Consider the following 110099-nt stretch of genomic DNA (forward strand, 5'->3'; position numbering starts at 1 on the left):
ATGGATGGATGATACATGGATGAATGGATGGATGGATACATGGATACATGGGAACATGGATACATGGATACATGGATTGATGGATGGATGGATTGATGGATGATACATGGATGATACATGGATGAATGGATGGATGAATGCATGGGTGGATGGATAGATGGATGGATACATGGATTGATGGATGGATGGATGATATATGAATGGATGGAGACATGGATAGATACATGGATGGATGGATGGATGAATGCATGGATGGATGGATGGATGAATACATGGATGGATGGATGGATGGATGAATACATGGATGGATGGATACATGGATGATACATGGATGGATGATGATATATGGATGGATACATGGATGGATGGATACATGAATGGATGGATGGATGGATGATACATGGATGGATGGATGATATATGGATGGATATGTGGATGGATGGATGGGTGATATATGGATGGATGCATGGATGGATGGATGGATGGATGGATGGATACATGGATTGATGGATGGATGGATGGACCACACAGACACACAAGCATCTTTCTTCATGTCCACGTGTCCCGTAGATGCGTTTCCACATGGCCTCAATGGTATCCAGGAAGAATGAGTTGATAGTTCAGCGCTTGTGAGTGGAAAACCCCCCGACAAGGTTCACGTGTTGTAAAATCTTTTTTGTGATCATTTTCTTCAAGTAGTCCTTTTTTGCTTCACATCATGACAGTTTTCCATGTTCATCGTGCCAATGATCCAATTGTTCCTTGATGCTCCCTAACAAATTGTCAGCCAAATGTTCAGCAGGCCACGGACTCTAACGCTTGTCATTTGTGCTGCATTGCACACACACAATAGAATGTACTTTCAATGGATACCAGGTGCTTCCGAGCTGTCCCAAAATCTGTTTACTGTAATGTCACGACAGAATCAGTTCAGCCGTGTCAGTCTTCCAAATGGAGACGTGGAGCTTTTCAAGGTCACATTCTGCATAGATTTTTGTCTTGAACCATACGCTTTTGTTAATTACTACACAGATATGGACATATTTTGCCATAATTCTATCTAATTTTTTATTGGGAGACTCAGTGGAAGTCCGTAAATTAGTCGGGGGGCAAGAGATCTGTTGTAATTCCTGTGTCGTTTTTCTGGGTGACAACTTTTCTGTCTTTTTCAACTATCACAGTCGAAAATACCTTGAATGAAAGTTCCGAACGTGAAATTCAGGCGTCCAGAAACAGAATTCCAGACCACTATTTCACAAAGTGGTCCTAGCATCCTTTGGTATTTCAACTGATTGGTCTTTGTTGTATTTATCGAAGATGCTGTCAAACACCAAGCGTTTTTCTGGGTGACAACTTTTCTGTCTTTTTCGACCATCACTGTCGAAAATACCTCGAATGAAAGTTCCGAACGTGAAATTCAGGCATCCAGAAACAGAATTCCAGACCACTATTTCACAAAGTGGTCCTTGCATCCTTTGATATTTCAAGTGATTGGTCTTCGTTGTATTTATCGAAGATGCTGTCAAACACCAAACATTTTTCTGGATGACAACGTTTCTGTCCTTTTCGACTGTCGCTGTCGAAAATACCTCAAATGAAATTTCCAAACGTGAATTTCAGGCGTCCGGAAAAACAGAATTCCAGACCACTAGAGAATATTTGTGACCTTGCTTGGTCTTTGTTGTATTCATCGAAGATGCTGTCAAACACCAAGCGGTTTTCTGGGTGACAACTTTTCCGTCCTTTTCGACTATCGCAAATACCTCGAATTAAATTTCCGAACATGAATTTCAGGCGTCCGGAAAACAGAATTCCAGACCACTAGAGAATATTTGTGTCCTTGCTTGGTCTTTGTTGTATTTATCGAAGATGCTGTCAAACACCAAGCGGTTTTCTGGGTGACAACTTTTCCGTCCTTTTCGACTATCACTGTCAAAAATACCTCGAATAAAAGTTCCGAACGTGAAATTCAGGCGTCCAGAAACAGAATTCCAGACCACTATTTCACAAAGTGGTCCTTGCATCCTATGGTATTTCAGCTGCTTGGTCTTCATTGTATTTATCGAAGATGCTGTCAAACACCAAGCGGTTTTCTGGGTGACAACTTTTCCGTCCTTTTCGACTATCACTCTCGAAAATACCTTGAATGAAAGTTCCGAACGTGAAATTCAGGCGTCCGGAAAACGGAATTCCAGACCAGTAGAGAATATTTGTGTCTTTGCTTGGTCTTCGTTGTATTTATCGAAGATGCTGTCAAAAACCAAGCGGTTTTCTGGGTGACAACTTTTCCGTCCTTTTCAACTATCACTGTCAAAAATACCTCAAATGAAAGTTCCGAACGTGAAACTCAAGTGTCCGGAAAACAGAATTCCAGACCACTAGAGAATATTTGTGTCCTTGCTTGGTCTTTAAGATGCTGTCAAACACCAAGCGTTTTTCTGGGTGACAACTTTTCCATTTTTTTTCGACTATCGCTGTCAAAAAAAGTTCAGAACGTGAAATTCAAGCGTCCGGACAACAGAATTCCAGACCAAGTCTATTTGTGTCCTTGTAAGCATGCATCTCTCAGGGATGCTGGACACAGCGACAAGTGACTAAGTACTGGAGCCGTTTCCGAGCGTCGTATCAAGGCTGCTAGGCTCTAGCGTCCATATCTGGGACATTCTGATGGAGCGGAGATGAATAGGCCAGGTAGTTTCCAAAGGAGACACATGCGAGACACATCTGTAAGTTCTTGAGGCGAAGGCTTTGGACCTCCAAGATGAATTACATTCAAGTATGTGTTTGGTCATGAGAAGGAAAACACCCCCCCCCCTCCACCTGTTCTCAGTTAAAAACCAAATCTAAAATATAAATCTTTCAACGTGACACAATCCTGAAACCCGAAACCCATGTTAACATTTTCGGACACACCACTTCTTATATTCTCTGCTGGCAATTAGATGTTTGAAGGTAAATGTGAAAGCATTAGGCACAATCATCATATTTGTTCACCTCCCTGCCCTTTGAGCTAGGCAGCGCGCTTCAAGCCCAAATATGATGAAATGTGGCTCCCCTGCGACCCAACCTTCTCAGTTCTCCGAGACTGTAGGAGTGATGGACTGCTCAGGAATACTTCTCCAGAGAGAGAGGCCGTCTCATTCGGACACATCATCACTTTGTTAGCCACGGCACGAGGAGACAACCCGGAGATTCGTGTCGTGACCCCGTGTAGCCGTCGTCAACCCGCAGAAGAACCTTTCAAAGAAACGAAGGCCACCTTCTTTGGGTAAAATTCAAACACTCAAATCTCTGGTGGACCGTTCCATCTTCTAACCTTCTAACGTCCATCCAGTAGGTCAGGGGTCTCAAACTCAATTTACCTGGGGGCCACTGGAGCTAGGGGTCTGGGCAAGGCTGGACCGCATCAGGTTTTCCAAAAAAAAAAAAAAAAAAACGCTTTTATTAAAAACAGAAATATATACAAAATTTTTCAGTGCTTTGGTTCCGATTTTCTACAATAAAAGCTCTGATAAAACATTCCACTGTTCTCAAATATTTTAATTTTTATTTATCTACACAAAATAAGATGAAAAATAAATGAACAAATCAAGAATAAAGAAAATCAATCAATCAGTAATAAATAAATAAATATAATAATAATAATAAAAACTTAAGAAACCACATATAGTTGGTGGGTAGACAAATTATTTTTTTCAGATTAAAATGAACAAAGCATTATTAGAGCCCTGTAGACATGACAAAACACGACTATAGTCACATTTATACCCTTTTTATTTACAACATATTGCGCAACTGCAGGGTTTTGAGACACATGCTAACTCGCAAACTAGAGAGCTAGCGACCTCAACGGTAGCCTTCAAGTTATTTCCTTTAAACTTAAATAGCCAAAAACTTACCACTTCCACACGGATAGGGAGGATAACTATTAACAGTTATTTAACCTTTAACATGAACATTAATCAAACGTAATAATTTTTTCTGGGTACATGATACCATACAGCATCCATATCAAACTTGCGCGGGCCGCACTAACATTAAACTTTCATATCAAGGCGGGGGCCTCAAACTAGTGTGGGCCGCATGTTTGAGACCCCTGCAGTAGGTCATACAAATGAACAAAACAGAAAGGGGCGGTCCTCTTGCGTCACGCCGCCACCGCAAGGTTTTTATTTCCACCTGTGGAATTCCAAAAGCTTCCAGCTAAATAAATACCATCTAATTCCAGCGCACCTTCCCCTTCATAGGAGGGAGAAATTATCTGCCACACTTGATTTGTGGGCTGTTCCATTTTAGGTAATGAAGAGGAAAGCTTTCCAGTTGAAGGGAGAACTCCATCAAATGGTTAGTGTGCATGATTAAACCTGGAAAATAGTTAAGAACGCTCCTTTAACCTTTTAAGTCATATTCTATTATCTGCGGGCAAAGTCACAGTCTCGCACGTGCACACACACGTGCACACACACACAGCATCTGGCACTTTCATAGTGGAACACATTTACAATGCATAGCTCAAATAAATTCAAGCAAAAATAATGCTTCAATATCAAACATGCATGCAAAGCTTATTTTTAATCCGGTCATATCATCCTGGTTTTTGTTCATGTATAAAATATGGTTTATTACACTGGCTTACAAAAACATTTTCCGAAGTTGCCGATGTTTTTTCAACTGATTTCGGACCACCATTCCAACATCCGTTTTTCAGCTCAGCATCAGCTCAGCTTGAAAAAAGAAAATGGACCATTTGTCCATCCATCCATCCATTTTACTCCGCTTATCCGGGTCCGGGTCGCGGGGGTAGCAGTCTTCGTAGGGCGTTGCCAAATGTGGCCCGCAGGACACTAGTTTGAGGCCCTCGCCTTGATATGAAAGTTTAATGTTAGTGCGGCCCGCGCAAGTTTGATATGGATGCTGTATGGTATCATGTACCCAGAAAAAATTATTACGTTTGATTATTGTTCATGTTAAAGGTTAAATAACTGTTAATAGTTATCCTCCCTATCCGTGTGGAAGTGGTAAGTTTATGCTATTTAAGTTTAAAGGAAATAACTTGAAGGCTACCGTTTAGGTCGCTAGCTCTCTAGTTTGCGAGTTAGCATGTGTCTCAAGACCCTGCAGTTGCGCAATATGTTGTAAATAAAAAGAGTATAAATGTGACTATAGTCGTGTTTTGTCATGTCTACAGGGCTCTAATAATGCTTTGTTCATTTTAATCTGAAAAAAATAATTTGTCTACCCACCAACTATATGTGGTTTCTTAAGTTTTTATTATTTGCCGTTTTATTATTATTATTATATTTATTTATTACTGATTGATTGATTATTTTTTTAATAATGTACCTCGTACCAAAGTAGGAGGTGATATGAGCATCCAATGCCATAATGGGTACCATAGTGAGTGTCAATATAGTGATATATATAGCACATCATGACTGGTTCAAGACTCTTCATCCTTGTATTTAGCAAACATCAATATGGGTATCATAGGTACCATATCACCTCGTACTTCGGTACGTGACAAAAAAAAACAAATTAATAAAATAAAATAAAAAATTATTCATGAATGAATGAATATTTTTTTATTTTATTATTTTTTTTTAATCATTTTTATTAATTAGTCATGAATGAATAATTTTGTATTTTATTATTTTTTTTGTATTTTTTTAAATAAAAAATATTCATGAATGAATATTTTTTTATTTTATTAATTTATTTAAATTTATTTTTATTCTCATTTCATGAATGAATAATGTTTTATTTTATCAATTTATTTTATTTTTAATTTTTTTGTCCCGTACCAAAGTAGGAGGTGATATCAGCATCCAATGCCATAATGGGTACCATAGTAAGTGTCAATATAGTGATATATATAGCACATCATGACTGGTTCAAGACTCTTCATCCTTGTATTTAGCAAATTTATTTTATTTGTTAATTTATTTTATTAATTCTTATTAAAATTTTTTTAGTTTTAAAATTTTTTTTACAGTTTTTTATTTTTCGTCCCGTACCAAAGTATGAGGTGATATGAGCATCCAATGCCATAATGGGTACCATAGTAAGTGTCAATATAGTGATATATATAGCACATCATGACTGGTTCAAGACTCTTCATCCTTGTATTTAGCAAACATCAACTGCTTGTATTGAATATCTTATCTTATCTTATTTTAGGAATGGGGTGCAGGCTACATATGCTATTTGTTTACCATTGAAGGAGGCTTCAATCAAATTGGGTTGACGGAATAAGAATTTGCTTTATGCAGAAATTTATTTTACAGTTCATTCCATAAATGGGATTTTCCGGGGATGAAAATGGCACAGATACGGTGAAATGGTCAGTGTCGTTTTTTTCTGGTGTTCTTGAATGCCGATTTGGGCCAAGTAGTGGCTGTGACTGACAGCATGGAGTACTAAGTGGAGTACATGTGGAGTCACATATTGGCTATTAACGATGACCCTATTAGCCTTCCATGAAAGTCTGAGGGGGGGGGATATCCCGAGCACCAATACAGCCGTCCGGTCTGTTCCAGTTCCAGCAGCCGACATCGGAGGAGACAACATTGTCCAATCCCTCAACATGAAGCCAACCACAACCAGGCGCAACTCCAGCTGGTCTGTTTGCTAACATACGTATCCTAAATCAGTCACGATGTGCTGCTCGTGCACGGAGGTTTCAGATATGAGATATCAGCACAGATAAAGGAATCCAAAAACGCAGCAGGACTGCTAACCATATCCTCAATGTGCCATTTTACTTCCAAACATTAGCCCAAATCCAGATGGATGAAATCACTTAGTCTCATCCCGACGGGGCTTTCTTGCTGGACTGTGGACTGTAAATGTTTCTCACACCTCTCCGTTGATATTATATTAGTTTCAAATGAGTATAATCCTAATGTCCGATAAGGGAAATCTTTATAGATGAGAAAATACTTTGCGTACGGTTCTAAGATGGATCATCTCCTGGTGGTTCTCCATGACACATCCATCCAGCGTTGTCAGACAAAGTGAGTCTCGGAGCCATTCCTGTGCAACTTTGCACGGGTAAATAAAATAAAATAAAATAAAATAAAATAAAATAAAATAAAATAAAATAAAATAAAATAAAATAAAATAAAATAAAATAAAATAAAATAAAATAAAATAAAATAACGCGGCACGGCAGTCGAGTGGTTAGCGCGCAGATCTCACAGCTAGGAGACCAGGGTTCAATTCCACCCTAGGCCATCTCTGTGTGGAGTTTGCATGTTCTCCCCGTGCATGCGTGGGTTTTCTCCGGGTACTCCGGTTTCCTCCCACATTCCAAAAACATGCTAGGTTAATTGGTGACTCCAAATTGTCCGTAGGTATGAATGTGAGTGTGAATGGTTGTTTGTCTATATGTGCCCTGGGATTGGCTGGCCACCAGTGCAGGGTGTACCCCGCCTCTCGCCCGAAGACAGCTAGGATAGGCTCCAGCACCCCCCCCCCGCGACCCTCGTGAGGAAAAAGGGGAAGAAAATGAATGATGGAATGAATGAAAATTAAATTAAATTAAATTAAATTAAATTAAATTAAATTAAATTAAATTAAATTAAATTAAATTAAATTAAATTAAATTAAATTAAATTAAATTAAATTAAATTAAATTAAATTAAATGTAATGATTGATCTCTGTGAATGCACCTCGTTTTCTTGTCCGTGCACATGGAGGATAGACGTCCGCCCGACACACAGCTGCAGATATCTGCTGGAGAAGAACGGGCAGACGGACAAACATTCCTTTGAATTTGAAGCTATATGATATTTTAGCTTTTGTAGACCACCCCATATGCTATGCTAAAACGTTATGTCTATTTTTATTTTTTTTTTAAAACAGCCTGCATCTCAGCTTCCTATGTTGTTATTTTTTTAACATATTTGAACATGTTCTTCTTCTTGCAATGAAATTATTTCACGTCATTTTCTCATTGTTGAAAATTTAGTTTTTGTTTTGCTGGTTTCTCATATATTACGATTTTAGAAAATAATTTTTCAATATTCAAACTTCATTTTAAGTAGTATTATTTTAAATTCAATATTTTGTATTATATTATATTATATTATACAGGTCGTAAATGTTTTCATGGTTTTGCTGGTCCTAGGACTTATACTCCGAAACGACTCATACCGCATATATGTTTTTTCACACTGACAACCACAAGAGGGCGCTCTGTTTTATTATTACTGTAAATTACCTGTCGTGTTGAAATGCCTGTTTTTGGTCTCTGATTTCATAAGTTTCACCCCAAAAATATGACTTCAAGTCCAGTGCGACTTATATATGTTTTTTTATTTTCATTAGTGCATTTTTTACTCGGGAGTGACTTAGTCTGGAAAATACGGTACATATTTTTTGTCATAATATTACAACTTTATTCTAAATGTTTTCATTTTAGCGTTAAATTGTATTTTTAGAATGCGCAACAGCCACCGGCCACAAATGGCCCCCGGGTCACAATTTGGACATCACTGCCATAACAGACCTGAGCAATGTCAATTTTCCTCAAAGGAAAGACAGACAGACTCAATGGACTTTCCTCTGACGACTGCAGTGAATGACTATGTGACATTGAATGCATCTCCGGGATCGGTTCGATCCCCAAGTCTCTTTAGGGGGCCCAGAGCAAATAAATACTTCATCATTAGCTAAACGTAAAAGCTTTCTTGCTCCACCGAGATACCAAAGTGAAACTTGGGAGTGGAAGATCTGGGAAAGGTGGTTTCTTGGTCTCTTGGTCCCCAACCCCCCCTCCCCCAAACTCCCAGCCCTCGGAAATAAAACAGCAAATGATATGTTTGATTTTATTTCATGAGGCGTGACAAAGTCGAGCCATAATCCTTTACTTTTGTACTGTCTTGGCAGGTCTTCTATTGTTTTTTTTTTTAACTCAAATATTTGGGTTGCACATGATTATCTGTTTTCCAGATGTCGTAAGAAATTCTCAGTTTCAATAACAAAGCTATAAATATGTTGTAACAGTACCGAGCCGGCCAAATATTCACCATCTTATAGTCACATAGTAAATGGGATAGTAAGCCGCCTTTGCTTTATGCAATGATACCTGATTCAGTGATTCAGTGATTCAGTGATTCAGTGATTCAGTGATTCAGTGATTCAGTGATTCAGTGATTCAGTGATTCAATGATTCAATGATTGAGTATGCTCTGACTGCAGATGGAAAGTCGCTTAGCTAAATCTGTTGTAAGCCATCTTTTCTTTTCGTCACGATGCGTGATGAATCAACCGCGTCATTGCCGTTGTCCAGGACACAAAGGACCGTTGCATCATATCGAGCGTCGGCTCGGGGAGGGAGTGTTCCCACCTAAAACAATAACTACTGTCAAAGCCCACAGATTAGCGAAGAGACAGACACTTAGACTACCTGATCAAAGACGTCGCATTCACATGACTTGCAGGAACACGGCGCCCAGTTCAAGTCTAGCTAATCTTAAACATGCTGTGCTCAATGTCAGATCTCTCAGTAGTAAATAATTTTGATTTATTTTAGTTTATTTTACAATCTTGGGTTTATGTGTTGAACTGAGACATGGCTGGACCACATCTAACGTGGTCCTGATTCAGGCTAGTCCTCCTCATGTCAACTTTGGATCTGAAAGACGACAAAACCGGAGGGTTTCTATGGCCTCCAGATCTCCATCGAAGATGTCCACCTCATGTTCCTCTTGTTCTCCCACTGCTATGTCCTCCAAATATCAGGCATTTATGGCCTACAGATCTCCAGTTACGATGTTCATCCCATCTCCCTCTTGTTCTCCCACTGCTACGTCCTCCAAATATCAGGCTTTTATGGCCTCCAGATCTCCAGCGAAGATGTCCACCTCATGTTCCTCTTGTTCTCCCACTACTACGTCCTCTAAATATCAGGCTTTTATGGCCTCAAGATCTCCAGTTAAGATGTCCACCTCATCTTCCACTTGTTCTCCTACTACTACGTCCTCCAAATATCAGGCTTTTATGGTCTCCAGATCTCCAGTTAAGATGTCCATCGTATCTTCCTCTTGTTCTCCCACTGCTATGTCCTCCAAATATCAGGCTTTTATGGCCTCCAGATCTCCAGCTCATATTCCTCTTGTTCTCCCACTGCTACGTCCTCCAAATATCAGGCATTTATGGCCTCCAGATCTCCAGCGTAGATGTCCACCTCATCTTCCTCTTGTTCTCCCACTGCTACGTCCTCCAAATATCAGGCTGTTATGGCCTCCAGATCTCCAGCAAAGATGTCTACCTCATCAATAAACGGCGATAGTCTCTTTCAGTTGGCCTCGGCCCCCATTCGAAACCCGGCTTTTATAGCGCGCTTGGCACCACAGGAGTTATGAGAATATTCCTCGTGCGGATGATTCCTGTCGGTGAAATGAAGAGTGTTGTGCGACGCGTTAATTGGCTGCTCGTCTGGGGTCACCGTGCAGGCATTGGAATGCTTGCAAACTTCCAGGCTTCCGCATACGGGAAGCAAATGGGGGCATAAAAGGCCCCCCTGCTCGATGACCGGGAAGAAGTCAATGGCGATGAGGTCGCCCTTGCCAACGTTCCAATTTAAACAGAGGACAGCAGCTGAGGGAGCAACGATGCGTTCACTTTCCCTCGGCCAGCCCCCGATGTGTCGTGCTGGTCGGTTAACTTCCTGAAAGTGATGACGTGCTGTTTGATGCCGTCTTGTTAAGTGACCAACGATCAGAGGACACTTTTCACTAATTTTATCAGTCTGAAAAAGCCTGACCCACTTGACTCTTTTTCTATGAAACAATAACAAAATCACAAGAAAAGCAAAAAGCGCTGACTCAAATCCAGCCAAATGTCACAGTCAGAAGAAAACAAGTCAAGAAAGTTTTTCTTTTTGGACAGAAAGTGGAAGGATCAAACTGCACCGACAGTGAGAATCAAGGATCAAGAATCAAGAATCAAGAATAAAGGATCAAGGATCAAGGATCAAGGATCAAGGATCAAGAATCAAGAATCAAGAATCAAGAATCAAGGATCAAGAATCAAGGATCAAGAATCAAAGATCAATAATCAAGGATCAAGGATCAAGGATCAAGAATCAAGAATCAAGGATCAAGAATCAACGATCACAAATCAAGGATCAATAATCAAGTATCAAAAAGTGAGAATCAAGGATCAAGGATCAATAATCAAGGATCAAGAATCAAGAATCAAGAATCAAGAATCAAGAATCAAGAATCAAGAATCAAGAATCAAGAATCAAGAATCAAGAGTCAAGAATCAAGGATCAAGAATCAAGGATCAAGAATCAAGGATAAAAAATCAAGGATCAAGAATCAAGGATGAAAAATCAAGGATCAAGAATCAAGGGTCAAAAATCAAGGATCAAGAATCAAGGATCAATAATCAAGGATCAAAAATCAAGGCTCAAGAATCAAGGATCACATCTCAAATGAAGCTAAAAGTAGCCTTCACGTGCATTTGTCCCTTCCATTGTCCATGCGTATGCATTAGGAAATCAAACCGTGACAACGTATTAAGATTTTTGAGCGGTGACGACATCATAGACGAGCTACGTCCAATTTAAACAGCAGCTGAGGGAGCAACGATGCGTTCACTTTCCCTCGGCCAGCCCCCAATGTGTCGTGCTGGTTGGTTAACTTCCTGAGAGTGATGATGTGCTGTTTGATGGCGTCTTGTTAAGTGACCAACGATCAGAGGACACTTTTCACTAATTTTACATACGTGTCCTCATCAGCCTGAAAAAGGCCCCTTTTCAACTTGACTCACTTGACTATTTTTGTAGGGAACAATAACAAAATCACGAGAAAAGCAAAAAGCGCTGACTCAAATCCAGCCAAATGTCCCAGTCAGAAGAAAACGAGTCAGGAAAGTTGTTCTTTTTGGACAGAAAGTGGAAGGATCAAACTGCACCGACAGCGGAGCACTGGGTTTTGTCACGGTTTCACTTGGTAATAACACGTAGCGAGTCTACACAAATCCCACTGATACCACAACGATGAGGTGGCGTTTGGATTTGAAGATTCTGTCCACACAAAACACGAAAGCTGAATAAAATACTGCTGCCTTGCACCTTTACAGTCAATCCAAAGCCGTATATCCAAAAACCTTTTAACGGCATCCATTAGCACTCTGGAAGTACGCTATGAGGACTGAACTTCTTAACCCTTAGATGCACGAGTGACTGGACCCTACACTCTTCCATAAGTGGCTCAAAAATCACCCATACTAGAATCAATGCATTTTTATGCCAGTTTTGCCATTTTGGTTAGGAATAATCACTTGTATGATATTTAGTATTATGTTTAGGAGTTGATAAGTTGATAAGAATCAAATGTTCCGATTGGATTCCATAGAAAATGCATGCGGGTCATTTTTGACCCACTTATGGAAGGTTGGGGTAGTAACACATAAACAAAAATTACTTAAAATGTATATAAGGTAAGTTAAAAATGTGAATGGCATGATATCAAAAACATGTTTTTTGAGGAATACCTGGAATATGAAATGATTAAAAAAAATTTCATTACGAAGATATTTGAAGAAAACAACCTGACCGGGTCATTTTTGACCCACTTATGGAAGGTTGGGGTAGTAACACAAAAACAAAAAATTCTTAAAATGTATAAAAGATAAGTTCAAAATGTGAACGGCATGATATTAAAAACATGTTTTTTGAGGAATACCTGGAATATGAAATTATAAAAAATTTTCATTCCAAAGATATTTCAAGAAAACAACCTGACTGGGTCATTTTTGACCCACTTATGGAAGGTTGGGGTAGTAACACAAAAACGAAAAATTCTTAAAATGTATAAAGGTTAAGTTAAAAAGGTGAATGACATGATATCAAAAACATGTTTTTTGAGGAATACCTGGAATATGAAATGATAAAAAATTGTCATTACAAAGATATTTCAAGAAAACTATATTTCAGATTTGGAATGGTTTATCCGGTCAAAGGTTCCGCCATTCTGAGGTTTGATTGATAGAGGCGGGCTAGTGGGCTAGCAGGCTAGCGGGCCAGTATATGGTTACATGCCAGCGCTTCGGCATCTTTAATTCAGCACGGCCCAGCCCTATAAAGTGGAGATATATCTACGCTGCGCCACAGCTAAACAGGTCCCATGACAACAATGAACCCAGATAGCAGGCCTGGGCCAGACCGCAGACTGCAGTATGGATTTCATGTCATTTTCTGGAAAGCAGGACTTCAAATTGGTTATCGGCTACCTGCTTTTTTTCTCCAGAGACATGACCTATGTCCTGACTATTGCTAATTTACATTGTAAACTCATTACATGGACTTATGGTACAGTAGGGTATATTTGGGATGGTTTTATTTGTTCCAGACATGCTAACAAGCTCGGTGGTTGTCTAAAAAAGCATAATTAAGGCTACTATTCTCCATATTTATTACCGTCGTCTACATGTGGACACTTGCTACTTTTGTTGACTTCTGTTATGTCAGAAGTAAAATAAGTTAAGTAAGTAAATAAAGTAAAGATATTAAGAATAAATATATGAATGCCGGACTAAAATCACAACTGATTAGCACAGTGAATAAGTAAATGATAACACACTGCTCACATTCCATGAATATTATTGTAATAGTTATAGCAGTTATATCACAGGGGTCTCTAACTCGCCGGGATCCTATTTTGTGGCCCCCTACGTTTTCCATATTATGACAAACTTGGGTCCCACAAGAGAAGGTCAAAGGCAAGAGTTCATCTTCACAACGGTTTTTATACAGTGGAACCTTGGTTAGCGTCATTAATTCATTCCAGATGGTCAAACCTTAACCAAAAATGAATACATAATTTTTCCCATAAAAAATAATAAACTCCAGAAAGTCTAAAATGTGAACACAACACACATTTTTAACGATTTACAATGAGAGTTTTATATGCAGTTAACCATTTAAAATGCATATAAATATGTACATATAATATATAATACATACATATTCATGATGAATGAAAGGGATAAAGAACATTTAAGACATCATTCTTGATGCGACGGTCCCCACCACGGACACCCCCTTCCTGTTTTGCCATGACTTATTTCCTCAATTCAATCATGTTTCTTAGCTCAGTAACCCAAAATTGAGTCAAAGAAAGTTTCAAGTTCCAGTTAGCATTATGATTAGGAGATGTAAAACACTTAAATGAATTGAGTTGAAGGTGACGTCCATGTCCGGGGGTCACTCACATCGAGAATCAAGGATCAAGAATCAAGGATCAAAAATCAAGGATCAATAATGAAGGATCAAGAATCAAGGATCAAGAATCAAGAATCAAGGATAAAAAATCAAAGATCAAGGATCAAGAATCAAGTATCAACAATCAAGGATAAAAAATCAAAGATCAAGCATCAAGAATTAAGTATCAAGAATCAAGGATAAAAAATCAAAGATCAAGGATCAAGAATCGATAATCTAGGATCAAGGATCAAGAATCAAGGATAAAAAAATTAAGGATCAAGAATCAAGGATCAAGAATTAAGGATCAATAATCAAGGATCAAGAATCAAGGATCAAGAATTAAGGATCAATAATCAAGGATCAAGAATCAAGGATCAAGAATTAAGGATCAATAATCAAGGATCAAGAATCAAAGATCAAGAATCAAAGATCAATAATCAAGGATGAAGAATCAAGGATGAAGAATCAAGGATCACGCCTCCAATGAAGCTAAAAGTAGCTTGTCCATGCATATGCATTAAGGGATTCAAACCGTGACAACGTATGAAGATTTTTGAGCAGTGACGACATCCTAGACGAGCTACGTACATAGTTGCCATCCGCTTGTGGTTGCCATTTTGGTTTCCATTTTGTAACTTAGCAATTGTTCGTTAGGAGTGAAAGATGTTTTGTGATTAAAAAAGAAATACATGAAGAACACAGTTGGAATCCCGCAGTCTATTAATAACACGTCAAGACGCGCGGCGTATTGCATGCTAGCCAGACAAATTGAGGTTTCGCTGTACTTGAAAGTAATTTTTTTGTGAAATACTTGCTTTGGCCCAGGATCTAGTACCTCCCGTGGCCCCCCAGGTATTGCACGTCTGCTTCCAAATCCACTTCCTGTACATTTGAAATACTTGACTTTATGGGCCTTTGACGCCATCCCATCACACAGTAATATTTTCATTGCCACTGAACGGCAGCTGTCGTTTAACCGTAAAAATGAACTGCGATGCTAACCTTCTTCATCTGCATGGTTATTATTCCATTTTCTTTAGAATGTACAACACATTTGGGGGGGGGGGTAGTCTTTTCTGTTGAAAACCCGGACTTAAGAGCTGGTGGAGAAAAACATTGGTGGCATTCAGTGATGCTTTTAGTTGTAAGACTTCCTGTCGGATAAATGAAAATCATCAAAGAAGCGCGGCAACACGTGTACGTCTAGGTTGGGGGTTCAAGTTCGCCCCGAGGCCACGTTCATTGCCCCTTTCTCAAAAAACATTGAGCACTTGATGGCTCATTATTTTCAGAAAAAGAGGAACTAAAATTTGGAGTGAAAGGTGCAGGCGCAATTAGAGCTGTCGGAATTCCAAACACATGATCTCAAGGAATTGAACTTAATGCGAAAAGGACCGGAGTTGTGCTTGGCGGGCCGGGGTCTAAGCCATGTTGACGAGCTGTAAAGTGCGCCTTGAGTTATAGCGGGCCTCTCGGTGCACTCAGTGGCCCCCACCCCCCGGCACCTGGGTCCCACCTTGGGATAAAAACTGCTGCAAATGGGACAAATCCATGCATTCATCTTCATCCTGCACGGATATTGGCTATCACAACAGCACCTCATCAAAAGATTAAAGCCGAGGTGTAATTTGTCCCCGACCGATGTGGAAAAGAAAAAAAAGGAGGAGGGGGGGCACTCGGGCTGCTTGAGAAGGAAATTGCAGATAATACCAAAGTGGAAAAGTTCCATTTCAAATGGGAGACTTTTGGAGGTTTACCACAGAAACCGATGTGTGTAATGGTATCACTCCACTCGGGTTTTACAAAACACTTGTGGCAATGACATCTTTTTTTTTTCTCCACTTATAGTGATTGAATTTGAAAGTCGGCCATTTTATTCCCGACATAAAAAAAAAACAAATAAAACACAAACAATTTGAATGGTGGCTATAAAACTGGGGTCTCAAACACGCGGCACTACTTTGAGGCCCCTGCCTTGATATGAAAGTTTAATGTTAGTGCGGCCCGCGCAAGTTTGATATGGATGCTGTATGGTATCATGTACCCAGAAAAAATTATTACGTTTGATTAATGTTCATGTTAAAGGTTAAATAACTGTTAATAGTTATCCTCCCTATCCGTGTGGAAGTGGTAAGTTTTTGGCTATTTAAGTTTAAAGGAAATAACTTGAAGGCTACCGTTTAGGTCGCTAGCTCTCTAGTTTGCGAGTTAGCATGTGTCTCAAGACCCTGCAGTTGCGCAATATGTTGTAAATAAAAAAAGAGTATAAATGTGACTATAGTCGTGTTTTGTCATGTCTACAGGGCTCTAATAATGCTTTGTTCATTTTAATCTGAAAAAAATAATTTGTCTACCCACCAACTATATGTGGTATCTTAAACCCAGACCCGAGCTCCAGTGGCCCCCAAGTAAATTGAGTTTGAGACCCCTGCTATTAAGGATCAACATTGGGCTCAGTTTTCGAAAAAAACACATCTGATCGATATGTGGAGGCCGTGCGCCGCCGTCCGCACCTGCTCGGGTGCGTGAGTCGTAACAGGAAGCAGCTGCGGTGACGGCATCGGGCTGAGCAGAACATCTTCAGCACGTCGATAACCGGCCAAGATTTCGGATAAAGAGCCTTTGTTCCGTTGGGAAATGGAAAGTGGTGCATCGAGAGGGCAAATCTGTCACAAAAAAACTTACTAACTTTAAGTATTATGACCATGACAAAGTACTTATATTGGCGTACAGTCGTACCTCGCCAATCGCAGTTCCATAATTGCTCGCTCGTTAGTGAGAAATGAATGAATACATGATTGTTGGTGGTAGACTATGGTCTGTAGTTTATTGCATATTAAATAGTTGGGTGGTAGGTAGTATTCTGGTCACACTGGGACTCGGACCGACGTTCCTGTTGAGCGCCATGATAAACCATGAACAAGTTTATCACGGTCAACATGGCGGTAGATCTTCGCTTGCGTGTTTGCTTGTCCTGGTTTTAGTTTCTATGGAAACTAAAAATTAATTCAGAGTATCATAACATAAATGCAATGTCAAAAATGTCATGAATTGATTTAGATAAACTTTATAAGTTGCTAACTCTACAAGAAGCAATGAAGTCTGTCAAATTAAATAAAAATATAAATATATATTTTTTTTAATCAAAAAATTTGTATAACTATAATGATGAAAATGGTAACATTAATGATTATTATAATAATGGTGATATAATAACAATAATAATGGGAATAATGATAAAGATTATAACAATAATGATAATAATGATAATGATAATAACGGTGACAATAATAACAATAATAATGGGAATAATGATAAAGATAACAATAATGATAATAATGATAATGATAATAACGTTGGGCTCAGTTTTACTTGGGTCCTATTTGCGTCTGATTTGATATTTAGGGCTTATTTCCTGTAAATATACAGTATCTACTACATTTGGTAAAGTGGACTCTAGGGGTGTTATTTATTGTGTAGAGAGCTCTAATAATGGTTAAAAAAAACACATTTAGGAAGTCATAAGCAGGTTTTCTATGCTCTAGCTATGAAAATATTCATTTCCTAAATAAGGAATACTACTTCTGGAAGCACGATAAAGGAGGAAGATTTATCGATAGGAGAAGAAGGGTTGGAGGGGGTGGAATTGATCTCGTTATGATTTATAATAACATGATTTTATGATTTTATAGTGCTTTTTCTGGTTCTCCGTTCGAAGCGAAGACTACTTGTCTGATGTTTGCTCTTGGTGGGGAACCGAGGTCGGAGGAGTGAGAAACGTCCCAAGGAGGAGAGGGGCAGTGAAGGCCACGTCGATGGTGATGAGTTCAAGCCAAATGCAGCCTGCAGGAATAATCAACGCCAGCCAGGCGTGAAGAATACGCCAGCAGGTTTTTTAGGCCTGGAACCAAGCCTTCGCCTTTCGGAATTTGCTGAGTCATCTGTTTTAAACCCAAAGCAGCGAGAGGATACCTCAGAACTTTGCCACTATTTTGTTCTTCTCAGGTTCCCTCCTTTTCGTTTTCATCCCGTCTGACATCCTGGAACTTTGATGGCGCCGGCGTGGACTTGAATGTCTCGCTCGTCTGTGTGCACCAGGATCTTCAGTCATGTGTATTTCAATCTTCTCCTCCTTCCCACACACAAACACAAATAGAGCCAGACACCCCCAAAAGGACCCCAAGAGGAGGGGTGCCAAAAGGCCCGCTCCTTTCTCCGCTGAGTCACAGCTAGCGTTGAGTTCGGAGACGTCAGCAGGGATCTGCATCGAGGATCGAAGCGTTCCTCTCCACCCCCACGGTTGCGTGTCGGCCTGATGAGATCAGAGGCGGGGGTGGAGGTTGGCGGTGCGACTCCACAAACAAGCGTACCCAAGCTGTGGGATTGGTGGTTTCCACTTTGATCCTGAGTCAGGAAGTTTTGCCAGGAAGCCCGAAGACAAGGAAAGAAGGATGACCTGAGCGGGATCAGGTCTCGGGGGCCACGGAGCCCCCCCCCTCCAAGAACGCCTCTTTTCTCACATACATTATGAGACTCGGATACTTGAAAGCGGGAAGTCATGCGGGAAGGCGATACAAATCCAGAAACAGTCGGACGTTTGATGTTCAAAGCAAATCCATAAGGCCATATTTATTTTTATAAACCGTATTCACATGGCAGACAGCAACGCCGCCTGCACACACGCCATTTTCATACGGGAAAACGCTCCCGCAGGCTGAATGGACGCTACGGTCCTAAGGTGGCCTCATGTGACCTCCGCAATCCTCACCATCCTCACTCATCATCTGCCATCATGCTCATCATTTCTTGGAATAAATGGATGTTTTAGTTATTCAAATACATTTTTTTCCATTATTAGTAATTGTCTAATTGGCTGAAGTACTAATATTTGGAAAATCTATTATCTTCTACCTTATAGGCCAACGTTAAATAACAATAATTATTTGATATGGTTGATTTTAACTCATTATAATGAGTTAATAACCAGTTGTGAAATACATATTATCGAGTGTTTTGCTTAAAAAGATAACATGCCTGTGTTTATGAAATAAAAATACACACTAAAATACCCTTTTTCTATTATTAGTAATTGCCTAATAGGCTGAAGTACTAATATTTGAAAAAACTATTTTTGATTGTCATCTTCTATCTTATAGGCAAACGTTAAATAACAATAATTATTTGATATGATTGATTTTAACTCATTATAATGAGTTAATAACCAGTTGTGAAATATATTATATATAATATTTTATATTTATATTATACATATTATATATTATATATATTATACATTATATATAATAATATATATAATATATTATTATAATATAATATAACATTATAAATTAAATATTATATATATATATATTCATGATTGATGATTCATCAATATGAATATCAATATATATGATATACATCATATATATAATAATATATATATTATACATTATATATAATATATATATTATATTATAATAATATAATATTTAATAATATATTATTATATTTTTCATTGTCATCTTCTACCTTATATGCAAACATTAAATAATAATTATTTTATATGATGATTTTAACTCATTATAATGAGTTAATAACGAGTTGTGAAATATATTATATATATTATTTATATTTTATATTTATATTATATTATACATTATATATATAATAATATGTATATTATATTATTATAATATAATATAATCTATATGTGCCCTGTGATTGGCTGGCGACCAGTCCAGGGTGTACCCCGCCTCTCGCCCGAAGACAGCTGGGATAGGCTCCAGCACCCCCCGCGACCCTCGTGAGGAAAAGCGGTAGAAAATGAATGAATGAATGAATGAATAATATTATTATTTAATATATTATACATATATTATATTATAAATTTAATATTATATATATATACTACAGATGGAATCATTCATGATTGATGATTCATCAATATGAATATCAATATATATATGATATACATCATATATATATATATATATATATATATATATATATATATAATAAAGATGGAATCATTCATGATTGATGATTGATCAAGGAGCCAATCAATCACCAACTATGTTGCTATTGGTATTTATTATGGTATTTGTTGACCTTCATGCATCCCCACATGGTATCAGTATTTTGGAGCAAATATGAGGTGAAAAAAAAAGATGGAAATCCAGAACATCTTCTGCCTGTCAGTCACAGCGCAGGGCTCACACTCATGCTGAGTCAGTATGAACTGTTGTGTAAGGTGTTGAATTTGCTTTTAGTTGGCTTCCATATTTTCCCAACTGCGGGTGAAGCTGAGCCCAGTCCAAGTGGACCTTCCACAAACACGCATGAACCCACCACAACAGGACCACCTGTTTGTATGTGCAGACCCACAGGGACTCATCAGGCGGCCCGAGGACTCCCTTGTTTACTTTGTGTCCAGAGAGGGGGGGGGGCATCCTACTCTACTTCATCTTTTCCGACAGAAAAAGGTTTTGCTTGAGGAACGAGACAAAGGTGCCCTCGGAGGCCGACAGCCTTCTGGCATGGAGCCCACGTCAACACTGAACTGGGAACCACCGACCTGGAAGACCATGATGTCACTGGACAAATGGGTTTTACAGCCCCCCAGGCCCAAACGCCGCTGGTACGTGCTCACTTTATGATGAATTGATTGGCAGCTATTTAAAAAAAGAACACGGGGGGGCTACTCCTGCCTCATTGCCCTTAAAGGGCCCCTATCCTGCATATGCATATTCGGTCATGAGAGGTAGATGTCTCACTTATCAATAAGCCAGGTTTTATTATTTCAGAGGGCTTCCTCTTTCCTGGATAGGACAGTCCTGCTGGGGGCCACACTTCCTGGGGCCACAGAGGAACACCTTCCTGGTCTGTGAGTGACAGCTTATGGACCAGAAACATGTTTTTCCAGATAATGCTTAGAATGTGTACCAGTGGCTCCTCTTGTGGGTCAATGGATCTCTATGAAATATGGATATGAAATATGGATATATGCAGGGGATCAAGGCACAGCTGTCATTCAGCATTCATTGTATTCATTCATTGAAATATAAAAAATATGTATTTTTATATATTTGTATATTAAATTGTATTAAATTGTATTAAATTGTATTAAATTGTATTAAATTTTATTAAATTTTATTAAATTTTATTAAATTTTATTAAATTTTATTAAATTTTATTAAATTTTATTATATTATATATTATATTTTTATAGTAAATATATATTTTTGCCCGTGAATAAAAAATGCCTTTTCAAAATGATTAGAGCCCTGCAGACATGAAATAACACCCCTATAGTCACCTTTAGCTAACATCGCAGCCACAACAATGGAACATAAGACATACAGTCATAAATGTAACATAATATTAACTCACACACAGACATACTTCGATGCTGGAGCCTATCCCAGCTGTCTGGGGGGGAGAGGCGGGGTCCACCCAATCCCAGGGCACATATAGACAAACAACCATTCACACTCACATTCTTACCTTGTGACAATTTGGAGTGGCTAATTAACCTAGCATGTTTTTGGAATGGGGGATGGGGAATGGGGGGGGGGCTGGAGTACCCGGAGTACCCAGAGAAAACATGCAAACTCCACTCAGAACTGCCCAAACAAAGACTGGAACCTCCTGACTGTGATATGGACAACATGCTAACCATTAGCGTGCGAAATTGATTAGAGCCCTGCAGGCATGAAATAACACCCCTATAGTCACCTTTAGCTAACATCGCAGCCACAACAATGGAACATAAGACATATAGTCATAAACGTAACATAATATTAACTCACACACAGACATACCTCTATGCTGGAGCCTATCCCAGCTGTCTGGGGGCGAGAGGCGGGGTCCACCCTGGAGTGGTGGCCAGCCAATCACAGGGCACATATAGACAAATAAGCATTCCCACCCACATTCATACTTTATGACAATTTGGAGTGGCTAATTAACCTAGCATGTTTTTGGAATGGGTGATGGGGGGGCGGAGTACCCGGAGTACCCGGAGTACCTGGAGTACCCGAAGAAAACGTGCAAACTCCACTCAGAGATGCCCAAACAAAGACTGGAACCTCCTGACTGTGATATGGACAACATGCTAACCATTAGCGTGCGAAATTGATTAGAGCCCTGCAGGCATGAAATAACACCCCTAGAGTCACCTTTAGCTAACATCGCAGCCACAACAATGGAACATAAGACATATAGTCATAAATGTAATATAATATTAACTCACACACAGACATACTTCTATGCTGGAGCCTATCCCAGCTGTCTGGGGGCGAGAGGCGGGGTCCACCCTGGACTGGTGGCCAGCCAATCACAGGGCACATATAGACAAACAACCATTCACACTCACATTCATACCTATGGACAATTTGGAGTGGCCAATGAAGCTAGCATGTTTTTGGAATGGGGGATGGGGGGCGGACCGGAGTACCTGAAGTACCCGGAGTACCCGGAGTACCCGGACTCCTTTTGACCTCAATTCAAACCAACAATTAGCTGATTATTCCGCCCGTTCCTGTTGGTGTCCGACCAGGATGAATGGAACTTTTCATTCCCGTACTTTTCATTCCCATGTACTTCCAACATGAGGAGATGTTTTTTCATTTTCCCGGTGGCACCGACTCCGGAGTCGAGATGACCACTGGGCAAGCAGAGGATGTTTGTTCAAGTGGAGCCAATTACTCAAAATAAATTGGACCTTCCTTTCTATTTTCCCGCTTTGCTCTTCATCTTTCCTTCATCTCGCCGCCACGGGTCGTTATTTGGAAAGTGGGTCAGATCCACGGCGTTCCCCTCCCTCCGAATAAACAGGCTGGTGATGGCTGTTTACCCGCAGTACGAGCGCCATTATGTGCAAGGAAGTTAAACATCTGTGACAGGTAAAATAGCTGCAGACAAATCCGTGTTGCTCTTTCTCCAGGGATTGATTGGAAATATGCTGATGTTCCTATAACTGTTCCCAGCAGCTCAACGAGATGCTGTAAGATTCCCAAAATGAATCTTTTCTTTGTCTACAATTACGTCAGCGTGAGCTCGAATTGACCTGGTCTGGGATGGATTCCGTCACATCGCTGCCCCATTTGTAACCACCCTCGTAAGGAAGCCGGAATATCGCTGATGGGGCTGATTTGGAGTGCATTCGGAATGTCCAACAAAGCAGCGTGTAATGACTTTAAGGTCTTTTGGAGTTTAATTGGAAGTGAAATGTTGGAGTAAACAGAACAAAACCTTCATGGTCCGATATGGACTGCATTCCATCACGGGAAGCTAGCAGGCCCGTAATGGAATTTCACACAATCTGGGAAAACTGACTCATTTCCTTAGAAGCGAATTATCCCAGCATGTTTGGTCTTGGTGTAGGTCGGCACAGATAGTACGGTTTTTAGACAGTACCAGAACAACCCAGGCGGTTTGGAGCGGCTCGGTCTCCTTGGAGGACTTGGACTAGGACTAGGACTTGTGTTAACCAATCAGGTTCTTTGGTACCTTGCATGAATTACAGTAGATTCCCAGCTTTCCATGAAAGTTCCGTTCTTAAAACAAACTCAAAACCAGCATGAAGACAATGAAAAGGTCTTGACTACAAAGTGTGGATGTTTGGTTCAGTTCTAGGTTTTGATTCAGGTTGTACCAAGTCCAGTCATAAACCCTGACACGGGTACGACCGGGGACTTGAGTCTCATTCACTTCCAAATGAACGGCCGTCGGGAAACAGCCTGGAAGCAATACATCGCCAACTTGTACTCGGATCTCACCGGCGTTCCGCTTCAGTCCTACAAGCGGGGTCGGTATTCCACACCTGGATCAACAGCCCCCCTCCCCTCATGTGCATCTACTCTTACACCCCCCTACCCCTGCACGGTCAGGAGTCTCCACAGCTGCTGGCTTTCTCGAGGCTTTGCGTACACTTCCATGAATATCTGAGCTACTGTATCCCAGATCCAGTCATGGTTCAGCACTTCCAACAATCCCTGCTTGCTTTCTCCGTCTCCAGTTCCCGTATATCCTCCTTGGATTGTTTTACATGACGTTTCATGTTGGATAATGTACACTGACGGCACGGACGTCCGTTCGGCGGGGGATTCTATTTCCGTGCGTAGGTTGTTGACAGATGCAAGGTGTCCTGTTGCGGAGTTGGTAATGCGACCCCCCCCCCCCTTCCCCGGGGGCTGGCTTTGTTAATTTGACCAGTAATCTGTTTGGAAATACACGGCGAGGAATGATCTTGGAAGTGTTTGTGTTCTTCTGCCTGGGCCTTTGTTCTCTAATTCCTTCCTGATGTTCCACGGATTGGCTACCAACTGCACACCTCCATTTTTCCCAGACCGAAAACGCTCTTCCATAAATACCTTATTTCAAGATGATTTGTCATATATAGATATGTAATATATGTATACGTATGAAGTGTAATACGCTATCTTTGACCTGAGAAGTGACATATGTGACATCAGCTAGCTAGAGCTTAGGTTAGCAGTGAAGAGAGTGGCCTACAGCAGCTCCTGTGTGAATGTTGACAACACGTGTTCTCTGCTTAATGAAGAGTGGCAGCAACACAGCAGCGTACTCTGGTCTCTCTTGGTGTCAGTCCTGTTGGTTAGACATTGATGAGGCACCAGGAAGCGCGCTGGCAATTCTTATTAATGGCTTATTTTCTATGATTGATTATGTCTGCTATATAGATAGATATATAGATATATAGATATATAGATATATAGATATATAGATGGATGGATGGATGGATGGACAGATGAAGGGAGATAGATAAATAGATAGATGGATAGATGGATAGATGGATGGATGGATGGATGGATGGATGGATGGAGGGAGGGAGGGAGATAGAGATAGAAAGAGAGATGAATAGAGGGATAGATGGAGAGAGAGAGCGAGAGAGAGCGAGAGAGAGCGAGAGAGCGCGAGAGAGCGAGAGAGAGCGAGAGAGAGCGAGAGAGAGCGAGAGGGAGCAAGAGAGAGAGAGAGAGAGGGAGAGAGGGAAAAAGAGATGGAGAGAGGGAGAGAGGGAGAGAGGGAGAGAAGGAGAGAAGGAGAGAGGGATGGATGGATGGATGTATAGGGAGGGAGGGAGGGAGGGAGGGAGGGAGGGAGGGAGGGAGGGATGGATGGATGGATGGATGGATAGATGGATGGATAGATAGAGAGAGAGGGGGATGGATGGATGGATGGATGGATAGAGAGATAGACGGATAGACGGATAGACGGATAGACGGATAGACGGATAGACGGATAGACGGATAGACGGATAGACGGATAGACGGATAGACGGATAGACGGATAGACGGATAGATAGATAGATAGATAGATAGATAGATAGATAGATAGATAGATAGATAGATAGATAGATAGATAGATAGATAGATAGATAGATAGATAGATAGATAGATAGATAGATAGATAGAATATATAATATATAATAATAAATAATGTGGAGAATAAATAGATGACATCAAATATGAACAATGTACAGCGTAAAAAATAATTTGTACAAATAATTTAAATAATTTAGAATAAATAATAATTTTGTGTGTGACTATAGGGGTGTTATTTCATGTCTCAGGGGCTCTAATTCTAGCAAAACTAAGCTCAGCTTTGAACTACAAAATACTTACATTTACATTTATTAATATTAAATCCTACTTTGTGGAAATTCACTTATTGAGCCACTCAATGAAATAACAGTCATAAAATAGTAATAAAATACACAGGCATCATGCCAATATTGCACATTACTTACAGACACATTCAACGTGCCTGCCTGACTGTGTCACAGATCAATGCAATGACTTATGGTGGCCACCGGGGGTCACCAAAAAAACACCCCATGAAAGAAAGTACGGATTCACGGTATGTTTTTTTCTTCATGTTGCATTTCCGACTGATACTCGGGAGCGATTTAGACATTTCCGGAATAATAATGTGTTCTTCAGTCCCAAGTGGGCTGTTAGACCTCGGCACGTCGTCCACCTCTTCCTTCACCCGTCGGTCAATGCTTGAAGGTGCGCTTCTGCGCTTCATCAACAACCGCCCATGAAAATGACGTGCATGCTAAACACCACTATGATTTTTGCCGCTGAAGATACGTGGAACGTCTGGGATGAACGTGCAGGAAGATCATAGCTTCTATTAAATTCGTCGGGAACTTTGCGAGGTAAGATAGCAACTCCGCCTAATGAACGTGGTCATCGCTCTGCTGCTGAAGCTCCCTCGGAAACCTCGGCCGCTTTGATCCGACCAGCCGAGACTCACCAGTCCGCGGCCGCCCCGCCATTCCCGAAGAAGCCTTGCAGATAAAGCACTTCATTAAAAGCATTAAAGCTGCGCCGAGTGGGTACAGAATCCACTTAGATTTACATCAACTATCCCATGTCTGCGAGGGGCTTCTCCTACAGCCATCATCATGGCGTTAGCAAAACCTGCCTGGGAATGTATCTTCATGAGAGAGCATAAGGTCTTCATTTGCATTTGATGGTAAGGCTAAAAATAGCTGCTGTTCCATCCTCCATCCTCCATCCTCCAGGAGGATCAGCGCTAAAGGAGGCAAAGCCGGCTCTGAGGACAGATGTTTGGAGGAACAGGTGGCGGGGTTCGTCCCCTGGATTTGCATAGCCGTGACACACACAGCAGACCTCACCACTTCAAAAGGCCCGACTGCTAATGATCTGTAGAAAGGGGCAAGGCGACTAGCGGGCCACTGAAAATCCACCGAAAAGCTTTTTTCTTTTCTGCTACTAACCCTAACCCTAATGGTGAGTGAAGGCTGCATGAAGACATAAAGTGAGCTGCATCACGGTATAGCATAGCAAGCCCTAAATACCAAATATGGACCCTAAGGACTGTCAGGAGAAATCGGAGATGACTTCTAAGGAAACTGATTGGACGCTTTGAGGAGAAGCCATGACATCATTGCAGTTCTCCGTCCATGATCTCCCATGCAGAATGTCTGACACTAAAGAGCAGCTAACCGTCCCAAACCAAACAAAGTCTTCTCTGACCAAAAAGTGGAAGTTCACTAACCAAGGTCTGGTTTTTGCTTTGTAGCCAAAAACAAGGTAGAGTCTTCACTTACTGCTTGTCATTCATTCAATAAGTCGTAGTTAGAGCATAAAAACCCTGTTTAACACCTTCTAAAATATACTTTTAACATTACTAGAGCCTTCTAGAGGCTTTTTAGTCAAGCGTTGACATTTTGCACTTTGTTTGGCAGTCCTTGAACGCACCATAGTTGCTGTGAGATGCAAAAATTAGGCTTGTATGTAAAACATCCACCTCAAAGTTTGTAGTGAAGTCTGAAGTAGATACTGGAATGATCCCAGATGAGGACTATGGACTACTATAGACTATGGACTATGGATGATAAGACTATGGACTATGGACTATAGACTATGGACTATGAATGATTAGACTATGGACTATATACTATGGATGATGAGACTATATACTATGGACTATGAATGATAAGACTATGGACTATGGATGATAAGACTATAGCCTATGGACTATGGATGATAAGACTATGGACTATGAATGATAAGACTATGGACTATGGATGATAAGACTATAGACTATGGACTATGGATGATAAGACTATGGACTATGAATGATAAGACTATGGACTATGGATGATAAGACTATAGACTATGGAATATGGATGATAAGACTATGGACTATGAATGATAAGACTATGGACTATGGATGATAAGACTATAGACTATGGACTATGGATGATAAGACTATAGACTATGGACTATGAATGATAAGACTATGGACTATGAATGATAAGACTATAGACTATGGACTATGGATGATAAGACTATGGACTATGGATGATAAGACTATAGACTATGGATGATAAGACTATGGACTATGGATGATAAGACTATAGACTATGGATGATAAGACTATGGATTATAAATGATAAGACTATGGACTATAGACTATGGACTATGGATGATAAGACTATGGACTATGAATGATAAGACTATGGATTATAAATGATAAGACTATGGACTATGGATAATAAGACTATGGACTATGGATGATAAGACTATGGATTATAAATGATAAGACTATGGACTATAGACTATGGACTATGGATGATAAGACTATGGACTATGAATGATAAGACTATGGATTATAAATGATAAGACTATGGACTATGGATAATAAGACTATGGACTATGGATGATAAGACTATGGACTATGGATGATAAGACTATAGACTATGGATGATAAGACTATGGACTATGGATGATAAGACTATGGACTATGGATGATAAGACTATAGACTATGGATGATAAGACTATGGACTATGGATGATAAGACTATAGACTATGGATGATAAGACTATGGACTATGGATGATAAGTCTATGGTGATGGTGCAGATGCGGCGTGGAACCATCTTCTCTGACAGTTGGGCTGACCCCTGATGTTATGAAATAGAAACTTTGTATAGTTCCACTTTCTAGAGTCAAGTCACTCAAGACATATCTATTTAGATTTGTGGCACCACAGGGAACGTTCCAAAGCCTTTTTTTTTATTCCGCTGTGGTGTTTCCTTGGTAGAATGACCTACACGTTACTGACCTCTCCTGGATGGATACTACTGATCCATACTCCAAGCTAATATTTAGTAGTACAACTCCATCAATTCCAGCCCAAGTTCCATGATACGCTTTCAGCCATATGAGTAAATACCATCCTCCTGTTTCAGTTCCGGGGGTGTTCCTGGGGTAAACTGACCTTGCTCAGCAGGGGGGGGGGGGGGGGGGGTTTGACTACATCTTGCTTTTATTACCCCACACCTCCAAAGCCTTGGGAGACTTCCCTCTTGTGGGTGCCACATTCAAATAAACATCCAAAAATACTATTATTGCTCCCCTCGTCCACCAAAGTGTGGTTCCCTCCTCGGCTTTCTTCCCTTCCTTCATCCTCTCGTTGGAGGCAGGCCACCACCATCCTCCCCCCATCAGGGCCAGATCAGGACCTTTGCCAAACCTAACGCCGACCGCACACACACACACTGACTCTAAGCTGCGTCCGCCATGTTGGCTTGCTGTATGATGAATATTTGGTGGTTTAGGTGCTAGCATGAAATGTATATTATATTCCATACAGTGGATCCCTGCACATTGATGACTCAGCATTCACAAATATGTCCATTTCGGTCAAAATGATTTATTATTTATTTTATTATCTGAAAAAATCTTCTTCACCTTGAGTGGGCAACTCATTCATTAATACAATGTAGATAATGTCGGGGAAATCGAACCGTTTCTGTCTTAATTTATGCTTCATTGATCATGTTATTCCGTAATATTTTGTGTAATTGAGATTTTATTAATTTATATTAATTAATATATTAATTAATTTATTAATATATTAATACATTTATAAATGTATTAATTTATTTAATTTATTAATATATCTAGAAAAACCATGATGGAACTGCTGAGGGATACGTTAAACTCAGGGCGTCTGCCATATTTACGGATTAAAGCTGCATTGTATGGCGAGTGAACAACGGCAATTGAAGAGAGAAGGGGAGGTGAAATTATTTTTTATTGCAAATGTCGATCCAAAATTGCAGGAGAACATCAGCAAGAGGGTAAGTGGGGGGTGTGGCTTTTGTCTTTTCTGACTATTAAGAATATCGTTTTTGTTTGACCTTATGGAAAAATGCTTTTGGGAAAAACAACTCGGAAGTCAGCCGGCATCAGACAGGATTGTGTTTGACTCTGGAGGTTCCAGTCAAGTTCTGTGGCTCGTAAGAAATAACATTTGGTCACAAGGTGGCGTTCTTTGTGAAGCCGTTTCATTCATCTTTCATCGTTCTTTCGAATCGGAATATTGTCTCAAGGTTTTCCATTAAAGGCCCCTCGGATGTAATCTTCACCATCTTGACGGAATCCAAAGCGCCAAGTGTTGTTTTCTCTTCAATAACAGCTTTGATGAAAGCAGGGTGAAAACAATTAAGAGTTTTTATTGAATAAGCCCCCCCTTGTCCACTGGAGGGGGGGGGCTATAAGTGACACAAGTGGTAGTGGTTCAATGGGGTGGGGGGGTAATTCAATTAGAGCTAATATGCAACCCCCTCCCTCCCTAAATCTGCTCTTTCACCAGTGTACCTAGAAAGGAATATAGTAAAAATATCAATGAGATCTGATATGGGGGGGGTCGGGGGGGTGATTATTGACTGCTCAGATGCTCCATTACATTCTCCGCTTTTCTAAACAGTCACACTCTTGATTGTTTTTCTTACATGGCTTTTCCCAGCCCCTCGCTATCGTGTCGCGCAGATGCGTTGGCTGCAACTTCCTCTCTCAGCGGGAGGGGGCGGAGCTTCTTCCTCACTTCAGCTCCGGTCTGGTCGGGAGATCTGGTCGAGGAGAAACCAAACACACCGCTGAGCTCTGTGGTGTAGTGCAAATAGAAAAACAATATCTGGCGCAGGCTCGTGCTAGCGGCATGACCCCCCCCCCAAAAAAATATGATATATTGTCAATCATATCTATTATATTATATGGATTAAAAATACATTTTATAATTTTTCTTCTTCCTATCATTGTGAAGCAGAATTCCCCAAGCGTTGGATTGTAGTTTTACCCTACTGATGATGTGTCATTGCAACATTTTCTTAATATTTTATATAATTTTTAAAATATTTTATTTTATATTTTATATATTATTTTTATTATAAAATTATAATTATATTATCTGGATTAAAAATAAATGTTATAATTTTTCATATGAAAAAGGTTCATAAAATGCATCTAAAAAATGGTTCCATTTTGATTAACGTCCTCCTTTTCCCTTACATGTAGCAGCTGTCTCGTTACAGTGCGTTAACAAAATAAGCTTTAGAAAAAGCATGGCAATATTAGCCTGCACTAAAATATTTGCTTGTGTACTGTCTTTGGAGTACAAGTACAGTTCTAATTTGGACTTTTCATTTTATTCCTAATTTTAACATATTTATTCTTAACTATTTATCCCTACTTTCATTATTTTTCCAGATTCTTATTTTTTCTTTGTTATTAACCCTGAAAAATGTCAGCTCCTGTTTCATTCTTTTCTTTGAATGCAGGAAGTCAACAAAATGTAATCCCATGAAATATTGCGTATCAGCTGAATGTCAGCTATGAAACAAAAATAAAATATAATAATATAAAATATCAAACTAAAAAGCCCAACGTCAACCATAGCTGCTATTTTCTTAGCAACATATTCCACAGTCGCACTGCAAAAACCCACCGGCTGGACCAGCTAGTCTTTATGGAAAGAACTTTTTTTATTTTGCAAATAAAGCTTGAGGGGAATTCCATTCCGGAGTACTGAACAAATATCCAAGAGAATCCTGATATCCTTCCATAATCTAAATACAAAAACATACAGATAACAAAAACGGAGAAGACTTTGGCTCGGACACGCTTTTTCCATCCGGCTGATTTATTTGTCTGATCGAGCCGGACGGCGGCTTTATCAACACCAGAGTTGGGATTCGAACCCTCGGCACTAATTGATAGTCTGCAAACATACTTGGTGATCTGAGGGCAAATGGAGCTTTGAAGAGGCGGTGTGAAGGAAAGAGAAAAGGAAATCTAATGTACTGTAGTCCATGTCCACGTACCACTACACTACCTCCACCATATTTCACTTTTGCTATCATCTTTTTCTGAAATGTCCCATGGAATGGAGACACACTTCCCAAAACCCACAGAGTATTTTCCCAAAGGTGTTAGGGGTCATCAAAATCAAGACGAGCCTTGCTGTTGTTTTTGTTCGCCATTTTTCCTCGATGTCTTTCTTTTGGCGGAGTCATGAACGCTGACCTGGACTGAGGCAAGTAGGACCTGAGCTTCTTTGGATGTTCTGGATGTTCTTCTGGGGGTCTTTTTGACCTCTTGGATGAGGTTCACCACCGTTCCATTTTTTCACCATTTGTGGGGAATGGCTCTCACTGTGGTTTGCTGGAGTCCCAAAGCTTTATGAAGGGCTTTGTCAGCTTTTCCATACAAATAAATCTCCGTTCATCTGTTATGTTTTTACCTTAATAATTAAATTTCATTAAATTTTGTGTTCAGTTTCATGTCAGAAACATGAAAGTGGGACAAACATATACTACTATATACTATGTACTAGGTATACACAGTATGTAGATCTACACACTATGTATGTTAATCAATGGAAATAAAACACCGAAAGGAACAAGAAGGTGCAGTTATACTGCCATCTTGTGGCATTCCATAGGTATTGCTAAGTTGTGTATGTGTGTGTGTGTGTGTTTTAGTAGGCAGCATCTGCTTAGTAAAAATTGTGTATGTATGTAATTGTTGGCGTCGCTCATATTGTAATCAGGATCCAAACACTTTTCCTTTCCTGGTCTATGGTTATCATCACATTTTCTATTTGTCACCAAAAAGTCAAAAACTTTGGCGATAACTCTAAAGTCCCACCAGTTGAAGATTTGTTTGTCTCAGGCGTATTTTTCCAGAAAATTTCCAAAAATATGAAGTTATCGACTTTTTGAGTGTTTGAGTTTGGAGAGCAAAAAGGTGCTTTAAAGGGGGGGGGGGGGGGGCAGCACGGCCCACTTTAGCTTAAGAGCGACGTCTCAAGAAAGTCCTCAGCATCTCCAGGGCGCCCTACAAATGGCCCAAGTGGGGGGGGTCAGAGGTCAAAGCGATAATCACATACGTAAACAGACCTCTCCTCTGGATCCTGGATCTGTTCCTGGCAGGTAAATGTTAGCGATGCATTCAAGTACCACACTTCTCCTCAGGAACACTGCATTTAAGCCAATTTGCTACACATTTCCACAGAGAAGCACCAAAGTCCCAAGACTAAAGATACTCTAGTGTTCAACCAAGGGGTTTTAACCGCTGTGCCAAGGGTGTCCACATCTCCTCCACGCGGCTGGAGCCGTTCTTAAAGAACCCCGGTGCGAGCCCAGATGGTTAGCATGCCCCAATAATGTGAAGAGAGATTGAACAACAACAACACAAATGCGACACGCCACAGTGCTCCGCGTACGCAAGCGTAAATAAACACGTGGTCTCTAATGACTACTTCCTCCTGAGGGTGGGAGCCAAGACCTAATCCCTCGCCACTCGCCTTACAGTAATCAGCCCCAGCAAAGTCCGCCTTTGGAATATTAATTAGCATCATTGATTTTTTTTTTTTTTCCGCGGACTCTGACATGCAAAAAGGCTTTTTGGGAGAAACATCATTAAAGTATAAAATATATTTATTGTTGCATCTGCTCAAGCTTCAGATGACAGTTGGATGGAGAACAGCAGATATGGAACTTCTGATGAACGTTAGTGTTTAGGGAGAAATTAGCATCTGCTTTTTGATTGACAAGTGGCCAAAAGAACTGTCATCATCATCATCATCATCATCATCGGTACCAGCATCCAAAAGGAACATTTCATCCAGCAGACGTTTTCACCGCCAGCCTAACTCTTCCATCTTCATGTCTGCATTGATGTTCTCACAGCATCATGCAGGAATGAACTTCTCCTGAATCCTGACATGATGGATGGATGGATGGATGGATATATGTATGTATGTATGTATGTATGTATGTATGGATGGATGTATGGATGTATGGATGTATGGATGTATGGATATATGTATGGATGGATGGATGGATGGATGGATGGATATATGTATGTATGTATGGATGGATATATGTATGTATGTATGTATGTATATGTATGTATGTATGGATGGATGGATACATGTGTGTATGTACTATGTACGTATGTAGTATGTGTGTATGCATGTATGTATGGATGGATGGATGGATGGATGGATGGATGGATGGGTGGATGGATGGATGGAAGGATGGATGCATGGGTGGATCGATGGATGGATCGATGATGGATGGGTGGATGGATGAATGGATGGATGGATGGATGCATGGGTGGATGGATGGATGGATGATGGATGGGTGGATGGATGAATGGATGGATGGGTGGATGGATGCATGGGTGGATGGATGGATGGATGGGTGGATGGATGGATGGATGGATATATGTATGTATGTATGTATGGATGGATGGATATATGTACGTATGTATGAATGTATGCATGGATGGATGGATGAATATATGGATGGATGGAAGAAGGGATGGATGGAAAAATGGATGGATGGATGGAAGGAAGGATGGATGGATGGATGGATATATGCATATATGGATGAAGGATGGATGGAAGGATGATGGAAGGATGATACATATATGGATGGATACATGGATGGATAGATGGATGGAATCATGGATGGATGATGGAAGGATGATACATATATGGATGGATACATGGATGGATGGATGATGGATGGATGGATACATATATGGATGGATACATGGACGGATGGATGGATGGATACATATCTGGATGTATGGATGGATAGATGGATACATATATGGATGGATACATGGATGGATGAATGGATGGATGGATGAATTGATACATTGATTGATGCATGGATGGATGGATGCATGGTTGGATGGATGATGCTGCGATGCTACCTCTGTCCACCAGAGGGAACCAGAGGACCCCAGAGTTGACAGGGAGGCTGAGGTCAATGCAGCGCCCCGACAGCCAACCAGCAATGAAGGGACACACCAATGAAGATGCTGGTTGTGTTGGAACGGAGCGCTGCTGTTGGTGTGTTAAGGTCTGACAGGAAGTTAAAGAGGAGCGTGTGGGAATGTTTTCCTTTGCAGCCTGTAGCTTGAAGCAAGTTAGCAACCGTGCTGTCTGTGAGTGAATGATCTGGTGAGCTCCTCTTAAGACTGGAATCCAAGCGACCACAATCATCCCTCGCCCTCTTTGGAAGAGTGGGCGAAGAAACCATCACGGCTTGACAGGACCAAACTACTGGCACGGCCATAAAGGGGACGCAAGAACACAGAATTAGGAAGACTTGCTGTCTTCCAAGTGTTTTTTTTATTTTTCTGTTCAGCTTTCTCTCTCTTTGTGTACTCTCTCTCTCTCTCTCGCTCACTCGCTCACTGAGTGTGATTGCATCCATATGGTCTCCAGGGATGGATGGGGTCAACACCCTACTTACTCACGCCACAGCGAGGCACTGACACTTGTGAGAAAGCCCTTACACACACACACACACACAGTGCATTAGCACTGTGATTGCCTCCATGCGGTTGGCCCTCAGTGTGCAACCTCAGTGTTTAGCAGAGAAGATGGGCAACAGGATTAGCATGCCGACGGTTAAACGAGTGCATCACGAAGGCAGCATGCAGTATGTTCCTTTGCAGTAATCCAGCCTCCTACATTTAACGTTGGCCCCACACAAGATCTGGCATCAATTAAGCCACGCGGAAAAGAACGGGTCTGGACGGGGGTCCTATGGATTCTGCCTTCAATCTTCTCTTTTGTTCGTCGAGGCCCCGGCGAGGTCGTAAATTTGAACCTGAAGACAGCGCGCAAATTGCAGTCACACTTGTGAGTGAAGGGAATCAAGGCCAGGAGACGGCTCAGGAATTAGACGGCCCTCCGCCAGCGGTCCACATCTTTTCCTTCTTCCATCTTGCACACAACAAAACACAGCCCACACACACACAAAACGTAGTTTGTGTGACCGCACAGTTGGGACTGGAGCAAAAAAAGAAGATAAATGAAACAACAAGAAAACACGCCAAAAACGACAAACTAACCCCTTACGTTTTTTGTCAAAAATCACCAAATTCAAACACTGGCATTATATACCATTTTTGGGTGCTTTTCATGCCCCTAATGCATGTGTGTGAGGTTTCCCTTGTTTGTTTTTTTACAGCATTAGTAGCAAGTTGAAAAAAACTGAAAAAAAACGACATACTAACGTTTTTTGTCAAAAATCACTAAATTCAAACACTGGCATTTTATGCCATTTTTGTGTCCTTCTCAGGCCCCTAATAATGCGTGTGTGTGAGGTTTTTTGTGTTTTTGACCAGGAAAGTGCATTAGGGTTAGGGTTAGGGGTTAGTGCATTAACAGCAAGTTGAAAAAAACAAAAAAAAAAAAAACGACATACTAACCCCTTATGTTTTTGTCAAAAATCACCAATTTCAAACACTGGCATTTTATGCCATTTTTGAGTGCTTCTCAGGCCCCTGATGCGTGTGTGTGAGGTTTCCCGTGTTTTTTTTGTTTGTTTGTTTTTACCAGAAAAGTGCATTAGCAGCAAGTAGAAAAAAACTGAAAAAAAACGACATACTAACCCCTTACGTTTTTTGTCAAAAATCACCAAATTCAAACACTGGCATTTTATGCCATTTTTGGGTCCTTCTCAGGCCCCTAATAATGCATGTGTGAGTTTTTTTGTGTTTTTTTTTTTACCAGAAAAGTGCATTAGGGTTAGGGTTAGGGGTTAGTGCATTAACAGCAAGTTGAAAAAAATGAAAAAAAAACCACATACTAACCCCTTACGTTATTTGTCAAAAATCACCAAATTCAAACACTGGCATTTTATGCCATTTTTGGGTACTTCTCAGGCCCCTAATGCATGTGTGTGAGGTTTCACGTGTTTTCTTTTTTTATCAGAAAAGTGCATTAGCAGCAAGTTGAAAAAAACTGAAAAAAACCCCGACATATTAACCCCTTACGTTTTTTGTCAAAAATCACCAAATTCAAACACTGGCATTTTATGCCATTTTTGGGTCCTTCTCAGGCCCCTAATAATGCATGTGTGAGTTTTTTTGTGTTTTTTTTTTACCAGAAAAGTGCATTAGGGTTAGGGTTAGGGGTTAGTGCATTAACAGCAAGTTGAAAAAAATGAAAAAAAAACCACATACTAACCCCTTACGTTTTTTGTCAAAAATCACCAAATTCAAACACTGGCATTTTATGCCATTTTTGGGTACTTCTCAGGCCCCTAATGCATGTGTGTGAGGTTTCACGTGTTTTCTTTTTTTATCAGAAAAGTGCATTAGCAGCAAGTTGAAAAAAACTGAAAAAAACCCCGACATATTAACCCCTTACGTTTTTTGTCAAAAATCACCAAATTCAAACACTGGCATTTTATGCCATTTTTGGGTGCTTCTCGGGCCCCTAATAATGCGTGTGTGTGAGGTTTTTTGTGTTTTTTGACCAGAAAAGTGCATCAGGGTTAGGGTTTAGTGCATTAACAGCAAGTTGAAAAAAATGAAAAAAAAACCGACATACTCACCCCTTATGTTTTTGTCAAAAATCACCAAATTCAAACACTGGCATTTTATGCCATTTTTGGGTCCTTCTCAGGCCCCTAATAATGCATGTGTGTGAGTTTTTTTGTGTTTTTTTTACCAGAAAAGTGCATTAGGGTTAGGGTTAGGGGTTAGTGCATTAACAGCAAGTTGAAAAAAATGAAAAAAAACGACATACTAACCCCTTACGTTTTTTGTCAAAAATCACCAAATTCAAACACTGGCATTTTATGCCATTTTTGGGTGCTTCTCGGGCCCCTAATAATGCGTGTGTGTGAGTTTTTTTGTGTTTTTTGACCAGAAAAGTGCATCAGGGTTAGGGTTTAGTGCATTAACAGCAAGTTGAAAAAAACGAAAAAAAAAACGACATACTCACCCCTTATGTTTTTGTCAAAAATCACCAAATTCAAACACTGGCATTTTATGCCATTTTTGGGTACTTCTCAGGCCCCTAATGCATGTGTGTGAGGTTTCACGTGTTTTCTTTTTTTATCAGAAAAGTGCATTAGCAGCAAGTTGAAAAAAAATGAAAAAAACCCCGACATATTAACCCCTTACGTTTTTTGTCAAAAATCACCAAATTCAAACACTGGCATTTTATGCCATTTTTGGGTGCTTCTCGGGCCCCTAATAATGCGTGTGTGTGAGGTTTTTTGTGTTTTTTGACCAGAAAAGTGCATCAGGGTTAGGGTTAGGGTTTAGTGCATTAACAGCAAGTTGAAAAAAATGAAAAAAAACGACATACTCACCCCTTATGTTTTTGTCAAAAATCACCAAATTCAAACACTGGCATTTTATGCCATTTTTGGGTACTTCTCAGGCCCCTAATGCATGTGTGTGAGGTTTCACGTGTTTTCTTTTTTTATCAGAAAAGTGCATTAGCAGCAAGTTGAAAAAAAATGAAAAAAACCCCGACATATTAACCCCTTACGTTTTTTGTCAAAAATCACCAAATTCAAACACTGGCATTTTATGCCATTTTTGGGTGCTTCTCGGGCCCCTAATAATGTGTGTGTGTGAGGTTTTTTGTGTTTTTTGACCAGAAAAGTGCATCAGGGTTAGGGTTAGGGTTTAGTGCATTAACAGCAAGTTGAAAGAAACGAAAAAAAACAACATACTCACCCCTTATGTTTTTGTCAAAAATCACCAAATTCAAACACTGGCATTTTATGCCATTTTTGGGTACTTCTCAGGCCCCTAATGCATGTGTGTGAGGTTTCACGTGTTTTCTTTTTTTATCAGAAAAGTGCATTAGCAGCAAGTTGAAAAAAAATGAAAAAAACCCCGACATATTAACCCCTTACGTTTTTTGTCAAAAATCACCATATTCAAACACTGGCATTTTATGCCATTTTTGGGTGCTTCTCGGGCCCCTAATAATGCGTGTGTGTGAGGTTTTTTGTGTTTTTTGACCAGAAAAGTGCATCAGGGTTAGGGTTAGGGTTTAGTGCATTAACAGCAAGTTGAAAAAAACGAAAAAAAACGACATACTCACCCCTTATGTTTTTGTCAAAAATCACCAAATTCAAACACTGGCATTTTATGCCATTTTTGGGTACTTCTCAGGCCCCTAATGCATGTGTGTGAGGTTTCACGTGTTTTCTTTTTTTATCAGAAAAGTGCATTAGCAGCAAGTTGAAAAAAAATGAAAAAAACCCCGACATATTAACCCCTTACGTTTTTTGTCAAAAATCACCAAATTCAAACACTGGCATTTTATGCCATTTTTGGGTGCTTCTCGGGCCCCTAATAATGCGTGTGTGTGAGGTTTTTTGTGTTTTTTGACCAGAAAAGTGCATCAGGGTTAGGGTTAGGGTTTAGTGCATTAACAGCAAGTTGAAAAAAATGAAAAAAAACGACATACTCACCCCTTATGTTTTTGTCAAAAATCACCAAATTCAAACACTGGCATTTTATGCCATTTTTGGGTACTTCTCAGGCCCCTAATGCATGTGTGTGAGGTTTCACGTGTTTTCTTTTTTTATCAGAAAAGTGCATTAGCAGCAAGTTGAAAAAAAATGAAAAAAACCCCGACATATTAACCCCTTACGTTTTTTGTCAAAAATCACCAAATTCAAACACTGGCATTTTATGCCATTTTTGGGTGCTTCTCGGGCCCCTAATAATGTGTGTGTGTGAGGTTTTTTGTGTTTTTTGACCAGAAAAGTGCATCAGGGTTAGGGTTAGGGTTTAGTGCATTAACAGCAAGTTGAAAAAAACGAAAAAAACGACATACTCACCCCTTATGTTTTTGTCAAAAATCACCAAATTCAAACACTGGCATTTTATGCCATTTTTGGGTACTTCTCAGGCCCCTAATGCATGTGTGTGAGGTTTCACGTGTTTTCTTTTTTTATCAGAAAAGTGCATTAGCAGCAAGTTGAAAAAAAATGAAAAAAACCCCGACATATTAACCCCTTACGTTTTTTGTCAAAAATCACCAAATTCAAACACTGGCATTTTATGCCATTTTTGGGTGCTTCTCGGGCCCCTAATAATGCGTGTGTGTGAGGTTTTTTGTGTTTTTTGACCAGAAAAGTGCATCAGGGTTAGGGTTAGGGTTTAGTGCATTAACAGCAAGTTGAAAAAAATGAAAAAAAACGACATACTCACCCCTTATGTTTTTGTCAAAAATCACCAAATTCAAACACTGGCATTTTATGCCATTTTTGGGTACTTCTCAGGCCCCTAATGCATGTGTGTGAGGTTTCACGTGTTTTCTTTTTTTATCAGAAAAGTGCATTAGCAGCAAGTTGAAAAAAAATGAAAAAAACCCCGACATATTAACCCCTTACGTTTTTTGTCAAAAATCACCAAATTCAAACACTGGCATTTTATGCCATTTTTGGGTGCTTCTCGGGCCCCTAATAATGCGTGTGTGTGAGGTTTTTTGTGTTTTTTGACCAGAAAAGTGCATCAGGGTTAGGGTTAGGGTTTAGTGCATTAACAGCAAGTTGAAAAAAATGAAAAAAAACGACATACTCACCCCTTATGTTTTTGTCAAAAATCACCAAATTCAAACACTGGCATTTTATGCCATTTTTGGGTACTTCTCAGGCCCCTAATGCATGTGTGTGAGGTTTCACGTGTTTTCTTTTTTTATCAGAAAAGTGCATTAGCAGCAAGTTGAAAAAAAATGAAAAAAACCCCGACATATTAACCCCTTACGTTTTTTGTCAAAAATCACCAAATTCAAACACTGGCATTTTATGCCATTTTTGGGTGCTTCTCAGGCCCCTAATAATGCATGTGTGTGAGGTTTTTTGTGTTTTTTGACCAGAAAAGTGCATTAGGGTTAGGGTTAGGGTTTAGTGCATTAACAGCAAGTTGAAAAAAACAACATACTAACTTACGTTTTTTTATCAAGTAAACATGCCAAGGTACACAAACGAGCGCGGATGTTTCTTCTAAACACAAAGCAGCCGGGCAGTTCACTCATCTCATATCAAAGCTGCCATCTTTATTCCTGTGGTCCTTCCTCTGAGTCTGTACGCACACACACACACACACACACAGTATAATTGAAGGACATCGATAAAGTCTGCCATAATGAACTCCTCCCCAGGACCTTGCCGGTGACCTCTGGGCATCTGATTTTCACTGCCACATGTCTTATCACATCTGGGCTGTCACTCATAAATCACAGCAACGTAACAATGGAAGATGCGGCGCTCAGATCTCATCTGGGACAGTCTGCATTCCACCTCCCGCTCGGCTTTGAGGAACACGGAAAATGCTAACCGACTGGTGGAAGAGCACAGATACTCATAATCCATAACTATCGTCTTGACTCAATACCCAATCTCGCCATACAGGGTCATCAACTCTCACCACTAGCTCGCTCAAGGTGCAATGGACACATGATCAAGTCGACATTAGACTCTTTTAACCCTTAGATGCACGAGTGACTGGACCCTAAACTCTTCCATAAGTGGCTCAAAAATGACCCATACTAGAATCAATGCCTTTTTATGCCAATTTTGCCATTTTGGTTAGGAATAATCACTTGTATGATATTTAGTATTATATTTAGGACCACACGAGAATGATTTCATGTTAGAAACATCTTCATTTTTCACTTTTTTACATCTTTGAAAAAGAAAATGACCCCGTACAACAATAGAAAATGTGAGGATCCATTGTGTGTTGCATAAAGGGAAGTTAAAAAAGTGAATGGCATGATATCAAAAATATGTTTTTGAGGAATACCCGGAATATGAAATTATACAAATTTTTCATTACGAAGATATTTGAAGAAAACAACCTGACCGGGTCATTTTTGACCCACTTATGGAAGATTTCTTAAAATTTCTTAAAATGTATAAAAGATAAGTTAAAAATGTGAACGGCATGATATCAAAAATATGTTTTTTGAGGAATACCTGGAATATGAAATGCTAACAATTTTTGATTACAAAGATATTTCAAGAAAACAACCTGACCGGGTCATTTTTGACCCACTTATGGAAGGTTGGGGTAGTAACACAAAAACAAAAATTTCTTAAAATGTATAAAAGATAAGTTAAAATGTGAATGGCATGATATCAAAAACATGTTTTTTGAGGCATACCTGGAATATGAAATGATTAAAAGAAATTCATTACGAAGATATTTCAAGAAAACAACCTGACCGGGTCATTTTTGACCCACTTATGGAAGGTTGGGGTAGTAACACAAAAACTAAAATTTCTTAAAATGTATAAAAGATAAGTTAAAAATGTGAACGGCATGATATCAAAAATATGTTTTTTGAGGAATACCTGGAATATGAAATTATAAAAAAAAATTAATTATAAAGATATTTCAAGAAAACAACCTGACCGGGTCATTTTTGACCCACTTATGCATTTAAGGGTTAAAAAAGGTTTAAAAACATTTTTTTTTTCGAAAAGCTTTGCCTATTTTTATGCATATTTAATATCTTTGGGTCACTGTGTGTTAGTTTGGCTTTGGTCATTTCCACCTCCACTGCTCTACTTATTTTAGATGTTTTTATTCTGTTATTGTGATGCTTGCTGTTAACTTTTATCTTTTATTTTTACTTTTTATTTTATCTGTTGCACTTTGAGATCATTAATTTGATGTAAAGTGCGTTATAAATTAAATTTATTATTATTATTATTATTATTAAGTAATGTGTGGCGGCGTTTGGGAGATAGTGGTTGGACTTGATGACCCCCCAATGCTACCAAAGTGTAGTGGAATACTGAGCAAATACTTTGTACTTTTGTACTTTTCTTCTTTTTCTTCAAAGGTTACACTTCTTCTAACCAGCAGCAACTCCCGATCCCGCTACCGCCATCCTCCAACTATGGTCACAAGATCACAGAGTTGTGAGGGGGGGTTGGGGTCCGAGATTAGCACACCACCCCTTATTGTTGAGCAATAAGGAGTCAAGCGTGCTGTCAAATGAGAGAGAAAAAAAACCTTTCAAACCAAAGACTTAGCAGGGAACTTTGATTCTTCAACGGTGACCACAACAAAGACGACCACACGCCGCCGATGTTGCCATCTTTACGTGACATGGGAGTCATGTGACACACACATCACATCACAGGGACTCAGGATATTAACTTCAACCGCAGTATTAGCTGCAATAACTACCCGGATTAGCCTTGAAAACGGAGGCTAAAAAGAAGGAGACTTTCCTCCAAGAATGTTATCTTTGCTATCTCCATGGACGTCTACTGGTGGGAAAGATCCAAACCTCAACTCGCTTCATCACAAACTAACAGGAGCAAAGGAACTACCCCACTCACGGTGCAACCAAAAACAACATGTGGAACGCACATGTAAATGTTACACACTAGGTGGCAGTAATGGCACCAAACATGAGCTGACGTGACGCTGCATGAAGCCAGCCATGGCACACCCCACATGATTGAGTGAAAACATTCAGTGTGGAAGTGGTACAATTCATGATTAGCTTGCTAGCTTGTTAGCTCCCTTGCTCTCGGTCATCTCCAGTTGCTGCAAAACAAGAGTTCTGATATAAACATGAAATAAAAACAGTGTAAAGGCTTGTTATTTCATGTTTACAGGGCTCTAATAATGTTTAAAAATATATTTTTATATTTATTTGAATGCTATATCGTGAAAATTAATTCCTCGCAGCCGAGTCTGGAACCAACCACCCACTTAAAGGAGGGATGACTGTTCAGTATTAAGGCATTAAGATGTTGATTCAATGTAGTATCCTACACCGGCCACTGGGTGTCGCTAGCGACAGACTAGACCTACTTCCCTACCATACCTACCTATCTTACTTATTGTGTGGAAATATGGGCTAATAACTATAAAAGCAATCTTCACTGGCTAAATGTACTGCAAAAAAGGTCAGTAAGGATAATTCATAATGCCGCCTAGAGAGAACATACTAACTCCTTATTTCTAAAATGACAAATACTTCAACTTGCTGATATAGTTCATCTTCATACAGCTAAAATAATGCATAAGGCTAAAAATAAGCAATTAGCTAAGAAGTACATTTGAAACACTTCTATGCTAGGACTACGTTATGCTAGCCATAGCATTTCAGTATGTGGAATCAAACTATGGAATGGATTGAGTAAGGAAATCAAACAATGCACAACGATGAGCCAATTCAAGAAACAATACAAGCAGTTGATGTTTGCTAAATACAAGGATGAAGAGTCTTGAACCAGTCATGATGTGCTATATATATCACTATATTGACACTTACTATGGTACCCATTATGGCATTGTAAATAAAAAAATTTAAAAAAAATTAAAATAAAATTAAGAAAAATTAATCAAATTAAAAAACAATTTTTTTTATTTTTAAAAATTATATTAGGAAAGCAGGAAGTGAACAAATGTAACAGTTACTGATTGTAAAAGTACCAGATGGAGGGGTAGGATTTAATAAGCTTTGCTTCTTCCTACTCCTTTTGGACATGTGGAACTGGGAACTGATTATGGGATGCACTCAACTGTAATCTGATGCATGTTCAAATGAAATAAAACCATTACCATTACCATTACCAGTGGTTTCTTTCTTTTTCGGGACATTCCAAATGTCCGAACTGGCTATGTCCAATGATTCCGATTCACTTTCTATCTTCGCTCAGGTTGCCAAATGCTTGTTTTTCACTGTCACGGGCTGCTATTGGTCGATTGGAATAAACAGTGGAATCGGACGCACCTGGCCAACACACCTGTTGGTCCCATGTTCCAATACTGGTGCTCAAGTGAGAAACAGGCTTGCTTAAACAAAAGGTGCTGCCTCCCACAGTAACGTACGCGTCCCATCCAGATGTAAACACCTGGAAGTCAAAGCCGAAACGTCTTCGTCATCTTTCAAAGTCCAACCCAAATGTTTTGGCTCAACAGCAAAAGGAAAGGAATTGGCCCGATTCTCAGTAGCTGGTCCATCTGCTGAGGTGACAAACTGAATATGCGCTGCCGAGTCCAGGCAACGAAATTCTACTTAAGCCCGTGTGTTTGAAATACAGATGGAATTTTGGCTCGTGCAAAAGGAGGGATATAGAGTTTTGAGGTTTGGCCAGAACTTGGAAGTGGAAGTACTGTCACTTCCAATGCTGTATGATAAATTGAGATACAGTCAAATTACCATACGTGCGTCCCATGCAATTTCATTTTGCAGGCCAATGAAAGCAAAGAGCCGAGCGTTGTTTTGTTCATTGTTTCATCTCGTGGTCTGTTAGCCATGATGTTCTCATTCGTGGTATGAGATTAACCCTTAGATGCATGAGTGACTGGACCCTACACTCTTCCATAAGTGGGGCAAAAATGACCCATACTAGAATCAATGCCTTTTTATGCCAATTTTGCCATTTTGGTTAGGAATAATCACTTGTATGATATTTAGTATTATGTTTAGGAGTTGATAAGTTGATGAGAATCAAAGGTTCCTATTGGATTCCATAGAAAATGCATGCGGGTCATTTTTGACCCACTTATGGAAGGTTGGGGTAGTAACAGAAAAACTAAAATTTCTTAAAATGTATAAAAGTCAAGTTAAAAATGTGAATAGCATGATATTAAAAACATGTTTTTTTAGGAATACCTGGTATATGAAATTATGAAAAATTTTCATTACAAACATATTTCAAGAAAAAAACCTGACCGGGTCATTTTTGACCCACTTATGGAAGGTTGGGGTAGTAACACAAAAACAAAAATGTCTTAAAATGTATAAAAGATAAGTTAAAAATGTGAATGGCATGATATCAAAAACATGTTTTTTGAGGAATATCTGGAATATGAAATGATGAAAAATTTTCATTATAAAGATATTTCAAGAAAACAACCTGACTGGGTCATTTTGACCCACTTATGGAAGGTTGGGGTAGTAACACAAAAACTAAAATTTCTTAAAAGTTAAAAATGCGAACGGCATGATATCAAAAACATGTTTTTTGAGGAATACCTGGAATATGAAATGATTAAAAAAAAATTAATTACAAAGATATTTCAAGAAAACAACCTGACCGGGTCATCTTTGACCCACTTATGCAACTGCGGGTTAATAATGGGAGTTAGCTTAGTTTACAATTACACTTTTTGTATCAAATATTAAGAAGTAGAATGTTTGCTTCACACAGAAGAACCAGGAACAAATAAATGAAAAGTGATGCATGTTAGCGGTAAGTACTACCACTTATTAGTACTACTAACTAACAACAGATGATGTTGTTATGAAGTGTAATGCAAGCGACTTCCTGCATCTATGTCCATGTGACGTGATTGGCCCATAGATGGAAGGGGGCGGGGCACCATGATGGACGGCCAACCAACCACAAGCTTTTAAATGACAAGCCTGGCTAGTCCTGTATCCACTTCCACTCTGAAAACACGTCCACACATCCATGCCAGCTAAGCACCCGTGGAACTGATGGAAACCAAACCATACTGCTGACGTTCTCGAGGGGATTGAGGAACGCCGCCTTCAACCTCCGCTCTGGTTACCCTGTAACCTAAGACACCAAAATGGCGGGCAGAAAGATCCTCTGTGACACAACACACCTCCACGCCGGCCCACTAAGCTACTTTATCTTCAAATAAGTGTCAATATTTACATCAAACACCAGATGCCAGCAGATGGACACCATCTTTGGAGGCCGGCACGCCACCGTCACGTAATAGCAGCCAGAGGACGTCCTGGGAACGGCTTTTAAATATGCATCAATCCATCATCATTATTGACAACGCGGCCTAAAGACGTAACTTAAGTCCTGGCACTGATCTAAATGAATTAGATCGGGTGTTGACATCTTGCAGTGGAATGAGGGGTTCCAAACTCCGAGGAGATTCCCTCCTCGTCAAGGTCAGGGCAATCCACAAGGCGGAATTGAACTGGATTCTTGTTTGGTGAAGACGTTTCTACTTGAATCCAGAAGGTGTGGAAGCTCCCTATTGACGTGCGGCCCCTGGAGCACTGGGACCCAGGGGCCCTGGGGTGGTCACCACAGGGAGGTTGTTGCTCAGCGTGGCTGGTGGCGAAAAGCTTGTTCCCAGGGAATGAGACAATCTTTAGGGGAGTGATGTCTGGGCATTGATGGGTGGTGGGGCAGCCCTCCTCCTACTTGGGGGAGGGAGGGAGGGGGGGTTTCTAGTTCGACAGGAATGGCCTCTTCCACACCTTCTTGAAAGCAGCCATCCTCCTGATCCAAAATGGCGACATTGTGGCACACATTGGCCACGTATTATATAAGATTATAAGATTATGGAACATTTTAATTCAGTTTCCAAAATCCAGAGAGACCAGTACCATAAGACCAGTACCAAATGAGCAGTACCAAATGACCACTACCAAATGACCACTACCAAAAGACCACTACCAAAACACCACTACCAAAACACCAGTACCAAAAGACCAGCACCAAAAGACCAGCACCAAAAGACCAGCACCAAAAGACCAGCACCAAAAGACCAGCACCAAAAGACCAGTACCAAAAGACCAGCACCAAAAGACCAGTACCAAAAGAACAGTACCAAAAGACCAGTACCAAAAGACCAGTACCATAAGACCAGTACCAAAAGACCAGTACCAAAAGACCAGTACCAAAAGACCAGCACCAAAAGACCAGCACCAAAAAACCTGTACCAAAAGACCAGTACCAAAAGACCAGTACCAAAAGACCAGCACCAAAAGACCAGCACCAAAAGACCAGCACCAAAAGACCAGTACCAAATGACCACTACCAAAAGACCAGTAGTAGAAGACCAGTACCAGTATCTCCAACACACGGGCAACCATTCCCTGCAGGTGGTCCTGAAAGAGACAAAGCTCAGCAACACGAGATATCTTGAAATATCGGAAATATTTCTACAACGCTCCACCTCTCGATTCTCCTGCGCTGATACTGCGCTCCTGCTTCTCCTCGCCCCCAAACGGACTTCATGGATGTGACGTCCTCGTCACGGGTGCCAACACCGTGAAGGAAGCTGAGCAAATGCAGAACCAATGAGACCTGGGGTTCCCTCGGGGCGCTACCTTGGGGTCTGGGACCTGTTTGAACTCCCTGGCCCTAAAATGTAAAGGAACAGAAGTATTTGGTTCATCCCTCGGGGCTTTCACAGACCCGTGAGGTGAGGGTGGATATGAGTTGAGGTGCACATTACTGGAATAACAATTAGACGCTTCAAATTGTTTAAAAGAAGCAGCTGGGATGCTTCAGTTCCACAAAAATGTCTGCCGTCTGTTGGCGTCTTCAAGGACATCAACACGAGCCCTCTAGACATAAAAATAACACACCTAGAGTCACCTTTACACTCCTATTACCCAATATAGTAGACATAAAAGAAAATAAGACAAAACCTGTTTATGACCCTCTAAATACACTTTTAAACATTAGAGCCCTCTAGACATAAAATAACACCCCTATGGTCACCTTTACACTCCTATTACCCAATATAGTAGACATAAAAGAAAATAAGACAAAACCTGTTTATGACCCTCTAAATACACTTTTAAACATTAGAGCCCTTTAGACATAAAATAACACCCCTATGGTCACCTTTACACTCCTATTACCCAATATAGTAGACATAAAAGAGAATAAGACAAAACCTGTTTATGACCCTCTAAATACACTTTTAAACATTAGAGCCCTCTAGACATGAAATAACACCCCTATAGTCACCTTTCCACTCCTATTACCCAATATAGTAGACAAGAAAGGGAATAAGACAAAACCTGTTTATGACCCTCTAAATACACTTTTAAACATTAGAGCCCTCTAGACATGAAATAACACCCCTATAGTCACTTTTCCACTCCTATTACCCAATATAGTAGACATAAAAGAGAATAAGACAAAACCTGTTTATGATCCTCTAAATACACTTTTAAACATTAGAGCCCTCTAGACATAAAATAACACCCCTATAGTCACCTTTACACTCCTATTACCCAATATAGTAGACATAAAAGAGAATAAGACAAAACCTGTTTATGACCCTCTAAATACACTTTTAAACATTAGAGCCCTCTAGACATAAAACAACACCCCTATAGCCACCTTTACACTCCTATTACCCAATATAGTAGACATAAAAGAGAATAAGACAAAACCTGTTTATGACCCTCTAAATACACTTTTAAACATTAGAGCCCTCTAGACATGAAATAACACCCCTATAGTCACTTTTCCACTCCTATTACCCAATATAGTAGACATAAAAGAGAATAAGACAAAACCTGTTTATGACCCACTAAATACACTTTTAAACATTAGAGCCCTCTAGACATAAAATAACACCCCTATAGTCACCTTTACACTCCTATTACCCAATATAGTAGACAAAAAAGGGAATAAGACAAAACCTGTTTATGACCCTCTAAATACACTTTTAAACATTAGAGCCCTCTAGACATAAAATAACACCCCTATAGCCACCTTTACACTCCTATTACCCAATATAGTAGACATAAAAGAGAATAAGACAAAATCTGTTTATGACCCTCTAAATACACTTTTAAACATGATATGACGGCATGATATCAAAAACATGTTTTTTGAGGAATACCTGGAATATGAAATGATAACAATTTTTTATTACAAAGATATTTCAAGAAAACAACCTGACCGGGTCATTTTTGACCCACTTATGGAAGGTTGGGGTAGTAACACAAAAACTAAAATTTCTTAAAATGTATAAAAGATAAGTTAAAAATGTGAACAGCATGATATCAAAAACATGTTTTTTGAGGAATACCTGGAATATAAAATGATAAAAAAAATACCTAGCATGTTAAATAAGCTTGATTCTGCATATTTTTTTACTAATAATAATCTGTATTCAACCATCACCAATGATTTCTGAATGATGATATGTTGGAAAAGCCACAAAGGTCCAAGGTTGATGCGGTGACGGACGACTGTGTTATTATTACAATCAAGTGTGTATTCAAACATTGAACGCATGGCTTCACCTTTCTTATGCGGTAATACCAGAAGCAGACGAGGCTTTCCAAGTTTCCGCGGAGAGCAGCATGACTTCCACTCATCTGCCGGGTGTCCTCACCTCAAGTATTTTCCAACGGCCAATCAAAATGCAAATAGCGCAGAGAAAAATCAACGGGGGCGGATTCCCATAGGAGTTTGAACTTGTTGTTATTGGTCGCTAAGAGACGCTCGCCCTCTGGCTTTGGCGGCCATTAATGTAATGCTCCTAATTGTTGTGGGAGCGCAACGTGCGTGTAATTACAATAATTTCGGAGATGTTGCGTCATGTCATCGGCGGTGGGGTGCGTCGGGAGGAGACCGGCGGTGACAGGAAGTTCCGGCCTTGTTTGTTTTTCCGGGAGTGTACGTTGGCGATTCATTTAGGAGAAGGTTTGTAATTGCAATCAGATTGTTGTTGCCGCGCCACGTGTGCATCGTTACGTCTGATGCGACCACACAAGAGTTTACACCACGGTACGAACCATGCACCAGCGCGGTGCCAGACCCAACTGGGCGGCAACCAGGGGACTGGGAAGTGCGCTGACCACTACGGAACACAATGACACAATACTCGTGGTACTTTTGGGGTAGCGGCTACATCAAAGTACGTTTGTTCCTCTGTGGAAAAATATATATATATAAGATACATCTATCACTCATTTACTGAGAATAAAAAAAAATATTTCACAATGGCTCCCAAGAGAAATATGCAATTAATTGATAAACGGCAGGACGTGATGTCCTGTCTGATAATACCTAAGTGCTGCAAAAGGTGTGAAAGAAAGGCGGTAAATGCATGAAGAGGAAGTTAGAGCAATGCTATTAACCTAGCAAAGCTGATAGCGAAGGGCAATATGGAGAGTTTTTAACCCCTGGGCTCAGTGCAAAGTAAGCAAGTCTCGCCCGAGCAGCTAAAAAAGCAATTATGATTGCTTCTGACAGCGGCTCATGGCAAGAAAACTATCATTAGAGATGCGGTAAATGTGTTTTGACTGCGTGATTATTGTATATACATGTCATGATTGATGACATTTTTTTTGGGGGGGGGGGGGTGTGATGGTACTTTTTTGGGGGTTGGTTGTACTGTAAATAATGTACACAAGCCAGTACTGCATGACACAATGTTTTTCCCATAATGTACTTGGGAGCTGGAAATGGAGAGCATTTGGAAATGGGGGGCACGGCTTGTATAAAATCACCCAGCATAAGTGGAAGACAAACACACACACACACACACAAAGACACGGGGACACACTCATCCACCGCATCCATCTTGCTGCAGAGATCCCCTGCTTTTGATTAATCTCCGGCGTCAGGGGGGAAGTTCCTGTGTTTGGGTCCCGACAGGCAGGTTGCCCACTCCACATCTGGAAGCTTTAGCCCTGTCGGCTATCTCCAGACACACACCACACACACACACACACACACACACACACACACACATACTTGTGCTAAAAGGCTCCCACCCGCCAACACGTACATCTACAAAGAGCTGACTTTCACCATTCACCTTCCCCATTGTTGTTAGAGCTCTGATACCCTAACCTCTAACCTTCTAACCATCTAAATCTCTAACCATCTAACCATCTAACCCTCTAACTCTCTAACCATCTAACCCTCTAACCATCTAAATCTCTAACCATCTAACCCTCTAAATCTCTAACCATCTAGCCATCTAACCATCTAAATCTCTAACCATCTAACCCTCTAACCATCTAACCCTCTAACCATCTAAATCTCTAACCATCTAACCATCTAAATCTCTAACCATCTAACCCTCTAACCATCTAACCTTCTAACCCTCTAACCATCTAACCATCTAACCATCTAACCCTCTAACCCTCTAACCATCTAACCCTCTAACCATCTAAATCTCTAACCATCTAACCCTCTAACCATCTAACCATCTAACCCTCTAAATCTCAAACCATCTAACCATCTAACCATCTAACCCTCTAACCCTCTAACCATCTAAATCTCTAACCATCTAACCATCTAACCCTCTAAATCTCAAACCATCTAACCATCTAACCATCTAACCCTCTAACCCTCTAACCATCTAACCCTCTAACCATCTAAATCTCTAACCATCTAACCCTCTAACCATCTAACCATCTAACCCTCTAAATCTCAAACCATCTAACCATCTAACCCTCTAACCCTCTAACCATCTAACCATCTAACCCTCTAAATCTCAAACCATCTAACCATCTAACCCTCTAACCCTCTAACCATCTAAATCTCTAACCATCTAACCATCTAACCCTCTAAATCTCAAACCATCTAACCATCTAACCATCTAACCATCTAACCCTCTAACCATCTAACCCTCCAACCCTCTAACCCTCTAACATCTTCAACTCCACCAACCAACTTCTCCGCACATTGGAAGACACAAAAATACACTGCATTGTGTGACCATCAGGTGTTTTAGTAAATCCGTTAGCAATTAAAGAACAAGAGTCATATTAATATTCAATAAAAACGTTGCAAATCATAATGTCAGTTTTTAATTCATTTTTGTAGCATAATACGAAGGAAAATACTCGAATAATATTTGAATAAGCAATAATAACATCATAACAAATAATAATTTCATAATGAATAATAATGTCATAAAACTTATAATAATATATTTAAATTGTAATAAGAAACAAACAAAACAAAATAAGGTTTTAGTTTCTGGAAAATGACGTTAAGGGTAAAGTTAGAATATAAATGATGGGGGAAAAGGCATAATTATTACGAGAAGGACATTTAAGATTATTTAAGGATGTTTAAAGAGTTGGAAAATGTAACATTGAAATATGAAGATAAAAAGAACAAACTAATATCATGAGGACAAATTATGTCACTTTAGTGGCGTAGAGTCTGAATTAAACTATGTCCTGCCTTTAAAAGTTGTAATATGATGAGAAAATAACAAAATGGGACAATGAAGTTGGGGAAAATGTAAATAAAAGGACATTTCTTTCTCTACCGTAGCGGTGGTGTAATACTGCCCCTTAGCGGACACACGGCAGAATGCAACCCATTACACACACGGACACACAGAGATAGACAGCGGTTGCCGTTAGCTACATTTACACTAGCTAGCTTGTTATTGTGTTAGCCAGCTATAGCTTGATTGTTAGAAGCTAAGGAGGTTTTATGATAGAAACACAATAAAAACACAGTTGGACCCACACTGTGTATTAACAACACAATAATAAGATGCGCATCATCTTATAACTGAGGCAATATTTTGCCGTATATTAAATGATTACCTTAAATGACAAAACACGCTAACGGGTGAGGGATGCTAACTAAGGTTCCACAAATAGGTAGTTTTTGTGTAATGGGTATTGGATAGTGTAAATGTAGCGGGTAAACAGTTGGCTTATTTCTCCACTAATTCGGATTAGGATTTATATTTAGTGTCAAGGTTGATGTTTTGGTGTTTATTATGTGTCATTAATTAAACATGTAACATCGGGGTGACGGGTGACGGGGGGGCTCCTACGGCAACGTGCAAGCCTAAATAAGCAAGAGAAAAGGCCAAGGAATCTAACCAACAGCCCAATTATCGGCCTCATCATTAGCAGCGATGAGGATGACGAGCTTTTTCGTTTTGATTTGCCACCACGGAGCAAACTTGGCTTTGAACTCTCTTCCCGTGACTGCTCCCCTAGCTCCGCGGATGGAGGGAGATTATTCCGGCGTGCGGATTGGCCCAGAATGGGAGGTGATGACACAGACGAGGGGAGCATGTGGGAGAGACAATGGCGTGAAGGAGGAGAGGACAATGCCCATAAAGTGAAACTGGAGATCAAGGCGGCAGATGGAGGAGCGAGGAATGTCGCTTGCGGCCCCCCGAGCCCGGATAGACGGCGATGGAGTTGGGCGGGGGCGAATGGGGGGATGACACATGTACGATGGGGAAGGAAGAGCCAGCAAAGGAAGTGAGACGAGTACAAAAAGGACGCGAGTGAGCCAACCAAATGTGGGAAATCCAAATCAGGGTGTATATTTATAAGCGCGACGGTACGATTCCAGGGAGGAAGAGAGCAAAAATGTGAGAGCAAGGAAGAGGCCACGGCTCGCCTTCCTCCGATTCAGCTGTGGAACAATTGTCGCCTATCAGTCTGTCAGCAGCTCGGGCCGCTGTGGGACTGACGAGGTGCTAGCATAAATAAGCTATTGTCTGTGCGGCGTCTCGTTAAAAAGTTCTTATGGCCGCCGTTGCTGCCACGTCGCCATTTAGCGTTCTCCGGCCGGAAAATACCAAACAAAATTTATACGTTTGCATACTATTCACTATTCAGAAATCACCATCTTGAAAACTGGGAAATTTTAGTGAAAAATGTTGGTTTGTCTTGATTGGCTGGTGGCCCCTTGCCCCCCCCCCCCCCCTTTGGGGGCCCCGACTGTACCACATGATGCTACACCTGCCAATCCAAATGATCCATGACAGTGAACCTCCCACTGGCAAATACGACCAAGAAGAAGAGGTTCCAGTCATTTCACATCACCTGGCATCTGTAAAGCTGGAACTAATTCTACCAAGCATTGTTCAAGAAAGACTAAGAAATACGGAATATTATCATTTCTAATTGATGGGATTTTTGACAAGTTTTTTTTGTTTGTTTGTTTTATTTTGTTTTTATATTTTTATGTTATTATTATTATTTATTTATTTGTTATCATGTTATTAAAGGATCCCTGATACTAACTCTATCAAGCATTGTTCAAGAAAGACTAAGAAATACGGAATATTATTATTTCTAATTGATGTGATTTTAGACAAAGGTTTTATGTTATTATTATTATTATTTTATTTTTTTAAGGTTTTTTTGTTTGTTGGTTTTGTTTTTTAAATATTTTTTTTATTTTATGTTATTATTATTATGTATTTATTTATTATTATGTTATTGAAGGATCCCTGATACTGACTCTACCAAGCATTGTTCAAGAAAGACTAAGAAAAGCGGAATATTATTATTTCTAATTGATGTGATTTTTGACAAAGGTTTTATGTTAATTATTATTATTGTTTTATTTTTGAAGGGTTTTTTTTGCTGTTTTTTTTTGTTTTTTTGTTGTTTTATTTCGTTTTTTTAAATATTTTTTTATTTTATGTTATTATTATTATTTATTTATTTGTATTATAACTAATAATATAACGTTTTATGTTATTATTATTTTATTTTTTAAGGGTTTTTTTGTTTATTTTAATATATTTTTTATTTTATGTTATTAATATTATTATTTGTTATTTATTATTATGTTATTAAAGGATCCCTGATACTAACTCTACCAAGCATTGTTCATGAAAAACTTTTTTTTGGTTTTTGTTTTGTTGTTTTTTATTTTATTTTTTTTTTTTTTATTTATTTATTATTATGTTATTAAAGGATCCCTGATACGCTCTGCCTTTTTAAAGCTCAAGTCTTTAGACTGGACTCCATGCGTCCAGAAAAAACTTGTCATTTGGGTAAAAGTGCACCACACAATTATCCACGTACACAAATACACACAGGAGGGAACTTTAGTGGGAAAACACGTACTGGTTATTCCAGCCTGACCTCTGAAGGCGTAGGAAGTGTCGTGGCAGGCAACACAAAACAATACAAAAGTCCCCAAAGGAAAATGAAATGTTCCAAAGCACCACAGCCCGAACCAACAGTTTATCCACCCGAAAGCCTACCTCGCTCACTCACGGTGCAACCAAATGACAAAAAACAGACGCTTTGACACCAATACAAGTGCAAACTATCTTATATTAATTTGCAAGGCTCAATGCATGCTGGGGAGCCCACATGCACACTTCCCTGACAGGAAGTTACCCAGCATGCCTTGCGGGTATAAAATACTGTATATGTGATTAGCATGTATGTTCCTGTTCTTTCAACACTCTAGCCTGTGTGGTGCAGCTACATTGCGTGTTCTACATGTGTTATCTTTGGTTGCACCGTGAGTGAGGGAGTGTCATTTTCAGCACATTTTTATTTTTATTATTTTTTATTATTTATATTTTCATTATTTTGGATGTTCTTATTGTGTTATTGTGACACTTGCTGTTAACTTTTATTATTTTATTGTAACAGTTGCATTTTGAGATCATTCATTTGATGTAAAGCGCATTATAAATTAAATGTATTATTATTTTTAAAATATCATTTAATATAAAGACTAAAAACAGCAAATATTATTACTATTATATTAATATTATTGATAATATTACATTATAGTCATAATATTAAAACAAAAAGTTTGTCATCTGCAGAGAAAAAGTTTGGGTCTTCTGTATGCTAGCTACGTTCCTGCACTATGCTAGCTACGTTCCTGCCCTATGCTAGCTACGTTCCTGCCCTATGCTAGCTACGTTCCTGCCGTATGCTAGCTACGTTCCTGCCCTATGCTAGCTACGTTCCTGCCCTATGCTAACTATGTTCCTGCCATATGCTAGCTACGTTCCTGCCCTGTGGTAGCTACGTTCCTGCCCTGTGGTAGCTATGTTCCTGCTGTATGCTAGCTACGTTCTTGCCATATGCTAGCTACGTTCCTGCCCTATGGTAGCAACGATCCTGCCGTATGCTAGCTACGTTCCTGCCCTATGCTAGCTACGTTCCTGCCCTATGCTAGCTACGTTCCTGCCCTATTGTAGCTACACTCCTGCCTATGCTAGCTACGTTCCTGCCTTATGCTAGCTACGTTCCTGCCTTATGCTAGCTACGTTCCTGCCCTATGGTAGCTACATTCCTGCCCTACGCTAGCTACATTCCTGCCTTATGCTAGCTACATTCCTGCCTTATGCTAGCTACGTTCCTGCCCTATGCTAGCTACGTTCCCTCCCTCCAAGCCTCCCACCAGGAAGGTGGTGCCTGTGGCCTCGCTCACAGCTGAAGTGTTTCTATGCAGGCTGTTGACACGTGGTGTTGACACGCTTCCTACATGGCCAAGCATGAGTGAAAAGCTCGGCGGAGGTCTGCGTCCTCGCTCAGGAAGCAATGAGGATGCCGTGAGATTTGATCACTCACCACATTCTTTTGGGCTGTGCATGTGCAAATGTGGTCAAGGTCACGCCGGATGACCTCCACCAATGTCATCTTGGGGACACAGAGTGCTCGTCACGGATCTGGCTCATGAGCAGGGCCAACAAATGTAAAACAAATAACCGTACTAGTGGGTTTTTGCACATGCACAAAGTGGAAACGGAAGAAGAGTAGTTGTTCCTACATTCTTCAGGAATCCACTGACTGGTACGGATAAAGCGGACAGCGACAGAAACAAGTGACTGGTACGGATAAAGCGGACACCGATAGAAAAGAGTGACTGGTACGGATAAAGCAGACACCGATAGAAACGAGTGACTGGTATGGATAAAGCGGACATCGATAGAAACGAGTGACTGGTACGGATAAAGCGGCTAGCGATACACACGAGTGGGTGATACCGATAAAGCGGACATCGATAGAAACGAGTGACTGGTACGGATAAAGCAGACACCGATAGAAACAAATGACTGGTACAGATAAAGCGGCTAGAGATAGACACGAGTGGCTGGTACGGATAAATCGGACACCGATAGAAACGGACGGGTGACTGATACGGATAAAGCGGACATCGATAGAAACAAGTGACTGGTACGGGTAAAGCGGCTAGCGATAGACACGAGTGGCTGATACCGATAAAGCAGACAGCGATAGAAACGGGTGACTGGTGCGAATAAAGCGGACACCGATAGAAACGAGTGACTGGTACGGATAAAGCGAAAAGCGACAGAAACGGGTGACTGGTACGGATAAAGTGGACAGCGAAAGTTCCGGGAAAAGATGACAGAAATGAGTGACAGATAAAGTGGACAGCGAGACCAGTGAAAGTTCGGAATAAAGACATACAGTATGAGATATTAAAAGTTCACCAGGCATGTTTATGGTATTTTTGCCCCGAAGTTACCAAAATATTAGAATGACATTTTGGGTCTTGACTGGAGCCCACTACACGGAAACATGGCTGCTCCGTGACCTTTAATACCGTACAGTCACGTGTCTGTCTTCACGGAGGTGGAGATCTCCCCCGGTGGCGCTGCGTTCAAAGGCAGCGTGAATGTGGTTCTTGTTAGGGAGAGGACAGGTCCAGACAAAAAGCCAAGAGAAATGTAAATGTTCTCTTATATCAACATACTTTCCTGTCTATAAACACTACAAGAAATACCTGCAAGCCATAAAGCAGCACTTCAGCCTTTATCAGTCCTGGGATGACTGAGGAATTTATGGTAGACCATGGAAGCAGGGGGTAGTGTCTTTTAAACATATGCATTCATCAATATCCATAAAAACATACATTTACAGTCAGACGACCATACGATGCCCCCCCCCACACCGCATCCAGGGCCACATGGTCAATATGCAAGGATGCTAGTCATATATATTACTAATTAATATTTCAAGAAAAACCTCAGCTTTGTGATATAATGTTGGTCCATCCATCCATTCATCGGTCCATCCATCCGTCCATTCATTCATCGGTCCATCCATCTGTTCATCCATCCGTCCATCCATCCATCCATCCATTCATCCAGCCATCCATCTATCCGTACATCCATCCGTACATCCATCCATCCATCTAACCATCCATCCATCAGTTCATCCATTCGTCCATCCATCCATCCATTCGTCCATCCATCCATCCATTCGTACATCCATCCATCCATCCATCCATTCATCCATCCGTCCATCCATCCGTCCATCCATCCGTTCATCCATTGGTCCATCCATCATCTGTCCATCCATCCATTCATCCATCGGTCCATCCATCCATCTGTCTATCCGTCCATCCATCTGTTCATCCATCCGTCCATCCATTCATCGGTCCATCCATCTGTTCATCCATCCGTCCATCCATCCATTCGTCCATCCATCTGTCCATCCATCCATTTGTCCATCTGTCCATCTGTCCATCCATCCATTCATCCATTGGTCCATCCATCCATCTGTCCACCCCCTTAAGCCATTCGTCCATCCATCCGTCCGTCCATCCGTCCGTACATCCGTCCGTCCATCCATCTATTGGTCCAACCATCCATCCATCCATCCATCCCTTTAATCCATCCATGCGTCCATCCATCCATCTGTCCATCGGTCCATCCATCCGTCCACCCCCTTAATCCATCTGTCCATCCATCCATCGGTCCATCCGTCCGTCCATCCATCTGTATGTCCATCCATACATCCGTCCATCCATGCGTCTGTCCATCCATCCATCCATCGGCCCATTCATCCATCCGTCTATCCATCCATCCATCCGTCCAGCCATCCATCCATCCATCTGTCCATCCATCCATCCATCCATTCATCCATCCATCCATTCATCCATCCATCTGTCTGTCTATCCATCGGTCCGTCCATCCATCCAGCCATCCACCCACCCATCTATCCGTCCATCAATCCATCCGCCCATCAGTCCATCCATCCATCCATCCAGCCATCCACCCACCCATCCATCTATCTATCCATCCATCCATCCATCTTCCATATGTCTTATCCCCATGAGGGTGACAGGTGGGAAAAGCCTATTATTAGCATCATTATTATTATCACGTTTATTAGCACGTTTGCTCTTTATCTCCATTTTTCCCCAAATTCTTACTTTCTTCTGAAATAATCTTTGTAAATTTCCTTCTTGTAATATTATGATTTGATTACTGTAACATTATGACTACTTTGTTTATTTCAACTTTATTATTTTATTTAAATAATCCAGCATTTATGCTCCTAATATGCCAAGTTTATTCCTGTCAAATGGCCACCTGATGTCTGGATTCTGTCAATCATGGACTCTATAAACTGTAGATACTTTTTCCATTGCTGTTTGTCTTTTAATGCCAACTATTTTAACTTCCTGGTTCATTTTCTACTTGGAATTATGACTTTATTCCCATAATATTCTGACTTTATTCTCACATTTCACAAGCAACAAGGAAGGCTAAGGGGTGCGTTCAAGAGCAAGAGCGGTTTTCACGCTCACAAACCGTAGCACTGGGCCCCGGTGGAAAGAGGACAACATCGGGAATCTGGAAAAGAGGATCATCCCGGCAATGATGTGTTCCACAGACAGTGTGACCACCCGCCGGCCCGAATCCGACCCCCCCAATTGTTGTCAGAGAAAGATCATGAACTGGGAACGACACAGTCGGAACGCAGGATGCCTCAGTTTTCACTGAAGCATGGCTCTAATTTGGGGATCCACGGCGGGGAGACAAGGACTGTTGCTGCTTTGACTTCCGAGGAAAGGCTGGCCCGCAGGAGTCCGGTTTCAAACCACATAAGTGTCGCTGTTGCATCTTGTGGACATTCCGAGCCTGGTTAGTGTTGGTGGGAATTACAGATAGCAGCAATCACACTTAGTTGGGAACCGCAGGAAGATAACCTGGCGGAGTTGCGGCGACACACGGATTGGGGGTTCCTTCCAGCGAATATCGGATTTCTGTTTGCAGAGATGTCTCGCAAGCTAAACGGCGGAAACGGAGAAGGTGGAATGTGATTTATGGCTGCTTGAATTCTGCGTGACGTGGCGTTCCAGTTATGCTGCATCCAAACAGGAAGAAGTTGAACTATCACACCGATTAAACACCATAAGGGGGCCGGGGGTCAAAGGGTCATACAAGTCATGCATGTCACAGCCGGCCCAGGTGGAAACTGGGAGAACTGGGAGAATCAAGAGTAGAAAATAGCAAAATTCCCATATTATTATTGCCATATTATTATTCCCATATTATTATTTCCATATTATTATTTCCATAATATTACAAATTATCCCCCACCTCCATTTGCAAACATTACAGCTTTGTTTTGTTTTATTAGTTTTTCATAACATAACATATTCTCTCTGTAATATTTCACCTCTATGCTACAAATATTATTTTTCCTCATCATATTACGAGTTTGTTTGCGTGACATTTTACTCATTAGAATATGATTTCTCTTACTATTTTGACTATTCGTGTAACATTTGATTTTTTTCGCAAACCTAATTTTCCAAAAAGTACAGATTTATTCTATTTTGTTTTATTATGACTTAAAAAAGTAGTAATAATTTTCTTTCGTATTTTAGCTTGGTGCTACAAAAATGAAATTTTGTTATCATTTTCGTATTTTGTTCCACAAACTAATTATCCAAAAATTAAAGCTTAATTATTTTTATATTTAAGGAAAATTAGTATAATAGTATAAAAGTATAATAAATAGTATAAAAGTATAATAAATATTATGAGCCTGTTTTCCCCATTTTTGCTGTTTTTTTTTAATTATCCAAATATTTTAACTTTGTTCTCGCATTATCTTGTCACAATATTTACATTTTGATAATATTATATCTTTTACCACACCTAATTATCCAAAAATTACAGCTTAATTATTTTTATATTTAAGGGAAATGAAAATATAATAAATTATATTAATGTTTTTTAGTAATTTTTATATTTAAGGAAAATGAAAGTATAATAAATATTATGAGGCAGTTTTCCCAATTTTTGCTGTTTTTTTTTAATTATCCAAATATTTTAACTTTGTTCCCACATTTTCTTGTCACAATATTTACATTTTATTTTGATAATATTATATCTTTTACCACACCTAATTATCCAAAAATTACAGCTTAATTATTTTTATATTTAAGGAAAATAAAAGTGTAATAAATATTATGAGGCCGTTTTCCCAATTTTTGCTGTTTTTTTAAATTATCAAAATATTTAAACTTTGTTCCCACATTTTCTTGTCACAATATTTACATTTTATTTTGATAATATTATATCTTTTACCACACCTAGTTTTCCAAAAATTACAACAATTTAGTTTTGTCTGTTTTTCATAAAATTACAACTTTAAAAAATATATATTTTTTCTTTCATATTTCATCTCTATGCTACAAAAATGATATTATTTTTCCTCATCAATAAAATACATCTGTGGGAAAGTGCCCCCCACCGCCCTGAGGGCGCCAACCAATCGCTCTGCCTTGAGGGCCTGAAGTCTAGGACTAGACCTGGTCCCTCAAGGCCGGTCTAGGCCCCTGAAGGCAGATGTTCTGGTCTGCATTATTGATGAGCTCCTCTGACCAGGCTGGTACAGTTTGCTGGGGGGGGGGGATCGAGGAATCAGAATGTAAGAATTTAAGATGGTATGTAAGTACGGCGGTGGGGGGCCTGTCCAAATGCATGAGAGCCTTTTTGGCCCGGGTCCGATTCCCAGTGTGGAGTGGGAAAGCATAGTTTGGGTTCCCAGATGGAAAATGTTGATATGTAACCTCCTGTCTCCTTTTCCTTCGCCACTGAAGGAAACCTCGGCTCCGGTTAAAGCTCCATCCAGATCCTATCCGGAGGGAACGATTTCCAAATAAACAGCGTTACCTACGTTGAGCGAAATTGGTACACGGCTTGATGTCGGTCTGGGAAAGTCAACTGTGGAAGGATCCGGAGTAATGGTTTTGTTCGAGGGATAACGAGCTCAAAGGCAAAGAAACGGCGACCGCTGGAGGGTTCGACTGGCAGGACTTGAATAAACCGTCGTTTGTAAAAGTCATAAATCAAAAAGGAGCAGATGGAAGTTTTGAAAGGAATTCTAGCCTCGGGATTAGGAAAAGGATGTTAAGGTTTGTACTCTGTGTATTCTGTAGCGTTGGCCTTCAATCAGCCGTGCAGTGAGAATTGCGTACATCAACAAGACATAAAGTGTAGTGACGCTTCGGTTTACCATCAAGAACACGTCTTGGTTTGCGTACGCTGTCTCAGTTATCATACAGTCTGAGAAAAGAATCCCTTTCCTGGGAATGCAGTGTCCAAACAAAAGCAGAAGGCACTAAAATACAGAGTATGTAAAGGATATCAGTTTTGGAAATATCAACCGTTATTTTATTAAAAAATACACACCTATAATCCTAATTATTATATGATGTATTTTTTTTATATTTTATTACATTTGAATTTGAATAAATGCATAATTTGCATTAGTTATGATGTTTCTTTTCATTTCTTTCCTAAAATACAGAGTATGGAAAGGATATCAGTTTTGGAAATATCAGCCATTATTTTATTAAAAAATACATGCCTATAAACCTAATTATTATATGATGTATTTTTTTAAATATTTTATTAAATTTTAATTTGAATAAATGCATAATTTGCATTAGTTATGATGTTCCTTTTCATTTCTTTCCTAAAATACGGAGTACAGTGCATCCGGAAAGTATTCACAGCGCTTCACTTTTACTACATTTTGTCATGTTACAGCCTCATTCCAAACTGTATTAAATTAATCTCTTACCTCAAAATTCTACACAAAATACTCCATTATGACAATGTGAAAAAAGTTTTTTTTTGACATGTTTTGAATTTATTAAAAATAGAAAAATCACATTTACATAAGTATTCACAGCCTTTGCCATGAAGCTGAAAATTGAGCTCAGGTGCATCTTTTTTCCACTGATCATCCTTGAGATCTTTCTACAGCTTAATTGGAGTCCACCTGCAGTAAATTCAGTTGATTGGACATGATTTGGAAATATAATAACTGTCTATATACATATGTAAAGGATATCAGTTTTGAAAATATCAACCATAATTTTATGAAAGAAATACACACCTATAATCCTAATTATTATATTATGTATTTTTTAATATTTAAAAAAAATTGAATTTGAATAATTGCATAATTTGCCTTAGTTATGATACTCCTTTTCATTTCTTTCCTAAAATACAGAGTATGTAAAAGATATCAGTTTTGGAAATATCAACCATTATTTTACAAAAAATACACACCTATAATCCTAATTATTATATGATGTATTTTTAAAAAATATTTTATTACATTTGAATTTTAATATACGCATGATTTGCATTAGTTATGATGTTCCTTTTCATTTATTTCCTAAAATACGGAGTATGTAAAGGATATCAGTTTTGGAAATATCAACCATTATTTTATTTAAAAAATACACGCCTTTAATCCTAATTATTATATGATGTATTTGTTTAATATTTTATTGAATTTCAATAAATGCATAATTTGCATAAGTTATGATATTCCTTTTCATTTCTTTCCTAAAATACGGAGGTGTGTAGTTGAAATCCCAGCCAATGAAAGCCAAATCAAAGAAACGTGGGTTGCGAGTCTGACTCCCGGACCACTGGATGTGGCGAGTCCCAGGTTGGGATCATTTGAGAAGGTGCGTCTCCGAGCTGGTTTGATGTTCCCACCATGACGGCCAGTCGGACATTTTTCCGAGATGGGTTGTTTTGTTTTGGTTTGGAATAGCGATAGCTACAAGACGAGCGGAGGAATACCGGGAATAAAACACCAAACGCAGACGATCATCATGACTGCACCTTAGCTTTTTGTTGGTTTAGTCCCGTTTGTCAATCAGTGATTGACATTCCGGGGGTGCTGGACTCGTCCTTGCCATGTGCGGACCAGACACTCCTCGACTTCACGCTTTGCGATTGTGCAGGGCGCATCTGCCAAAGTCAAATGTTGCATGCATGCAGGACTTGCGGCAACGAGCGGAGAAAATGACTAAAACAGATTTTTGTCTTTTTGTGTATCGATGGCGGCCAAATGGATTGAGCCGGTCGGGGAGTCGAACGGTCCAACCAGAAACACGTTCTCCTTTTGCAGACGCATTGGCGAATGAGTGGAGTCGGTGTTTACGATACGTCGGAAGTGTTGCTGTGTTGACCCGTGCCAGAACCTTCACCCTGAAGTGGTTTTCTTTTGCCAGACCAGACCTGAAGCGGACCGTGGCTGGAAATTTGACGCGTCATAAAACGTTTTGATTTGTCGATGCTTTGAGCGTTCGGCATGGATTGTTTTTATTCCAGACCATATGCCGGCGAATGCTGCCTTGCCAAAATCCTAGTGATCACAGACGCTTCTTTCTACATGACGACGGTCTGCCACCATTCCAGGTGCATCCCGAGGCGTGACCCCGAACGTAAGTGTCTGGAAAGCATAACTCAGGCTACACTTGGATTGCTTTTTGGAGGGAATGTGGAAACGTTGAGGAACTAGGAGCTGCTGGCCGGACAAGAACATGGTACATGTGTTCGGAAGCGTGAATGACTACGGTTGTTTTTGCAGTTTTGGGAACTTTGGGATCTACCTAGCATGACCATCACGTGCTAGCAAAGCTCAGGTTGAACTATTTTAAAGGCCATGCATTACACTTCGTACTCTTCCATAACCAAGTCAGTGGCCTGAAGCTAACCTGACACAGCATGGGTGGGCAAACTTGACCGGGGGGCCCGAACTAAACACAGTCCACCTGGAAATGTTATTATGACTGTAAAAGTGTTATAGAACTTGCTGGATGGGCTCGAGTCCTTTTTTCCAGAAGCACTTTAAACATCTGAGGTTGCTTTGCATAACTCAGTAATGACAGAGAACCTCATAAAAACCAAAGCCTTCTTACTGACTAAGACTCCCAGAAAGTCCTGTAAAGGCATTGATGATGTTTGATGCCACAATAGGAAGCATAAAATGATCAAATATTGAATATCAAGACAGTGTGTTAATATGTAATGGTAATGGTTTAATTTCATTTGAACATGCATCAGATTACAATGGAGTGCATCCCATAATCAGTTCCCAGTTCCACATGTCCAAAAGGAGTAGGAAGAAGCAAAGCTTATTAAATCCTACCCCTTCATCTGGTACTTTTACAATCACTGTTACATTTGTTCGCTTCCTGCTTTCCATAATACAGTTTAAGGTTTTTTTTGTTAATTTTTTTGTCACGTACCAAAATACGAGGTGATATGACCATACAAGACTCTTCATCCTTTTGTATTTAGCAAACATCAATATGGGTACCATGGGTACCATATCACCTCGTACTTTAGTATGTGACAAAAAAATACATTTATAAAATAAATTAATAAAATAAAAAATAATTCATGAATGATGAATATTTTTTTATTTTATTAAAAATATTCATGAATGAATGAATGAATTAATATTTTTTTATTTTATTTTATTTTATTTAAATAAATTAAGAAAATAAATATTCACGAATGAATTAATTAGTTAATATTTTTCTTTTATTAATTTATTAATTGTAATATTAAATAATATTATGTTATAATATTACAATATAATAATAGTAAATAATTATAATATTTGATAATTAATAATAATTAATTAATTAATTAAAGTATTCAAATTTATTTACATTTATTTTAATTTCATGAATGAATAATGTTTTATTTTATTTAACTGGAAAATGTATGCAAACTGAGGCAAAATGTTGTAATGTAAATGGTGGATGCTAACCAAAAAAAGGCCAGTTCATATGATATAACATTTATTTCTATCCTCATACGGTGTGTGTGTGGTGTAGCTATATTATGCGCTGTGTTGTGTGACGTGTTTTGCTATTTTTGCACCGAGAGTGAGGTCGGTTTGATGGACACCCGTCGGCTTGCATTGTGCGTCAGGGTAAATGTCAATCAAGGCGGTTCGCTGCAAATAAAGATGACTTCCTCGAGCGAGCTGAGGTTCGTCTCTGGCTCCTTGCTGAGCGACTCGGGCTTGTCACAGCGTGCTGCCCAGCCTTGCATTTATGGGCAATGCTGATCTTCTATTATTCATGGCCACGTAGATCATTATGATTATGGAGCATAAAACCAAGAAAGAGATGGTTTTCCCACAAATTAAAAAATGTTGCAGGGTCACGGATGCTGAATGGCGACAATGTAGGGATCCACTATAGATGTTTTGTCATTCTTACGCAGTACACATAAATATTGCTTTGTATATATGGACTGCTCAACTGGTGTACTTCCCAAACTTTATTAATACACTAAATCTGTTTAACCCTTAGATGCACGAGTGACTGGACCCTACACTCTTCCATAAGTGGCTCAAAAATCACCCATACTAGAATCAATGCCTTTTTATGCCAATTTTGCCATTTTGGTTAGCAATAATCATTTGTATGATATTTAGTATTATATTTAGGACCACACAAAAATGATTTCATGTTAGAAACATCTTTTTTACATCTTTGAAAAAGAAAATGACCCCGTACAACAATAGAAAATGTGAGGATCCATTGTGTGTTGCATAAAGGGAAGTTAAAAATGTGAACGGCATGATATCAAAAACATGTTTTTTGAGGAATACCTGGAATTTGAAATGCTAAAAAAATTTCATTACAAAGATATTTAAAAAAAACAACCTGACCGGGTCATTTTTGACCCACTTATGGAAGGTTGGGGTAGTAACACAAACACTAAAATTTCTTAAAATGTATAAAAGATAAGTTAAAAATTTGAACAGCATGATATCAAAAACATGTTTTTGAGGAATACCTGGAATATGAAATGATGAAAAAAAATTCATTACAAAGATATTTAAAGAAAACAACCTGACCGGGTCATTTTTGACCCACTTATGGAAGGTTGGGGTAGTAACACAAAAACAAACATTTCTTAAAATGTATAAAAGATGAGTTAAAAATGTGAACGGCATGATTTCAAAAACATGTTTTTTTGAGGAATACCTGGAATATGAAACAATTTTAAAAAATTAATTAGAAAGATATTTCAAGAAAACAACCTGACCGGGTCATTTTTGACCCACTTATGCATCTAAGGGTTAACGGCTCAGAACACGCTGCTTCTCTTCTACTTCTCTTCAGAAACTGGACTTGGCATAGAATATTAATCACGGCGTCTGACCGCAGCCACCGTCGTGTGATGGTGATGAACGCCGGAGACGCGGGGCGGTTTGGCAGGAATAGTTTTTGTTTAAAAATCATCTGTGTTATTGTGTGTACGCCATCAAAAAGTGTTTCTAACAAGTCACAAATGAAGCGTTTCATGGGGGTGGGAAAATCCTGTTCTCTCATTTGGGGCTTTTAAACAAACCGTCTCTGGTGGTTTCCTGTTCCCTGGATGTCAAAGCTAGGAGCTATCAAGTAACACGACTACTACAGATTCCTAACAGATTCCGAACAGATTCCTAACTCTAAGAGAGGAGGTCAACGAAGCCCTTGGACCAAGGTCACATCTTCAGCCACATCTTCACTTCGAGGACGTGACTGTGGGCACAGTGACATTTCTACAGCTTCATCATTTTCTCCATAATTGGAAGCAGGTGAGAAGGGAGCTGAGGGATCCATCCATCCATCATCCATCATCCATCATCCATCATCCATCATCCATCATCCATCATCCATCATCCATCATCCATCATCCATCATCCATCATCCATCCATGCTTCCATCTATCAATCCATCATCCATCATCCATCATCCATCATCCATCATCCATCATCCATCATCCATCATCCATCATCCATCATCCATGCATCCATGCATCCATCCATGCTTCCATCTATCAATCCATCATCCATCATCCATCATACATCCATCATCCATCCATCCATCATCAATCCATCCATCATCCATCATCCATCCATCCATCCATCCATGCATCCATCCATGCATCCATCCATGCTTCCATCATCCATCAATCCATCATCCATCCATCCATGCATCCATCCATGCATCCATCCATGCTTCCATCCATGCATCCATCCATCCATGCTTCCATCCATCCATCAATCCATCCATCATCCATCATCCCTTATCCTGTTCAGAGACATATAGGTGTTCGGAGCTTATCCTTAAAGGTGGAGTACTGTTCTGAAATGGAATAAACCGAGACAAACTCAAACTAAGTCTTGATTTAGAACTACCACTGACTTGCCTGACCCCGGACTGGTCGCCAGTCAATTACAACCATTCACACCATCACCGCGTGGGGACCGAACCCGTGCCGTGGGTCAGTCGAGTCCACCATTAGACCATCAGTGTCAGATACTGGTGTGTTGCGGGTTTATAAAGACCTAGAATCCTAGGCATAGCAACAATGTCGCAGGGACGCACCCCGGACTGACGGACAAACTGGAACGGTCAACAGTTCCAAGCCCCCCAGGACAGAACATTCACACGGACAGCATGGACCATGTAGAGCCTTCAGTTAACCCAACAAACATGTTTTCAAGTGTGGCTCTCAGCTGCACTACACAAAAAACCACACACACAACTTGCCAAGTCCACAGAGGCCTGAGCCGGGATTTGTACCCACAACCTTTTTGTTTTGCAACAGCTGTGCTAACCACAGTGCATACACGTACAAGCATTTCTCTTTTCTTGAACATACAACCCAGCCCGGACCATGTGGCATGACATCATTCTGACGACCACGCCCCTTTTGTCGCCTTCCAGAAAGGAACTTTGGAATGATTCCCATAAAACACGTACAAGGTAGACACGCACCAACGCTCGCTAAAAGGACATATGTAGGAGATGGAACGTTCCCAGAGGGAACATTTAGCACGCTGATGTAAATGTCCAAACATGTGTAAACATACTCGGACATGAGCCGTCCTCCTGCGTCTTGGCCTGCTTCTGATCTCCCAGATGCCTCCGTGTCTTCCTCTCAACAGCCGGGCTTCTGCGGCCGCTGATTTAGGAGGCTACCCCTATGCGACCTCCTTTCCCACAGAACTCTCCTCCTACGTCTATCAGAGGATTCCAAGCCAACAACCTTCTTTTGGAGTTCCTAGCAGTTGCTGCTAAATCGTGTTCATAAAAACACTAAAAAAAAGGGGGGGGGGGGGTTGCATTCAGGTAATTGCCCGTCGAGGAACCACCATTCATGGACTGCATTTCATTACCTCCGACCTTCTAGATCTACGAATCACGAAGAAGGTTTCTGGTCGGGAATCCATTTTTGTTGTATATCATAGATTTGGGGTGACTACCGGTCTAACGGCTTTGCCAAAATAGGACTGGAACCAAACATTAACAATGTCTTATCTGGTTTCTGGCTCCACGGGGTACACGCATAGATCATCCTGACCAAAGTAAGGCCGGATTATCGCTTGGTTCTTAACGGCCAATTATCAGGGCCGACAAACACGGATGTTAAACCTTACTCAATGTGGACCAGCAACAACCCCATGTGGATTCATGCTATAGACGATGCCCAAGCCTTGGTTGCTATGACTGTCACAGGAACTGAAGGGAATTGAAGGGTACACAGGGAATTGAAGGGTACACCTTGTGATACAGATATCAGTAAATTGAAGGGAACTGAAGGGAATTGAAGAAAACTGAAGGGAATTGAAGGGTACTGAAGGGAACTCAAGGGAACTCAAGGGAACTCAAGGGAACTCAAGGGAACTCAAGGGAACTCAAGGGTACTGAAGGGCACACAGGGAATTGAAGGGAACTGAAGGGAACTGAAGGACACTGAAGGGAACTGAAGGGTACTGAAAGGAACTGAAGGGCACACGGAGAATTGAAGGGAACTGAAGGGAACACAGGGAATTGAAGGGAACACAGGGAATAGAAGGGAACTGAAGGGAACACAGGGAATAGAAGGGAACTGAAGGGAACACAGGGAATAGAAGGGAACTGAAGGAAACTGAAGGAAACTGAAGGGAATTGAAGGGTACTGAAGGGAACTCAAGGGAACTCAAGGGAACTCAAGGGAACTCAAGGGAACTCAAGGGTACTGAAGGGCACACAGGGAATTGAAGGGAAGTGAAGGGAACTGAAGGACACTGAAGGGAACTGAAAGGAACTGAAGGGCACACGGGGAATTGAATGGAACTGAAGGGAACACAGGGAATTGAAGGGAACTGAAGGGAACACAGGGAATAGAAGGGAACTGAAGGGAACACAGGGAATAGAAGGGAACTGAAGGGAACACAGGGAATAGAAGGGAACTGAAGGGAACACAGGGAATAGAAGGGAACTGAATGGAATTGAAGAGAACACATGGAATTGAAGAGAACACAGGGAATTGAAGTAATACAGGGAATTGAAGGGAACACAAAATTAAAGAGAATTGAAGGGAAAACACAGGGAACAGAAGGGCATTGAAGGGAACTGAAGGGACCACAGGGAATCGAAGGGAGCACAGGGAATTGAAGTGACACAGAATTGAAGGGAGCACAGGGAATTGAAGGGAGCACAGGGAATTGAAGGGAACTGAAGGGTACACAGGAAATTGAAGGGAACTGAAGGGAATTGAAGGGTACACAGGGAATTGAAGGAAACTGAAGGGAATTGAAGGGAACACATGAAATTGAAGGGAACTGAAGGGAATTGAAGGGAACTGAAAGGAATTGAGGGGAACACATGGAATTGAAGGGAACTTTGGCTGCTAACACGGCTTTAGCGCTAGAGTGAGGGACAGAGCAACGACTCCTGCCTGAAGGCCATCCCACAGCGGCGTGTGACCAGCATGAGGAGGCCGTGCCAGATTGTTACGGTTCTTCTACCACTGCTGTTGCTTCTGCTTGGTTACCATTCAAGCCAACAACGCAGATTCCGGCTAAGCAGAGCAGTGGTCGGCTGGGCCGTCAGGACGAGACATGACCAGATGGAAGAATAATCGAAAGGACACCGGCGTCTTATATTAAGTGTGCTATTTTGATTTTGTGTGCAGGCCCCTGACACTTGACAAAGGCCAGATGCAGAGCAACGTGTTTCATAAAAAAAATAGCAAGAGGTAAGAGGAGAATAAAATATGCTAGTGGAGGTGAAGGCGAGGCAGCTGTTACAACACTTCCCATAATATCGGCCAGGCCAAGTCAAATGGATCAATCCGAGTAAAAGCCTCCCGTACCTTTGGCGTGTTGGGAACATCCAGCACGTTGTCAAACACTCCCGCTCTGCACCGTAACCTTGGGGGAGGTATTCACTAATCAAACAAAGTGACAATCAAATCAATCTGCTTCTCATTTAGGAAAGACCAACGCCACGTCCGACAGGCAGAGGATTCCCATTCTGGGATTCACGTGAAATACGAGCACGACGCTCAGCTGCTTGTGTTTAAATCCTTTGGTGGGAACACTTCAATATCCACACTGGTCACAAGTGAACCTCCATACTGACCGAGCACCCCTTTATAGCTGGGTGAAATGGTTTGGTCTGCCACCACATTCAAAGTGCTTGCTAGCTACAGTGATATAAGCTAGCAGTGTTTGTAATTAATAAATATTTAACATGTATCATTACATCAACAGATGAGTTAGCGGCAGCCCCGCCTCCCCATTACTTTACCCCTCCCTGCCTCAGCAGGCAGCTATTAACATGATTTCACTTATTTTTACACTTGTCAGTGACGGCTACACGGTGGTATATTTCCTTAGTACCTTGTACGTCCTGCTGGGGGCGCCAAATCCACGCTGTGATCTTACACGTCTTTACCGTCATCATCCTTGTGCGTCATTTGTTCGCCAACAATGTCGATTCAAGAGATGAGGAGGGTTGAAGTAGACACCCTGTCAGCGACAAAACACAAACAAAAGTCAAGTGTCGGTTTAGGCAAAGCAGAAGTGTGTAGCACTACACCACCAGGGATGCCGATGCAGCCCAAAACACTCACTTCAATCGCACCTTTTTGAAGGCCTTAATCGTCTCAAAAATTAAAACAAAATGTGATAAAATAAATTTGTATTTTTAAAATGAATCATAATTTCAATTGAGCGCCTTTTCACAATTCATTTCATTGTTTTTTTTCTTTGTAATTTCAGTTCCTAGTACGTCATTTTATCCCAAATGTTTCAAACAAGACTATTCCAGATGACAGTAAATGAAAATTATAGTGATGCTACAGCACTGTGGTTTTCATCTTTTTTAAAACAAAAATGATTTTCTATGCTTCACACTGAAAAAAATGTTTGGATGACCTCATTGCAATGCACAAGCGTTTGAAGGCACAATTAAAGTGCAATTGCTCCATCTAGTGGATATGTTGGTGAATAGCAACACCTGGTTGTTCGACAAACAAGTAATGGAGTTCAGCAGTTGGCGGTAATTAGCATGTTGTCATCTGTAATCGATGGCAGAATAATCCAATAGAAGGTTTTTACCTGCTTCACTCTACTTCGGGACTTCCTGAACCATAAAGATTGGACGGCTAGAGCAGTAGGCGAGCTCACGTTAACTTTATTTACAACATACAGCATGTACAAATCTCACAGGCTAAACTAGCCATAAACCTAAACGCTTATCGAGTGGGTTTGTCCACTGTTGCTATACGTCAACGTCACCACCATATTGGATAGGTCAAGGCTGCGCTGTAAATGAATACATGTCAATGTACTTACTTTCATAAAGCACCTTACTAATAAATTTACGTTAATTCCTCTCGTTTATACATTCACACACGCACTAATATAGTGGGGAAACAGTTAAGTACCAAAAACAATCAAAATTGTTTTTGTTGTATGAAAGAAGGTACATTTACCGCGCAGACTTGACCTATCCAATATGGCGGCGACGTTGACATACGGCTCAGGGCAATGCCAAACGAAACTAGCCAACGACTCTTTTCCGGTATAACGTCCCGCACACAAAACGTTTCCCTTGCAACATGTACCAGGTTTAAACATCCCCATCACAATGCTATTGTAACGTTCATGTTAAATTCACTACAACTGTATAACCACAATTTTCTTGACTAGCAACAGTCTCATTTTCAATATAAATATTTTTAAATAAATTAATTTCTGCAATATAGGATTCAGTGCGAACAAATATTTTGCTACTTGGAGCATAGACGACCGGTTCATGACTTTCTAAATAGGGTTTTAACATTATTAGAGTCCTGTAGACATGAAATACCTATAGTCAGCTTTACACTCCTGTTGTTCATCGTTGACGTCATATTGTGCGACTCTTATGCTGCAGACTTCAGACGACCGCTAGCCAGTGAGCTAACGAGACATAGGACGTGACGTTGTCTTTGAGATGCAAAGTACATCCCTTAGCTGTATTATTTTCCAAAGGTGCACCATGGAAAGAGCGGTCTATTTCAAAATGCCAAGAGGATTAATGGCAGCTTAAAGCGCGTTTTGGTGTATTAAACTAAATCCTTTGAAAGTTGCCATGTCGATTTCAGACAAATCCACAGAAATAGCGCAAACACGGATGAAGGCTGATTAAAGTCGGATGTTTTTGGTCACAATACTTACATTATTATTATTATTTAAATTATTTAAAGTATTTGGGCAATTTACTGTTCACGCTGCACTTTACATTATGTTGTTCATATTTGGTGTCTATTCTATCTATTTATTCTCCACATTATTATTATTATTATTATTTATTATTACTTATCTTCTTTTGTGTCTGTTATTATATGGGAGCCAGGCAACGACATTTCGTTGGCAATTTCACTACTGTGTTTTTGTGCAATGACAATAAAGGGAGTCTATCTATGTATTTCATCTGTACTTGTGCATGTCTCTACTAAGAAGATGCCAGATCGTCTTAGAAGTGACTTCAGGCTTTTGCGTGTAAATGGAACAATGTCTCCATCTAGTGTTCAAATTGGAGCATGACTTTCAATTTAAAATGTACGCAGCCTTTCTACATTGCCATACATCAGGGGTGTCCAAACATTTTCCACCGGTGGCTGCATACTCAGAAACTTCGTTTAAGACCTTAAAACCAATTCTATTGTCAGGGCCTAACACAAATTGAGTTGATATAACAAGGCAAAGGTAAAAATATTGGAAATATTTTATAAAATGTGAGGGAAATGAGGGAAGGGTTAGGGTTATTTGCAATGGAGCTTAGGTTCGTGTTTAAATTGGACAAAAGTATCTCCTACAGCAGGGGTCTCAAACTCGCGGCCTGCGGGCCAAATGTGAGATGCTACTTTGAGGCCCCCACCTTGATACCAAAGTTTAATGTTGAAATGACAGCTTAAAGCTGTGTGCACACCGGACACAATTAACATGATTTTGCCCCGCCCATACTGTTACCCTACCCTGTTACCCCAACCTGTTTTGCTTTGGATTAGCAATGAAGCTAAAGGCTTACGACGCTGGGTACAAATAAAATGCAGGAAATGATTTGGAATAAAACGGAAAAGACACGTCAAGATAAAGCATCTCATCACACGACGCTGCTCCCAGATGGAACTGAGTACGATGCTAACTTGCTAATTGGGTCAAATTATTAAGTTTCATTAATGTTCATGTTAAAGGTTAAATAACTGTTAATACTGTACATTTGAATCTGAAAAAAATCATTTCTCTACCAACTGTATGTGGTTTCTTACGTTTTTCTTATTTGCTGTTTTATTATTTTTTTACTTATTTATTACTGATTTATTGTCTTTATTCTTAATTTGTTTATTTTTTTATCTTATTTTGTGTATAGAAAAATAAAAATTAAGATATTTGAGAACAGTGGAATGTTTTATCAGATATTTTGGTGTGGAAAACCGGAACCAAAGTACTGAAAAAATGTAGGGTATAGTAGAAGCAAAAGCATTGAAGATTTTTATTGATTTTTTTTCCAGTTTTTAATAAATTTTTTGAAAACCTGATGCGGCCCGGCTTCACCCAGAACCTAGCTCCAGTGGCCCCCAGGTAAATTGAGTTTGAGACCCCTGTCCTACAGGTCCTTCATTAAGACGTGAAACGGGCCATAAATCATCATCAAGCCTTACAATTAATTATCAAAGTTTGCACCAGATATTTGTCATCTGGTCAGTGGGAATCGAATACGTGTTCTGGCCTCCGCTGAAGCTCGACGGTCCACCTCGCAGCCAAATGAATGTTATTGTTATGTAAGTAATGAATGTATGTTTTGGTCATGAAGGACGTACCTCTTCGTCTGGGAAGTCAAAGTTTGGGAATGTCTCTTAGGATGGAGTCTGACATTGGTTTCTGTTACTTCCCGTTCTTGGAGTCGAATTGAGCGGCGGACTGGAACCACACTTTTTCCACCTGCTCTTTCCCCATCTCCAAAAAACGACACAAAATAGGAACTCCTTTCCTGCACGAAATGGTTAAATATTCTTCGTTTTCTGGGTGCAGCGTCACGGAATAGCGAGCGAGCACCAACGACTGGCTTAAGCGTGCCAGTACCAACCAAAAGAGACAAACTTTCTCCTCCTCGTTGAGCGGAATGACGCTTTCCCAGCCCGCCAGGATGGGACCCCCCACGTCCACGGGCTTGGCGTGCTCCAGCATCATGTACGTCAGGGTGATGGCGAGCTCGTGGACGTAATAACTCATGTGCATGTCCACAAAGTCAATGATACCAGAGATCCTGTGACCGTCCCCGTCATTGGCTTCCACGAGCACATTGAGGTCATTGAAGTCTCCATGGATGAGACCTGAGCAAAAACCAAACAGATCCGTGGATCAGGTCCCGTATGTAAACAACACATCTAAGCATATCATGCGTACATTTGCGGAAACCGGCGTATTTGGGGGCCACAAAGGTCTTGTACTGATGCAGGACGGTCTTCACAACCTCCTGGAGAGGATCTCCATCCAGGACGTGCATGTACTTCTCCAGGAGGACCAGATTGGACAAATCCCATATGAAGTCCTTCCTCCGCAGCACCGACAGTTGCGGATGTTTCATCTGGGAACAGGAAGAAATACGACCTTTTAAACACGCGGTATGGAAATAAAGTACCGGGACGACATTACAGTGGAACCTCCAAAGCAGCGGCCCGCGGGCCACATCATGGCCCGCCAAGCGTCTCAATTTGGCCCGCCGGGTATTTCAAATGTTTAAACATTTAACATTGAAACTGTATCCGGCAACATACAAACAACACACAAAGTCACCTACCATCTGCCGCAAGGCATGCTGGGTAGCTTATGGTAGTCTTTCTCCCAACATTTTGCAGAGGTCAGAAAAGAAGTAAACAAGGAGTTAAGATGCTCCTGATGTCCAATGTTTTATTGTCCATACGTCATATGGACTACCCAGCATGCCTTGCAGACACTTCGGAGGTAAAAGTTTGAAGTTTTATGTTGTGTTTAGCTCTCGGTTGTTGTTTATTAGCCACTTTGTAGCAGCGGGTGATGCTACTCTTTCTCCCAACATTTTGCCGAGGTCGGAAGAGAAGTAAACGAGGAGTTAAGATGCTCCTGGATATCCAATGTTTTATTGTCCATACGTCATATGGACTACCCAGCATGCCTTGCAGACACTTCGGAGGTAAAAGTTTGAAGTTTCGTGTTGTGTTTAGCTCTCGGTTGTCGTTTATTAGCCACTTTGTAGCAGCGGGTGATGCTACTCTTTCTCCCAACATTTTGTCGAGGTCGAAAGAGAAGTAAACAAGGAGTTAAGATGCTCCTGATATCCAATGTTTTATTGTCCATACGTCATATGGACTACCCAGCATGCCTTGCAGACACTTTGGAGGTAAAAGTTTAGCTATTGGTTGTCGTCTATCAGCCATTTTGTAGCAGCAGGTGATTTCTGCCATGCAACCACAACCGTTGCTGCAGTCTGGCTTCCTCCTCTACCGCGTGCATTGCTGGGGTCCCAGACTGCAGGTTGGGGCACTCTACCTCTTTGAGGATGGTGTCCATCCTGGCTGCTGTCTGGCCCACTTCATAAAGTAGCTGTGGTGAGAAAGGAACCTTGGCAATCGGGATTCCGGGTAAATAGGTCAACAGGCGGACCAGGTACTTCCGTCGGCCATAACCGCAATCTAGCAAAGATACATAATGCAAAAATTAGGATTACAGATTATACATTGAGGGGGGGTTATAGGCTATTTATAGGCTCATTTAAAGCATCCACGTCACATAGGAGGGACCTCCAACCACCCAGTCTCCTCATTTGCAGGTACTGGTGTCCTACCCAGGTCTTCCAGGAACATGCCCTGCCCCGTGGTCGTCTTCACGGCTGTTTGAGTGGGAAGTCCATTCTCCTCCAGGAAGGTCATGGCGTAGGTCTGCAGTTCAAACAGGGTGGGGTCCTTACTGTCCTCCGAGTTCATGATCTTCAGGAGATACTGGCCCCCGTCCAACGTCACTACGTGGAAGTTCTGGTCCTCGTAGCTGGGGAGGTCTTTTGTTTGGGAGGGGGTCAGGTTGTAGTGTTTCTTCACAAGGTCTGCGGCCTGGGAGGGGCTGACATTGGGCTTGGAGTGCTGCTCTGACATGTTGCTGGAGAAAAACAAAAGAATTAGCGTCTGACCTCAATTAGCGTTTTGAAATATTAGCCATGTTTACATAATTACATAATACTAAATATTCCAATTCAATTCGGGTTATTGCAATGTTTTTTCTTGTAAATTTACAACTTCATTCTCAGAATCATTTTTTTTGTCTCGTAAATTTATGACTTTATTATGAGTTTATCGCTCACAATTTTATTTCCGTAATATTACAAAGTTTTTCCTTTTTTAATTTTACGACTTTATTGTCATAAGATTATGAGTTTTTCGCTCGTAAATTTATGACTTTATTATGAGTTTATTGCTCACAATTTTATTTATGTAATATTACAAGGTTTTTTCTTTTTTAATTTTACGACTTTATTGTCATAAGATTATGAGTTTTTCTCTCGTAAATTTATGACTATTATGAGTTTATCGCTCACAATTTTATTTCCGTAATATTATAAGGTTTTTTTCTTTTTTAATTTTACAACTTTATTGTCATAAGATTATGAGTTTTTCTCTCATAAATTTATGACTTTATTCTCTAAATCCGCAATTATTTTTATACTCTGTCATAAAATGTTGATTTGGGACAATGAAATCTATCTTGAGTCTGTTCTTTAAAAATTGCCAAAATTGCGAAATGAATATAATATATGTGGCAAATAATATATATGGCTGCACGGTGGTCTAGTGGTTAGCGCGCAGGCCACACAGCTAGGAGACCCGAGTTCAATCCCATCCTTGGCCATGTTCTCCCCGTGCATTCGTGGGTTTTCGCCGGGTACTCTGGTTTCCTCCCACATTCGAAAAACATGCTAGGTTAATTAGCCACTCCAAATTGTCCATAGGTATGTGAGTGCGAATGGTTGTTTGTCTGTGTGCCCTGTGATTGGCTGGCCACCAGTCCAGGGTGTACCCCGCCTCTCGCCCGAAGACAGCTGGGATAGGCTCCAGCACCCCCGCGACCCTCGTGAGGAAAAAGCGGTAGAAAATGAATGAATGAATGAATATCCCATAGCTGCACGGTGGTCAAGTGGTTAGCACAGCTAGAAGACCGAGTTCAATTCCCCCCTTGGCCATCTCTGTGTGGAGTTGGCATGTTCTCCCCGTGAATGTGTGGGTTTTCCGGTTTCCTCCCCCATTCCAAAAACATGCTAGGTTAACTGGCTAACTCCAATTGGCTAACTGCCCTGTGATTGGCTGGCCACCAGTCCAGGGTGGACGGCTGGGATAAGGTCCAGCACCCCCGCGATAAGCGGTAGAAAATGAATGAATATCCCATATCCATTTTATCTTGTACTTAAATTCCCAAGCCTTGACTCATGCGGTCCAACGGTCAAAATCAAAACATGAGGAATTAAAGATGACGTCACGACGGAAATACACTCCATGTTATTTGGAAAAACATCTGCTATTGCTAGTAAGGATTCCCTTTACCGAGTGTACGTCTCTTTGTCAGCTTTTGTCCATGGCTAAAATGCCGTTTTTAGCATCGCTCCATTCGGTGCCTTTTTCCTTCCGTTAACTTGTGCCGCACTTTGGGTCCGTTGGGGAACAACACACTCGGAAAGGAACTTTTAGCCTTCGGCTTGTGGAATGTTCCAGAAGACAGCAAATAGCATTTAGGGGTTTAAACCGTTTAAAACTCAACAGGTTATATGATATGTGACTGGCGGATCCCTCGTCAGAAAAAATATCCTCTATGATTGTCTGGTCCGAGATATGTATGTTCATAATTAATTACCAATTAAACCAATTAAAAGGAGAGTCTTGAAACATTAGCTTAATTTGACAGCAACTCACCTGTTTCACGAGTCTAAAGTCTGCTAGTTGGTCTGAGAAGAAACTCTTGAGTCTTAAAAAAAAAATCTATATCCGGTGCAAACTTTCAATATAAGACAAATATTTCACAAAAACCGAAACGAATCGCTTTTATTACGACAAATGATACAGAATGACAGCCACCTAACCTTTGCCTGTTGTAAGAAATATGAAGTTACATATTATGCGTTCATTTCGAGAAGTGGCTTTGCTGGTTAAAAAGTGTGTCCCGCTTGTGAAATTTCAAATTAAGAGCAGTAAATGTAAAGTGTATTGAAAACTAAGGTGTATATGTCGCATCTAAATGCACAGTAATATATTTCATATTTATTTTTTCAGAAAAATCACAACACATTGTGATTTAGCCTCCACTTGTTCCTTGTTTGTTTTGGACAGTGAAATGCCTTCATGCGGTTGTTATCGTTGTTGGCCACACGAGGGCGTCATTACACTCCTGGGACAAGAGACTAAAAATGATTGATTCTTTGGGATGAAAACAGAATGCCACAATGGATTGTTTTTAAAAATATGTATTTGTCCTCAGCAGTGGATAATAATGGACTCAAACATTTTAATGAAACATCTACATTGCAATGTCTACTTGTCTGTTTTCTCAGATACATGAACATGGGACATTTAGGAAAAATAAATGCTGAAAATCACAACTTGAATGTGAACAAACAGGGAATATCAGAGTAAGCCACACAGAAGAATATTTATTCTTAAAAGGAAAGTCTTTGTTTCCGTCTGCATCTTACATCTGTACATGTCAATCAAGTTGCCTGTCACTTAATTATGACCTAGAAAATATAAAATATAAAATACATCTTTTCTGATCCCTGCCATTGACGGGTACCCGTTCACGTCCATCCTAGCACTTTTTATGTTGTTCACTCAGTCTTGGCTCAAACACATGCATGGAGCACACAAGCCTGTGGTGATATCACATTGCGTTTGGACCTCATGAAAAAAACCCAAGTCTACTGAGCAGATGTTTGCCGAGCCATGCAAACTCATGCATGTTAATAGCAGATCATGTTGACCTTTTAGCTCCTCACGTACACACACATCCCTTTTATTTAGTGTCGTGCACTTGATCCCGAAGATCTAGAAAGCTTTCTGTGCTGGTTATCATGTGTAGCTGCTCCATAGTCTAGTTATCATGTGTAGCTGCTCCACAGGAGTCTGGTTATCATGTGTAGCTGCTCCATAGGAGTCTGGTTATCATATATAGCTGCTCCATATTCTGGTTATCATGTGTAGCTGCTCCATAGGAGTCTGGTTATCATGTATAGCTGCTCCATAGGAGTCTGGTTATCATGTGTAGCTGCTCCATAGTCTGGTTATCATGTATAGCTGCTCCATAGGAGTCTGGTTATCATGTATAACTGCTCCATACAAATCTGGTTGTCATGTGTAGCTGCTCCACAGGAGTCTGGTTATCATGTGTAGTTGCTCCATAGGAGTCTGGTTATCATACGTAGCTGCTCAATAGGAGTCTGGGTATCATATATAGCTGCTCAATAATCTGGTTATCATGTGTAGCTGCTCCATAGCAGTCTGGTTATCATGTGTAGTTGCTCCATAGGAGTCTGGTTATCATGTGTAGCTGCTCCATAGTCTGGTTATCATGTGTAGCTGCTCCATAGGAGTCTGGTTATCATGTGTAGCTGCTCCATAGCAGTCTGGTTATCATGTGTCGCTGCTTCATACTCTGGTTATCATGTGTAGCTGCTCCATAAGAGTCTGGTTATCATGTGTAGCTGCTCCATAGGAGTCTGGTTGTCATGTATAGCTGCTCCATAGTCTGGTTATCATGTGTAGCTGCTCCATAGGAGTCTGGTTATCATGTGTAGCTGCCCCATAGGAGTCTGGCTATCATGTGTAGCTGCTCCATAGCAGTCTGGTTATCATGTGTCGCTGCTCCATAGGAGTCTGGTTATCATGTGTAGCTGCTCCATAGTCTGGTTGTCATGTATAGCTGCTCCATAGGAGTCTGGTTATCATGTATAACTGCTCCATACAAATCTGGTTGTCATGTGTAGCTGCTCCACAGGAGTCTGGTTATCATGTGTAGTTGCTCCATAGGAGTCTGGTTATCATACGTAGCTGCTCAATAGGAGTCTGGGTATCATATATAGCTGCTCAATAATCTGGTTATCATGTGTAGCTGCTCCATAGCAGTCTGGTTATCATGTGTAGTTGCTCCATAGGAGTCTGGTTATCATGTATAGCTGCTCCATAGTCTGGTTATCATGTGTAGCTGCTCCATAGGAGTCTGGTTATCATGTGTAGCTGCCCCATAGGAGTCTGGCTATCATGTGTAGCTGCTCCATAGCAGTCTGGTTATCATGTGTCGCTGCTCCATAGGAGTCTGGTTATCATGTGTAGCTGCTCCATAGTCTGGTTGTCATGTATAGCTGCTCCATAGGAGTCTGGTTATCATGTATAGCTGCTCCATAGTCTGGTTATCATGTGTAGCTGCTCCGTAGGAGTCTGGTTATCATGCATAGCTGCTCCATAGGAGTCTGGTTATCATGTGTAGCTGCTCCATAGTCTGGTTGTCATGTATAGCTGCTCCATAGGAGTCTGGTTATCATGTATAGCTGCTCCATAGTCTGGTTATCATGTGTAGCTGCTCCGTAGGAGTCTGGTTATCATGCATAGCTGCTCCATAGGAGTCTGGTTATCATGTGTAGCTGCTCCATAGAAGTTTCTTTTAAAGGTGCATTTTCTGTTGCCTTGTGTCGTCATTGACTGATATTTACATTTATTGATGTGAAACATCGAAGGGGGAGGACACCACACTCACTCCCATATTAAGCTAACAGTTTAGCCTAACATTTTTGGAATGCAGGAGGAAAGGATTTGTGAATGTCATGTCTTCCAGAGTCCACCTGGCACGCTCTGACATTGATCTGTTTGATGGCCAAACCTGAAGCTAAGATTTAGGCAGGCCTCGTAATCAGGAGACACTGACGTGGTTGCATTCCAGTTCGATGCCCCTCATGACTTTGCATGTACGCATGCATGTTCACGTGCATGTTTTCATCCAACGTCTTCCAGATGGGCTGATTATTATTACCTCTGTCTGCCAAAGAGATGCAAATGTGTTTTCCTTTTCATTTGTTGCAACCACTTCATATTCCTGTCTAATTAACCTTTCCTAAAACGAAATAACCAATCTTCCTTAATGCCCACTTACTGTCAGCGGTGTCTCCCAATATTACCAATGCATCAAAGGCTTTTGAAGAGTCAAAAGCACTTGAAGGAAAATTGCTGTGAGATTGTGGAAGATGTAGGTAAGTAGGTAGCTAGGTAGCTAGGTAGCTAGGTAGCTAGGTAGGTAGGTAGGTAGGTAGGCAGATACTTTATTCATCCCCATGGGGAAATTTGCAATCGATAAAACTTCCTGTGCTGGTTATTGTGTGGAGCTGCTCTATAGGAGTCCACACCTCAATACAAATGATAATAGGTAATAATAGATAATAGGTCCCTTTTAACATTGCGACCTCATTTTCAAGTAATATATTATGACAATTATGACAAATGTCTTACTACTTTAACATTTCAACATGATGCTATTAAAATAATGTGATTTTAATCATATTAATCAGGGAAAATGACGACTTTCTCCTCGTAATATTTTGATTTTGTTTTTGTAAAATGACATTTTTGTTGTTTTTGGTGATTTTCTAGTCACATTAAATTTATGGAATGTGCAGCGGGCCGAACTTTGGACACTCGGGCAGTAGATGGTTAGCATAATTCACGTAAACAGAGCAAATGTAGCATTGTATTTTTTCTCCACGTGAATGCTACGCGGCAGCAAAGGAATGCTAGCATGCATTTGAGGCAGTGCTTAGCCTATGGTCACATGCATAATGAATGACATGTGATTGAATGCACAAAGGGAGGATGCTTTTAACCCGGGAGGGGGGGTTGTTTGGGGTTCTTTTTTTAGCATTTGGACACCCTTGAATTGTGTGTATGCTGCTAGCATGTTTTTGTCAGAGTGAAGTCATTCCAGGTTGCAAATGCTGATACTGTAGGCCAGATATGCATGCAATGGTTCCCAGGAAGTGTTCCTTCGAATGAAAGTGAAAGCCATATTTGTTTCCAATTCCTAAAGACGCCACCATCAGGCACAAGTGGTTGGAGTTCCTGATTCCCTACCGGCATCTGGCAACAGCATTCCACACTGGACTGTTTAGTGAACATGGGCCACCATGCAGCTGGACTAGCCCACAAACTGAAGCCCTAAGCCTTTCCAATGTTACTTGATGGTGTGGAAGAGTCAGAAGAGCCAACAGGAAGTAACAGTGCAAAAAGCGCTTGTGTAGCATTATAGAGCGTGCATACAGGGATAATTTTCCCAACACAATTAGTGGCTCTTTCCTTGCCATCCATCCCTAAATGTTCTCTATGGGATGTCAATCAGGGGATGGTCCAAAAGAGTGATGTTATTTTCCTGAATTCTCCTGAAGAAGTTCTGGTCCACACAGACCAGGGCCCTCGGCGGCCATGAGGGATGCGTGCTGCAACATCTACATGTAACCGACTGCCGTTTGATGCCCCCGCACCACCTGTAGCGCCATCGTTCCACTGGAGGATCATGATGGGGTATGGAAAACATCTCAAGGGGGAATCTCCTTGTCATGCCAGTAACGTTGGAAGCCATCGGGACCATCAAGGTTCCATGTCTGGCGCCATCTTGCAAATTCCAACCAGGCAGTTTTGTGGAGATGAGGTCTATGAAGATGTTTTTTCTTCTTGAAATCCTTCTTGTCGTCATCTGATGGTGATTGGACTGCACCCCGTGCCTCCCGGGGCTATCTGTCAGCAGCCATCCCACACGCATAGCAGCCCACCTGGTTTATGGCTTCATCATATTTTATCATATATATGGATAAAGGGGACATATGTCCATTTGTCATGGTTCAGGTCCGGGGTCCAGTCTAGATGGGCCCGCCTGGCTTCCTGCAAAAAAGTAGATGCATTTCCTGGTAAGGTTCCTAGGGGTTCAGCTGCTGCAGGGCGCTAACAATCACTGCTTAATGAAGTGACTGAGCGGTTCCCCCCCCCCCCCCCCCCCCCCCATCTGTATCCAGGCAATCGTCGTGGCGAGCAGATGCATGTTTGCAGCCGCCCAGATTTAATCTGATCACTGCTGATTTCCTGCAACTTCTCTGCCGGCACATTTTAATGTCGACCCGGGGTTTTGGGAGTGGACACTTGACATGGAAACAGATTAGCATGTTAATGCTAGCCCGCTGGATCCAACTTAGCATAGGTTGGCTTCACTGGATCAAGAAGAGGAATAGAGACCAGCAGTAACGACCAATGACTGCAGGAACCTGGAATGTAGAATGTCACTCAAATATAGAAAAGGAATACAAAAATAGTACAAATCTAATGACTAATAAGGACTAATAATTTTTTTGTACTTTTACTTTAATTAACAAAGGATATGAAAAAGAAACAAACCCTAACCTATGGATGGATGAATGGATGGATGTTGGATGGATGCATGGATGGATGGATGGATGCATGGATGATGCATGGATGGATGGATGTTGGATGGATGCATGGATGTTGGATGGATGGATGATAGATGGATGTTGGCTGGATGGATGCATGGATGGATGGATGGATGTTGGCTGGATGGATGCATGGATGGATGGATGCATGGATGTTGGATGGATGGATGCATGGATGATGGATGGATGGATGGATGTTGGCTGGATGGATGCATGGATGGATGGATGGATGCATGGATGATGGATGGATGGATGTTGGCTGGATGGATGCATGGATGGATGGATGGATGCATGGATGATGGATGGATGGATGTTGGCTGGATGGATGCATGGATGGATGGATCCATGGATGATGGATGGATGCATGGATGGATGGATGTTGGATGGATGGATGCATGGATGATGGATGGATGGATGGATGGATGTTGTATGGATGGATGATGCATGGATGGATGGATGGATGGATGGATGTTGGATGGATGGATGCATGGATGATGGATGCATGGATGGATGTTGGCTGGATGGATGCATGGATGTATGGATGGATGCATGGAAGTTAAATGGATGGATGCATGAATGATGGATAGATGGATGCATGGATGGATGGATGTTGGATGATGGATGGATGCATGGAAGTTGGATGAATGGATGTTGGATGGATGGATGGATGCATGGATGGATGGATGCATGCATGCATGGATGGATGGATGGGTGCATGGAAGTTGGATGGATGGATGGATGCATGAATGGATGGATGCATGGATGGATGGATGTTGGATGGATGGATGTTGGATGGATGGATGATGGATGGATGGATGATGGATGGATGGATGCATGCAAAGAAATGAAAAAGAAACAAACCCTACCCCCCCAAAAAAATTTAATATATAAATATGTGAAAATATAATACATATATTATTAATAACAATACATGTCAAAGTGTGCTTAAATATGCTCTTGGGCTTATTATTTAATATAGTTAATAATAATAATAGCAACAATCATAAAAATAATAATCCACTTATAATATACAAAGCGACGGATGACTGTAATCTACATTTAATCAAACCCAGAGGAAACCCAGCGGGAATTCTTCCCGATCTCCTAACTGTGTGGCCAACATGCTAAGCACCCAAAATGTGTATGGATAATACGCTACATTGGAATGGTGGCGCCACCTAGGCAGCTGGAGGACTCGGCTGCATACCGTCCCTTTAAGAATAGGATATTAATATTAGGATATAATATTTATATAAATATTAGAGTAGAAATTGTAACTGAAGTAAAATCTGAATACAGTCGAGAGACGGGTGGTAGAGTGGTCGTATCCCAGCCTGTGAGGGTTGCTGGTTCGATCCTCCTTCCATATGGGCAAGGTGCTGAAACCACGCTGTGGTCCTGATGCTGCGTCATCAGGCGGTAAATCATTAGTAGGTAAAAGTACAGAACATGATGAGAGGTTGGTGCTAAAATCCCAAGTGTGACGAGGGAATAGTTGGCATGTTAGTATGAGACACACACGCGGCCTCTAATTACCATCGCAGTAATTATGTCATTAGACTGGCCGCAATTAAAAATGTAGCCTTGAATGGCTGGACGGTGTGTGTGTAAAATATACGGGAAGAAGAGGGGGGTGACAGAGAGAGGACGGTGAAATGAGAGGGTGGAGTGTGTGCATGCTGGCGAGGGAGGCTGGAGGAGAAAAGTAGAGATCAGCGAGGCGAAGGCGACTGAGAGCATCACATCGTTCCCGCACCTTCCGTTCAAGACTTTAATCTCTTGCTCCACTCGGGAATAACGAGGTAAGACACTTAGGCTATTGCTCTTTGCACTTGTCTCCTTGGGCTTACATCACTTTCTCTGCATCTTCACCTGAGCCACATCTTAAGTCACTGCCTTACCTGTTGATGGGCGAGGACGCCAAATAATATTCTCTTAAGGCTTAGAAAAAAACGGGAAATATGATCCAAAGCATTCCTTGGGTGCTACGGGGCATGCTTTGGAGCACATGTTACCAACTGTTTTTATTCTATTTTATTTATTTCATGCCTACTATGTTTGTTCCACCTTTAATTTGAAGAACCTTCCTGGTGGACTAGTGTCCAACATGGTAATGATCATATGAGTTTAAGTAAAACTAAGACAGACGCAATTTCAAATGAAAAGCAAAGGAATACAAAGCCACCAGCATGAGCCTGGACTTCTAACATGAGTGTTTGATGTGTAACAGGCAGCATGCTAGCAGGAATTAACCTGAGCTTGTGCACCAACAAATGTGCACATATTTGTTTTTAATCAGTGCACCTGAAAGCTTCTCAATGCAGTGGTTGGAGACCCATTAGAGTTGACATGGCACATGAAAGCAATACTGTAATACTTCCCCATGTCATAAAAATTTGGATTGAATTGAATGACTTGAATTTCACTCTATCACAGTTTTTACAATGGATGGATGGATGGATGGATGGATGCATGGATGGATGGATGCATGGATGGCTGAATGGATGGAATGATGGATGGATGGATGCATGGATGGATGCATGGCTGGATGGATGGATACATGGATGATGGATGGATGGATGGATGGATGGATGGAATGATGGATGCATGGATGGATGGATGGATGCATGGATGGAATGATGGATGGAATGATGGATGGATGAATGGATGCATGGATGGATGGATGAATGCATGGATGGATGCATGGCTGGATGGATGCATGGATGGATGCATGGCTGGATGGATGGATACATGGATGATGGATGGATGATGGATGCATAGATGATGGATGGATGATGGATGGATGGATGCATGGGTGGATGGATGCATGGATGGATGCATGGATGGGTGGATGCATGGATGCATAGAAGAATGGATGGGTGGATGGATCCTTGCATGGATGGATGGATGCATGGCTGGATGGGTGGATGGATGGATGCATGGATGCATAGAAGAATGGATGGGTGAATGGATCCATGCATGGATGGATGGATGGATGGATGCATGGGTGCATGGATGGATGGATGGACGGATGGATGGATGGATGGATGAATGCATGGATGGATGCATGGACGGATGCATGGCTACATGGACGATGGATGGATGATGGATGCATGGATGATGGATGGATGGATGGATGCATGGGTGGATGGATGGATGGATGGATGCATGGATGGATGGATGGGTGGATGGACGGATGCATGGATGCATAGAAGAATGGATGGGTGGATGGATCCTGCCATGGATGGATGGATGGAAGGATGCATGGCTGGATGGATGGATGGATGGGTGGATGGATGCACAGAAGAATGGATGGGTGAATGGATCCATGCATGGATGGATGGATGGATGCATGGATGGATGCATGGCTGGATGGATGCATGGGTGGATGGATGGATAGATGGATGGAAGAATGGCAGAATGCATGGATCCATGTATGGATGGATGGATTCTCGCGTCAGTCAGGAGGAGGGTTCAGTTTTTGTCCCATAGGACGATGGCATGAAGGTGCGTGTTTGCCACCCATAACTTCCTGCAGAGGTGAAATGTTGCCATAATGTTTCCAGGCATGGAGTGTAGTTTTTCCCATTCATCAACACGAGGGTCTGAATTGGTATTCAGGTAATGTCCAGGTGGTGTAAGATTGAATTTTAGGGCGTTGGGTAATCTTACTAAAACCCTTCAAAGTACATTAGAGGGAAGAATATCCATAATGAGGTCATAAAGATATTAGTTATAAATGGATGGTCCTTTCTTACACTACTGTGTTTATTGACTTCATTCATGCTGCTGTTTCCAATGTCACCATAAAAACACATTGGACAATCTCTGTCATCTAAATGAGTGGAGGGCAGTCAGGGCTAGCCAAACGCTGTGCTATGCTATCAAATGGACTGAGTTTTCCACTTCCCAATAAGGGCGTCTCCCCCTCCCTGGCAACGCCCCTTCCGCCGTGCAAGTCATTGATCTCATTCATTTGTTTCACTAATAAATCAAATCCTCTAACAAGCTAACAAGCTAAAAGCTGAAGAAAGTTTCATGAACAATAACATGATAAAATGGGATCATCACAAAGATTATTAAACCTAGCTTATTTTTTGCTAACGATTCATAGAACAAATCAAGCAATTAAAAATGTGATAACCTACTAGCAGTCCCACGGCCCTCGCCCGCCGCCCACTGGTGCAAAAATCAAGTTTTTTTGCGGCCCTATAGGTTGCGCTTGAGGCCCTAATTTTGGGCCGCAGCCCTATGGTTGAGAATCAGTGCTCTAGGCATGAAATAGCACCCCTATAGTCACCTTTTACACTCCTATTACCCAATATAGTAGACATGATAAGCGTGAATAAGATGTGAAATCCCGTAATTTGGTGAGAGACGATTAGATTAGATTAGATCAGATCAGATTAGATTCAGTAACACAATCCAGGTTTCAAACCTAAATACGACTCAGGCACTGATTAAACACATTTGAAGTACAGCATGTACATGTTAGTACTCGCTACAGTGATCCCTGTGAGGGACGGAGCAAATGGAGGGCAGACTCACATGCCGAGACACCCGACCATTTGGATCAGGTGATGAGCATGTGGAGGACTCTTGCTGTCAATCATAACAGGTCAGTGTGGCATTATGTGCATCTTAGAGATGCATACGTATGATGCATGACGAGGGTGGCCACAATACATTTTACATATTTTACAATAATTTATTATGATTTTACAATAGTAAAATAATAATAGTAACTATTTTACAATAGTAAAATAATAATAGTAACATTTTACAGTAGTAAAATAATAATAGTAACTATTTTACAACAGTAAAATAATAATAGTAACTATTTTACAATAGTAAAATAATAATAGTAACATTTTACAATAGTAAAATAATAATTGTAACTATTTTACAATAGTAAAATAATAATAGTAACTATTTTACAATAGTAAAATAATAATCGTAACATTTTACAATAGCAAAATAATAATAGTAACTATTTTACAATAGTAAAATAATAATAGTAACTATTTTACAACAGTAAAATAATAATAGTAACTATTTTACAATAGTAAAATAATAATAGTAACATTTTACAATAGCAAAATAATAATAGTAACTATTTTACAATAGCAAAATAATAATAGTAACATCTTACAATAGCAAAATAATAATAGTAACTATTTTACAATAGCAAAATAATAATAGTAACTATTTTACAATAGTAAAATAATAATCGTAACATTTTACAATAGCAAAATAATAATAGTAACTATTTTACAATAGCAAAATAATAATAGTAACATCTTACCATAGCAAAATAATAATAGTAACTATTTTACAATAGCAAAATAATAATAGTAACTATTTTACAATAGTAAAATAATAATAGTAACATTTTCAATAGTAAAATAATAATAATAACTATTTTACAATAGTAAAATAATATTAACTATTTTGCAAGAGTTTATTTACAATAAACATTTTACAATACATGCTTCTGTTCCGTTCCGAATTCCAAGACAATACAGACTCCTGAGATGAAATATTGAGCACAAAGCAAAAACCCCAACAAAGCATACAGGAAGACTGGATGCAGGTTGGATTCCTGACCCAGCAGACAAGTACTGGAGTTCGGGTAAAGACGATGGGATCAGGCGATCACACGACATGGACACGACATACAGTGAAGAAAATAAGTATTTGAACACCCTGCTATTTTGCTATTTCTCCCACTTAGAAATCATGGAGGGGTCTGAAATTTTCATCGTAGGTGCATGTCCACTGTGAGAGAGATAAACTAAAAAGAAAAATCCAGAAATCACAATGCATGATTTTTTAACAATTTATTTGTGTGATACAGCTGCTAATAAGTATTTGAACACCTGAGAAAATGAATGTTAATATTTGGTACAGTAGCCTTTGTTTGCTATTACAGAGGTCAAACGTTTCCTGTAGTTTTTCACCAGGTTTGCACACACTGCAGGAGGGATCTTGGCCCACTCCTCCACACAGATCTTCTCTAGATCAGTCAGGTTTCTGGGCTGTCGCTGAGAAACACGGAGTTTGAGCTCCCTCCAAAGATTTTCGATTGGGTTCAGGTCTGGAGACTGGCTGGGCCATGCTAGAACCTTGATATGCTTCTTACGGAGCCACTCCTTGGTTTTCCTGGCTGTGTGCTTCGGGTCGTTGTCGTGTTGGAAGACCCAGCCACGACCCATCTTCAATGCTCTGACAGAGGGAAGGAGGTTGTTCCCCAAAATCTCACAATACACGGCCCCAGTCATCCTCTCTTTAATGCAGTGCACTCGTCCTGTCCATGTGCAGAAAAACACCCCCAAAGCATGATGCTACCACCCCCATGCTTCACAGTAGGGATGGTGTTCTTCGGATTGTACTCTTCATTCTTCTTCCTCCAAACACGCTTATTGGAATTATGACCAAAAAGTTCTATTTTGGTCTCATCTGACCATAAAACTTTCTCCCATGACTCCTCTGTATCATCCAAATGGTCATATGCAAACTTAAGACGGGCCTTGACATGTGCTGGTTTAAGCAGGGGAACCTTTCGTGCCATGCATGATTTCACATCATGACGTCTTAGTGTATTACCTACAGTAACCTTGGAAACGGTGGTCCCAGCTCTTTTCAGGTCATTGACCAAGTCCTGTCGTGTAGTTCTGGGCTGATTCCTCACCTTTCTTAGAATCATTGAGACCCCACGAGGTGATATCTTGCATGGGGCTCCACTCCGATTGAGATTGACCGTCATGTTTAGCTTCTTCCATTTTCTAATGATAGCTCCAACAGTGGACCTTTTTTCACCAAGCTGCTTGGTAATTGCTCCGTAGCCCTTTCCAGCCTTGTGGAGGTGTACAATTTTGTCTCTGGTGTCTTTGGACAGCTCTTTGGTCTTCGCCATGTTACAAGTTAAAGTCTTACTGATTGTATGGGGTGGACAGGTGTCTTTATGCAGCTAACGACCTCAAACAGGTGCATCTGATTCAGGATGATACATGGAGTGCAGGTGGACTTCTAATGGGCAGACTAACAGGTCTTTCAGGGTCAGAATTCTAGATGATACACAGGTGTTCAAATACTTATTTGCAGCTGTATCACACAAATAAATTGTTAAAAAATCATGCATTGTGATTTCTGGATTTTTCTTTTTAGTTTATCTCTCTCACAGTGGACATGCACCTACGATGAAAATTTCAGACCCCTCCATGATTTCTAAGTGGGAGAAATAGCAAAATAGCAGGGTGTTCAAATACTTATTTTCTTCACTGTATGCATCACGGCTTTTGATCAGCAGCAGATGCGGCTGTTGTGGAAAACCACAGGTGACGATGGCCGGCGGCGTTCCGTGAAAGGATGCCTGACTCCTCATTGTGCTCCGTGGCTTGCCTCATTAAGACGAAAAATCATCCGAAGATCACCTGAAATGAACCGCAAGGCTACAAGTGTGGTCTTTTTGAAGACGTCTGATGGAGTAATTATTATGCAAAGAAAAAATATTTGTCACCGACTGACTGATGCATTTTCCAATATGTCGGATTATCTTCCCCTGCCAGTACAATAGTCAACATTCTGTGGCTTTTCCAATTAATTGTGTTATTGTGTGTGTTTACATGGTCATAATATGCAGCCCCCCCCTTTTCAAATGCCCATCAAACGTTCTCTAATCATGCATGTGACTTTCATCTTGTGGAGGCTACAACAAAAGGCTGCTCTATATTCATGGGCGTATTAACGACTGTCAGGGATACGCTCTTTCCTTGTGAGACGGTCTCGCTTAAGGACCTTCCGACAATGATTTGTCCACATGGCCTATGTAGGCCTTCAAGCCAGCATCACATCATTAGTGTCAGCGTTGCCCTAGAGCAAAGCACAGTACGGCTTGTAGGACTAAGAGTTCCCACTATTTGAAGTAGTAAGACCTTAGTAGTCACTCTAGCACAGTTTTTACAATGGATGGATGGATGGATGGAAGCATAGATGGATTGATGGATTGATGCATAGCTGGATGGATTGATGGATGGAGCATGGATGGATGGATTGATGGATGGATGAATTGATTGATGCATGGATGGATGGATGCATGGATGGATGGATGGAAGCATGGATGGATGGAGGCATGGATGGATGGATGGAAGCATGGATGGATGGAGGCATGGATGGATGGATGCATGGATGGATGGATGCATGGATGGATGCAAGAATGGATGGATGGATGGATTGGTGCATAGCTGGATGGATGGAAGCATGGATGGATGGATGGATGGATGGATGCATGGATGGAAGCATGGATGGATGGATGGATGGAAGCATGGATGGATGGATTGATGGATGGATGAATTGATTGATGCATGGATGGATGGATGCATGGATGGATGCATGGATGGATGGATGGATGGATGGATGGATGGATGGATGGATGCATGGATGGCTGAAGCATGGATGGATGGAAACGTGGATGGATGGATGGATGCATGGATGGAAGCATGGATGGATGCATGGATGGATGCAAGGATGGATGGATGGATGGAAGCATGGATGGAAGCATGGATGGATGGAAGCATGGATGGATGGGTGGAAGCATGTAGCAGATCGGGATTGAATCTCTGCTTGCATGTTCTCCCCGTGCATGTGGATTTTCTCCGGGTACTCCGGTTTCCACCCACATTCCAAAAGCCTGCATGTTAGCTTCATTGACGACTGAACTGCCCATAGTCGGCTCTGATAGGCTCCAGCATAGCCGATGCATACACAACTCTAATGAGGATGGATGGAATTACACGTGGTCATGTGACGGCGATGAGGTAGTGACGTCATCATGTTTAAATTGTAGCGGATTTGCGGTGAGGTTTGATGAACATAGTGTTTAGGCCAGCAGAGAAGGCTTTGCAGGCCCTTAATGCACACCACTGCTGGGATGGAAGACATTGCAGCGTCTCCTGCCATAGATTTGGCTGTATAATACATTCTATGTGTCATATATCTACAGCAAATGATCAACTCTGGCACTTTCTCTCCTGATGAAATGATGATTTATTTGTATTGACCCGGAAAAAAATGAAATGTCATTTCAAATGAAAGAAAAGTAGATTTGACTCAACAAAAAAAAAAATTCAGTCATCAAAAGTCATCTTCTAAAGAGAAAAGAAGCTGACATTTTACAAGAATGAACTTGTACTATTACTATATTAAAATTTACATCATCTTAGACTAGAAATGGAGAGGTGCTCAGATGAATCTAATTATTATTATAATTATTATTATCTATATTTTGTACTGTCATACTGTCTTGCACTGAAAATGGAGCTGCTGCTATTTCATTCTACTATATGTCAAATGACAATAAAGGGCTTTCTGATTCTGAAATATAAAAGAAAAAAAATTACATTACTTTTTGAAAGTTATAATATTATATATAACAAATAAAATATATTTATAATAAAAGAAAATATATTTATAATTATATATATTATATTTTATAATATATTTATAATATAATATTTATTTATTATTTTTATAATAATATTTTATAATTATAAAATATATTTATAATAAAGAAAAAACAAAAAACAATTGGATTGCCAAAAATGTTACTGGAACAAAGTCAAATACGATGGGAATAAAGCCATAAAACCATAAAAATTAAAATTTCCAAGAAAGTTGAAATAGCTGGAATATTTTAAAAATATCAACAATAGCAGAAACAGTAAAAAAAAACAGCTGTAATTACGAGAATTAAGTAAAAAACATCAAAAGAAATATTGGAAAAAAGGCTGCCAATTCACGGGAATAAACTCTTAACATTATGAAGAAAAATAATGCCATTTTGCTGAAATACATGAAAAATACTTAATATTACTTTGGTAATATTATAAGAATATTATATCATATTATTAGAATATCATATAATATTATGACTATTATAATTATAAAATACATTTATAATAAAGAAAAAACAAAAAACAATTGGATTGCCAAAAATGTTACTGGAATAAAGTCAAATATGATGGGAATAAAGCCATAAAAATGAAAATTTCCAAAACAGTTGAAATTTTAAAAAGTTTAAAAAATATCAACAATGGCAGAAACAGTAAAAAAAAACAGCTGTAATTACGAGAATAAAGTAAAAAAAAACATTAAAAGAAATATTGGAAAAAAGGCTGCCAATTCACGGGAATGAACTCTTAACAATAACAGGAAAAATAATGCCATTATGCTGAAATACATGAAAAATACTTAATATTATAAGAATATTATATTATATTATTAGAATATTATATAATATTATAAGAATATTATGAGAAACAAATAAAACCAATTAAAGCTGCAATTTTTGTGGGAATAAAGTCATAATATTACAAAGAGAACATTTTCCAAACCGACTGAAGAATCCTCGTTTATGGCGGTTCAATGGTTCCAGACCCGAACCAGGACAACCGGATTTCCACCAAAAAGGCTTGAAAACGGAATATTCACCGGAATATCATTGTGGTTAGCGCATGGAAGCGTGCTTTGGGCAGATAAGATCAGCGTACAAGAGTGATAATTAACATTATAATTAATCGACGGTGCTGCTATGATGATTGGCGTGTGCCTCGCGTGAGAGCCTCAGACTACGTGAGGAGTACAGAGGAATATGGGTGCATGGAAGGGGATCAGCAAGGAAAAACTGAATGGAAAGAAATCCAGCAGATGCAAACCTTTGTGGTTTGGATTCTACATGTCCTCAAGAGACATGACAGTTGGCACACGCTAAGTCTTCTTCAAGCATGTGAGACTAAACAACCGAAGACACTTGAGGGACACTCGGAGCTCCTCTGCAAGGACGGGAGGCAGATGGCAATCATCTCATTCAGCCAGTCTGCTCTTGGATGGCACGACATGAGGATCTGGATCCCGTTTCATTAGGAGAGATTCTTTAATTGGGCATGTGATTGGTGGACAAGGATCAATATGAGGACACTTGGCAGGGGAAGTGTTAAGAACAGCTGAAGTGCCCTCGAGCACATTGGCTGATGTCTCCCCTGATGCTGTCACTAATACTCGGGTTGTTGGAGGAACTCCGGGCTGGACTTTTCCTCCATCTTTTACGCCGCTTCTCCTCATAAATGTATGACTTTATTCTCATAAATTTACGACTTTATTCTAGTAATATTACATTTTTTTTCTCGTTTATTATCATAAATTTATGACTAATATGACTATATATGTTATATATATTCTTGTAAATTTACAACATAATTTTCAGAATAATGTCAGTTTTTTTGTCTTGTAAATTTATGACTTTATTAGAAGTTTATCGCTCACAACTTTATTGCTGTAATATTACAAATTGATTTTTTTCTTTTTTAATTTTACAACTTTGTCATAAGATTATGAGTTGTTCTCGTTAAAATGGGTTTTGTCTCATAACTTTATGACTAATATTACAATGTTTTTTCTTGTAAATTTACAACTTCATTTTTTTGTCTCGTGAATTTATGACTTTATTATGAGTTTATCGCTCACAACTTTATTTCCGTAATATTACAAGGTTTTTTCTTTTTTCACTTTACAACTTTATTGTCATAAGATTATGAGTTTTTCTCTCGTAAATTTACAACTTTATTCTAGTAATATTCGTTTTTTTTCTCGTTTTATTTAGTTTTTGTCTCATAAATTTATGACTAATATTACAATTTTTTTCTTGTAAATTTACAACTTCATTCATAGAATAATGTCAGTTTTTTGTCTCGTAAATTTCTGACTTTATTATGAGTTTATCGCTCACAATTTTATTTCCGTAATATTACAAGTTTTTTTCTTTTTTAATTTCACAACTTTATTGCCATAAGATTATGAATTTTTCTCTCATAAATTTATGACTTTATTCTAGTAATATTAGTTTTTTTCTTGTTTTATTGTGTTTTTGTCTCATAAATTTATGACTAATATGACAGTGTTTTTTCTTGTAAATTTACAACTTCTCTCGTTAATTCTCAGAATAATGTCAGTTTTTTTGTCTTGTAAATTTCTGGTTTTATTATGAGTTTATCGCTCACAACTTTATTTCCGTAATATTACAAAGTTTTTTCTTTTTTAAATTTACCACTTTGTCATATGATTATGAGTTTTCTCTCGTAAATTTACGACTTTATTATGGTAATATTATTTTTTTTCTCATTTTATTGAGTTTTGTCTCATAAATTCATGACTAATATGACAATGTTTTTTCTTGTAAATTTACAACTTCATTTTTTTTGTCTCGTGAATTGATATAATATGACTTTATTATGAGTTTATCGCTCACAACTTTATTTCCGTAATATTACAAGGTTTTTTCGTTTTTAATTTTACAACTTCATTGTCATAAGATTATGAGTTTTTCTCTTGTAAATTTACAACTTTATTCTCTAAATCCGCGATTATTTTTGTACTCTGTCGTAAAATGTTTATTTGGGACAATGAGTCCAGGGTGGACCCCGCCCCTCGCCCACAGACAGCCGGGATAGACGTGAGGATAAGCGGTAGAAAATGAATGAATGAAATAATAAATCTAATCATCTTCTTCCCAGGTCAGACTCGGTGCCCAACATGGCGCCTTACAACTGCTCGTCTGATCTAACCAGCTTGACTCCGGACACCAACGGAAGCCACGTCCAGGCGGAGGACACGTGCGTGACAACGGACACCTTCCTGGATAAGTACCTAGGCCCCCGTCGCTCCCCGGTGCTCCTTCCGGTCTTCATCATTTACCTGGTCATCTTCTTGGTGGGCGTGTTGGGCAACGTGCTGACGTGCACCGTCATCGCACGCAACAAGGTGATGTGGACGCCAACAAACTACTACCTCTTCAGCCTGGCCGTGTCGGACCTGCTGGTGCTGCTGCTCGGAATGCCGCTGGAGCTGTATGAGTTGTGGGAGAACTACCCTTTCCTCCTGGGGAGCGGCGGATGCTACTTCAAGACCTTCCTCTTCGAGACGGTCTGCTTCGCGTCCATCCTCAACGTGACGGCGCTGAGCGTGGAACGCTACATCGCCGTGGTGCACCCGCTCCGTGCCAAGTACATGGTGACGCGCACCCACGCCAAGAGGGTCATCCTCACCGTGTGGGGCGTGTCCGTGGTGTGTTCTCTGCCCAACACCAGTCTGCACGGGATTTCCTATCTGAGCTGCGACTCCTGCAGCTCCGGCGGACCTCCGAGCGTGGAGATCCCCGACTCGGCCATATGCACGCTGGTGAAGCCGCAGTGGATCTACAACCTCATCATCCAAGTCACCACCCTGCTGTTTTTCATCCTCCCCATGCTCACCATCAGCGTTCTCTACACGCTCATTGGGCTGCAGCTGAAACGGGAGAGGATGCACCGGGCGCTGGAGGGCAAGGCGGGCGCCGCCCGGGACGGTTTCTGTGGCAACCGCAGCCAACAACAGAAGGCCCGACGACGGCAGGTCACCAAAATGCTGTGTGAGTGCCACCTGGGTGTCGTGTCTTCACCACCTCTGCTGGTTAATATAACAACCGTGGCGTAGAAATCCTCCCCCTGAGGGTTCCGAATAGAGGATAAGGGAATCTTAAAAACCAAATCAGAATGAGAACCAGATTATTTATTCCTGAAGACAATACCTAATACAGAAGTCCGTATTTATCTGCAGTCCCTGTATGCCTACAAGTAAGCATGTCTTATTACAGCGCAGCTGCAAAAAAGCACTGTTCCTTTCCCTGTCTGGCCTTTTATACACTCGAGGCTGGAGTCCTGGACCATTCAGCTGTCCCTGTATCTCTACAAGTAAGCGGGTCTTATTACAGCACAGTTGCAAAAAAGCACTCTTCCTTTCCCTGCCCGGCCTTTTATACACTCGAGGCTGGAGTCCTGGACCATTCAGCTGTCCCTGTATGCCTACAAGTAAGCGGGAGACTATATTAGCTAGCCAAATTGAGCAAATACCTTCAGTGGGCAGAGTGGGAAGTACGCTTTGCTATGCCCCCCCCCCCCCCCCCCTCCAGGAACACATTTATAGCGACACAGGCACATACTGGGGTCTCAAACTCAATTTACATGGGGGCCACTGGAGCTTGGGTCTGGGTGAGACTGGGCCGCATCAGCCCCCCCCCCCCAAAAAAACGCATTTATTAAAAACAAAAACATTTAAAAAACTTCGCTTTGGTTCCAATTTTCTACAATAAAAGCTCTGATAAAACATTCTACTGTTCTCAAATATCTTACTTTTTATTTTTCTACACAAAATAAGATGAAAAATAAATAAACAAATCAAGAATAAAGAAAATCAATCAATCAGTAATAAATAAATAAATATAATAATAATAATAAAACTGCAAATAATAAAAACTTAAGAAACCACATATAGTTGGTGGGTAGACAAATGATTTTTTTCAGATTAAAATGAACAAAGCATTATTAGAGCCCTGTAGACATGACAAAACACGACTATAGTCACATTTATACTCTTTTTATTTACAACATATTGCACAACTGCAGGGTCTTGAGACACATGCTAACTCGCAAACTAGAGAGCTAGCGATCTAAACGGTAGCCTCCAAGTTATTTCCTTTAAACTTAAATAGCCAAAAACTTACCACTTCCACACGGATAGGGAGGATAACTATTAACAGTTATTTAACCTTTAACATGAACATTAATCAAACGTAATAATTTTTTCTGGGTACATGATACCATACAGCATCCATATCAAACTTGCGCGGGCCGCACTAACATTAAACTTTCATATCAAGGCGGGGGCCTCAAACTAGTGTCCTGCGGGCCACATTTGGTTTGAACACCCTGTTTAAAAGGTCAGTATCCGGTGGTCGGAGGTCTTTTGGTAATCCTCCTGGAATGACGGCTAGCTCCCAATTCATTTGCTTCACTTGCTATTCACAGTAGAGAAATAGGCGTAGGTACTGTACCTATTACGTATTGTTCTGTGATACTGTACGTATTACGTAATGTTCTGTTTTATCAAGAAATGTTATTTTTAACAAAACTTTTGGTGTTATCAGCATTTGACTCTCATCTGCATTTTCATTGGGGACCAGCAAAAAGAAACAACCTCCCCAATGACCTTGAAATGATCACCGGCGAAGCTAACGATGGCCCTTACATCAAAGAGAGCATTTGAGCATTTGAGCATTTACGCAACATGGTTTTGTGCCTTTGCATGTCTGAGATGAAAGCCAATACAGACGTGGCTATCTTCCTGACATCTTATTGATTTCCTGCGCCATGGATGGGAAGGATTGATCTTCTGTTCCATCAACATACACGCAACGGAACAGACTGGAACTTTTGAAATATAATCAGGAATATGGCGAAAGGTTAGAGAAGAACACAACATGAGGGGAGGGACGGAGGAATAAATGTCAACAGTCAGAAAGAGCCGAGCATATGACGACATCCACTGATGTAGCTTTGGCTACATTTGGCTAATTGCAATGTGTTATGAAAAACACCCCTGGAAGAGTCATTTATTCATTAGTTCTAAAAAAAAAAAGTCAAAGTCCAAAGAGTGAAGGAGCGATGTAGCAAGGGACGACTGCAGTACCAAAGTACAAAATGTATTCATTTATAAGCGTTTTAGTAATGCAGTAATATTTGTTTGCATTAGGAAGGCTATATACTCCATGTAGGCTCATTTTGGTCGTGATAAAAAAAACAATTAACATAATAAAATAAGTGTAAACGATGTGAAAGTAGTTTTAATGCTAACATACATATTCATTCATTCATTCATTCATTTTTTTTCTACCGGTTTTCCTCATGAGGGTCGCGGGGGTGTTGGAGCCTATCCCAGCTGTCTTTGGGGCGAGAGGCGTGGGTGCTGGAGCCTGTCCCAGCTGCCTTTGGGCGAGAGGCGAGGTGCTGGAGCCTATCCCAGCTGTCTTTGGGTGGGGGGTGCTGGAGCATATCCCAGCTGTCTTTGGGCAAGAGGCGGGGGTGCTGGAGCCTATCCCAGCTGTCTTTGGGCGAGAGGCGGGGGTGCTGGAGCCTATCCCAGCTGTCTTTGGGCGAGAGGCGGGGGTGCTGGAGCCTATCCCAGCTGTCTTTGGGCAAGAGGCGGGGGTGCTGGAGCCTATCCCAGCTGTCTTTGGGCGAGATGTGGGGGTGCTGGAGCCTATCCCAGCTGTCTTTGGGCGAGAGGTGGGGGTGCTGGAGCCTATCGGAGTACACCCTGGACTGGTGGACTGGCCAGCCAATCCCAGGGCACATATAGACAAACAACCATTCACACTCACATTCATACCTATGGACAATTTGGAGTCGCTAATTAACCTAGCATGTTTTTTTGGAATGTGTGAGGAAACCGGAGTACCCGGAGAAAACCCACGCATGCACGGGGATGGCCGAGGGTGGAATTGAACCCTGGTCTCCTAGCTGTGAGGTCTGCGCGCTAACCACCCTCAAACATACATGTTGATATGTATATATTATTGCTTTTTTGGAATTTTACCTAAAAAGTTCAGAATTTGCTTATTTCAATATTAAGGGAAAAACAATAGAAGAATATAAACCCTGGTGGAAAAATACATCTATTTTAAAAACGTAATATTTGAAATATTGCCTTTTTGTGCTATTTTGCAGTTGTTCTAGTGGTGGTTTTTGGGATCTGCTGGGCCCCCTTTCACACCGACCGCCTGGTATGGAGTTTCATCAGCGATTGGACCGACAACCACCTGCAGATCTTCCAGTACGTACACGTCCTATCTGGAGTCTTTTTCTACCTCAGCTCCGCCGTCAACCCCATCCTGTACAACCTCATGTCCACACGCTTCCGAGAAATGTTCAAGGAGGTCATGTGCCATCGGCCGCACCACGCCCTCCCTCGGAAATACTCTCTCAGCGTCACTCGTGTGACGCTTCGCAGCACCATCAATGATGCGCCGCAAAAAGTTGCGGAAGGGGATGCAGAAGGTGGAGAGCGGTGGGTGAGAGAGACCACGGTCGCATGTTCAGCCCGTTACGATGATGCAGAGCGCTGCATGAAGCTCCATTAGTGTCCTATTTTCAACCACCGCATCCATTTCCTGCTGTCCACAACCGGACTGAATCTGTCTTCAAGTACTGCATGAACAAGCCGGGGCCAATCCGTGGACGTCAGGGATGTCCAAACAACCTACTGAGGGTAGAATTCTATTGACTCTGCACAATACCATTCTTCTCACTACTGTCATGAATAAATGTACAAAAAAATTAAGACACTTTGCGGGTGCATGATTTAAAAAGTCTTGCTTGTATTTATGTGCATGTCCACATTGTTTAGTCCTATTGATGTTTTGTGAGCTAACCGTCTGTAAACGGTCCTGGCTAACAGCTTTGCACATCTTTCATCGTTGCAGGTGCAGTCAGTGTGTGCAAATGTGTGTGCAATGGCCAAAAAGTCTGTGGTTGTCGTATTGATTGACTTTCCCACTGGCCACCAGTCAGTGTGGCGATTACAGCGGCTTTGATGTAAACATAACAAAAACGTAGCTAGATGTCGTGACTTCTGTGTGCCTTCATGTCATGGATGGAACTGTTTACATCAGGGGTCTCAAACGCGCGGCCCGCAGGACACAGTTTGAGGCCCCCGCCTTGATATGAAAGTTTAATGTTAGTGCGGCCCGCGCAAGTTTGATATGGATGCTGTATGGTATCATGTACCCAGAAAAAATTATTATGTTTGGTTAATGTTCATGTTAAAGGTTAAATAACTGTTAATAGTTATCCTCCCTATCCGTGTGGAAGTGGTAAGTTTTTGGCTATTTAAGTTGAAAGGAAATAACTTGTAGGCTACCGTTTAGGTCGCTAGCTCTCTAGTTTGTGAGTTAGCATGTGTCTCAAGACCCTGCAGTTGCGCAATATGTTGTAAATAAAAAAGTATCAATGTGACTATAGTCGTGTTTTGTCATGTCTACAGGGCTCTAATAATGCTTTGTTGATTTTAATCTGAAAAAAATAATTTGTTTACCCACCAATTATATGTGGTTTCTCAAGTTTTTATTATTTGCCGTTTTATTATTATTATTATATTTATTTATTACTGATTGATTTTCTTTATTCTTGATTTGTTTATTTATTTTTCATCTTATTTTGTGTAGAAAAATAAAAAGTTAGATATTTGAGAACAGTGGAATGTTTTATCAGAGCTTTTATTGTAGAAAATTGGAACCAAAGCCAAGTTTTTTTTTATTTTTTTGTTTTTAATAAATGCATTTTTTTTTTTTAAAACCTGATGCTGCCCAGTCTCACCCAGACCCCAAGTAAATTGAGTTTGAGACCCCTGTAGTAGAAACTCCTATTCTGACCCCCTTATACAACCCTCAATAAAATGCCACATTTTCCAGACCATAATAGTCACACATAGTTTACTGGTTCTGCAATTTATAGTCAGTTGTAACTTATATATGAAAAAATACAGTATGTATATATGTAATTTAACCTGTTTTTAAATGTTAATTCACACTGACTGACATGAACCAAGGGGTAAACTTACAGTCGACAGCCAAGAGAGGGTGCTCTCGGGGCGTGACAACTACACTATATGCTCCTCCCACATTCAGTGATGTGGGACGAGATCGGAAGCTTGGTGAACTTGCTTACCCCGTCCCTTGCTTGTAGCTTGTGATAGCTTGTGATGTTAGTTTCTAGGCTTTATGCTCTTTGGAAAAACAATCAGACTGCACTTCCGGAATAACAAACAAAAAACAGACTGTGTATTGTTTATTCTGTATATTTTGTATTTTCATTTTTTAATAGATGTGTCTGCAACTACTTCACCAAAACAAATTCCTAGTATGTGTTTGATCATACCTGGCAATAAACCATTTCTGATTCTGATACTGTGTTACACTAACATATCGCCCACCTAGCATAATCTCTTTTTTGCAAAACTGGGTAAAAGTGACGTTAAAACCTCATTTGTCATTTGTAATTATTTTTGCAATAATTTTCCACTTGTAAAATAATAATTATTGTCTATAAAATGTGCTTTGCGTTCAAATGTTTGGGACGGACTAATGACGCTAACCAAGGCACCGCGGTACCGTAATTTTTTCTCAAGTACCTGTCGACAGATGTTCAAAACCCTTCAACCAGTCAACAAAGATTAAGCAATGCAGAAAATCTGGCGTCTCTTTACACACTCTTAGAAACACCAGCTTGTGATTGGCCGCCCTGCAGCGAGGCGATAAGGACTGGGAAATATGCCCCCATGGATGCGCAGGCACAACTTCGTGTGTGAACGCACGGCCTCGAGTTCAAACCATCTGGAGGGAAATATGATGATGAACGACGTGTAGACCATCATGCATACATTTCTAAGCAAAGACTGATGATGCCTGGCATTAAAATGTACTAGTACTAGGACCAGATACTACTGACAAGTGTGACATGTGTTAGACTATTTCCTATAAAAACTGTATGCAGTTCACTCATTTATTTCCCCCCATCTCATTTCCATCCGTTATATTGCTTACGCTGTGACAGAAAGATGATTTATTGGAATTCATGTTGCATACTAAAGTCATTAATGGCCAGCTTGTGAAATAGCAAATACTGATGCAATGATGCATGATGGATATCCGACAGTCTGGTATTTAACACTTTATTTATTTCTGCTTAAAAGGAAATTTGGTCACGTTTTTCTGAGAAAAGGTTAATTCCAAATTGTACTTGATTCACGTTCTTGACAACAAACAGGAAATTTGCCATGAAGTTGATAAACATCAAGCCCATATTAGTACACATATTAGTATTCATTAGAGCAGTGTTTTTCAGTCTTTTTTGAGCCACGGCACGTTTTTTTACATTGGAAAACATCACTATACTATAATACTACCAATATTACATTGCTCTGCCAGTCTTTACACCATGGACACCCGACAGTAGCCATGTTTACATGAGGAGTTTTTCTCTTTCCGAATGACTTTTCCGGAAGCAATGGTATACATCAGGGGTCTCAAACACGCGGCCCGCGTATCTCAGAAACTATATCTCAGCTATATATATATCTATAACTATAGCTATAACTATATCTTCAACGCATATCTCAGAAACGATTAAATCCAATTTATTAGCATACAGTTGTCCATGTCTTTGTATGCATTTAGATCAGGGGTCTTAAACATGACACTAGTTTGAGGCCCCCGCCTTGATATGAAAGTTTAATGTTAGTGCGGCCCGCGCAAGTTTAATATGGATGCTGTATGGTATCATGTACCCAGAAAAAATTATTACGTTTGATTAATGTTCATGTTAAAGGTTAAATAACTGTTAATAGTTATCCTCCCTATCCGTGTGGAAGTGGTAAGTTTTTGGCTGTCTAAGTTTAAAGGAAATAACTTGAAGGCTACCGTTTAGGTCGCTAGCTCTCTAGTTTGCGAGTTAGCATGTGTCTCAAGACCCTGCAGTTGCGCAATATGTTGTAAATAAAAAGAGTATAAATGTGACTATAGTCATGTTTTGTCATGTCTACAGGGCTCTAATAATGCTTTGTTCATTTTAATCTGAAAAAAATCATTTGTCTACCCACCAACTATATGTGGTTTCTTAAGTTTTTATTATTTGCCGTTTTATTGTTATTATCATATTTATTTATTTATTACTGATTGATTTTCTTTGTTCTTGATTTGTTTATTTATTTTTTCATCTTATTTTGTGTAGAAAAATAAAAAGTAAGATATTTGAGAACAGTGGAATGTTTTATCAGAGCTTTTCTTGTAGAAAATCGAAACCAAAGCGAAGTTTATTCATTTTTCTGTTTTTAATAAATGCGTTGGTTTTTTTTTTGGAAAACCTGATGCGGCCCAGTCTCACCCAGACCCTAGCTCCAGTGGCCCCCAAGTAAATTGAGTTTGAGACCCCTGGTATCCATGGAAAGGAATATTCCAATCTCTTGTCTACTTGTGTCGCTATAATCAACCAGAATAGTCAATAGGGCATGCCCAGTAAAACGTAAACACCAACACCACATGATACCAACTTCCCCGAGTTGTTCTTTCACTTGTTGGAATAATTCCATATTGCCAGTTTTTCGTTTGTCCAGTCTTGAAATTTAGTTTGAATCAAAAACAAACTTTGCTTAGTCCAGTGCCGAGTGCTGGCCTCCATTTTTAAAACTGGTGAACGTCTGGAGCTGCGTGTTACGTCATATCTGAGCATGCAATGTGATAAATTTAACCAGGAAAGGATCAAATTCAAGCTTGCTAATATTTTATAATTCAACTCGGTACATGTTTTCTATCGATATATATTTTCTTTTGATTTATGGACTTGTGAATGGCGTATAGAAGGGTTTAGATTGTGTTCCACAGATGGCGCTAATGCACATGAAAGCTGCTTGCCAACCGCCAATAAAGTACAGAAGAAGAAGAACGCACCCTGACAATTTTCTGTTTGAGCGGGTACAAGATACCTCAATCGGATTGGTTAAAGGAATATTCCACCCCTTTTAGTCCGATTATATATTCAGTCGGATTGGCACGGAATGAGGCGTATACAAGGGTTAAATTCTTTCCGTTTGAGCAAATAAACCAAATGCAATTGGAATATTTGGGTCCACGTATACATGGCTATTGACATAATATTTGCAAATGAGGATTAATAAATGTTAATTATAAAAAGTGATATTGGATAATTCCTCACGGCACACCTGACAATTTCTCAAGGCACACAAGTGTGCCGCGGCACAGTGGTTGAAAATCACCGCATTAGAGAAATGGGGAAATGTGGATGTTTTCAGGAATGTGACAGGAACCAAAACTGGAATCTGAATCATGGGAGCAGTTTTCTTAAAAGTCACATTTGTCCTTGTTTGCTCCAAGACCGTGCACGTTCGCTTGACTGGAGACTCTAAATTGCTTGTGTGCGTGTTTATCTGTCATTGACATGCTGGAAGCTAGAAAATGAATGATTGAACGCCTTTGCTTTGAGACGTTTTCCGATAAAAATGAGAAAAGTAGGAAATAGTTATGATGCGTTTGCTCATTAATTCATGAGAAGCAACAGTTTAATTAATATGGGAGCACGACGTCCGAGGAATAACGGCTTCCGGAGAATAGTTTGCTTGACTAGTTTGCTCCCACAACTCATTCATCGAGTTAACATCCCCCATCAGACTGGAACACTTCTCTGGTACTGCTCTAAACTGGTTCAAGTCCTATCTGGAGGACAGTAAGTACTTTGTTGAAATTATTAGCAGTGTCTCAGACCAAATGTTTATGACCTGTGGGGTTCCCCTGGGGTCAATCCTGGGACCCCTACTGTTCAACCTGGTCCTGCAGATTTACTTTGTCACTGCATCAAACACATCAGTGTTTCTTTAGGTCATAACTCAAATCATTGAAACAAAGAGAAAGTCTTATGGGACACTTGCGACAAAGTGCATATACTTTGACATGTTAGAGAACCATCTCCACGCTGAGAAGCCCAGCTAGTGGTCTCCTGCAGGCTCTCAGAGTTCGAACTAAACACGTTTCAGTTTTATGCTGCTTCTGAAACAGTCTTCCCGAAGACTTTGGAAGGATTATGGAATGATTCAATGAAGTGATTTGACCCTTCCTTTGAATGACCCTGTGTATGAATTGTGCTGTACAAATGCTGCCATGCATTTGAAACGGAAAGGTTTGCTCGCAACACAGCTGCAGTACCAAAATAGCAGGAAAAGACCCCATTACCGTGCTCGTGCAATCATTATGAGTCACTTCACTAATCAATATACCTGCGCATAATCACTTAATTGCTCACTTCTACCTCACCACTCCTACTCTTTGGCCCAAGAAGCATAGCTTTTTCTGGCTGCTGCTTGTTTGCTGAGGGCTTTTCAGTTAGCATATTAAATTTAATGAACGGTTTAAAATACAAGTGAATTACAGTGCATCTGGAAAGTATTCACAGCGCTTCACTTTTTCTACATTTTGTCATGTTACAGCCTCATTCCAAACTGTATTAAATTAATCTCTTACCTCAAAATTCTACACAAAATACTCCATTATGACAATGTGAAAAAAGTTTTTTTTTTTAATGTTTTGAATTTATTAAAAATAGAAAACAAAAAAATCACATTTACATTAAGTATTCACAGCCTTTGCTTAATACTTTGTTGATCCACCTTTGGCAGCAAATACAGCCTCAAGTCTTTTTGAATATGATCCCACAAGTTTAGCACACCTATCTTTAGGCAGTTTTGCCCATTCTTCTTTGCAATAAGTCTCAAGCTCCATCAGGTTGGATGGGAGACGTCTGTGCACAGCCATTTTCAGATCTCTCCAGAGATGTTCGATCGGATTCCAGTCTGGACTCTGGCTGGGCCACTCCAGGACATTCACTGAGTGGTTCTGAAGCCAATCTTTTGAGATCTTGGCTGTGTGCTAATGTCTACTGTCTATATGGTCAAGGTACATGACCAGTCTACTGAGGTCAAGAGCGCTCTGGAGCAGGTTTTCATCCAGGATATCTCTATATATTGCTGCATTCATTTTCCTTCTATCCTGACTAGTCTGCCAGTTCCTGCTGCTGAAAAACATCCCCACAGCATGATGCTGCCACCACCATGCTTCACTGTAGGGATGGTATTGGCCTGGTGATGAGCAGTGCCTGGTTTCCTCCAAACATGGCGCCTGGCATTCACACCAAAGAGTTCAATCTTTGTCTCATCAGACCAGAGAATTTTGTTTCTCATGGTCTGAGAGTCATTCAGGTGCTTTTTGGCAAATTCCAGACGGGCTGCCATGTTCCTTTTACTAAGGAGTGGCTTTCGTCTGGCCACTCTACCATACAGGCCTGATTGGTGGATTGCTGCAGAGATGGTTGTCCTTCTGGAAGGCTCTCCTCTCTCCACAGAGGAACGCTGGAGCTCTGACAGAGTGACCATCGGGGCCTTGGTCACCTCCCTGACTAAGGCCCTTCTTCCCCGATCGCTCAGTTTAGAAGGCCGGCCAGCTCTAGGAAGAGTCCTGGTGGTTCCAAACGTCTTCCATTTACGAATAATGGAGGCCACTGTGCTCATTGGGACCTTCAAAGCAGCAGAACTTTTTCTGTATCCTTCCCCAGATTTGTGCCTCAAGACAATCCTGTCTCGCAGGTCTACAGACAGTTCTTTTGACTTCATGCTTGGTGTTTGTGCTCTGACATGCACAGTCAACTGTGGGACCTTATATAGACAGTTATTATATTTCCAAATCATGTCCAATCAACTGAATTTACTGCAGGTGGACTCCAATTAAGCTGTAGAAACATCTCAAGGATGATCAGTGGAAAAAAGATGCACCTGAGCTCAATTTTGAGCTTCATGGCAAAGGCTGTGAATACTTATGTAAATGTGATTTTTTTGTTTTCTATTTTTAATAAATTCAAAACATGTCAAAAAAACCTTTTTTCACATTGTCATAATGGAGTATTTTGTGTAGAATTTTGAGGTACGAGATTAATTTAATACAGTTTGGAATGAGGCTGTAACATGACAAAATGTAGAAAAAGTGAAGCGCTGTGAATACTTTCCGGATGCACTGTATATACTTATATACTACATAGGCCATAGACAACTATAGAAAAATAGTTACTTTCACTACTTTCCAGGAGGACAGAGACACAAAATTAAAAACACTTTTCCATTTGTGCACACGTCACGTGACATAATCGGGAAGATCTGGAGCTGACAACTTGACAACATCTTTTGACAGGTGGAAATTTGTCCACTATAGTGAACATAGGGAGCAAAGTGTCAATTGTGCCCCGAGGACAAAGGACTCTCCCCAGCAGCAAACACCAGGTCCAATCTCCCAAAGGACCCAAAGAGACACAAATGTGAAGCTACAAGCTGATCCTTGGCCCCTTAAGGCTTCATTATGCTTCAGCGTCATCACTACGCCAGCGACGATTTGAT

At 40.4% G+C, this 110099-nt stretch overlaps 2 protein-coding genes and 1 long non-coding RNA gene across 4 annotated transcripts; 1 reads left to right on the forward strand and 2 right to left on the reverse strand.

Annotated features, from left to right (window-relative positions):
• Positions 1-30102: 30102 nt before the first annotated feature.
• LOC131129913 (uncharacterized) lies at positions 30103-73899 on the reverse strand. Its single transcript, XR_013627299.1, has 4 exons — positions 73186-73899; positions 72089-72217; positions 30519-30635; positions 30103-30384 (listed from the first exon to the last, which is right to left on the reverse strand). It is a non-coding gene; the product is annotated as an uncharacterized LOC131129913 (long non-coding RNA).
• Positions 73900-73926: 27 nt separating this feature from the next.
• Positions 73927-79800, reverse strand: hykk.2 (hydroxylysine kinase, tandem duplicate 2). Of its 2 annotated transcripts, none has more exons than XM_058073382.2 (5): positions 79672-79800; positions 77562-77869; positions 77267-77409; positions 76145-76325; positions 73927-76071 (listed from the first exon to the last, which is right to left on the reverse strand). In XM_058073382.2, exons 2-5 carry the CDS (start codon positions 77863-77865, stop codon positions 75623-75625), a joined length of 1077 nt encoding a protein of 358 aa, XP_057929365.2. In that variant the 5' UTR covers positions 77866-77869; positions 79672-79800; the 3' UTR covers positions 73927-75622. The 2 variants fall into 2 exon arrangements, with proteins under 2 accessions (XP_057929365.2, XP_057929366.2); XM_058073383.2 differs by lacking the exon at positions 79672-79800 and adding an exon at positions 79306-79476.
• Positions 79801-97814: 18014 nt separating this feature from the next.
• On the forward strand, positions 97815-102352 carry nmur1a (neuromedin U receptor 1a). Its single transcript, XM_058073260.2, has 2 exons — positions 97815-98688; positions 101822-102352. The coding sequence occupies exons 1-2, from the start codon at positions 97815-97817 to the stop codon at positions 102232-102234; spliced, it is 1287 nt and encodes a 428-aa protein (XP_057929243.2). The 3' UTR covers positions 102235-102352.
• The last annotated feature ends 7747 nt before the right edge of the window (positions 102353-110099 follow it).

This window comes from Doryrhamphus excisus, linkage group LG4 (assembly GCF_037039965.1).
Source record: "Doryrhamphus excisus strain RoL-2023G ecotype Guam linkage group LG4, RoL_Dexc_Guam_v1.1, whole genome shotgun sequence".
Classification (NCBI taxonomy): domain Eukaryota; kingdom Metazoa; phylum Chordata; class Actinopteri; order Syngnathiformes; family Syngnathidae; genus Doryrhamphus; species Doryrhamphus excisus.

What these genes read in the sequence shown, in the direction of transcription:
- hykk.2 (XM_058073382.2), bottom strand. Translation starts at nt 77,865, where the DNA reads ATGTCAGAGCAGCACTCCAAGCCCAATGTCAGCCCCTCCCAGGCCGCA. An exon ending in TGGACACCATCCTCAAAGAG is followed by an intron (nt 76,326 to 77,266) that starts GTAGAGTGCCCC and finishes TCCTGTTCCCAG; the next exon opens with ATGAAACATCCGCAACTGTC. An exon ending in ATACGCCGGTTTCCGCAAAT is followed by an intron (nt 76,072 to 76,144) that starts GTACGCATGATA and finishes GTTTTTGCTCAG; the next exon opens with GTCTCATCCATGGAGACTTC.
- nmur1a (XM_058073260.2), top strand. Translation starts at nt 97,815, where the DNA reads ATGGCGCCTTACAACTGCTCGTCTGATCTAACCAGCTTGACTCCGGAC. An exon ending in GCAGGTCACCAAAATGCTGT is followed by an intron (nt 98,689 to 101,821) that starts GTGAGTGCCACC and finishes GCTATTTTGCAG; the next exon opens with TTGTTCTAGTGGTGGTTTTT.